General features: G+C 42.0%; 1 protein-coding gene across 1 annotated transcript; it reads right to left on the bottom strand.

Annotated features, from left to right (window-relative positions):
* Positions 1-41,687: 41,687 nt before the first annotated feature.
* Positions 41,688-91,532, bottom strand: PTCHD1 (patched domain containing 1). Its single transcript, XM_061179009.1, has 3 exons — positions 91,182-91,532; positions 54,619-55,279; positions 41,688-43,342 (listed from the first exon to the last, which is right to left on the bottom strand). The coding sequence occupies exons 1-3, from the start codon at positions 91,530-91,532 to the stop codon at positions 41,688-41,690; spliced, it is 2,667 nt and encodes an 888-aa protein (XP_061034992.1).
* Positions 91,533-144,179: the final 52,647 nt, after the last annotated feature.

Below are 144,179 nucleotides of genomic sequence, written 5' to 3'. Positions count from 1 at the left end.
GGTGGAAGAATAAAGCAATGAGTATAAGTGGAGAGAGGGCATTTCTGGTGGTGAGAAATGATATGAACTATAACCTTAGCAATTGGCAGTTAGAAGTCATTGTGATAGGAGGAAGTAGAAATGGTAGAATCTGACTGCTTGCATGTGGTGGTGGGGCTGAAGGGAAGGAGGGAAATAGAAGAGTCTCGGAAAGCTGACAGGTTTCTCATTTGGGTAAATAGATAGTAGTATCTTCTACCCAGATGAAGCTGAGTACCAGGTTAAGGGGCTGAAGAGTAAGAGAGATTAGGGTGAGAGATGAAATAACAGGTTTTAAAATAGTGGATTTAAGGAGCTTTTATGACACTTAAATGGTGATATGTTGATGTCTAGTAGGTAACTGAGTTAATAGGTTTAGAGTTCAGTAAAAGGGAGTTGACAACTACCAGTGCATAGATTTCAATTAAATTCAATGGAGAGAGGGAGAGAAAATGAGAGAAAGATTGAGAGGGAGTAAAGAAGGGAGGAAGGGAGAGAGAAATAAAACTATGATCTGAGAAGAGAAAAGAAGAGTCCTGTATCAGTCAGGGTTTTAGGTTCCAAGTAATAGGAATTGAGATTGAGCCCTAGTTGATTTAACTAGAATTGCCAGGAAGGCAGGAGGACCAAGCATGGAGGTTTCATAACCAGGGTAAGTGCTCCAAATCATGCCAGATGACTGTTAACGCTGCAGATCCCACTGCTGCTAGTATCATAGATTTCACCAACTCTGAGCCACTTTTTACCAGGATGGATTTAACAAGGTTCCTGCTTTATTCTGTTTTTAGTTTTTATATCAGGCAGGGTTCTGACAGGAAATAGATGGCATGCTCAAAAGGGTCACAAAAGAGAATTTGAAGAAGGGACTAGATATTTTCAAAGGAACAAGAAGGAATGGTGAAGCACTCGAGCTAGCAACAGAAAGAAGACTCTACCACCCCTAGGACTGAAGGGGGATAGAAGGGAGCAATTACAAGAACCCAGCAAGATCTAGTACCATAGGAGTGAGGCTGTGGCCTTACCCAGAGGAATACAGCCATTGCCAAATTGCATCTCAGTGAGGAAGAAGCAGAGGGAATAGATACCTCAGCCTCACTCTCCTCTGGCCCTCTTACCTCTTTTTTTTTTTTTTGAATTTTATTTTTTTATACAGCAGGTTCTTTGGCCCTCTTATCTCTTGCTAGTGTGTTTCATTGGCCAAGCATAGTGGGAAGGACGCTGGCAAGGGGAGCCCAGGGGATGTGGTGTCTAGAGGTCCACTTCTTGAGCACAGAGCAGGGTAGAAAGTGGATCCAGAGGGGTAAATGGGAATATCCAGCATAGCTTCCAGTTCAAATTGTGATTGGCAGAGCATGGATTATTTAATCATGGCTTGGTTTCTAGGGAACTTGGGGAAGCAAGCCACTGACATTTTCAGAATGCATACTTGGAGTCAGGCTCTATTCAGATGATCAGGGAGAAAGATCAGCCATAAAGAATGACAACTGTCCCCTCAGTGGTCAAGGTTAATGCCCTGGGAAAAAACAAATATTCAGGATAGAGGCATGTAAAGAGCATACTTTGAAAGGCAAGTAAAATGGTGCAGCTAAAGAGGAAGGAAGGAAAACCAGGGAAGACCATAGTCAGATAAGCAGAATCACCAGTGTCAGAGGCTCAGAAGGGTTGATTGAAACAAGAGCTGTTTCTCTGGGGTGGTAGGTGTGGAAACTATATCACCAAAAAGTGAATGAGAGGTGATGAGGTGCTGAAAGGGATTGTATATTACTCTCTTTAGAATGTTATGGTTTATGAGGAAAAGGAGAGAGACAAAAGAATCACTTCTTTGGGGATGATCATGAATTTGAATGAGGATTTTATTTTTTTAAAGAAGAGAGAACTTGAGTGTTGCTTATGTGTGTGAAAAGAGCTTGTAAAAAGAGCTGGTGGAGGTATACTATGCACTAGCAAGAGAAAGCCCTCTTACCCTCTTTCTTTTTTCTCATTTGTGTATGCTTTATCTTTCTACCTATCTACCTATCTATGTATATAAATTTTTAATGGGATTATCCCAACTTTGCTTTTTATGGTTCATATTTTTTTACTTATTTATATAAAAATAACTACATATTGCTACCATAATTTTTCCAACTTATTGAAGGAAAATTGACAAACATTCGTATTTATTTAAAGTGTACAATGTGATTATTTGATATACATTGTGGAATGATTACCAAGACCAAGATAATTAACACATCCATCACCTCACATAGTTACTCTTTTTTTTTTTTCTTTTTTGTGGTGAGAACACTTAAGATCTATTCTGAGCAACTTTTGAGTATACAGTACTGTATTATTTATTAAGTCACCATGGTGTACTTTAGATTCTCAGAACTTACTCTTATAACTGAAAGTTTGTACCCTTTGACTTACATCTCCCCATTTCTTCCTCTGCTCAGACCCTGGAAACCACTGTTCTATTCTCTGTTTCTATAAAATTGACTTTTTAGAAATGTCCCCCCACCAGTTTTATTGAGATTTAATTGACATATAGCACTGTATAAGTTTAAGGTGTACAGCATAATGATTTGACTTACATACATCATGAAATGATTACTACAATAAGTTTAGTGAACATTCATCATTTCACATTATACAAAATTAACGAAATAGAAAAAATATTTTCTCCTTGTGATGAGAACTCTTGGGATTTACTCTCAACAACTTTCACGTATAACATACGGCAGTGTTAATTATATTTGTCATGTTGTACATTATATGCCTAATAATTATTTATAACTGGAAGTTTGTACCTTTTGACTGCCTTCATCCAATTTCCCCCTTCCCTTACCTCCCCACTTCTGATAACCACAAATCTGATCTCTTTTCCCATGACTTTGTTTGGTTTTGATGTATAGTTGACCTACAACACTACGTTAGTTCTTGTTACTTAATATAGTGATTCAGTATTTCTACGCATTTCAAAATGATCACCGCAGTAAGTCTACATGGCTCGTTTATTTTGCAGTTGGAAGTTTGTGCCTCTTAATCTCCCTTACCTATTTCTCTCCCTTCCCCCCTCCCCTCTGGCAAACACCGTTTTGTTCTCTGTATCTATAACTCTCTTTCTGTTTTGTTTTCTTTGTTCCTTTGTTTTGTTTTTTAGAATCCACATATAAGTGAAATCATACAGTATTTGTCTTTCTCTGTCTGACTTATTTCACTTAGCATAATACACTCTAGATCATCCATGTTGTTGCAAATGGAAAGATTTCATTCATTTTTATGGCTGAGTAATATTCCATTGTATACATGTACCACACCTTTATCCATTCATCTATCAATGGACACTTAAGTTGCTTATCTTTTCTTGGCTATTGTAAATAATGCTGCAATGAACATAGGAGTGCATATATCTTTCCTAATTAGTGTTTTTGTTTTCTTTGGATAAATACCCAGGGATGGAATTGATGGATTGTATGGTAGTTCTGTTTTTAATCTTTTGAGGACTCTCCAAAATGTTTTCTATAGTGGGTATGCTAATTTACATTCCCACCGATAGTGCACAAAGATCCCCTTTTCTCCACATCCTTGCCAACATTTGTTATTTGTTGTCTTTTTGATAATAGCCATTTTGACAAGTACATGGTGTTATCTCATTGTGGTTTTGATTTGCATTTTTCTGATTATAAGTGATGTTCATCATCTTTTCATGTGCCTGCTTGCCATCTGTATGTCTTCTTTGGAAAAATGTCTCTTCAGATCCTCTGCTTATTTTTTAAAGTAAGTATAGTTGATTTACAGTATTGTATTTAATTGGGTTGGTTTTCTTTTATAGAGAGTTGTACAAGTTCTTTGTATATTTTGGATATTAACCCTTTATCAGATGAATCTAAATCATTGCAAGTGTCTATCTGGCCTTTATTATGTTGAGGTATGTTCCCTTTATATCCACTTTATGGAGAGTTTTTAACATAAATGGATGTTGAATTTTGTCTGAAGCTTTTTCTGCATCTATTGAGAAGATCATATGATTTTTTTTCTTCATTTTTTTAGTGTGGTGTATCACATTGATTTATTTGCAGATATTGAACCATACTTGCATCCCTGGGATAAATCACACTTGATCATGGTGTATGATCTTTTTTAATATATTAAATTCAGTTTGCTAATATTTTGTTGAGGATTTTTGTATCTATGTTCATCAGTGACATTGGCCTGTAATTTTCTTTTTTTGTGGTGTCCTGGTCAGGTTTTGGGATCAGGGTGATCCTGGCCTTGTAGAATGAGTTTCAGAAGCATTCCTTTCTCTGCAATTTTTTTGGAATAGTTTGAGAAGGATAGGTATTAACTCTTCTGTAAATGTTTGGTACAATTCACCTATGAAGCCATCTGATCCTGGACTTCTGATTTTTGGAGTTTTTTAAAATTACTGATTCAATTTTATTACTGGTAATTTGTCTGGTCATATTTTCTATTTCTTCCTGGTTCAGTCTTGGGAGATTGTACATTTCTAGGAATTTGTCCATTTCTTTTAGGCTGTCCATTTTATTGGTGTATAATTGATCATTTATTGGTGTATAATTGATCATTTATTGGTGTATAGTCTCTCTGGGTTTTTTTTATTGTTATGTTGTCAGTTGTAACTTCTCCATTTTCATTTCTGATTTTATTGATTTGGGCTCTCTCTCTTTTTTTCTTGATGAGTCCTACTAAAGGTTTATCAATTTTGTTTATCTTTTCAAAGAACCAGCTCTTAGTTTCACTGATGTTTTCTATTGTTTTTTAGTCTCTATTTCCTTTATTTCTCCTCTGATATTTATGATTTCTTTCACTCACTTTGGGTTTTGTTTGTTCTTCTAGTTCCCTTAGGTGTAAGATTAGATTATTTATTTGAGATTTTTCTTGTTTCCTGAAGTAGACTTGTATCACTATAAACTTCCCTCGTAGAAGAGTTTTTGCTGTGTCACATAGATTTTGGATCATTGTGTTTTCATTTTTATTGGTCTCCAGGTATTTTTTATTTCTTCTTTGATTTCGTCACACTCATTGGTTGGTTAGTAACATATTGTTTAGCTTCCATGGTTTGTGTTTTTTGCATTTTTTCACGTCATTGATTTCTAGTCTCATAGTGTTGTATTCAGAAAAGATGCCTGATATGATCTGTCTTCTTAAATTGACTGAGACTTGGTTTGTGGCCTAGCATGTGATTTATCCTGGAGAATGTTCCATGTGCACTTGAAAAGAATGTGTATTCTCCTGCTTTTGGATGGAATGTTCTATATATATCTCTTAAGTCCATCTGATCTAATATGTTATTAAAGCCAGTGTTTCCTTATTGATTTTTTGTCTGGTGTTCTGTCTATTTATGTAAGTGGGGTGTTAAAGTCCCCTGCTGTTATCGTGCTACTATCAGTTTCTCCCTTTTTGTCTGTTAATATTTGCTTTATGTATTTAGGCACTCCTATGTTGGGTGCATGTATGTTTACAATTGTTATATCTTCTTCTTGGATTGATCCCTTAATCATTATATAATGTCCTTCTTTGTCTTTTGTTACAGTCTTTGTTTTAAAGTCCATTTTGTTTGATACAAGTTTTGATATTCTGGCTTTCTTTTTCATTTCCATTTTCATGAAATACCTTTTTCCATCCCCTCACTTTCAATCTGTGTGTGTCTTTGGATCTGAAGTGAGTGTCTTATAGGCAGTATATATATGACTCTTGTTTTTGCATCCATTCAGTCACTCTATGTCTTTTGGTTGGAGCATTTAGTCCATTGACATTTAAAGTAATTATTGATAGGTATGTACTTTATTGCCATTTAGTTAAATGTTTGGGGTTGTTTTTGTAGTTCTTTGTTCTTCTTCTTTTGCTCTCTTCCCTTGTGATTTGATGACTATCTTTATTGTTATGTTTGGACTCCTTTCTCTTTTTTTTTGTCTATATCTATTATAGATTTTTGGGTTTTGGTTACCCTGAGGTTTATATATGGGTATCTGTGCCTATACATGATTATTTTAAGTTGCTGATCTCTTAAGTTTGAATGCATTTTAACAACTCTGAATTTTCACTCCCCTTGTCCCCCATTTACTGCTCTTGACATCATATTTTACATCTTTTTGTTTTGTGTATCCCTTAACTACTTATTGTGGATATAGATGACTTTGCTGCTTTTGTCTTTTAACCTTTCTATTACCTTTATACATGTTGATTTACTAGCTTTACTCTATATTTGCCTTTACCAATGGGATTTTTCCTTTCGTACTTTTCATATTTCTTGTGGCCTTTTCTTTTTCACTTAGAAAAGTCCCTTTAACATTTCTTGTAAAGCTGGTTTGATGGTGCTGAACCCCTTTAGTTTTTGCTTGTCTGTAAAACTTTTGATCTCTCCTTCAAATTTGAATGAAAGCCTTTCTGTGTAGAGTATTCTTGGTTGTAGATTTTACCCTTTCATCACTTTATATATATCATTCCACTCCTTTCTGGCCTGCAGAGTTTCTGCTGAAAAGTCAACTGATGAGAGTTCTCTTGTATGTAACTTGTTGCTTTTCCCTTGCTGCTTTTAATATTCTCTCTTTATCTCTAATTTTTGCCATTTTGATTACTGTGTGTCTTTTTAAAAAACATTTATTTATTTATTTATTTATTTTTGGCTGCGTTGGGTCTTTGTTCCTGCACGGGGGCTTTCTCTAGTTGCGGCAAGCGGGGGCTACTCTTCGTTGCAGTGCGCAGGCTTCTCATTGAGGTGGCTTCTCTTGTTGTGGAGCATGGGCTCTAGACACGCGAGCTTCAGTAGTTGTGGCACATGGGCTCAGTAGTTGTGGCTCGTGGGCTCTAGAGTGCAGGGTCAGTAGTTGTGGTGCACAGGCTTAGTTGCTCCATGGCACGTGAGATCTTCCTGGGCCAGGGTTCAAACCCGTGTCCCCTGCATTTGCAGGTGGATTCTTAACCACTGCACCACCAGGGAAGTGCCTTACTGTGTGTCTTGATGTGGTTCTTTTGGGGTTGATCCTGTTTGGGACTCTCTGTGCTTCCTGGACCTGGATGTCTGTTTCCTTTCCCAGGTTAGGGAAGTTTTCAGTTATTATGTCTTCAAATAATGTTCTCTGCCCCTTTCTCTCTTCTCCTTCTGAGACCTTTATAATTCAAATGTTAGTATACTTCATGTTGTCCTTGAGTTCTCTTAAACTATCCTCATTTAAAAAAAATTATTTTCTTTTTTCTGTTTGGCTTAAGTGATTTTCACTCTCTCTTCCAGTTTGCTGTTCTGTTCCTTTTTTTAAAAATTTATTTATTTATTTTTGGCTGTGTTGGGTCTTCGTTTCTGTGCGAGGGCTTTCTCCAGTTGCGGCGAGCGGGGGCCACTCTTCATCGCGGTGCGCGGGCCTCTCACTGTCGCGGCCTCTCGTTGCGGAGCACGGCTCCAGACGTGCAGGCTCAGTAGTTGTGGCTCACGGGCCCAGTTGCTCCGCGGCATGTGGGATCCTCCCAGACCAGGGCTCGAACCCATGTCCCCTGCATCGGCAGGCAGACTCTCAACCACTGCGCCACCAGGGAAGCCCTGATCTGTTCCTTTGTATCATCTAATCTACTATTGATTCCTTCTAGTGTATTTTTGTTTTAGTTATTGTGTTCTTCAACTATTTTTAAAAGTGTATTTTCTGTCTCTTTGTTCAAAACTTTTCACTCTGTTCATGCATTCTTTTTCCAAGTTCTTTGAGCATCTTTATGATCATTACCTTGAACTCTTTATCAGGTAGATTTTTTAATCTCCACTTCACTTTGTTTGTTTTCTTGAGTCTTATCTTGTTTCTTTATTTGGAACATATTTCTCTATCATTTCATTTTCCCTAATTTGCTGTTTTTCTTTCTGTGCATTTGGTCAATTATGTTTCCTGATCTTGTAGAAGTAGACTTTTTTAGGTGATGTCCTATGAGTCCCAGCAGCTCACTCCCCTTTGGTCACCAGACCTATATGCTCTAGGAGTGCCCTGTATGTGGGTTGCATGTACTCTTTTGGTATACTGGCCTGACTTCTGTGGGTTTTCTGGAAGCCATGGCTGGCCCCTGGTCCAGTTGGTTGCTAGGCTTTGCCTTGTGTGGAGGTTGCCATTCGCTAATGCTAGGGGCTGGGTCATAAGGCAGCTGGACCCCAGCATGGGTCCTGGGGCTAGTGCTGGCTCACTGGTGGGTAGAGCTGGGTTTTGGAATGTGTGGTTTCAGGGCCATTGGTTCCTCATCTAGTGTTGGCCTGCTGGTGGGTGGGGCCAGTTCCTGACATGGCTGGCTGCAGGGTCTGTGGTGGCCCAAAGCTGGAGCTAGCCTGCTGGTGTGTTGGACCTGATACTGGGGTTGGGTGGCTGAGGTTCACAAGGTGTCTTGGAGGTGGTGTTGGCCTGCTGGCAGGTGTGGCTGGAGCCCAGTGGATCCTGGGGCTGGTGCCCACCCACTGGTAGGTGGAGCCTTGTCCTGGGGCCTCTGTGTGCAGGGCCCTGGATGTCCCAGAGCTTCTGTTGGCTGGCTGGTGGGTAAGGCTTGTTTCTAATACTGCTCATTGTGGAGTCTGCGATATCCCACAGCTGGTTTTGGTCCACTGGTGGGTGGGGCTGCAACCCAGCGTGGTTGGTTGAGGGTCCCAAGGTGTCCCAGAGTTGGTGTAGGTACACTGGTGGGTGGGGCCAGGTCCCTGGGGGTTCCAGGGCTGGTGTTGGGCTGCTGGTCAGTAGGTTGGGTACTGACATGGCAGGCTGTGGGCTGCAGTGGTCTTGGAGCTGGTGTCCACCAACTGGTGGGTGAGGCCGGGTCCTGGGGCTAAGTGTTGGCCCACTGGTAGGCGGAACCAGGTCCTGGGATCTCTGGCTGCAGGGCCTGGGTATCCTGGAGCTAGTATCAGCCCAATGGTGGTCACAGCCTGGGCCTAGGGGTTCCTGGGTCTAGTGCCAGCCTCTGGTGGGTGGAACCAGGTCTTGGGGTCTCTGGTTATAGGGCCCTGTGCATTCTGGCATTCGTGTTGGTCTGCTTTTCAGTGAGGCCAGGTCCTGCAGGGGGCAGCTGGGGGCTCAGGGAGTCCTAAGGCAGCTGGTCTTCTGGTGGGTGGGGCATTGTCTCTGCCTGGTTAACTGCTTGGCATGAGGCATCCTGGTATTGGTGCCGACAGGCTGGTGGATGTGGCTGGGTCTGGTGGTAATAAATTAGAGGGAGGATTCCAAAATGGATTCCAGCACCAGTGTTCTCCCCAAAATGGCTGCTGCCAGCATCTATATCCCCAAGGTGAGCTCCAGTTGCCTCCTGCCTCTCCAAGATCAGTAGGTAGGTCTGATCCAGGGTCCTTTCAAGTTATTGCTTCTGCCCTGGATCTTGGAGCATGCGAGATTTTGTGTGTGCCCTTTAAGAGTGAAGTCTCTATTTCCCACAACCCACTGGCTCTCCCAAAAATAAGCCCCTGTGGCCTTCAAAGCCAAATGTTCTGGGGGCATGTCTTCCCAGCGCAGGTCCCCTGGTCTGGGAAACCTGATGTTGGGCTTGGACCACTCACTCCTTAAGGAGAACCTCTGCAATTGTAATTATCCTCCCATTTGTGGGTTGCCCACCTGGGGTTATGGGTCTTGACCACACCCCATCTCTGCTTCTCCTACCCATTTCATTGTGGTTCCTTCTTTATATCTTTAGTTGTAGAAGACCTTTGCTGCTAGACTTCAGGTCTTTCTCGTCAATAGTTACTGTGTGAATAGTTTAATTTTGGTGTGCCTGTGGGAGGAGGTGAGCTCAGGGTTTTCCTACTCTGCCATCTTGGCCACAACCTATGAAATTTACTATAAAAACTGATTCTACATATACGTGATACCAAAGAGTATTTGGCTTTCTCTGCCTGGCCTATTTCACTTAGCCTGATGTCCGCCAGGTGCATCCATGTTGTGACAAATGGCAGAATTTTCTTCTTTTGTATGGCTGAATAATGTTCCATTGTATCATTATGTACCACATTTTCTTTATCCATTCATCTATTGAAGGACATTTTAGGTTGTTTCTGTATCTTGGCTCTTGTGAATAATGCTACAGTGAACATGGGAGTGCATATACCTCTTTGAGGTACTGATTTCATTTCCTTTGTATATATACTCGGGAGTGAGATTGCTAAGTCATATAGCAGTTCTAGTTTTAATTTTTTGAAGACCCTCTGTACTGTTTACCATAATCACTGTGCCTATTTACACTCCCACAACAGGGTATAATGGTTCTCCTTTCTCCACATTTTTGCCAACATTGGTTATTTCTTATCTTTTTGGTAATAACAGTTCTAACAGGTGTGAGATAGTATTTCATTGTGGTTTTGATCTGCATTTCCCAGATGATTAGTGATGTGAGCACATTTTCATGTACCTTTTAGCCATTTGTATGTCTTCTTTGAAAAAAATATCTATTTGGGTCCTTTGCCCGTTTAAAAATTGGATTATTTGCTATTTTGCTATTGAGTTGTGTGATTTCTTTATGTATTTTGGATATTAGCCTTTTATCAGATATATGGTTTGCAAATATTTTCTTCCATTTGATAGGTTGTCTTTTCAGTTTATAGATTGTTTCCTTTTCTGTGCAGAAGTTTTTTAGTTTGATGTACTCCTACTTGTTTATTTTAGCTTTTCTTGGTGTGGTTTTGGCGTCTTATCCAAGAAATCATTGTCAAGACCAATGTCAAGGAGCTTTTTCCCTATGTTTTCTTCTAGGAGTTTTATGGTCTCATGTTTTAGACTGCTAAATTTTGGGATAATTTGTTACACAGCAATAGATAACTAAAATAGTGGATTGAAATAGCATGTCCCAGACTTACAAAGGGTGAAACTCATTTTCAAGTGAAATTTATTAACTATTTTAACATTAAAAAGCACCTTAATCTGTTAATTAAAAAAATACTTGATCCCCAAAGCTACTACAGTTTCACAATTGCTTTAAAATGAATATGTGTTTTATTAAACAAACAGTATCTACATATATCTGAAAAATATCTATATGTATGAGACATGTGAAAGTGTTCAGATTTTAAAACTTCATACCTGTTCCTCAGAACCCCAAAGATCTATGGCCCATTAGTCTTAGAGATCAAACTAATTCTACTTGTCTTAATAGATGTAAAAAAATTGGATATGATTTGGGAGCTAGTGGAACCAGCCCTTTGAAGCCCATTGATGATTTATCATTGAAAGATTTTTCTCCATAGGCCTAAGTTCATACATTGACTGAAAAATAATTGGTATCTAGGCAATGGGTAAAAAAAAAATACAAATATATATACATATATATTTATATCTCACATATACTTATATTTCATGATGTTCAGAAATGAGCACTGTGATTATTTTCATCTTTATATATTTCCAGGAATTATTTTCTGAATACTCTAGTTTACCACTGAGCATACTATAGGTGGTAATAAATTCTCATAATATCATTTGACCTTTGACACTTGTTTTGATCAAATGTTGCTTTAAAATGTCTCATACTGGAGAATGGGAAACTTATCTAGAAAAGTAAGTTAAGGAAAATATTAGGTTTTTTTCTTAAAGGTAGAGTGTCTGATTTTAAGCTAGTTCAGTGTTGTAGTTGCATCTAGTATCAATGTAATTTCTTTCACATTACTCGGTATTATGTGTCTGGTATATTTTCAGAGCAGTTTGGAAAGCAATTGAGTAGACTATGTAAGTGTTCTTTCTACTGAGCATTACCTGGTACGAATGGATTATATAATAAGACCATTTACTTTTGTGGAATTCAGTGTGTGATACATAGATCTACTGAATTTACTCCTGGCCTCCCATACCCCAAAGGAAGTAAACTTAAAACTAGAAGAAAAAGCAATATCCGAGACTAAATTTACTGATGTTGAATCCTTACCTACAAGATGAATGTAGCTAAACATATGAACCTATCTGAAAGTAAAAGGAGGATAGCTCATAAAATAGTGTTGGGACATTTGACTGTCCATTGGAAAGAAAAAGTTGGTTTCTTCCTTGTACCATTAACAATAGTAAGCTCCAGGAGGATTAAATATTTAAATGTGAAAAATAACATCATATAATTATTAGAGGAAAAATTAGGAAATCATTTTCAGTTTTTGGAGGGGGTGAAGGATTTTCTCAGTTTGGCCCCAAGGTTTTACATATTAAAGAAAAATTGTATCACTTTGACCGTGTAGTAGTAACCATAGTAATAATAATAGTAGTAGTAGTAGTAAAATCATTGACGTGACAACACTAAAACAAATTTTGAAAACCCATAACAAACAAAGATGTCACAGGGTTAAGAACATATTCTTATTATATAAATATATTTTAGAAATTAATAAAACAGATAAACACTTAAATAGAAAAATGGGCAAAAGATTTAAATAGGCGATTTTCAAAAGTAGAAATTCATATAGAGGCCAATAAATGAGAAGATGCTTAATTTCACAGTAATTAGAGAAGTACAAATTAAAATGGCAATATCGTGGTATTTTGTTCAGGTACCATACTGTCAAAGATGAAAAAGATTGATCATAGCCAGAGTGGATGAAGGTGCCAGGAAACAGGCAATCTCTTGCACTGTGGAGGCAGTCTAAGTTGACTAACCTTTCTGGAAGGCAAACTTGCATTAAAATTTATTTACCATTTTTCACTGAAGAATTCACTTCTAGGTAATTAGTCTAAAGAGGTAATCATATAAGTATCCCAAAGGTGTTTTATTTCAGTGTTGTATAGAATAGCAAGTTTGGCATGAATGCAAGTGTCCATCCATACAATAGAAAAATAGGTGTTTATTTTAAACAAATAAACCAGGCTATATCTATAAGCATTGACGTGGGAGTAATACCACAATCTACTTCATAGTTTTTAATTTTTATCTATTTTTAACATCTTTATTGGAGTATAATTGCTTTACAATGGTGTGTTAGTTTCTGCTTTATAACAGAGTGAATCAGCTATATGTATACATATATCCTCATATCCCCTCCCTCTTGCGTCTCCCTCCCACCCTCCCTATCCCACCCCTCTAGGTGGTCACACAGCACCGAACTGATCTCCCTGTGCTATGCAGCTGCTTCCCACTAGCTAGCTATTTTATATTTGGTAGTGTTTGTATGTCCATGCCACTCTCTCACTTCGTCCCAGCTTACCCTTCCCCCTCCCTGTGTCCTCAAGTTCATTTTCTACGTCTGCATCTTTATTCCTGTCCTGCCCCTAGGTTCTTCAGAACCATTTTTTTTTTAGATTCCATATATGTGTTAGCATATAGTATTTGTTTTTCTCTTTCTGACTTACTTCACTCTGTATGACAGTCTCTAGGTCCATCCACCTCACTACAAATAACTCAATTTCGTTTCTTTTTATGGCTGAGTAATATTCCATTGTATATATGTGCCATATCTTCTGTATCCATTCATCTGTCGATGGACACTTAGGTTGCTTCCATGTCCTGGCTATTGTAAATAGAGCTGCAATGAACATTTGTACATTTTTAAAAGGCTACAGAATAGTGTGTATGGAATGAGAACATTTAGTTTACATGCATATAAAAGTTAGGAAGACTAACAGATAGCAGAGAAGTTTCTCTTGGCAGTGGATGGGGCTTTGCTTTCATTTTTTTTCTTTTTTGTGTTGTTTAATTTTTTGTTTACAGTGAACTCATATTACTTTGAACTATGAAAAGACACTGAAGGTTTGCATTTTGAGTAAAATTGAAAATTAAGAGTAACTTTTCCATAAAGTACCCGCATTTTATATAGTTATCTTGGATCCCTTGGGCCTTGTTTTAATCACTGTAAATAACTAAGATAGACAAGAAATCCTTGGCCTGAAGAGTCTTCACAGAAAGAAAAATGGGGAAGGACCAAAAATTGTCTGAGTTTAACCCCTTTTGAAGGACACTCAGCTTTGTCCATATCAGATTGGAGTGTTGTACACACACCTTGACAGTGACACTTTTTGGGAGGGGATGTAGCTGAATTCTTTCTTCCCTACTCCTTCCCACTTCCCTGTTTTTCCACTTCTTTTTTTTTGTGCCCTGTTAAACAGTAGCATTATAACAAGAACAGATACTTGAGACCTTCTTGTCAAGGACCTCTGGACAACACCTTGTTTTGCATATTCAGAGAATCAAAATGAATAAATAACCCATTCCAACTTCAGTTTAAGGCAACTGTAATGACTGCAAGCCTCACCTAAAATATTGGTGAGCTGAGGCCTTCAGCAGGTTAGCCTTTGCTGCAGGGAACATCTGTGAATAGCTGCCATTAGAGAAAGGAGGTCACCAAAAGCTTGGCCTTGCCAAGTCCCTCTGTCTCCCTTCACTTCTCCTCTCAGTAAATAATCAGAATGCTGCTTTTTGCTTGGAGGTGTAAGGTCTATGCAGTGGTTCTAAATTAGGGATGCATATCAGAACTTTGGGAAGATTTTTAGAAATAAAGATGCCTGGGAAGTACCTCTAAGAGACTTGGCTGGATTGCTGGAATCTATTTCACTTTAAACATTCCTTAGGTGATTCTCATGGTCAGCCAGCACTGGGAAACATTGGAAACCATAGCTTATTGCATACATCTGCAAAGCTTTGAAGACCTGGAGGCTCATTATGCCCTTAGAGATGTCTCAGGACTCACTTCTTTATAAATCATGTAAAAATTGGCTTTTGGTGTTCTCTCCAGTTAGCAGTGAGCTCTCCCTTCTCTGAGTGCTTATATTAATTCTCGTATGTACTACATTACTCAAATGGTACCCTAATCCAACATTATGTCCCTAATTCATGTATTTAACATACTTATTTAGCACCTACTACATTCCAGGCTCTAGTATAGGGATCATTTCATATTTACTGTTCCTGATTATGTGTTGCATCTATCCCTGTAGGTACTGTGTTCATCTCAAACCATTGTAATAAGGAATTTACATGTCTGTCTGCCCATCCCACTATGGCTGAGTTCAGAGATTGTGTCTTATTTTTAATTGTGTTTCTAGTGTTTAGCGCCTCCCCTGGCACTTAGTGAATGCTCAGTGAATATTAGCTTATGTTATTATCCTTGAGGGAGCTGGGAGAACTGATGGTGTGTTCTAGGACTAACAGGTCAGTGATAACTACTCAGCATGGCTAGTACATAGCAGGCATGGGAAGAGGTGGTGGGAGTAGAGGTGGAATAGGCAGGTAAGATGAGACCATGAAGAGTCTTATATGCTATGTTAAGAAGTTTTGATTTTATATACAATGGTCAGTACTATGATCTGAATGTTTGTCCCTCCAAAATTCATATGTTGAAAACCTAATACCCAAGGTGGTGGAATTAGGAGGTGGAGACTATGGGAGGTGAGATTAGTTTCTTTATAAAAGAGATCCCATAGAGATCCCTTGCCCCTTTCCACCACTTGAGGACACAGTGAGAAGTCAGCAGTCTGCAAACTGGAACAGGGCCTTCACCAGAACCCAACTTGCTGGCACTCTGATTTCGGACTCCCAGCTTCCAGGACTATGAGAAATGAATTTCTATTGTTTGTAAGCCACTCAGTCTCTGGTATTCTGTTACAGCAGGTTAAACAGACTAAGACAGCAAGTCACTCAAAGTTTTATGCACAGAAGAGGCATGATGAGAGTGCAGCTGGGAGGAGGTTAAGAGGAGAACCGGGAGTAGGCCGTCGTTGGTCAATTAGGGTTTATTGCAATAATCTAGATGAGGTATGATACAGGCCTAAACACAGGCCATAGTGGAGGGATAAAGGAAGAGAGGATAAAATAATTCATGAGGCATTTTCAGTGGTTTGCTGGAGCTGGTTTGTACTAGTTTGTGGTAGCTGATTCTGTACCTCTTTCCCCAACTCCGTGATCCGTGACTTCACATTAGTAGCTTAAAATTGGCCATGGTGGGAGTATTTACACTATGGAAATTGGCAAACACTACAAATCACGGCTTTTGCTTTTTTTCCTGGAAAGCCATTTTACCAAGACATCACTGCATTTACCTTGGTTTAAAGGTCATTTCACCTAGAAAGCCTTACCATATTGCGGTGCATGGATAAGGTGCATCCTCTGTGTGCTCTCATAGCATCCTACTCCATGTACGTTAGAATACTCAACGCTCTGTAGTTTAATAACCTGTTTACTTATTTGCATATCATGCTGGGGTGTAAGCTTTGTGATGGCAGCAACATGTCTGCCATGTGCACAACTCTACCCCCATGCTCATCATATAAATAAGTGTTCAAAGATAATACTGTGTGAATGAATGTTTTTTCCCAGTAGTTAGTGTGGCAGATATGTTTCTACAGCAATTCCAGAACTGATGTATTTTCACAGTTCATACTTTTATTTCTTTAGGATAAGTTGAATGAGTCAAGATTACAATGTAATTATCAAAAAAGCCATATATGTCTTCAGCTCTTGAAAGAGAGTAGAAAGAATATATCATTTCTCTGATCATAACATAAAAGAAGTATTTTAAGAGAGAAATTATTTTTCATTTTGTTTTAATTTTTTCTTCATTGCAGATATGAAGACTACAATTTTCTTTGCATTTTTAAGTGTAGCATGGGAAGAAAGAGACTTTTGAAGATCTAAGCCAGCATTTTATAATAGCTAGGAAAGTACTCTTTCAGTGTTGAGATTTGGAGAAGAAACAAAAGGTATTGGGAAAAAACTGAGACTTTCTTTTGCTTTTTCATGTTGTTAACATTCCACCTGTCAAAATAGGTATGTATACTTACATGCACATATAAAACATATGTAAAGCACAGTTATTAATTTAATATTTGTGAAAAATTTATAACATAGCTGTGTTCATTATCTACTGTTGCATCACATGTGGCCCTAAAACTTAGTGGCTTAAAACGGTACACATTATTGGACTCAGTTTCTGTGGGTCAGAAATCTGGCAGCAGCTTAGCTGTGTGGTTCTGACTTAGGGTCCCTCTTGAGCTTTAAGTCAAGATGTTGATCTGGGCTACGGTCACCTGAAGCCTTGAAAGGAGTTGGATGGAGGATGAACTTCCAAGGTAGCTCACTTGCATGTGTGGCAGGTTAGTACTGGTTTTGTCAGGAGACTTCTCCATGGGGCTGCCTGAGTGTCCTCATAACATGGCAGCTGACTTCCTCCAGAAAGACTGATGTGAAAGAATGAGCAAAGAGGAAGCCACAGTGCCTTTTATTGACCTAGTCTACACCTTTTGTTGCCATATTCTGTTCCTTGGAAGCAAGTCACTAAATACAGCCTACACTCTAGAGAGAGGGGATGGTCAGGCTCTACTCTTTGAATGGAAGAGTATGAAAGAATTTGTGGACATACTTTAAAACCACCATGATGGCAAAATGGTTGTGTTGTAATTCTGAGTGACAAAAGTCAAATTCACAATTACTTGTGTAATATCAAAATTGGGTTAGAAAAATAGCATAAAAAGTTAGAGATGATAATTATTAATAGACCAATAATCACATAAGAGGTGTTTGAAAAGAGAATAAAAAACTTATGACTAAGAAGGCAAAATAATTGAATCACAGGACTTTAAAGGGTTCTTACAAAAGAGTAAGAAAAAAATTTTTAATGACTTAGGATAGCAGTCAGGGCATGGGGAATGGACAGAATCCAGAGGTGGAGGCAAGATGTGAAGACAACTGATCAGACTATGGTAAGGAGATCCTGGAACAAAGGCACATTTTGCCCCAGCCAAAAATCTATATGTGCTTTCTTAAGGGCATAGGCTTGTTTCAGAGCAAGCCAAATTAGGAGAAAACAAGGTGAGTTAATTAGCATGGAGGAAGAACTGTGAGTGAGGCTGGAAGTGAGGCCTAATTCTGGTGTTAATGGTTTATCATTAAACAAGGTATCTCCCCTAGGTGTTTGACCTTCCATACCCATCCTATGTTTATTCCATGTGTATGTATTACATAATGTTTTCATGCTTTCTTCTGCCATATTGAGTATTGATTTTTCTGTTAATCAAGTCTCCAGCTTTCCAAAGCTGGACATTCCAGGTGAGGGGATGCAAATATTGCAGGTGAAGGGGAAAAGATAATTGCCCCATGAGGACTCAGATGAAATTAGAGACCGTATTCCTGAGGTATAAATTGGGAACTGATGGCAAACAATGGAATAAAATGACTTAGAGAAATTAGAAATCAGTGCTCAGGTCCCAAAGATAGACAGTGACACTTAATGTTCTTTCTGGCAAATTGCTTTGCAGCTTTGAACATTTAGTGTGAGTCTGCTTTTTTGGAATCATGGCACAGAGCATAGCATATTCTTAACATATGCAGACTCATCTAAGTGGCCTCTTAGGAAAAGAAGGAGTCTCTAGAAAGACAAGTTGAGTGGTGTCTTTCCCAATAAGCTCTTGTATGTATTGAAAAGTAGCTTTTCAGTGTAGAAACTGGCTACACCTCAGTGGAATGGATGCACATTGCTTTGTTTCTCAGAAGAGTTGGTAGTCTTAAAATATTTCCTTCTCAGATGCTGCAGTGATGTGTTCTAGTTCACTTCATAACCTTCTGATGAAGCCAAGATGTTTCCCAGGATTGTCTTCCCTCTGTAGCCATGGTTCTTACTCTCTCCTCTGCCTTTGGGCCTTGCCCCAACCCACCCTGTCCTTCAGTTCTCTCAAAATCTGGCCAAAAACTTACCCCTTCACAGAGTCTTCTAAAATGAACTCCCTCTCTCTTCCATCACTACCAACTTAGAGTCTTAAGTCTCAAGTCTTTAGTTGATGGTGCGTTATTAATAACTGGTTGTTTTTAATCATTTCCAAGCTGTGCCCTTTCTATTGTCCAACGTAGTAATATAGTAGTAGTTGGGACCATGGGCCTAGATCCTAAATTGCAGCTCTACCACTCGTTCGTTACCTGTGTGACTTTGGGCAAGTTACTTAACTTCTCAGCATCTCCGTTTTCTCATGTGTAAAATGAGAATAATATTAGTGCCTCTCTTACAGGGTTGTTGTGAGTATTGGAAGATAATACATATCAAATGCTCAGGAAACCCTCAGTAAATATTAGTTATTAATAGTAAGAGAAGCTGTATCAGCAGGGCTAGTATGTGTAGAGGAAAAAGCGTGATATTGTTGAAACCCAGATCTGCAATTTAGTAGCATACTGACCTTGGGCATGTTATGTAAGTTCTCTGAGCCTTAATTTCCTTGCAGTAAATGGGGAAAATAATAAACACACCTGCTCATGGAATGAACGTAGGGCTGGTACTTAGAGGTGCTAGCAAATGCCTGTGTACTTCCTCAACAATAACAACAACAACAACAACACAACAATTGCTCATTTTAATGAAGCCAAAATCTTATTTCCTCATCACCTCCCCACTCCTGCTGATCAGGTAATTTAGTGGCGCTTTAATGAAGAAAAAAATTAATCAACCTGTATATTCAGCGTCTCAGAGAGTGAACACACAGCTGCTTGAATTTTTCACTCTGCAGCTGGCTGGATTCACATTGCTGGCATTATTGTCTAGGTTTGTTTACTTCTTCCTAGGGAACGTTCACATTTCCAGGTAATATTCTTGTGTCCACAGAATTTCCTGCCCTAAATGAAAGAATAGGGATTTGTGAAATGGAGGCAGGAAAGTAGGTAGTCAAAATTGACCTGAACCAAATGGTCAACCCTTTCCTTGGGCCTATAGTATTAACCTAAATAGCTGATTCTGGAACCTGATTTTAGTGTTGCCATTGCCTCCACATCCTCAGTGGATATGGTCATTGTCTCTAGATGCATCCCCTATAGCTCTCATGACAGTGACAATGAGAGCAAATACTGCATTTGCTTTTTTCTTTGTCCTTATTATACCCCATGAAAAAAATGTAAGGAGTTTGGGGCTTCATCTTAACACATAATGTAGACCCCAGTTTTGTGAGGAATCCTTTAGAGTCTGTGATCCATGGGCTGGCAGCATCGGCATCAACTGGGAGTTTTTAGATATGCAAATTCTTGCGCTGCACCCAGACCTACTGAAGAGTCTTTGGGGGTGAGGGACACCCATCTGTGTTTTGCATCTCTCCAGGTGATTCTTGTGCCAGAGTTTGAGAAAGCCAATAATCCAGAATCTTGCCAAATTTGGGTGACTTGTAACAAAATGCTTTAAAGAAAGAGTCAAACTCTATTTAGCCATGAAAACCTAAAGAACGTTGGCCTAGTTTAAATTTGTATTGTTTAATTCTTGAAACTCCGAATCACTGATTCTTCACTTTAGATTTTATGACAATCCTGGAGCTTTCAGTGACCTTGAAGGTTGTCATGGAATTCTAAAAAAATTAAACCTCAAAACAAAATTAATTTTAATATAATTAAATAATCCACTCTGGGCAGATTATGGAGCCATTGGAAAAGAAACAAACAAAAGGATGGCATAACTTTGTAAGTTTTAGAATCACTGTCCTCAGTATTGGCCAGGAATATTTTATGATTATATCACTAATTCATGTAAACATGACTTGTACTGTTGTTTTCACTTTAAACCCATGCTCAATTGTAATCTGTAGAATTATAGTTCTTAATACAAAAACATTTCCTCACAAACCAGACATGATAAATAAGTCTGGATGGGACCACATAAATACACAGCATGCTGGACTTCCACGGTGCAGATCCCTCTTGAATTAGCTTTCACTCCTTTGGAGTAATACATAATATCAGGGCCGCCTGCTGTAATGCAGCCAAAACAAAAACAACCCGTCAGCTGCCAAGCACACCTCTGTTGCAGAGGTGAATGATTCAGGTAGACTTCAGCATTTAATGAAGCCCGTTGTTTCCTATCAATTAACTGAGTGCTATTAAATTTTGCTGATAGAAAATAACTGTTCTGACCATGAGCCCCTCCATTTATCAAGCTTGAAAGACAAACAAGGATCTGGAGTGGCACAGACAAGAGAACATAGAGAAAATCCCCCTAAAGGAAGTAATTCTTTTTATGGCCTTGTAACACGTTGGCCTCCGTATAGAGAGATACTGTTGGCGATCCTGTCACTGCCCTAGGATAGGTCATGTGAGTAGTTTTTCCAGTGCTAGGACATAGAGTTACAGGCATAAATTATGGCTTGGACATTCACTACCAGCTGGCGTAACTCCTTTCAGAGGGAAGTATTTTGGAAGCAAGGCCTGATGTGCATTGTGGGCACTGGAGAAATGTCCGTCCAGAGCAGAAACCACAAGAGGGGCTGGCTTCCCCCTTCTTGCCAGTGAGATATTCCTATGACTGGTGTTATAGCTTCTTGCTCCTCGGTAACTTCATCTGTTGATGAAGTGGGACACCTGTAGGTCCTCCAGTTTTTGCTTGAAAAATAAGTACAAGGATTAAAATATCTAAAGTGAGGCCATGGCTGATGAGAGAGCAGAAGAGCAGTAGGGTGATGCCCCCTCTATTGATGTGGGTGCTCTTGTCCTCCTTGCTGCTGAGAGGTGAAGCCTTCGGAGCAGGAAGTGGTGAGGATGGCAGGGAGGTGGAGAATAGATGATGGCCACAGATGAGAGTGGCGGGCTCCCAGACAAGCAGAGCACTTTGGGAATTACTCTTCAAGGGTGCCTGCCTCCATCCTTTGCTATGGTACAGAACTCTCCTACGTTCTTGAGTCCTTCGACAGCCGTTCTGCTGGGCAGCTCCTTTCTGTGTGCTCATGGTCCCCAAATCACTGGTGTGTAGAACTGCTTGGTGTGTTGTATGTGTCAATCATAGTCCTGTAGTAGCCACAGCCCCTGCTGACAGTGTCTAGCCTGTGACCCACTATTGACTAAGATCATCCAGCTTAAAAAAGTGGCTCATTTTGTTAAACAGGAAAGGAATATTTCTGAACTCAGGCCTGTACATGCCATGCCCTCACCCATTTCTTATCTTTCAAAACACAAAACACCCAATCTGAGCTCTCCTGATGCTTAGGTATGAGGAAAGCAACGAGGAAGGACGAGTGTGGATGGTGGCTTCTCCTCGCAGGAGAAGAGTGCTCCTCTGCGGGCTTCCTTCTTCAGCCTAGTAACCACAAGTGTATTTCCGCATAGCTTTTGCTCAGCCGTGAGAGTTTTGGTTCCATTCCCCCAATTGCTTTTGGGGAAACTGACCCTACCCTTGGCACTAGGGGTGAGATCTGTCACTTAGGCCTGAGCTCCTCGGAGTAATCCCATTCCTTGGTCATAGATATTGGTTCACAGGTGGAATTGTGACACAGTAATAGGTATTCCTGGGTAAGCAGCTTCCAGGCCCTTTAGAGCTAGGTTGACTCTCTCCGTATCTTGAAGGGGATGTAGCTCTGGTAGTCACTAGAGTTATCTTGAGACCAGAAAGGGGAAACAGCCTGAATATAAAGTTGACACATGGAGGAAAGAACCTAGGACTTCAGTTTCGCTGTTGAACTGCTGAGCCAAACCTGCCCTGAAACCTGCATGCCCTAACACTGAACTTTCAAATTACACAAGCCTTTTATTGTTTAACCTATTTTGAGTTGGCTTTTTGGTTACTTGCAACCTAATTCATCCTAATAATACAATGGGTGGAAATGGGATTTGAGGGGTATGGTTAAATTAAGACAAATTTCCACTATGCTTCCAAATTAACAGAGGAGACGTCTTGGGAGTGGAAGATTTCAAGGAAGGGAAGGGGCTAGTAGAAGACATTGCAGACATGAGTGAGGCTCTTGGATGCTATTATTGATGTGCATATCCTCTTTTTCTGTCTAGGTATAGGTTCCCCTGTAGGCTGAATTTCTCCCATAGCTACCTATTATTGAGCAGATACTCAATGACTATCATATACAATTACATGAAACCAAAGCTATGCTACTGAGAAAGCATGTACACCTCCTCCATTCACTTCTTGGTTTATTTAGTAGTGTCACAAAAAGGTCATATTTCCACAGTCCATCAGATTCTGAGTCATTTGGACTTTTTAGTGAAGAGTAGATCTTTGGGATTATGGGTGATGACCCTTTGCAGGACACTGAAAACAGATAGTGCCACAGAGCAGAGGAAGGGCAGGCAGCACAAATTAAGCCTTCATTCTTGCTGTAGTTGCCTCCAAAATGTTTTGTCACTCCCTTGCCCTCTTTAATTCTTTTCTGAGCTATATTGACCCCCGCATCTTTCAGTGTCACTTGTACTATATACTCATTATTCCTGAATGAGTGTGTATCAAGGAACTTCCACTTTGTGTAAAACCAGTCAAGAACAAATAACACAGTGTTCACTCCTGTAAGATGCTGATAGTACATACTTGCTGCCAGTAAAATGACTGAGATGTGTTTCTCTTGGGTGAGGGGGTCCCATGTTACCCTTCACACCCTCTTGTCCTCACCATGGGTCCCATCACAGTTCATGCCCACCACAACATAGGGCCAACAGTTGATCCGAGTAGACTTGCCTTTAAAAATAATCTACTTAGTATCTGTTTTCGAAACAAATGGTACAGTAGGCCTCCAAGTTAATGCTGCAATGAATGTAATCTATTTTATGGAATTACCAGGTTAGAGGCAAGCAACAATTTTAAGACTTTTAATATATAAAGTATCCAAAATATCCCCGTTTGGTTTGAATTTTTCATAAATTTACTTCTATATAAGACAAACAATTTATAAAATGTAACAGAGAAAGCTTTTATACAAGATTTAAATAAAATTGTTAATGATTCATTTGTTATAACATTTATTTTGACTTATATTCATAGCTGTATACAAATGTATCAGAAATGATGGCAGAAATGAAAGCTAACATTGCTGTAATCAAATGAGCTAAATTTGGAGTTTTCCAGCAGTGGCAAAAATTTACAAATATCCTTTTCCATGAGATATGAAAACTTCTTTGATTTCAGAGAATTTTCTCACTTTTCATCATCTGAAGCAACTTATTATATTAGTAGTAAATTAGAAGCTAGTATGGGCAGGAGAAATATTTAAACCCCACTTAATTTCCCACTGCATTTTCCCACAAGTCTCGTAGATTCTGAGTATCCTTTGTGTTTTCTTTGGTGAGTGATTTGAGGAAAACTTAGGTGATTTTTGTGTAGGAGCTTGGAATGTTTCATGGGTGAGTGGATGCAAGGAGTTTAAGAGGAATTGTTAATTAATAGTAGCAGAAAATTATGATTTGTGTGCAATAGCTAATAATCAAGATCATTCCTTACAGAGGACCACTTTGCCAGACATGCTATTTTTCACATGGACCAATTAAGATGTAAAGCTTGAAATCAGATCAACAAAGTGTTTTTTTTTTAATCTTCCTGTCAGTTGGGGGAAATAACCTTACTCCATAGAACCTCTCTTTTATAGTGATACATGTTGTGATTCCATTTAACCAAGGGATTCTTTGAAATAGCAGGCTCCCTAGTTCATTAAGGAATTTGTCTGGCAATCATTAGTCAAAAGACTGGTGAGCAGAACAGTTTAAACCCAAGAGGAACTTAATTGAAAATTAATTTGAAATTAAGAAAAAACCTTCTGGGATGATAACATAAATCATTTGGGTTTCAACAGAAAAAAAATCCATTTAGGTATCTTTTTTATTGATGTATAGTTGACTTATAATATTATATTAGTTCCAGGTGTACAACATAGTATTCAATATTTTTATAGATTATATTCATACAAAGTTACTATAAAATATTGACTATATTCCCTGTGCTCTACATTATATCCTTGTAACTGATTTATTTTATACCTAGTAGTTTGTGCCACTTAATTCCCTTCACCTAAAAAAATTAGGTATCTTTTAACAATATTATATGTTTTTTAAAAAGGTATTCTTCCACCATTGACAAGTTCTAGGATAGAGATGACAGCTCCAAACAACCAAACACCTGATGAGAAAAAAATACTGTAAAAAATACTGTGTTAAGGAAATAATGAAGTTTATTTAAATACAGATTAGGCGCTCCACTCTTCCTCTTCCCACCCCCACCCCCTGTCTCATCTCCTTCTTGCCTATCCAGATACTCTAATCCTGTGGTGATTCCTAAGTGACAGCCTGCTATCTTGAATCCTATCACTGTCCCTCAAGTTTAGTTCAGTTTGGAGATGAAGCTAGAGGTTTAGAAATGTTGCCTTGGGACTTAAGATGCTGGAAAATGTTAAAGCTGACACATTCTTGCTACCTGGAACCAAGAGTGAGTAATAGGGAAAAATATATCAGGCAGTATTTCTCATTGTTCAAAGGCCAGTTGTTCTTGTCTGATTATTTCTTTGACTAATAAGTACTATCGGGCTGCTGTGGACAGAAGGATGGGAGAGATGTAGTAGAAAATGAAATATTTTGTAGGTCACAATTTCTCCAAAGGAAAATCTGCCAGGGAATAGTAAAGAAATACTTCTCTTTGAATGCATCTTGAGGAAATGTTGGAACTTAATTGAAAAGTTCTTGTGAATGACATTGCCATTTCCTGCTACTAGGCTTCAGGTGAGAGCAGAAAATTATACAAAGAAGTTTAAAATCATAGCCTTGATTAGAGGCTATGATCAAGGGGCAGCTACCATGAAGGGAAGCCCTAGGAAGATAAAGAATTGTGAACTGGATGGTTCCTTCCTCTCCAGGCCTTCCTTGAGATGCCTTCTGAACGCTAGACATTGCAAAGCAGCAGTGTACAAATAATTGGAACTTTGTAGTCTTTTATCGTATAGTACTCCAATAGACATAATTTAAAAGCTCTTTGTCATAAAACATGGGAACACAAGAATTCAACTCCAGTTTGCCACCTTAGCAGGGGAGAGGTGTGAGGAGAACTTACTGAGGTGCAAAGAAATCTGAAGAGTATATGAGAGGTGTCTTAGTAACTTTAAACTTATGGAAGACCAGAGAAAGACAGAGAAAAGGGAATATTTTACTTTGAAAATAGATCTGTCTTGCTTTCTGAATAGAGGAGAAACAACCAAGAAATTGGAACACAATTCAGCATGAATCCGGAACAGAACTGGTATGGCTCTCAGGGAGTTTATAAAAATGTAGAACTTAATAGTTAAAGAAACACAGGTTTTTGGTGATATAAATCACTTGGAAGGCAATAGTTATCTTAAAATGTGAAAGCTGTGGTGAATGCCAGTTAGTGGCATGCAGCCGTTTGAGCCATTGCTTGCTTTTTTTTTTTTAAACCGTTTTAAAAATTGAAGTATAGTTAATTTACAATATTGTGTTAGCTTCCGGTGTACAGAAAAGTGATTCATATATATTCTTTTTCAGATTCTTTTCCATTATAGGTTATTATAAGACATTGAAAATTGTTTCCTGTGCTGTACAGTAGGTCCTTGATGTTTATCTGTTTTATATATAGTAGTGTGTATCTGTTAATCTCATACTCCTAATTTATCCTTCCCTCTCCCCCTTTCCCTTTTGGTAACCATAAGTTTGTTTTCTATGTCTGTGAGTCTATTTCTGTTTTGTAACTAAGTTCATTTGTGTCATTTTTTAGATTCCACTTATAAGTGATATCATATGATACTTGTCTTTGTCTAACTTACTTCACTTAGTATGGTCATTTCTAGGTCCATCCATGTTGCTGCAAATGGCATTATTTCTTTCTTTTTTATGGCTGAGTAATATTCCTTTTATATATATATACACACACACACACACACACACACACACACACACACACACACCATATCTTATTTATTGATTCATCTGTCGATGGGCATTTAGGTTGCTTCCATGTCTTGGCTATTGTAAATAGTACCGCTATGAACATTGGAGTGCATGTATCTTTTCTTTTTTAAAAAATTTATTTATTTATTCATTTTTGGCTGCGTTGGGTCTTCGTTGCGGCACGCGGGCTTTCTCTAGTTGTGGCGAGCAGGGGCTACTCTTCGTTGGGGTGCGCGGGCTTCTCATTGTGGTGGCTTCTCTTGTTGCGGAGCATGGACTCTAGGCACGCGGGCTTCAGTAGTTGTGGCATGTGGGCTGTAGTGCGCAGGCTCAGTAGTTGTGGCACACAGGCTTAGTTGCTCCCTGGCATGTGGGATCTTCCCCGAGCAGGGCTCGAACCCGTGTCCCCTGCATTGGCAGGCAGATTCTTAACCACTGCGCCACCAGGGAAGTCCTGGGGTGCATGTATCTTCTCAAATTAGAGTTTTATCTGGATATATGCCCAAGAGTAGGATTGCAGGATCATATGGTAACTCTATTTTTAGTTTTTTAAGGAATCTCCATACTGTTCTCCATAGTGGCTGCACCAATTTACATTCCCACCAACAGTGTAGGAGGGTTCCCTTTTCTCCACACCCTCTCCAGCATTTGTTATTTGTAGACTTTTTAATGATGGCCATTCTAACCAGTGTGAAGTGGTACCTCATTGTAGTTTTGATTTGCATTTCTCTAATAATTAGCGATATTGAGCATCTTTTCATGTGCCTGTTGGCCATTTGTATGTCTTCTTTGGAGAAATGTCTATTTAGGTCTTCTGCCCATTTTTTGATTGGGTTGTTTGTTTTTTTGATATTAAGCTGTATAAGCTGTTTGTATATTTTGGAAATTAATCCCTTGTTGGTACCATTGTTTGCAGATATTTTCTCCCAGTCTGTGGGCTGTCTTTTTGTTTTGTTTATGGTTTCCTTTGCTGTGCAAAAGCTTTTACGTTGACAGTGACTCTGATGGGGGAGAGACAGGAATCCCTGTCCTCTCGGTGAGGTAGAAGCTAGATGTTGTGTGAACTGAACATGTCTCTCAGTTGAATTGCATGTGCAACATTTTGTTCATGGTTTGGGGCAGATACAATCTGCGTCAACTACAATATCCAGAAGAGGGCTGTGCGCAGGGGTGTGGCAGTAAGAGTTCATTAACTTAAGTACTCATGCCAGTCCCAGGTTCTTCTGCTTTTGGATATGACTATAGTTTGATTTTCTTATAAATACATGGTGCAAATGTTAGGGAACAAGCTATTGGAACAGACATGGAATGAAATAAATACATTATAGATGCCCATGTGCAGGTGGGAATAAAGGACTGCCACGGCCTGACCCAGGGGCACTTCTGCCAGCATCTTAATTTCAGACACAAAGCGCTTCAAAGGCTCTAAGGAAGATAACAGTGAAGGGGAATCAGAGAGTACCAAGAGGGCAGTCTCCACTGAGTAACCCCAAAACCCAAATCAGTAGTGTCTTCTACCCACAAAGGTACTGAGGTAGTTACAGGATAACCTCTAACATTAGGATCTGGATATGTTCTAGTGGTTAGCCCATAGCCCTTCAAACCTCAAACAGTGGCTGGATGTTGGGTGGAGAGTGGTGTGCTGGAGTGGTGTGCAGTGGTGTGCTGGAGCCGGCTCATGCTAGCTTGTGAGACAATTATTAAATTTTTAGGAATTTTTGAGCTAGTTACTAAACTGTGAATAGCTTGAAATTGGCTATGCCCGCCCCCCACCCCGCCCACTTCCCCAGAAAGCCAGTTGTTAAAGTTTTTCAGCACACCACTGGATATGAAACTTCTTGTGTATACAAAGGTAAACCTAGAATTGGAACTCTTCTTGGTCCAAACACTGAAGACCTGGTTTTTCTGGAGTCATCCGGTTTCTTAATTTTGTTCATACTTCATGATGACCTAGCTGCCATGGCACCTGATGGGCCATGATCTTTATCTGCGTTGACCGTGCCTATAGCCTTGGTTCTTCCATATCCTTAACCAGTTTTTAGTTTTCCCTTGGTGGTGTTAACTCTGCTGGAGACCTTAACTAGGCCTCAGTTTGCCTGCCTTGAGTCCTGGCTTATGGCACTACAGCTTCAACACCCATGATGTCTCAGAGAATTAAATAAGATTCTGTTCATTATCTGTGTGTATCTTGAAGAATATTCCTCATTGTAGCAGACATTACTGGTGCTCTGTCCATATCCTTTGACACTCACTATTTTAGTGTATGCCAACAGCATCTACAGAGAACACCTGCACTCCAGTGTCTGATGGCAGTTGTAAGGTAAATCCCTCAGCTTCCTCATTTCTCAGGTGGAACAGTTCTGGCGCATTTTCCACAACTATCTCCCAGAAGTCTCCAGTGGGATTGAGCCCCAGTTGCCCAGAGAGGTGACCGGTTCATTTACATATCCCCTATTATCTTCCTTCCTTATATCACTTTCCCTCTCCCCTGCTGGTGCTCCTGGAATCACCTCCCAAATAAATGACTTGTACCCACATCCTTGTCTCTGGGCCTGATTCTGGGGAAGAACCAGCCTAAGACACTCATCCCCCTCATTTTTATGCCAACAGCAGAATGGAAGGCACTTATGAACTACATTCTGAAAAATTCTTGAGTTATAATACCAAGACAAAGAAGATTCTTGATTGGCAGATCACATATTAATAAATGTTCAACTTGGCATCTCCTCATTTTTAATGCTGTGTGATGGCCAAACATTTTTGCAGTGGTGCTTGTTGCTTTCCCTTTGCCATCATCAAAGTGAAGTAAAAGGGACACACACATATTTGTTTTTAGTCCTGTGCTTTATTTTTAATTCTGTATAAATAAATACAAAATGACAAAAAGATATACGTTTACTGAACATTGCATTGATTGTGTGGCATTACACAGTGTGTCACAATATTTCAGCTTATAATTGTGTCCTTTAGCTGTTGATGCATAATTCTATAACTTTTAGGATACAATTCGTCTGGAAGCTTTAGTGGAACCCCTGAGTGCTTACACTTGCAAAAGTTTGTTTGGGGAGTATTTGAGCCACAATGGCTCAAGTCTAGGGATATTTCTGGAACATCTAAAACAGTAAAAGAGTAAGGGATGGAGAGGATATTCTTTTTGCGTTCATGAGAGGCATGCAGGGGTACAAATCTCAGACTACCACACTATAGTTATTTCAAGTTTAAGCATTGGATTCAGTATGTATATTTATAAAAATTATTCAGTAGTACTGATTCTTTCTAAAATTTGCGTTTTAACCATGGGAGGTCAATTGGCAAGGCCTGTTAACAACATTAGTATTACTTCCAGGGTTTTTTCTTTTTCTTTTTTTTTTTTTTTGTCATTTTTCTACAATACAAGGTCAACAAAAGTGAAAGATTAAGTGGGACCCTTTGCCAACAACCTCACATTTCTTAATTCATATAAATGCAGACAGATAAAACAGCCTGGGATCTTTTATTTAATGACCTCCAGTTCATGGGACTCAACATTCTTACAGATTCCACATCTGTGTTCCTGTTCAAGCTGTTGTGATAAGTATTTATTACACATTCTTTTAGGGCTCCCTCTCAGTGGATCCTCTTGAGTTTGGTGAGTTAAGTGCTATGACTCAAGGGAATTTTTTAATATTCTTGTGAATCAGTGATGCCTTCTGCAGAAATGAAGATTTTCATGTAGATGATGAAATGTCATCTCAACGTAATACCCTGGGGAAGATAACACTTGCTCCCAAGAGGGAGGGGCCTGGCATCTTGAGTCATGCCTTGGTGATGAGAATTTTTAGTTTTTCCAACCCTCACTCTTGATTATTTTTTTAATCCTAAGAAATGACTTTTCCATTTTAAAATCATTGCCTACCCCTCCCCCCAGGCTTTGATTACAGACTGTCAGCCCCCTCATCCCTGTATAAGACCACCCATTCAAGTATAAAGCACAAATGAGAATGTGGTGCAGTGAGGTTGAAAACAAAAGTCTCATGTTTAATATCTAACATGAGTTTTGTCCTGATGCCCTGTTGATCTTTGCCAGCTAAAACATACAGCTTTCCATCCTGTTTTGGATTCCAGCAAAAGCTAAATACTTCATGAGTTACAAAACTCACCACCTTTACTGAGGGCTGTGGTAGAAGAATCTACTTTGAGCTCCAAAATTATCATCTACAATTCATTTTTAGGTGAAATTCTTTAAAAAGAAATCCCGTTTTTATCTTTTCCTATGGAAAAAAGACAGAAATGGAAAGTAAAATATTTCCCCTATCAGAAATTGTCCATGTATTGAAGGCATCCAGGTTGCCTGATGACATCTTTGCAGGAGTATGGAGAGGGGCAGTATTCGTTCTTCTTCCAACCTTACTGAAAGTTTTAGCAGTGCCCTTTTATAGGCAGCAGCTTGAGTGTTGGTCTATCTTTAAGGGAGATTTGGACTAAGATGGAATCATTTACTAAATATCTGCGTAAGTCTGGAATGTGCACATATTTTGCCATTAGGATTGAAACTTAACTAAGTATATGTTGAAATATGAAAATGAGCTCATTCATGTTCGCTTTTCCCTTGGTCCTTATTTTCTGGGCTATTTAGGGAAATGTCGATGCTTGAGAGTAGAGCAAAGTGGCAAAAATCCAAGGGATTAAATTTAGTTCTTATGTATGTCTTCCTACCATAAAATATTTCCAAGTTAGTTAACTAAATTAATTGAACATGCAGTTATGAAGTGGAATTCTTCAAGGATTTGCTAGTGAAGGCCTGGTTTTCTGACCTAAGTTTTTTTATCTGCATTACAGATTGGCTTCTGAAAAAGGAAGCCATTCTGGCCTTTCTTCCATTTGTTGGAGAGTTACCACTGATGAGAGAGTGTCCACACAGAAATTAGCCTGTGGATGTTTACACACACACACACACACACACACACACACACACACACACAGGCACCCACCAAACTCTGGACAGCTTTTTTCCCGTGTGTGTGTGTGTGTGTGTGTGTGTGTGTGTGTGTGTATGTGTGTATGTGGGGGGTGTGAGAGACAGAGAGACAGAGACAGAGAGAGACAAAGAGAGAGAGAGAAACAAAGGGGGTGGGGGCAGAGAGGGAGAGAGAGAGATCTGATTTCAGTTTCCATGGAAATGGGCTAAATAAGGACTTTTAACAGACAGGAGTATGAGTGCAACTTCTTTGCTATTCCCAGCTCAGAACTATTGAGAGAAAATCTGAAATTGTTCCAATCCTTTACATTTTTACAAGATCAATATTGTAATTTGGTACCTGTGACCTATTATTTTGGATTCAAACTTTCTTTGTGATGGTGAAATCATGCATCCATTCAGTAGGCCCTGTGAAATAAACTAAAATGAAACCCCACCACACCCCCCAACCACTGATTTGACACTGCACGCATATATACTGCTTTGTCACTCCCCTCGCAGGCTTTTCTCCTCCCTCTCCATGTAGGTGTTGACCTACACCGAGCATTTCCTTCTCAACTCTAAATGCCTGTGGGAGATCAGAATTCTATGGAAAAGAGAGGCCAAATTTATATTTTTCTTTGGCCTCTGTTGACTTCCTTTAAGCCCAGGCATGTAGGTACATAGGATTCTTCCTGCTACAGTTTTATTCGACTGTTTGTGATCATATGTTAAACTGAGGCCAGGAAATGCATTTTTCTTTTCTTTCTCCAGAGACAGAGATGTAACATTGTGACCATTAAAGCCAAAGAAGGCACCATATGCAGGGTTTTTATTAAACGACATCTGCTGCTAAACAAACAAAAAACCCAAACCTCTATCTGTAAGACATTAAGTCATATAAACTTCTTTGATTGCTCATCTGGAAAAAACAAAACAACAAAAAAGAACACATACTAACTGCTGTTAAAAAGCACTGAAATATCTGAATGTAAAAAAGAAAGGAAAGGAAAAAAAAGTAAAACTGAAGATATTTCCCTGGCCCACTGCCATTTCTCTCTTTGGTTGTGTCTATCAGAAGATTAGAAACCTGTATGAAAAAGTGAAAGCAATAAGTTTGAAATCTTCTTTACCCTTGGAATTTGCTCTCAAGATTGAAAACAGGATGCTTTATTGGAAGATGGGGTTTTAATATGAAAGGATAGTCAGCTAAGGCCTCGATGTATTTGGCATGAGGCATTTCCCAGGTTTAGTGTGCTAAGTGGCTCGGGGGCTGCTACAGCCTATAAATTCCTTGTGTAAGCCTGAAGTATTGCCCTCTGGTGAAAGCTGGTCAGATGGAGAGGAACTGTGGGATTGCCAATCATCAGTGGGATGGTCTTCCCTGCTGATTTTGTTTTTGTGTAGGTGTGAGATGACGTAAATACATATTTTAGGTGTCAGAGAAACTCAAGTGGTACAGAATATAGGGCATCATTTTTTGTTTCCTGAAGGAGTTGGTCATTTTTTATTCCTGATTTTCTTTAAACATCTTTAACATGCCTTGACTTTAGGTAAAAAATATAGTTGGTTAATTCTCCTTGATAGACAAGTGTTTTAACTCTTTGTGGGAAATTCTTCTGGGCAAGTTTTCAATTAATTCTACCTGAGCAGGTGTTGCCTGCCATGGATCAAAGTGGTGTGACTCACACTTTGTCAAGCGTGGGGTGCAACTGTGGTAATTTTCCCAGTAGGGTTTGATGCTTATCTGTCTCAAATCTGACCAAGCTGAACTAATTATGTGCTCTAGGATTTGAATATTCCTTTTTAATTTAAAACTAATTTATTACTTTCAGAATCACCTACTTTCCTGTTGTGAAGAAACCCAACTAAAATAGTGGGAAACACAAGGTAACACTGGGGTCTCTGTTGAAGAAATAGATAAGACTTCTGAAGGCTGAATTTAGTGATTAATCTGACTGACAAGATGTAACCTTCAGATCAATTGCCATGGATACAACTTTAAAATTCATTGTGATTTAGCCCAAAACTTTACAGAATAATGTGCAATTTCAGGAACTTCTTTCATTAGCGATGACAATAAGAGAAGGACCGCATTTTGCTATCTAAACTATTTTATGTCTAGGGTGAGGATCTTTCTCAGCATCACTAAATGTTTGACATAGATTCTCTTCCCTTTTGTCACCCACTGAAGTTGGACTGCTAAAGGAACGTTTAGCTGTTATGACTATTTCATTGTTAATAATTGTTGGCAGGAGTTACCTTTGATGTTAAAAAAAAATGCATTGGCTATCTAGACACCCTTTTTATAGCTTTGAAACATCTGCACATTTAGAGGAATGAGAGAAATTTGGCCAAGGAATTATTAAACCCAAGTTGAAACTGTCCTTGTTTGGGCCTAGCATTCAACAACTCTGCTCACAGCATCTAAGCTGGAGTGTGAATACGTAACTGTGGGTGGGTGAATTATGGGATCACAGACAATAAAAATAGAACCTGAGTGTGTTCTCATAAAGTTACTAAGGAGGAATTATGGATCGAGAACTCAAAAGAAAATGTGGGGTCCTTTTACTTTGTTTAAAAAGTATAGATTCAGGCTCCATATCTTTTATCTTATTGAGATTCCTGAACAACTCCATTATTCTCAGCTCATGTTTCTATTCATTGCACACAAATTTGATTCATTTCACCTTCCCAACAATTACCTTTTTTCCTGCCACACTCTGTCTAAATCTTAGGAACTGCACTAGGGCTCCTCTCCCCAACTTCTCTTAATGTCCACTCCCTGTGTGTGTGTGTGTGTGTGTGTGTGTGTGTATGTGTTTGTGTGTTGTGGGGTGGCTATAAGTTTCTGGTGTTGGATAGTTCTTTCTGTTACTTGTGTGACTTTTCTCCCAAACTGATGTTTCTTATCACTAGGCTTCCCTGGGCGGCACCTCCTTTCCTTGAGGTGGATGAAAGGTACTGGCTTTCCCATCAAACTAATGCTGCAGATAAACGGAAAATGCCCACTCCTTCTTAAGACTGGGAGTTGGCAAAACGGAGTGACCACCCCATATGTACTTCTTCCTTCCTCTCCACTCCTTTCTCCTTGTCCGGATTGCAAAGCAAAAATTCTAGGTAAATTTCCACAATTCCAGACTTTGGGAGAGATCTCTGTGGTTTGCGGTCACTGCTGTTCTCACCTATGACTTAGAAAAATTCCATCAAATGCAGTTTTCCACTATAAAGCTGTTAGTTAGCACTTTGTAAATTCCAAGAAACATTCACTTCCTCAGGTTTCTTTTTCTTAAAGTGTATTATATGGCTGGTCTCAGACATGCTCACGCACAGGAAACATATAAAAGGGGAAGATAATATTTTTTATGGTTCCCTACAGATAGCTGAAGCCTTTGGCTTGCCAAATCCCACCGAACCACAGGGCTGGGCCTGCTAAAGCATTTTAATGTGCCTCAAATGTGTCAGGTATGTTGTAAAAGGCAGTGTGCATGTGCATGTATGTATTTATGTGTGTACATGTGTTATAGGTGTGAGTGTATGTGCGTTATGTGTGCGTGGTGTGTGTGTGTGTGTGTGTGTGTGTGTGTGAAGCAGCGCTAATGGGTCATTACCAATTTTGGCCAGTCACCTGTGGTCCTGGGAGGCATCATGGAATTTGCCTTGGTGATTCTGGAAGGGGGCAAAAGCAATTCTGGCAGAACGTTAATTTAAAGAATAAAGATGTGAAAGTCTGAGCCAGGCATGTTGAAGTTTCACCCTGGAAATTAAGTACATTGTTTTGCCAAAGAGAATCATATGGGTTTTCCCCAGGATGAGCCTGGAATGGGTGGGTAATAGGAATGGGCCGAGTCTTTGCCATTTTGTGGGAATTAAACGAAGCACTTTATAGATCTCAGTGAGCAAAGTCTTCAAACTTCATATCACATGCTACAAAGTGGGGCTCATATTCCTCCACCTCAACAGAAGGCTTCCCTTTTCACGGCTGGGCAGAGGGTTCTGTAAATGGCACTGTTCAGTCACCAGTGTCTCCTTTGTGCTTCAGGGAGGGCTAAGCAGTGCTTCCCCAGCCTTGCCCTTAGGACAACCCAGGTACATTCCTTGTGCCTAAAGTTATGCCAGAGGAAGCACAACTAACAGGTACAAATAGAGTTGTTTATTCTCTAGCTTCCTCCATCCATGTCCACGATATCTAGCTGATGGTTGGGAGCCAAGAGAACCGGGCTTCAATTTGTATATCTGTGTCCAAGACACATCTGTCCTTAAGTGTAACCATATGTCCATGGCCATGATTTCCTATGTGTTCACTACTAATATTACCGAGATGAATGAGACACATTCTCTCCCTCTCTTGAATAAGGATCACTTGGGAGCACCCCTTCAAGGATGGCATGCTGCTGCCACAAGCATAGACCTGTAAAGCTTGGAAATAGGCTGCTCTGCTTCTTCTTTAACAGGGCCCACGTCCACATGTCACCTTTGCTGGCTGCCCCCTCTGTGTGTGTCTATGTGTGGGGAGTGGTTACTGTAGTTTTGAGGCTATATATTCCTTTGTTGCAACAGTAAGAATGTGGTAGTGGCCTGGTATTCTTTCTGCCAATAAGAGCATGATGCAGAGGGGTCCTTTCCCCAGTCTTGCCCTGGAGAGTGTGTTTAACTGGTGCTAGAACATAGATTGGACAGTGAAAACATGTTTGCAGATTAAATAAATGAATGAATGAGGAATAAAGGAAGAGTAGTAGGCACTTGGCTGGGCCTGAAGAGACCAATACCTAGAAGCAGTTTTGGCTCCTTGGAGAAAAGATGGTTGAGAGAAATTCTTGATTGCCCATTAGCCAAAATGAGGACACCAGGATCACACTCCCAATGAGGTCTTTATTAATTGAGGACAGTGGTTCTTCACCCTTTTGGGGTCGCAGACCTCTTTTGAAACCTGATGACAACTATGAACTCTCTTCAGGAAAATGCACATATGGAACATATATACACATTTTTGCGTATAATTCAATTTTCAGGAGTTCAGAGTCCCGCCCTCCCACCAACTCATTCATGGCCCCCAGGTTAAGACCCCATAATTTAGACACATAGAATTTGGCAGTAAAGTGGCAGAATGGAGAAAGGACTGAGGCTAGGAGCTAGGAGCCTTCAATCATAGTCCTGTATCTGCTTCTAACTGGCTCTGTGCATGTAATTTCACTTCTGCAGGTTTCCATTTTCCTAAGTGAAAAACAGGAGGGTAAGCTTAATTCTCTCCAACGGTTCATCTGGTGTCAACATTCTGGAGGGGGAAGAGGCTGGCGTGTCCCACAGGAACAGCATTCCTTCCACCAAGGGCCCTCTGTGGGTTGCCTCCTTGGTACACCTTGCTTTCTTTGTAGTTTGAAAAGAAGCCTCTTTCCCCGGGCCTGCTCCTCCAAACCTTTGCTGTGCTCATTTTAATCTAACCTGAAAGTTGACACACAGGCCGTAGCTGTCTGCTCACCTCACTTCCTCTTCCTTACATGGCGCCCTCACAGATATCAGAGGACTTCAAACACATCACCTGGGCAGAAGGGGGGCAGGTGAGAGGCGGGCTGGGGAGGACAGCCTGACACTGCCTATTCAGGTGAATGGATTTTAGCTCATTCACGTTCCTCTTTGCTTTCTCCTGGACTGGCATGAAACAGAAATAAACAGTTGTAACCACCACGGGGAGGTACTCTGCAATGTGTTGGCTGAAGCCATTCTCAGTTCTTTGCCAGAGAATCTGGTAGTACTAATTTAATATTTTCCTTCGTGTTGCAGATTTACCATACTTTAAAAAAATAGGAACTTTGTCTTTAAATACCTGGTGCTTTTTATGTAGCACGGACTTAAAAGCAAATTACCCCAAAGGAATGTTCAAATGTCTTCAGACAAGCCGGGCATAGTAATGAAATAAGCGCCCTCCCCTCCCCACTCCATTCCCAACTGCCTGTATCCCTTTCTTTCAAGGATTACAATCCAACTCCACCATCTAGGGCTTGTGCCACCTTCACACTCGCCCCACTAAGTGATGATCCAGCCAAATTCTGAATGTCTTAAAATGACCAGGACAACTCTGCATTTTTACGTAGCCCTAATCCTGGGCTCTGATCTGCGAAAATCTGCTTCTCTGTAGCTTTACATCCTGAGCTCTAGTGCTGCTGTGTGGGATGGGCAAATTACAAATAATAATGTCTTGAGTTCCTTCTCTGTGCCAGGCCTTGCCATGAGTGCCCTCTGAACATCTCATGTTAATCCTTACAGTAAATCCACAATATCACTCAAATGTAGGCTCTCGAGGGCAGATTTTTTTTTATGTGATTTGTTCACTGCTGTCCCCAGTCTCTAGAACAGTATCTGGGTGATGTTAGGCACTCAGTAAGTATTTGCTGAATTGAAAGATAGTTACTGTTATTATCGCCATTTTACAGATGAGAAAACAGAGATTCACAGAGATCAAACACTACTATAAGCTGCAGGGCTACTTTAATAGGATCCGAAGGAATAAAAAGCCATTATGAGGAGGATATCATTTGTGTCCAAGAGGCTCTGACTCATGCCACACCCCCAGGGCGGCTGCCCAGCCCACTCGTTCTTGAGACAGAGACAGACACAGCCACGCTCCATTGCTGGGGCTGGAGGAAAGTGATGTCATGGTCCCAGAATGCCACTTAGAACAATTGGGTGGTGGTTAGTTAAAATAAAAGGGTTATCAAGGGCCTTGTTCAGAGCAGCATATTGCACAAATAACTGTAGCCATGGAGGATGGCATCTGATTATCTCACTTCTGCCTGAAAATTGAGGGGGTAAAAATGGTAGAAAAGGTAGGAGCAAAACAAGCAAACACAAACAAATGTCACAAACCAAAGCAAAGCAAAACCCCAAAACCTAAAACCCCCCAAACCCAAAACAAAACTTATGAGCTGGAACAATGGCGAAGGAGTTTCATCAGCGATTATCTTACTTTTTCTGTGGAACAAGTATGCTCCTTTTAGCCCGAGGAGCCCTCATGCTATTCATTGGGCCATTGCTATAGGACCTAACAATAATGCCCTATTTCAAGTGTCATTTTCTTTCTTGCAAACCCCAAGCTTCTCGTGAATTTACATCTTCTGCTGAGTTTCACTCAATGAGAGAATATCACCCTTACCCTGACTTTTCTTTTTTTCCTTATGAATGGCCAAGAAAGCCCAAGTATCACAGTTTTTTTTTTTTTTTTTTTTTAGTTGAGCAGGGGAAATATTTTTGATGAATGGAATATTTTCTTTGGTAAACAAACAATAAATACCAACTCAAAACCAACCAAATAAGTTTCTTTGGTAAAGCGGACATTAATGTCTTGGTTGGAATTAATTGAAAAATAAAACTTTTGCAAGTGTTTGCTGGGATCGTTCCTTCCCTCTTTATAGCAATTGAAAAAGTAAAACTTCATGAAGTAAAGACTTAAATTTTGGGGGGATGTGATTCTGAGCTATTTTTAAAATGTCTTCTCCATGGTGGGGCTAAACCAATGCTATCAGAGCAATTATTAATAATGAATATTAACAAATAATAATGATCTAACAATAAATAATAAGTTGTCAGTCTTGGCATGCAGACTCCCCCAAAAATAATTCATTCATTCCACAGTCAGAATTCCATAAGCTTTGATTTCAAGTGCTGAAAAGAGAAGTTGACAAGTTTGAAAATGCCCTTCATTTAAAAATACAATATCCCAAGGTGTACAGAGACCCAATCAAGAGGGAAAACTACTATCTGTCATAAAATAAAGTTCCACAGTAAGTCATTCTGGTTGACCAAATTGAATGGTTAGATTCTCAACAAAATCCGCTTAATTGGTGTGTGTTGTATCAGTTTTGTGGAGTCACTGTAACCCAAGGTGCTCCACGTGGCCGGCACTAAATCAATGGCTGATTTAGAACACGCTCTTCAGAAAATGATTTAGCAACATATGATTTAAGAATAAAACCAATCCCCTCTTCAGCTGTGTTTTATCAATGATAGCCTAGTTGCAGGTCCCTTGGAGAGAGAATTGATCGCAGATCTATTATGCGAACTTGCCCTTTTTCGAGGAGTGCATTTGTCCTTAGATTAAAGCTCATTATCTCTAGTTGAGTGCATAACACATTGGTATGATCACTTAGTGCGTTTGCAGGAGAGATTGAACAAGTGTGTAATGCACTAGCTATGATCCCCTGCACATATATTTAGAACTGGGTGAACAACAGTACATGAAATAGAAAGCACAGGTTTGCACTTGGTGTAGTTACATCTGAATCATTTGGGCATTTTTGCTGTCTGGAAAGACAATGGTAAACCTAAATCCCAAACGTTACCCAGACATTAAAAAAAAGTCTGCCTTGTGGCCAGTAAGTCCTATGTTTCTTCCTCGGAAATGTACTTTGAAGGGAGTAGTAGCCCTCTTATGAGAAGATCTAAAATTGGCCTGCCCTGTCTTAGGCATGCTAAAATGATGGAAACCCTGCAGTGTTGTGACCCTGGGTGAGTCACTTTATTCTCCTAGGTCTCAGTTTCCTCCTCTGCAGGGGATGGGGAAGTTGCACAGTACATCCGCTAAGGTCCAGAAAGGTAAGGTGCTTTGGGGAAATGCTTACCACTACAGATGTCTAAATAAGCTACGTCTCTAAAAGGGAAAAATACTGTAGACGTTTACCTCAAGTGTGACCAGGTTTTAGCTTCATTTTTATAGACTTAAAGAAATGCAGGGGTCGGGGGCAACATACACAGCCTCTTCAGATCAAACCATTTCTCTTTAGATCCTGTAGATACTGCAAGTCAGCAGTATAAACATCTAGGCTCGATAATGTACAGAAGGGCCGTGCAAGGAAGTAGAGGGGTACCAAAGAAGGTGGGGGGGCGTGGGGACCAGGAAGATGAAAGTGCAGCCAGGTTAGCAGGAAAGCTTGACTGTCATCGTTGATAGATTTATGGTGGTGATTACATCTTCCAGTCATTTCCATTTATCTCACTTTCAGCCCTTTATGTCTGCCTGAAGTTCTCAGTTTCAGGACTTACAAAGTTTCAGGACTTTTCTCCTCTGTATCTCTGAGCAAGCATGTCTCCTGAGCGAAGGCAGACTGGCACTACAAGTGGGAAGCTGTGGCAGATTACCATATCAGTGTTCATTTCTCCTTCCTCAGCTATGTGTGGGCAGATGTTGTTTCTGGGCATCCATGCAAAAAAAAAAAATGCATGTAGGGCCAAACCGCAAACAGCTGTACCAGCTGGCCTTTTTTTTTTTTTTTTTTTTTTTTTTGGCAAAATGGAAATACTATCTCTGGATTCAAGTAGACACCTGCTTTTCCTTCATCATGCCAGGTATTTGGGTTTGGCTCTGTGGTTTTGGGTACTCAGAGCCTCCTGCCAAGAGCTGTAACTAATAAAGCAGATCCATTTGGTGACAAGCAACAAGGTATACCTAAATAGAATCACCTTAACTCTGCATTGCTGGAGCTGTCATTGGTTTAAAGGTATATTAACCAAACCATACCAGTGTTAAAAGTATATTGATGGTGGGTGGGTGGGGCGTATGATAAATTCATTCTGGACAACAAAACTGCCTCACCTGGGTGAGTTTAGAGGCAACTCAGTTTCAGTCCATGGGTGATGGCCACTCCACCATGTGTCTGTTTCTGAGGTTCTGGCTTGCTTTTGGTGGCCAGAACTTTCACAAACATCTCATTGGGGTGTTGGGGAGCTAGATGAGATGGCAAAAACCTTAGACCTTAAACCACAGACCCTGCTTGGAGCTACCGCTCTGCAGAAGTTCTGGAAGCTTTATTGTTTGAGCAATGCTCAAAGCTATTTCTGCCTTGGCAGCTGACCTTTCAATCAGAAGGTTTTTGTCACAATACCAGCAACATCTGCAGTGTGAATAAAAGAGGATTCTGCTTGCTAATAAGCTTTTGCTTATTTGATCTTAGTTTAAGAGACTATGAGTCTCCTAGGGGGTGTGTGTGTGTGTGTGTGTGTGTGTGTGTGTGTAAATTTTCTCTGATGACAACCTTTTGTTTTAAAGATTGAAAATATGCAATGCCCATTTCCCCACCTTGTCCTTTACTTTTTTTGGCAATGCCTATTTCTTATTCTTAAAAACCAAAGAACAACTTTCAATTTGTTTCCATTAACATCATCCCTTTGCTCTTGATAAGACCTAGGGTGAAAATATAACAAGCAGACGCTATCACACTGTTGTAATTTGGTCAACCACTCTGGTACTATCGATATCCACCATTTCTACACACTCAATTTCCTCCCGATTTTCAGGATTTTTCTTCTCTTTCCTTTTTTTCTTAGAGGGTGGCAGGAAAGTCAGTATCACAGGTAAAATGGCAAAGCAGTGAAAGAAGGTGACAAATGCTATTAAAAACAAGCACCTGAACAGTGTACAGGTCAGATTTGAAGGCACAGCTGCAAGAGGAATCAGACCAACAAGATAGCAGAGGTAACTCTGTAAAATAGCTACCCCATGCACTTCCAGGGCATTTTTTACCCACTTCGTTCTTGTGAAATCCTTGCCCAGAACAAAGGTGGATAATAGTGGAGCACAGTTGTCAATTGTGTAGTTAATTCCATAAATTAAGCATAGCACAGAGATGCAGTCCAGTTCTACTTTCCATAATGTCATGAAACCTATAACTCCAAACTCCACGGACACAACCGTTAGAGTGAGCCAGACATTAATCAGAGAGTCTGCCACCAGGAATGCCGAGAAGAAGAGCAGGAACAAAGCACTGATGCAGGAGTTGTGCAGGGGGGCTCCCAGAGAGGAGGCGTATCGATCCATGTACACGAAGGACGGATTGAAGACGATGAACTTCACCTTGGAGGTGACGGAAAGTCTCCTCAGGGTCTCCAGGAGATCATAGAGTTCTTCTCTGTTCGTTTCCATGGTCTTGGCCACCAAAAACATTCTGGAGGCCACTACATCAACCTCATCATTGTACTTTTTAGAGAAGATGATGTCCTCTTGAAAATGTGAAAATTGGGGGGCTTTCAGGAAGGAATTTCTCAACATGTCTGTGAAATTTTTCTTAGGCAAGCCAGTGGTCACATTGAGTTTCCGAAGGTAATTTAAATAGCTCTCAAACCAGGATATTCGCACAAACCCCTTGGTGTATTCTAGCACGTCTTCTTGGACACTAGTGTTCCAGTATTCTATAGACTCGTATATGTAAAACCCAATCACCGGACTGTAGTTGCTAAAGTACTTTTGCTGGGCAGTAGTGTACTCGATGGTTTGTGTCGCCGTTGCTACGATGTTACTAAGGTCTGACCCTTCACTGACCTGCAGATAGCCCATTAAGGCAAAGGAAATATAAATAAGGTAAAAGAGAACTACAAAAGGCTTGACATAGGTGTTGGTTATCCAGTCACAGTAATAGCGTTTGAGGAAACATACCAATAGGTGACTCTCGTAAGTGTTCGCTTCCTCGCCGTCAGTTGTGTCCTCGCTGAACCTGGCCGTCAGGAGAAACCTGTACCATGCGGGCTTCTCCTGCAATGCCTCGGGCTTTGGGACTTTCCTACAGAAGATACTATGCTGGTAATTGTTTTCTATGTAGCCAGTGAATACCAGGCTGGAACCATAAAACGAGAGTACATAGAGGTAGTTGAAGAAGATTGCGATACAGGAATTGCAGCAGAAAATCCTGGCTGCCTCAATGTTTGTGAAAGGGCTGGCCCCTATGCCAAAGGTGACCAGGTACATGGCAGTGGTGAGAGAAAAGGAGAGCATGGAGTCTGCATAGACTGCTGCAGTTCTCTCTTTAACGTGTTGGTCTTCTCTAGTTTTCCTCCAGGAGGATAACATTTCAAAAGTCCCATATAATCCATGACCTGAGGGGGCAGAAAAAGACCAGATCAAAAATTTAAAAGGCTAATCTCTCTAAAGAGGGGAAACACCTTGGTCCTGGGGAACTACTGGGTCAAAGGAAATATAACCCGTCCTAGGGGTGACAGGTGACAGTAAATGTCACTGATTTCTCATGTGGAGAGAGAAACTCGTGTTTTAGTGAATCATAAATGTTAAGGGATAGAGGGAAGATAGAGGAGCTAAGATCTTCATGCTTCCTTCTGGCTCAAGAAAGCTGGGTGGACTTTTGCCTATAAAAATCTGAGTAGACGTGTGCCTATACCTTTTGGGGATTATGCACATTGATAGTTTAGGGTTGTTGGTGCAGTTTGCAGAGTATTTGTTTGCCTTGGTTGGTGGAACACTCCAGAGAGGATGCCTGGCCACTCATCATTTTGCTTGTCATCCCCACAAGTCTGGCTGGAGGTCAGCACAGACGAAGGCGGTGGGCAGAGGGTTCTGAGTTAACGTCTCATCACCTCATTTAAGTTTGGCCAAGTAGAAGGCTTTAAGGAGAAAGAAGCACTGCATTTAATCTGAGCCTTCACAGGAACCTAAATCACAGCCTCTTTTTTCTTCTTCCCCAAATATCAATGCAAGAAGCAATAAATCTGCGAAACAGAGGGAAGCAGAATAAGTAGGGGTAAGTTTCAGTGAACAGGAAGGATGGAAGAAGGAACAAGATTCGCATGAACTCAGTGGATAAAAATGAAAATTCAGGTTGAAGGTTTGTGGCGTGTCTCTTGTCTTCAGGGATGTTTGACCTGTTTTGGTTGTTTATGGATGGCGTCTCAAGCAGGCGGTGACTCTGCTGGCTTCTCTGCACTCTTTGGCAGTGGCCTCTGAGGGACCGGGCCAGATCAGTAACCTCTCTCCTGAACTACTTAGTGCCTTTGGCTCCTTGGTTAGTATTCCAGTAACCTTGGAACAGCACAGGTACAGTAAGTGCCCGTTTTGACTTTATTCTACTGCCTGAAACCAGATCTAGTTGAACTTCTCCCATCTTTCCTAGTTGGAGCCAGACATTTCCTGGACGGGCCTCCCCAGGTTTCCAGGCCGCTGCAACATTGAAAAGACCCACAAAGTGACCTGTTGTGGCTTTCTATCACCCCTGTCTTGGCACTGAGTTCAGCAGATCTCATTTTCTGCTTCTATGCCTTGGCATATTCAATCCCATATTGAGGATAATAAAATCTTTACCCTGTGGTACAATAGTCTTGTTTTTAAAAATGAATTTAAAATCTCCAGCCAATCGTAATACTGAGTAAAGTGAGTCACTGTTATCTTGTGTTCAGTCATTGAGCGCTCGTCTTCCCTTGTGCCCAGGCTGGTATTTATATATTTATTGTGAAGTCTTGGCCTCAAACCCGAATGCCCATTTCATAGTCACGATATAGGCCTGTTTTCTCAGAGAGATTTGGCATTTATCTTAATTTACTAGGCACTGCTTTACAGCCACTTTTAGAGGGCAAGTCAAGACTGTCAATTTGATAACTAGCACCGTGGCCCCTATTAAATTGGAGGCCCCTAAACTCCCCAGACATGAAGTAAAAAGTGCACTCGTTGACTGGCATACTGTTGTTAATTATGTTTTAGATAGTTAATGTCTAGTCTTACTAGGGAAAACTGTTTATTAAGTTTGTTGCCACTGTGTTCTCAGGAAGGACCAGCTGATCTTTGATTAAAATAACTGATCCCTTGAAATGAGGGTAAAAAAAGTACCTCCGAGGCATCTGCATCCTGGGGAAACAATACTGACCATTTCATCTGGCTCCATGTAGAATAAGTTCTGGTGGGCAAAACACACTTCAGAGTTTCACTGAAAATGGCAAATGGAATTTTATGTGTTTTCGTGCTAGAAACAAACAAACAAAAGTTTTAAAACAGGGCTTTGGTACTGAGTCATTAAATATGGTAAGAAAATAAAGATGCGTAGAGCAGGATTAGAATTACTTATATAGTAGGATTTGAATTAAATCTGTTTTGTAGTCCTTTTTTACAATTGGTGTGATGTTTTATAATGACATTATCTGACCCTGACTCTTGTTGGAAAATACAATAAGAATCCTTTTCTTACCTTGCTGTTGGATGATCTTAGAAGCTAATTGAGGAAAGGAATTTGAGTTAACAGAGCTATTAGGTGAAAAGAGTAAGGCATTTGAGGGTCCAGAATGAAAATAATCAAACTCAAGGAAAGGTGGAAGTAAGCTGTTCGCCTGTCTCTTGAGATCTGTTGCTGCATTTTAAAAGCCTTATCCTTCTATAGTTTGATCATTTTTATTGAGTCCTGACTCCTTTTGCACATCACATGTTCTTGGTTCTGGGGGCAGTTCCAGAGGATTCTGATTTTATTCATAGGGGCTTATGCTTCTCCTTCATTCCTCTCGCTACAGGGGTATGCATACAGATACAGAGGCCAGAAGAGGAAGCCCTGAGAAAGAATCTGTTTTACCTGATCACTCAGCATTTGTTGCTAGTCACTGTTGGCCTGGCCTGCAAAGGCTCCCACCGTTATTCCTGATAGGCTAGATTCTTGATTCTCAAGCCACACCCCTCTAGCAGATGCCTACACCCTAAACTCCAAATTGCAGTTGTGCACTGTCTTCAAAGAGCTCTTTGGATTTCAGGGACAACTGCTAACACCATAACTGGGCCTCCTTACTGAAGCTCAGTCAATCAAGGGAGGCATGAGTGCCAACATAGCTGCGGGCGCCTCCCAGGGATGAATAGCCTGGACTGCCTAGCTGGCACCAGACCTGATTCACAGCTGGGTATTTATGTTGAAGAGGTTGGTCTGTTACCCTAATGGAAAGCTGAACTGTGGAGCCCCTGTTTTCTGGCCTGGACTCAAGGGGAGACATGTTCCAAGAGCCGTAGGACATGAGGAATGCTCTGCCCCCCAAGAATGTCTGCTCTGCCCATCATCACAGCTGAACTCCCTGTGGTTTGGCCTTCAAGGGTATTCTTTTAAATGCAGCCCCCTCTGGAATAGTGTGTCTACTGAAGCAGCTTCCCTTTGGGGAATGGGACAGAGAATGGAGATGGGGAGGAGTGCAGAGGAAATCATAGGTAAGGAGGATCTCACAGAGACTAACTCCTTCCCAGTTTTTCCTCCAGCCAGCCCTGGTCTTTGTTTTTACATCCATTTCAGAAACTGGGCCAATGAAAACCAAGGAAAGGCAGGGAAGAAAGATTTTGGTACATTCTGTTCCTCTCCACTTTCCTCTCTCAGCAGCTGCCTCCTTTCTTTAGTGTCAACAAATAGATTTAGCCCTTGGTGACCAGAGGCCCTGCACGTAATGGGAGCCTGGGCTCATCATCCAAGGGGCAGGTCCAAGACCTGGGGCAGCCCGAGACCTGGAAGTCAAAGACTGCTGTGTGGTAGTGAGCCTGCCAGGAACTGACCAGCATCCTAGCGTGCTCCCTCTCTTACAGTCACAGTGGTTAAGGCTGATGAATTGCCAGAGGGAACTGCTAAACAATACATACTGATTCTATCAAATTCTGAAGATAATGAAGCTTTTAAAGTATTCACTTAGTCTTTGAAAAGCACATTCAAGATGTTTGTTTCTGTTTTGGTTCATCGCATGTCTGTATAGTTACATGCGTATGAACACATGCCTATCAGTGTGTCAAGACGCACACACAGGTCCAAGTTCTGATTATTCATGAGTGAATGCTCTGTGGCAGCGTAGGCTTTTAGCCAGGCCCTGGGATAAGGACAGTAGAGCTCTTCACCAGTGTTCAGATACAGCTTATACCAGGAGTGCAATTTAAATTTTATTAGCAGTAGACTTTGGGATTTTCATCTAGTAAAGTCAAATACCGAAGGATTTAGGCTAATCATTTTTCTTCTTTTCCAAAGAATTTTCTATCTTTATGTGCAGTTAACTTGCAGGCTTTGGAGGCAATGAAGAGACAAGGCAGCACAGATGATAAATAACACTAATGGTGGAAAATCCTCCAGTCGCTTAGGGTGAGTCTCAGGAAAACTCACAGATTAAATCTCACTCTCACCCACACTCTTTTCTGGGACCTGACCAAAGCCTTTGGGATTGTTTACAATCCACCGATGCAGGAATCGACAAGTGAATAGTTGAGAGTTAACCTAACTTTACCCAGTAGATACACTTCCGGAAAGTTGTTCATAAAGTCAATTATATTTTAAATGTATTTAATGGTTTTGCTATCAGAGGCAGTCTGGGTGATTTGTTTGTTTTTTTTTTTTTTTTGGCCAATGAATATCACAGGCAAATCGATCTACTTTGTCCATTTGGACTTTGTAAGGCAGATTTTTCTTCAGGCCCAGATCCTCCTGCCTTCCCCAGCACACAGACCACAGCACGGAGGCTGATGCCTTTGGACGCTCCTCGCATTTTAATCCTTTAATCCTAGCAGGATTTCCTCATCCTGAGTTCCTAAAAGTAAGGAATAACTAAGAAGATGGAGGAGGTAAAATGAGATGGCTTTCAGTTTCAATGGGAAAACATTTAATATCAGGAGACAATGAAGCCATTTATAGCATGCCTGGGCAGTGCCAGATTTCATATATGGAAATAAAATCACTACATTCTTCTAGAAAATCCATGGAGTATAATGAATGCATGAGCAAAATCTGCTTAAAACATATTTTATTCTTAGGCAAGTTTCACTAAGTAGCTCATGTTTGTAGAATGCTTTTCCTTCCATGACATCCACATAAATTCATGATTTTTGTTTTTCTGAGAAGAAATTTAAAGTGTATATATGTCTGGCTTGAGTAACATCTGTTTTAAGGGAGAAGTTCATTAACTGGGTTACATTTACACTTTGCCTGTTACAAACATTTACTTTCTATGCTGAATTGTTTGGTTTATCACAGCCTGTTTTGTCTCACAGTTAAGAGTGAGAGTAAAGGTGTACTCTGTTTAAGTTAAGACAGATGCTCACATCAGGGCGAATACACACATCTTACTCTTTCTAGCAGAGGCTTGTCACATTTTGTTAATTCTAATCACAGCATTGGGTTTTAATCTGAGAAATGATTTTCCTTCATTTGAGAGCTGCAAATAAGAGTCCAAGAAATGAATTGGCTAATAGCTCTTCCTTGTTTAAAGATAAAGTATTTACATACTCTGTGTGTGTGTGTACGCGCGCGCACGCACTATATAAAATCAGTGTGTACAACTGTGGCCCATAATATATGCTATGGTCATTGTGTAATATCTCTTCATATAGAAGACACATGTAATATATAAATATATGTATATGTGGCATATCTTATTCAAACACATTTTATATATTTACATATAAAATGTGTGAATATATACTATGTAATATAGAGAGAAATATATAGTATTTCTATTCAAACATTTAAACAATATATGTAATGTTATAAACACATAAAAATATATATAAACATGAACTTACTGCATAATATGTCATATTACATATGATATATAATATAGGTAATGTGATATATAATATGTATTATGCATCCAGATTACACAGAGACACACACACATGTACCCACATACACACACACATGCATCCACATACACACAAGATGACTAGTAGGTTGATATGAAATTTATTTTGCTGGTGCTACACCAGTCAGTGCAGCGAAGGGGCTAGAATCCCTCCCTTAGGTTCCATCTACATTTTGGTTCTTGGCTGGTGAAGTAGCCTAGGTGAAATGCAGGGTTTCCTTGACAATGACTATGAATCTGCTGGCGTTGTGAGCTACTGTAGACCCATCTGGTCAACACTGCCGGGCCCCAGCAGTGACTTTCTGAGATGCTAATCCAAATGCAACAACAAGCTAGGTGTCTCTCCTCACGGTCTGTTTTTTTTTTTTTTAACCAGCTCAGTGTCCTGATGTTGCTTCCAGCTGCCGGACCTCCATGGAATTGGCCACTCTCCTATTCCCTAGACTAGTTGAATTGGCCACTCTCCTATTCCCTAGACTAGTTGAATTGGCCACTCTCCTATTCCCTAGACTAGTTGAATTGGCCACTCTCCTATTCCCTAGACTAGTTGAATTGGCCACTCTCCTATTCCCTAGACTAGTTGAATTGGCCACTCTCCTATTCCCTAGACTAGTTGAATTGGCCACTCTCCTATTCCCTAGACTAGGTGAATTGGCCACTCTCCTATTCCCTAGACTAGGTGAATTGGCCACTCTCCTATTCCCTAGACTAGTTGAATTGGCCACTCTCCTATTCCCTAGACTAGTTGGCTAGACCACCCAGAGGATACCCAAGAGACCTGGGTCAGAGATGAAGCACCCTTGCATTCCTCTGCCTAAACTGAGCTCTGCCTTCCTGGACTGTGCCCCTAGTCCCGTTCTTGTCTTCCTTTATGGTTAAGGATAGAACAATAAAACGTGTTTGATCCATCCCCTCAAACCTATTTTTCCCCACCCACCCCTTACTGTAAGGAGTGGTGGAGCATAAGAATAAAAAGCTGAGAACTAGCCACAAAACTTGCTTACACAGCATCCTTGTAAATTAGTCCCACAGTGAGCACAGGTCATTAGAAAAAAGCTATTCAGGAAAAAACTGTGAAAAATTACTCTCTTATTTCAAATCAGATGTAAACAACAGTGGGAACAACAAAACCCCTATAAATCAATTATTTTTCTAGAAACTACTGAACCTTTTAGTGATTTATATCTAAGCAGAGTATTCCCACAGCATTCTAACATACTTCTACTCCATCATGTAGATTGTCCTATTGTTGCAAATAATGGACTTCTACGATAATGTAGTAGGTTGAGCCATAAGAAATGACCACTTTTGCCGTTCAAAAATGGTCAGATATTGGTACCAATTTTGTAGGTGAAAAATGGTTGAATATTGACAATTTTGTATTTTATTATTATCTGGCTGATTTTTCCCTCCCACATTTTTCATGACTTTAGAAATATACCAGAATACTCATCAGGAAAGCAAAACTTTGCAGGTTTGCTTAAGTTTAGAGCCAAGATAATTAAGAGTTCCAATTTCTCCGTTAGAACGAAATTTCTTGCACAGGAACTTTTACCTCCTTATAAGCCTGAGCTCCATATACTGCATCAGATTCTAGGTGGCAGCAAATAAGAACAAATTCTCAGAGAACTGAACCTGATCTTCTGGTTTCTGCTACATGCAGATAATCTTAGAATATATACCTGAACGAAGCCAAACATCCTTGCTATTAGTCTCCTCCTAGCACTTAATCACATCCTTTCTTCCTTTCCTATCCTTGAATTTGAGTGGCCTGGCTGGATAATTTAGAAGGAGGAGGGAACCCTGGATCTGACATTAGACTGTCTCAAAATCCCAAACATGTGAAAGGGCTTGAAGAATATTTTTCTTGAAGAAAAGTTTTCGTCTCATCTGGTCTCTGAGGCTCTTGTATCTTAATAAATGCAAAGCAACCCTTATAAATTAGATTACCACATATAAAGTAATATCCAAAATATCTTTCACCGCAACTTCAATTCTCCCGTTTTAGCTGTACAGAAGGTACATGAAGCACCAAACCTGCCAGATGAAGAAGGAAGAAAACCTTCCTTCTGTTCCCTTCTATATTCTCCAGCATTCCATTCCTTTCCTGATTTGTGTCTGATCAGCAAAGCTGTGGAAATATTAAGCCTGTAAGGAGAGCTTGCATGTACAAAACCTGTGCCAATTTCTTAAATCATACCCAACTGCAGGGCAACGTTGTAAATCCTCATCCTTTAAAGGAAATTCCATAACGGATTAACATGATGAGTGTCAGATGTTTACAAATGGCAGTTCAGGTACCTCAATACCTGGTGTTAACATAGTTTGGAAAGAAAGGATATTACTTTACGCATAAGGGGTATGGATGAAATAAACTCCTCTCCAAATTATAACAACTAAAAAATGTCAATGAGCATTTATGATACTGTAGACCTTTAAGAATTTCAGCTCTAAATAAACTGATCTGACTCATATGGACAGGGGTTTTGGCAGAAGTGGGGTTGTCTAATATGCATGACACTGATTAAAAACATTCTAAATCCTGATGTATCTATGCTTACATCATTGCCAAAATGATTCATCTGTGTAGGATATATTCTTATTGCCAGAGATGTCACGTATCGTCTTGGCTAGAAACACACAGTCACATCCCATTATGGTGAACTCTCAGAGTTTATCCAAATTCTTTCCTATTCTGGAATTTTGTCAGGTTAATACTGCTTGACACACATGGTCTTAAAATTTTCCATTCTAAATCTACTGCCATTTTGGCATTTGGCTGGATCTGGCCTTATGTGACTGGCATCACACTGAGACTGTTTAGTTTGTTGAATTTTAAATCTATAATTGTTTATCACATTATAGACCTATTGTCGGCCAAGGAAATGTCTGGAAAGGAAAAAGAGACTTTTTCTAAGATACTTTTCCTTCTAAAGGAGGCCATATATTTTTAAAAGTTTTATTTGATAGTATATTAATATCACAGAAAATCAAGAAGTTTTGCTTGAATCTGCTTAGTTTAGAAACTGGACAAGTTTACTGACTCATAGTGCAAAACGCTTTGCACTGCATTTCTTCTTGGTCATTTGAAATATTTACTGGCATTTTAGGACTGGTCATCAAAAAACCAGAATTAAACATTGGTCCTGAATGCCACATTTATGAGCATGCTCTGGCTTATATTTCATTTTACGATCAAATCTGAGAACGAAGAGTTTATCTGAGAAATACAGAAGGGCAACTATCCTAAATCCAGACGCTGTTGGCTTTACGAGCATATTAAGCATCCATTACGCGATGCAAAGTATTTATTGCAAATGGGCCTTAGCTACTAAAATGCGTAGCTTCCTTTCATGTTGTGACTAAGTAATTTGAGATCTCTTTGAGCTGAAAATGTACAGAAAGGTTGCCTACTGACTGTCAGCAGGGAAAACTGCCATCAAATCAATGCATGTAACATTCCTCACAAATTACAAGCAAGGGTGTGTGGGGCACTGTGGCGCTTGATCTCTTTCACGACAAATGCCAGATTTTTCTGAATTGAATTCATGTGAAGTTCACTGATACTGGGTCTCCCTTGCTAACAGCATCTTTCCATCTCTTACATCCCTCCCCACACCAGTACTAGCTGCTGTATTCCTTTTTGTGTTGACTTTTACTTACAATATTTAAAACTTAAAAAAGTACAAAAATCAGTTTTAAGAAATTTTAAATATTGTAATTTATTTTACTTAATAAAATTCAAGAAGTTTTGAATATTTAATTTCATTTTACTTATAGTGAAATTGATTTTTTAGTGAAATTAATTTGAAGAAGTTTTGAATATTACTGTTTAGTTTTACTTAAAAATTAATTTTAAGGACCTCTAAATATTGTAATTTTGTTTTATGAATGCAATTCATTTTCAGGAAGTTTTAAATATTGTATCATTCTTTGAGCTCACTGGTAACTACTTAAGAGTGTCATAAAACCAGGAATGATAGTCCTTTTTCTAGCCCTGACATCCTTTTTTCCTCACCTTAAGAACCTGTCTCCCTTCAGTTTCCCATAAACCCTTATCCCCGTTTATCTTCCTCCCACAAAAACAATCACAGCAAAAAAAAAAACACTGTATTTTTAAAATGAAAAGCTAAGAAACAAACAAACAAACAAACCCCCCCCCCAGCATCTGACTAATCACGAGCAGAACATTTTAATTGAAATCTTGACTCAAGCCTCCGTGGAAGCTCCTCATGACCAGTCCTTACTCACGCTTCAAGGAACCGCCCTGTATTCCACAATTGACCCACATTGTCTTGGGGTTACTTAAAGAGGCAGGTGATGCTGCCATCTTAACAGACTGAGTTCAGGAGGAAGTATAGCAGCCTCCTCCGGTGCTGAGTTCGGCAGTGATGAGTAAACCGATCTGGTAAATTCGCAGCATGCTCAGTCTCCGCACAGTGCCCCACTTTTGCACAAAGGCTGCTAGTATGTGTTTATTGCCTGGGTCTCAATTCCCACAGGCCGCAGAGCATGGGAGGCCGCCAGCCCCGCACGTTATCATTTAACCATCATGCAGCTGAGATTTCCCGAGTAAATTCCTTTCTTCTCTACTACCCCCAAACAGGACACAAGGCATACTAATGAACTCCACCATAGTTTTTTCTCAGCCAATGAGAAATGTCACTTCATTTGTCATGTCAGTATCTGATTCCAAATGTCATTTTAATTTTGCTAAAGGGATTGATGAGAAGTTGCCAAAGAAGAGGGGGAAGCTAACTGAATCCTTGGCCCACGAGAACTCTGCCATCAGGTTTGCTGGGCATGGCACCTTCAAAATCAGATGGACAGAGCAAGTGACATTATGTTATGACCACTATGGCTTTACGTTGACAATTATCTCTATCAGGAAGTTCCTGCAGCCTCCAAGAGAGAACATAGTGGGATTCTCACACTATCATTTTAAAACGTTCTCCTGAGTTCATAGCAAAGACAGGAAAAAGTTACCTTCTTATTTATGTCTCACTTGTTGCCTTCGAAGTTCTCGTACGTTTACCATATCCTTCTGTGTGATGTTTGCATCCCCTCAGTCCATCGGGTAGGGAAACCGAGGCCAGTGGACACTGTTTGTGCCCAACCCGTGCGCCCTCCCGTTCCCCGTGCTTGAGCTCACGGAAGTCTTCTTACTCCAAATACTGGTAGCCTGAGGGATTTCTCCAGCTGCAGGAATGTGCTTGGTCTTCCCCGGGAAGTGCTGGGGAGTAATGACTCGGGGGAGAGCCCTCAGTGAATCATACATAGGGTTTCTGGGTACACTGCGCAGCTTTCAGCCTCCTCACCCCTCAAGGAGACCTCTGAGGTCTCAAAGGTCCCCAGTGGGACTAAGCCACAGGTGCCCACAGCAGTAACCTGCTGATTAACATACCCTGAATCGTCTTCCTTCCCTGTTTCATGTCCTCACTCCCATGCTGGGGTCTCAAAGTACTTGTATCTAAATCCTTGTCTCAGGGTCTGCTTCTGGGGAAGCCCAACCTAAGGCACTGGAGCACAGAGATTAATATCTGCTAAACACCACGCAGCTACTTAATGGAGAACCAGGGCTGGAACCCAGGACTTTGGACTTCCGGCACATTTACCAGATAAGGCTGCCTCTTGTGACCCAACACCACCTTATAGAACTGGCCCCAGGGCTTCTGGGCAAGAGGAGGATGCCATAAATGAAACAAACTTGTTAGACGGCTTCTCCTTGCCTTTTAGGAACCCAGTCACCACCACCAGAAGGAGGAAACAGAAAAACAAAGGGTAGTAATTACCTAGCATGATGAAAGGGACTCCCAGGAAGGTGGAATTGTATTTCCCACCAGTAAGATTGATGATCCCGGCCGCAGTGAGAGTGGCCAGGCTTATGGTCACCAGCCCGAGCAGGCCCAGCCAGGGTTTGCTGCGGACGCAGTCCTGCATAGAGCAGCAGAGGATGGCCATGGTGACCACCAGGATCAAGCTGGTGACCAGGTAACGTTCTGATACGCGGCTGGTCTTCTGGAAATCTTCCCTCAGTGAGGAGGACGTGTAAGGGTACATTTTGACTTTGCTGTTAGATTTCTGGAACAGTCGGACGGTGTCGCAGAAGCTGGACTCCCACCTCTCTGCCACCATGTCGTTGAGACTGTTGATTGACTGCAGGTAGTAGGTGAGCTGGACAGCCTCTGCGGATTTCACTCGGTCCTTGCTGTGCACGGTGACGCCTCCAAGCTGGTGCCCGTTGTAAACTGCCCTCCCGTCCTTTAAGTGAGTGATCGGGTACGTGATAGCAAAATTGGTCCGGTTGGTGGCCCGAGCATTCTTTAGCTCCTCCAGGACATGCACTATGTCGTCCACGATGCAAGTCTTATCGTTATTCAGGATACATATGTGAGCAAATGTGTAATTAAATCCAGGCCTTGGAACCTGGATCCTGGTCACAGCAGCATGCAACTATGGGGAAAAAAATGAGAGTCAGTGTTTATTACCAAAAATAAGACATTACTAAGTGACATTAGCTCTGTGGATTCAAACGTCTCTATTTTTTGTGGCGGAGGGGAAAGGGAGTCACTCATGCCATCTCTAAGCTAAAGAGTTCACATTAAATGTTATAACCTTACATCAGAAGTGGGTAGTAAGGATGTAAAACACAGATTTGACTAGTGATCCTCACAGTGTGGTCCCTGGGCCAGCAGCATGGGCACAGCCTGGGAACTTGTCAGAAATGAAAATTCCCAGACCTGGCGAGTCACAGTCTCTGGGGTGTGGCCTAGGAATCTGGGTTTTCACAAGCCCTCCGGGGGATTCTGATATAGCTAAAGTTTGAGGAGCACCAGCATTATTGTGTGTTCTTTACGTGTGATTCAGTTGGTCTGTAAATATCTGAAAATCTTATACTGGTCCACCCCAGTATAAGGTCTCCCCCTTGAAAATGTAAAAAGTGAACTAAGGTGCAATTCCAAGTGCACGGGTCCCCTGTAGGCCCATCCCTTGCTGCCGATTTGTAGGGCAGCTAAATGATTTCCCCATTCAATGTAGTCACTCTGTGACATAAAAGACAAGCGGTTCACCTTGAGGGCCCTTGTATTCTCTGCTTCTGTGGGAAGGGAGCTGTAACTGCAGAGCTTGGCTGGGATACATGGCAATCATGCTAAGGGAACACAGTAGGATTTATTCTGCACACCTTGCCCTAAATCAGATTTGCTGTGCCCGGGTTCTGTATGCCTGTGATCCAAGTGCACATGGGAATACAGACACTCATTTAACAGCCCCTACTACGTGCCAGGCACAGTTGTAGGCCCTTTATATGGATTAAGTCATTTAATCCTTATAAGAAACTCTAAAGTAGGTACAAATACTAGCCTCATTTTACAGACAAGGAAGCTGAGACACAGAGAAGCCAAGTCACTTGCCCAAGGCCACACAGAGCTGGGCTCTACCAGGCAGTCTGGTTCCAGAACCTGTGCTCCTAGCCCCTCACCATACGTCTCTAGGTTGGCAATACCAGAAGCTAGATGAAGGTTCTTGCTAGCAACTAAATCCTGGTTTTGTGCTTTCACCGCCCCACCTCTAAAAAATTACAAGGGCTCAAGTTCAGATATGTAGGAGCGTGTGTAATCTACAGTCTAAGGTGAGAAAATAAGGCCTTCTCTCTGTGAAATGAGGCCATTAGTGGACATGTAGCTGAGTGTTAAACAAATGAGCACATCTAGGTCCGTGTCTGGCACTGAGAGGGCTCTCCCAAGAGCAGAGCTAGCCATTATTACATACCTGATGAACGAGGAACATTTCACACTTAAAGGGAATAAAAGCCTCATATCCAGAGTTGCCATACTGTTGCTGCGCCATTATAACTCATAACCTTCTGAGCATCTCCATGACCCTGATAGATTTGCTCTTAAATCTGCTGTAGCTGGATTATTTGCTGAGACATTTTCCTGTGCATGCATGTGCCAGGGTGAGTGGGATACTTACTATGTTTTTTGAAAATGTCTGAGGGGCACCAGCTGTCAAAGTCCTTTAGTTAGCACAGAGAATGGGTTATTAATCCTCATTCTCAGTGCCTCCTTCCTCACATCTCCTCATGGGCCCCAACCCTGAGGTTCAGGAGACACTTCATTGTATTACATTTGGCTGAAATATTTTGAGTCCTTTCCTTCATACACACACACACACACACACACACACGAGTTGATGTCCCAGGGATACCTAGGAGACTGTTTTCACAAAACTCTTAACCGTATGCTAAATTTTTGTTTTGATGCTTTGGGATTGATGAAGAGCAAAATGTCTTGAATGGTTCTAAACACTGAGAGTGTGTTTTCATCCATTCTTCTCTAAGCTTGGCCCAGTGAATTTTGATTAAAAGAACTCCTAACTACAAAAAAAATTCCAAAATATGAAAAGTTACTTTGGAGGAGAGAAGAACCAAGAGGGATTTAAAGACAAGAGAGAGTTAAAAGAAAGACTTTGGGGGAAAGATTCAGAATAGGCTAGAAAAGGAGTGGTATTGAAAGCATGCATATGTGTAATATTTAGTGCATTGTTTGTTCCCATGAACAGTCTAATAAATCTCCCTTAGAGTGATTACTAAATATGTCAAGAGAAAAAGATTGCCAGATAAGATGGTGCTAAGCCACAGGGCTGAACCCAATTATAGCAAGGGGATATTTTCCATCCATTCTCTAAGGCGACCATGCCATGCTGGGTGGGGAGTTGTAAACTATTTAGTGATCTGCCAACTCTGCCGATCTACTGCTGGGACCCCCTGGGACCACAGACCAAAGAAAGCAGACATGCCGTTAACCCCTGTACCACCAGCTCATAGGAGGGAGGCTTGGAAAATAAGAACCTTACTGAAGTTTGAGAGGGAAGATTTCTTAACTCTCAGTACCAGAACTGCTGTGAGATTCACCTGCTTTGAATTTCCGAAGGGAAGGTGGGTAGAACATGTGTCACTGTTGCTTCTCAGTGGCAGGGAGATGCTGGGTGAAAAAGCAGCCAGAGAAGGGGTGTTGGCTGAGGCCACCCACCTGGCAGGGGGAGTCTACTGGGATTCTGCTGTGGGATAAGAGGTGAGAGGATAATGAGAGGTATGGGAAAGGAGAATGGAGACTCCCTCCTGGGACTTTTGGGATTACTCAGTTCTGATCTTTGGTTCTTATGCCTACACGTCAAGTACACACACAGTCTACTCTTGGCTCTCCACACTGCACACTGCACGTGCTACTTGGACATCTACCTGTACAGGGTTTTAGAATACCTTGATTTACTTTCCTAAAGGAGCCCCACTCAGGACAGCAGAGGCATTAGTAGGTGATCTTAGATTATATTCACAGGGGAAAATGGAAGCCAGAGATCAAAGCTATGCTTTTTTTTTTTTTGGTTTATACTCACTCTAAATTTCTGCACTGAAAAAGACAAGGAACGTGAAAACGATGACAAGTTAGTTTACAGTGACTTCATCTTTGCCTTTAAATTAATCTTTGCTCTTAGGGGCAGAAGGGGGAAAGAAAGATAGGAGAACATCATAGCATGATAGTGAGATGGTGACCAAGACACCTCAGTCCACGAAATGGACAATCTCAATCCCTGTAAGCTTATTATTAGTTAGAGACCCTCAGAAAAGAAAAGGAGAGGGAAATGACATAAAGTAATAGTCCTGACCCTTAATATAGTCTGAATCTGTCATGTGAATCAGCATATAATCCACGTTTCTATAACTATGTATAGATTTTGGATTATTCATTCAACACACATTCAATAAGTACTCATCAAATCTACTGTGTTGTCAAAATAGGATAATTTCCCTGAATTTAGGGTGCTCACACTTACACATGGAAAATCACATAAGAGATCTGACGTCCAAAACAAAGGGACTATCCTAACAGTAGACAATGCCGAGCGCTCTAGTAAAGCCTAATCCAATGTCAGTCTTGATCACAATATGTTTATTATTATTGTATTTGCCGCCAAAGAGGCCAAACTGAATGTTAAATTGAGATTCATTCTAGGGCTCTGAACATACTGTTTAAATTGTTAGATTCTTTTCTCTCATCACCCTTCAGGCTAAGAATGATGACAGTAATAGTAACTAGTCTGCTGAGTACTCTCTATATAGTTTTCAAAATTTATTCAATACAAGACTCTATGGACATGGTTAAATCATTATTCCCGTTTTATAGCTGGAGTAATTGAGGCCTAGAGAGTCTAGACCAGGGCAACTTTAGAACTTTTGGGGAAGAATGAAGAATTGTCAGCCCACCTGGTTCAAATGACTGGCCTTGATGTGACTGAACTGTGGGACGGCCACATTTGGGGATCTGGGGTCCATTAAGAGAGACCAGAAATAATCCAAACAGCCAAACTTCATCTTTAGGCAGCAACGGAACATGGCAATGTTAACAGGTAATGAAGGGGATGGGTTTTGAACTTACTGAATTTTCTTATTCTCCATCTAGCCTCTTTAGTTGCCAAATGAAACTTCTAAAACCGGCTTACCAAGAAAAAAGACCGGGGGGCATAATGGAATCCAGTAATAAGAAGTTTTGACTTCAAGTCTGGCTTTTGCTGCTTAGGTAGGAGTGTCGGAGACCCTAGGAATGTCACTCTGCCTCTTCATGTCTCAGATTTTTCAGTAAAAAAAGGAGGTTGGTCTAGCTAATCTCCACGGACAATTTGGTTCTAACATGACATGATTCGAAGATGAGTGACACCCACAAAGTATACAATCAGATCCTCAGTGAGAGAAAGTTAACTTCATAAATATCAATTTGAGATTTATTACAGCTGCTTGAAGTATGCTTTTCCAACACATTGAAGTTCTTTTTAGGTCAGTGACAGATTTGATAGTACATGAAACCCAGAAAGAAAACCACAGGCTAGGGAAAATAGGTTTACTGGAAAAAAAAAAGATTCCCTTCTCTGAGTGATTTCCCGTGCTGGGGAGGCACTGGCTCTTATAATCCCCTTCTGCCAGAGCCTGGGACAAAGCCAGTGTGGGCTGCTGGTCACGACAGGCCAGAGTCTAATTTCCTCTCTGCCTCTCCTTGGCACACTCAGATCTTCCTCAGAAGACAGCAGGGGCACCTTGTAGAGGAGAGTACAGAAGGGATCTGGGAGGAAGGAAGTGTCTGCTCCTGAGTGGTAATTAACATAGGAAAAATACCTGTGGGTTCAGAAGAGCTTTTACGATACCTTCCAGCTCTTTTTGTATTTGTTTCTTGTTGAAAAAGGGGAGAGAGAAGGCAGGAAGGCCATTCTGCCAGGCAGGGCAATTAACACCTCAAGCGGTCCCCCAGCAAGCTCAGCTGTGCCGGGAGGCTCAGAGGAGGTGGGTGGTCCCCAGGGGGGATCAGTCTGATGGCACCACCTTTATCAGCTGCCTTCCTTTCCTTATCTCACCTTCCTGCCCCCTCCTTCTGCCACTCCCAAATAAGCTGCACACATGGAAACAGTTTAAAAGGGGAGCTTATCGGTTTGCCTTTCTAACCTATATCATTTGCCCCCAAGTATTACCTTCAAAGTGACGCTAAATCAAAATTGCTTTAAAATGCTTTCAAGGAATATCTGGTTTTCATCCCCGAATGAAGTGTTTTCTTCACTGAGTCCCTCCAAATTCCAGGCCTTGATCAGGGTCTATATTCTGCCACTGTAAGTGGGTAGGAACTGACTGGCAAGGTATCCTCACCCAGGACACAAGAAAGCACCTTGAAGTGGATGGATCTGGTCTCTGCAGTTCATCAATTACTCTAGCTCCCTCGGTGTTATGTTCTGTCTCTGCATGATCTCACTCTCACCCACTCTCTTTCCTCTTCTTTTAATAGAAGTGTATTACATCAGAACATCAGTCGCAAGTTGGGGATTGTTACTGTGATTCATTTGTAGTGCAGCCAAAAGCAAGTTAGTCATGCCTTAATAAGTGGACAGAAATATCATTCTGCCTTTGAAACATAACATGTTCGGAGGACACCAAATTTAAGCTGTGGATATAGCTAAACAAGTGACTATCCACACGCTTCCTTTACACACAGGTGCCTGGTGGCATGCTGGCCTGCTCCAGTGACAAGAAAACCAGATGGTTACCTTTGTCAGTGCTGCAGTGCCAGTGCAGGTCTGGGAGAGTGGAATGTTTCTGTTTTTCTCCTTGCTTCACCAGGGGGTAAACACTGTTTTGCGGGTGCTGACACTAAAAGCCCCACATTATAATTCCCGAAACAGGTTGTTTGTCTTTGCAGCCTTGGCTGAAAAGACATTGCAGCTTTGGATTTGAAGCAAATAAATCTGCGATTTTCGAAACAAAATATAGTAATGACGAAGGAAAAGGCAATTGCAACATCTCATTGCACCTTTTGCCTGATTCCACGTTGGTCTGGATGAGATAGAATGCAATGAACCACAGGTTCAATACTCTCTTTTTTCCCGTAGTCTGGGAGAAAATTTGACTTGCTCTTGATTACCAAAAAAAAAAAAAAAAAAAAAAAAATCCTTGATATGAAGACTGCTGGAAATCTGTAAAGTTAAACTTTCTGATTAGAGTGGTTATTTTTGAATCCTGCTGTCCTCACTTGACTTTCATGGTCAAGCTTAAACTCTGCTTGAGCAAGTTTGTGGGTCATGAGTTTTGCTAGGTAACTAAGAGAACAGGATGCTCTCAGAAATGGGAGAATATTAAAGCTGACTGGCTGAGAGACAAAGAGAAGTCCCAAGGAGCTGAATGCCTGGGGAACTGGCAAAAACCGTTTTAAGATTTGGTCAGGAGACCACAAATAACTATGCAAGGGAACAGAAAAAATAAAAAAAAAGGATACCGAGGACGTCTAGGTCTGGAGAACAACTGTGAACCTAAGTGGGAAAAGCACTGGATCAGGAGTCAGAAGACTTCAATTTGAGTCCTTGTTCTGGGTCTTGCTGGCCACATGAGTTAGAGAAAAATAAAGAATGAACTTTTGAAAACACATACCATGCCACTTCCCTGCCCCAAAGTCTCCAGTGGTTCCTTATCGTGCTGAGAGCAAAAACCCAAGTCCTGACTGTAGCCAACAAGATGATCCATTGCCCTTGGCACTTTCTAAGGGTTCATATCTCACCGTGCCCTAGTCACACTGCCCGTCTTTGTCATGATTCTGCCTGGAATGTCTTTCCTTCAGATAGCCTTACTTCCTTCACTTCCCTGCTCAAATGTAATCATCTTCCCTGACTCCACCCCCAAGTTAAAAAATAGCATCCCTTGTCATCACCATCATCTTGGCTTGTTTTAAGTTTTTCATGGCACCAATTATGATATGGCATTACATTATATGTAATAGATACGTATTTGTTTCTTTATTCTGCTGTCCCCACTAGAGTATGTGTTTTACCATGCTGGAGTGTTTGTCTCTTTGGTCTACTTCTATATCTCCATTACTTAGTTCCTGAAACATATACTCAATAGTTATGGAGTAAACACATGACTATAATTATCTTGTGAGTGAATGGATTTTAGTCTGTCTCATGGGCATGATGAGGGCCAATGAGGTGACAGATGTGCATGCATATTGTAGACTCTAGAGGGCTACACAAATGTAGTTCTTATTCAGCAGGGAAGCATGGAGTGGTTAGTATCTTCCAGCTGTCCAGACACAACCCTACAATTGATTCCTGATTCTCCTGGAGCCCGTGATCTTTCCCACAATTTGGCAACATCTTGTGCTGTAGTGGGAGGGACATGGGTTATGAGGTCAGAATGCCACCAGTTCAAATCCTGCTGCTTAGTGCTAGCTTTCAGGGCGTAGATAGCTGCCCCTATCTCCTTACCACTTCAGTGCACACCAGCCCTATTTCCAGCCTGATGTGGAAATAATGAAGCATTAACGTACTATCTCAATCCCAAGCAGCCTGGATCGATGACTAAAAACAGTTTGTGTATAAATAGCCCAGCTCCCTTGTCCCCAAGGTGGGCTGACTCTGCGACATGTGTTCCTCATTGGCTCCTGGAGTTGCCCAGAGGGATTAGGCTCCAGTTGCCCACAGAGTAACCGGCTTGGCAATGTCCCCATAACTTACTTCTTCCCTTCCCTGTCTCATGTTGCCATTCTCTTACCAGTGCTTCCTGGGGTTGTCTTCCAAATATACTACTTGCATCAGTTCCTGGACTCTGCGTCAACTTTAGGGGGAACCCAAACTAAGACAGTTACTTCAGGCATTTAATTCAGTTTCATTATCTGTAAAATGGGGATAAACCTGACCTCATAGGGCCATTATGAAGATCAAGTGTGTTAACATAAAAAAGGTGTGTGGTCTGGCATTTAATATTGGGTTAAACCATATGAAATTTCCACTTCTATAGGTAAAAGAGTGGTTCAGTATTGGCAATTTTATGTGGATCACCTAACTGACCTTCAGCAAGGGTCTGTTCTTTCCCCTTTTAGCCCCTCCTCCTTTCCAAGAATCCTGCCAGAACTCCCCTGGGGGGAGGGGGTCACAGACAATTTTATTTGGTTTCCAAGGACCAGTTTGGTGGTACCAGGACAGGCTTTTAGGAAAAACAACAGTTTGGGGCTAGAATATGCACTCATTCCCTTTTCCACGAGCAAAACTGAGACTTGCAGATACTGTGGCCATGAGTCCCTGCATGCAACTGGAATGCACACTTTTAGCAGTTTTCAGCTTAAGGGAAAAAAATGCCATATAACCCACATCCCTGAACTATTTGGAACTGCAAATAATTGATAACAATATTAAATCTACAAAATTATGAACAAGCGTCTTCATCAGATGAGATCTTTGGCAATTTTTTTTCCTTCAAAGGATTCACTATGTTTGTAATGGGCACTGAGCAAGGAAAAAGTTCCGCCTAATGACACGGCGGCGGCACTCCTGAGTGGTGGACCGTGAGCTTTATAAGAGCGAGTACTTGATTTAATTCATAAAGGAGTGTGTTACCTGATAGTGCATTTTTTTCTTGGAAATTGTTTTTTTTCTGTTTCCCAAACTACTGACCTTACAAAGCTACTGACCTTAAAAATCACAGGAGTGTCTCAGCTGCTGCCCTCCTTTTCCAGATCGGAAAAGAAGTCTTATAGAGCAAATGGTCAAGGCCATGATAGTTTCTGTGATTCAGCTTGCTAGGGCCTTGACCTTTCTGGGAGGTGCCATTGTTGGTGGCCTCATGTGGCGTGGAGAAGACAGGCTGCCTGGACTCAATTGCCAGCTGTGGCTCTTAGTAGATATGTGATCCTGAACACTAAGCTGTTACTTAATAGCTCTTTCTGTGCCTCAGCTTCCTCATCAGTAAAATGGGGTCAATCATAGTACCTATCCCCTTAGGATTGTTGGAGGATAAGTGAGAAATTGAATGGAAACTGCTCGATATAGTCTCTGACACACAAGTGCTACCCAGTAAAGGTCTGTTAGCAAAAAAACCAAAATGAACAAACAGAAAGCCCCCTTTCTATCCTCCGTTTTGCCTTGTCCCCCTTAATTTTTTTCTTTTACCCATAGAACTTCCTCAGTGTTTCTTGAAAAGTATCTTCAATGAAATGTAAAGGTGACAGATTTTTGCTCACATCTTTACTAGAGACTAAAGGGTAAATGGGGTTAATAGCATGCATCAGTACACATAATTGAAGAGAAGAGCTGGACTGTATGTGTTTACAAGTTGCACTCCCTAATTCCAGGATAAGCTCCCAGCCTGAAACCATTCCACCTTTTTCAGGTTAGCTGCCCAGTTAGATTACCGTGCACATCTGACTAGGAAGGGGACTATGGTGTGGGCGAAAGAAGGAAACTAAAAGGTGTTAACTGCCTATGAAGTGTTGGGCTTTGTGCAGAGAATGCTGCATCTATCATCTCATTCAATCCTCACAGCAATTCAGAGAGGTCGATGTTACATTGCATTTACAGGTGAGGAAACTGAGCCTCAAGGAACTTAACTTGCCCACAGTCACAAATTTAGTAAGTGGATCAGCCCAGATTTAAATCTTGGGCTCATAAGATTGTCTCCCAATGGGGTTTTTTTTGGCACAGTAAAGACTTTACCCCTTCATCTCTGTGCTTTGGCCATTTGGATATTGATAAACTTGTTTTGGGGTGTTAGGCTTAAGCATGGTCAAGCCACAGAATGACATGGTTAGGGGCGGTTATGAATTAAAAGTGGTGATGACGTAGCAAAATCAAGGGGTCAAACGTGACAAAGCAGCCTAGGGGAAGCAGCAAGACTCTGACCTGTACTGAACAGTGAGACCCAGCAAATGCCAGATATCTATGATAGAGACCTCAGAGAGAAGCTACAATCTCATTACTAGTGACAAGCACATGCCACTAGCTGGAGATGCGGAAAACAGATGTATGAAGACAAGCCTTTCATCGGTCCAGATAGCATCCTTTGCATCTTGTATGTTTTCTATGTGACTCTCCCCCCACCCCCTATACACACACGCAGAAGGAAAAAGAAAAAAATACGTTATAGAACATATTTGTGAAAAGGGCTGGCAATTTGGGGATTTATTGCAAAACATCAGATTTAAGTTGGGGGTGTACAGGATTTGGGTATCACTCCTCCACAAAGGCAGTTTAACATTAGAATATAAATGCTCCATGAGGGCAGGGACTCTGTTTCACTCCATCCTGTATGGTACATAGAGGAAGCCCAACAAAGCCGTGCTGACTGAACCTTCAGTGTTTGTTCCTTCTTGCTGATTTATATTTTCTCTGGTGACATTGAATGATACTTCATTTGTACCCAAAGGCTACTGTTCTACCTGCATATCATTTCCATCTTAAATAAACAGATGACATTGAATTTAGTCCTGTCACTTACACACTGCAGACAAATGGCTGACCTCATTAGACAAATGGATATGGTTAGAATATAATCTAAAAAATGTAAGAGCAGAGAAACAATTTAGGTAGGAGATTAGGTACTGAAATAATTATGTGTTATGCTTAATTATAGAGTAGTTTGAATTTTTTCTAGTGTTTTTGTTTGTTGGAGGGGAAAAGTTTTTTTTAAATACAGAAAAGTTTAGAGACTAACATAAAAACTCCCATGTACCTATATCCAATGTCATGTCTGTTTGAAGATTCTGGCCCTGATGTTAATGCTGTCCATGTAGGTGACCATATAATTTATCATGCAAACTGGAACACTTTTGAGAGTGCAAGAGGGCACTAGTAATTTCACAGGAATACCAGGCATAGAGTGGGACCATCATAAGCAAAGCATAGAGTGGGACCATCATAAGCAAAGCAGGATGTTCTCCCTATCTATGGGGGTCTCACAGGAGGTAAGCACTGATGTGACTTCATCCATTTATGCCTCACAATGGGCATGAGATGGCAGTCCTTTGGTTTGCAGACCCATCACTGCTGATGGAACCTAGACTGTTGCAGGTGATGCTATCCTGTCATCAGACAGGCCTCTGGGAAAGGAATCTGGAGAAACTCCTTCCGTCTCTAACTACTTCCAACCACACCTACCTTCCCACCGTTGCACCTTCCTTCCATGTCAAGGCTCTGATGTTTTGCAAGATTCAGCTCTCACATAGCCTAGTTCTGTTCACTCCTGCAGAGGTGGAGTGCATCCATAGTGCCCTTAGAACATTCCATCTTCCTGCCCTGAGCACACTGGCCTTGCTGGAATTGACAGATAGCTTCTCCTTGGTTGTCTTACTGACATGTGGCTTCGTCCAGCCAGGAGCCGAGGTTGCTTTCCATGTCCGAAGGTGTCACTCTGGGTGATTCTATCTTGCTTTAAGGCCGACAGTGGCGCTCAGACTTGGCTGATGAAATTTTTCAAGGCTCGCAGATGTGAAGTCTGTGATGGGTCTCAGGCAGGTGGGAGGCCAGAGCATTTTTGCTTCGTTAGGAGTTAGAGGTCATACAGAGAAAGTCTTAGGCATTTCATCACCAGTTAAAGCAGTGAACCATCTACTCAACATGTACTAGGTGTCTACACTATGCTGGGCATTAATATAAGCCCTGGGGAGATAAAGAATATTGACATAGTTTTACCCTCAATAAACTTAGAGTATTGTAGAGGGACTTTAGGCAGATTGTCAGAATTGGTTAGCACAGGCGAACCACAGAGTGAAGTAAAGTGCTAAAGTTCTATAATAGGAGTAAAGGGGGGGTACAGGGAGTCTAGTATGTTGGGGTGTGTGTGTGTGTGTGTGTGTGTATGTGTGTGTGTGTGTAGCAGTGGGGGGTACAATGAAATACAAAGTTGGAGAGGAGACAGGCCAGATGAGGGAGGATTTTCACATTCAACAAATATGTATTAGTAACTATGAGTAAATCTTACATCAAGCCATGTGAACAAGATAGGTATGGCTGTGCCCTCACAGAGCATTCAAACTATGGGAGATACAGACAAGCAAAGAGGCAATTACAAAATCTGCATGGAGTTCTAAGATGGGAGAAATACTGGATATTAAGGGAAGGGCACCTACACCAACCTTGCTGGCACCAGAGAAGTCTTCTTCTTGAGGAAGTGACTTCTAAATTAGCACCTGAAGAATGAGAAGAAATTAACCACAGGCAGAGGCTTGGCATGGGTTATGGAACTGGTGGGGAGAGTATATCAGGTGGAGGCTACAGCATGGGCAAACTCGAGGCACAAAATGGATGTCGGGGAAAAGGAAGTGATTCAGGCTGGTCCGGGAACTGAGAGGAAAGCTAAAGAGGCAAGCAAGGTCCAAACCACACGAAGCCTTGTCTGCTGAACCTGGAAGACAGGCTTTGTCCTGTCGGCACTTGGGAGCCAGTGAAGGGTTTCAAACAGAGAATGAGGTGATCAGAACTGTGTCTTAGGAAGATCACTCTGTCTCCAACATGGTAGCTGGAATGGGAAAACTGGAGAGTGGAGGCGGGGAACTGGACTAAAATATCAATGCAGTAACTAGGTCATTGGTGAAATGAAGATCTGAACCATAGTGAGTAGTCATACTGGCTTGAAGGAGGCAGAAGGTTGATGTCTCTACCTTTTTACAGACCTGGACAGCTTAGCCCAGGGAGTAAGTCAGGTAGTAGAAGCCGATGACAACTTTTAAATCTGCAGTACTGATTAAACACTTGAACTGCATTTCTTAGGTTTGGGTCTTAATGTGTCGTCTATCAACTGCATGTTTATAGATGTGCAGGTCTAGCCGATGTGTGGCCTTTCACTTTTCTGTGTGTATGATTGTAAAGTGCAGTCATAGACCATACAAGTGCAGAAGTTCTTGGCCAGTTGCTTCAAGTTCCTCTGTAGCAGATGTGGTTGGCACCTTGTTCATATCCTCCAGCCCTTAGCTCTTGAGAACATACCTACCTAACCTTGAATCCCAGTACCCACCCCTCTTTGTCAGAGAGCCCACTTTGCCATCTGCTTGGCAGGCCAAAAGTTCTGGGGAATTAACATCCCCTGGGAGCAGACCTCAAGCAATGACAGATGGGAGTTGGCATAGAAATACCCAGCTCCCTCCCCATGGGTGGGATTACTCATGGGTGAGTGTGTTTTAAACTGGTTCCCAGAGCTTCCCCAGTGGGTTGTGCTCTAGTTGCCCACAGCCTTGGTCTGCTTGGTCACATACCCTTTGAGGCTCCTTCCCCTTTGTCTCACTGCCCTGCATCCCTTCTGGTTGCCCTTCAACTCCCAAATAAACTACCTTTACTTGATTTCTTATTTTAAGGTCTACTTCTGGGGGAACCCAAACTAAGATGTCTAACAACGCTCAAAGCCTCTGTAATTAGAGTTTCCTAGTATCCTCAAAATACTAAACCATTCTAAAACCAACCCCCCAGTTTCTTGTGTATTCAAATAATGGTTATGTCAAAACTCAACCCTTAGGGAGTAAATTTATGATCTTTTGAGCTTCTCTTCATATTGTCTTTTGATGGTGGACACATTTCTTTGATGTTGCCAACTTGCATGCAGTAGGTATGCAGCAAATATTTCTCAAGTGGCTCTGATATGTTCATGAATGTAAATGTCCAGATGCTACCAACAGCACTTCTCCCTCATTTGGGGGCATAGTCCATTCTCTTCATTAAGGTTTATAGCTAATCACATGTTGGGTCCAGGGTATACTGGTGACAAGAATGCACGGTAATCCCTCAAGAAAGGATTAGGCCTACGTCCTGCCAGGAATGAACTGTGAGATTACATGATCTCTCATCTTTCTTGCTGATGGTAAAGGAAGCAGGCATTTCTTTGGCTTTTCTTCATTTGAAAAAAACAAAACAAAACCACTCAGAGACACAGTTAGCAGCCTCTTTGCATGCTTCTGGAACATCTCAGCAGGTAAGGTCTCAGGCTTCAGTGTTCTCTGTTGACAGCAAGTGCTGGAATATCGCCAATGTTGGATGAGAGTCCCTATCTTTACATTTCTGGATTTCTGCTGTTATGGTGGTAGGTGTGTGGGAGAGACAGCTGATGTGTTCACTGGATTCCTTCCCAGGCAGTGATGTGCCCAGGGAGTATGTGCTGCCAGTACAGGTGTTGAAAGTCTCCATGATGGTGGTGTGTCAGATGTCAGTAAAACTGAGCTGATTTGTCTGCCAAGATTCAGACTGCTTTTCTTCATGTCGGTACTCACCACTGTTGGATGCTCTGCTGGGATGGTGGTCTAACGCTTCCGCCTTATTAACAGGGTCACTGAATAGAATGTGTATGTGTGTACAGTGTTCATTATTGAGGTATAACGTGTATACAGGAAAGTGCACAAATCTTAAGTGTACAGCTCAATGAATTTTATATGTACGTACCTATATAAACATTGCCTGGATCAAGACACAGAACATCTACTGCACCCAGAAGGCCCCCTTGTGTCCTTTCTGGTCAATACCCCTACAACCCCCAGGGGAAGGTTATTCTGACTTCTATCAACATTGATTAGCTTTGCTTATTCTTGAGTTTGCAATAAATGGAATCATGCAGTATGTATAGCTGACCCTTGAACAACACAGGTTTGAACTGTGTCGGTCCACTTACATTCGGGTTTTTTTAAGTAAGTATATTCTACAGTATTACATGATCTGTGGTTGGTTGAATCTGTGGATGTAGAACCACGAATCTGGGGTCCAAACTGTAAAGTTATATATGGATTTTCAATCGTGCGGAGGGTCGGCATCCCTAACCCCTGTGTTGTTCAAAGGTCAGCTGTACTCTTTTGTGTCTGCCTTCTTTTACTCAGCCCATGGCCTCTGAGGTTCATCCCTGTTGTGTTTATCTATAGCTTGTATTTTAATTCTTGCTGCATAGTATTTCATTGCATGAACATACCACAGTGTATTTTTTCATTCTCTTATTGGTGGTCCTTTTGGGTTGTTATCAATAAAACCGCGATGGGCATTCTTGTACAAGTCCTTTTGTGGACATCTGTACTCATTTCTCTCAGGTATATGCAGTGGTGTGTTGGTAAATGTGTAACAGTAAGTTCTCTAACAAAAATAGCTCTGACGTGGCCAATTTCAAGCTACCAAGGGGATGTGGGTTAGGAAGAGATGTGCCCAATCAGCTTTCAGGAGCCAGTGGGAGCCAGTCTCAGCATACCACTGGGTACAGAGACCAGGAGTGGAATTTCAGAATCAGAGAGTAGGCATATATTTGGTTTAAGTTTTCCAAAGTGATTGTACAATTTTACATTCCCGCCATCAATGTATGAGGGTTCTAGTTGCCCCATATCCTCAGCAACACTTGGTATTATCAGTCTTTAAAATTTTTACCATTCTGGTGGGTGTGTACTGGTACCTCATTTTGGTTTAGTGTGCATTTCCATGATGCCTGAAGCTTAGCACCTTTGCATATGGTCATTAGCCATCTGGCTATCCTCTTTTCCAAAGTGTCTGTCCAAGCTGTTTGTCCCTTTGGTTATCGGGTTGTTGGGTCTTTTCTTTATTGATTTTTAAGAGAATATGTAAGTTCAAGACAAGTGGGGCTGGCTTGTAAAGAAAGCCAAAAAGAAGAGCTCCAGAGGCAGCCTGGCATGCTGAAAAGAGCCTGACATTGGGGTCACACAGACTTGTGATCATATCCAACCAAACTGGTGACTACCTGATAACGTTGAGTATATCCCCTTCCTGAGCTTCAGTTTCCACATCATCAAAATGGGCTTGCTATCTAGAGTGCTGTTGGTTTCTGAATGGGACAATGTAGATGGAATGCCTGGCAGAGGAACACATCACAGGTTCTTAGTAAATGTTGGAGCCTCTCCCATCTCAGTCGGAATCACCTGTGAGCTTCTATTCACGAGGCACATGATGGTTTTAATGCCTAGAAATCCCATATTCTTCCTGGCTGTCTAGTGGTGTCTTGTCATAAAGCTACCGCCTGTCTCATGATGTGAGGGCTTTATTCTTTGTGAGAAGTAGCATTTCTCTTTTTGTGGGAGGCACGATGGCAAGGTTTCCTAAGCATGATATTTTGCAGTGCCTTATTTGATGTGAGGCAGGAAGGATCTGCAGGGCACGTTTTAGAGCCACGTTCTCTATTTAGGGGGAGAAGCTGCTGCAGAGCAGGACCAATAAGAAAGTGAGGCTGCTGTGGAAAGGGCTGCAGAGTGAGCAGCCTGCTCGTGGTCCCCAGCCCTCCCTTCTGGGAGTTTGGACTTGTGAGGAGCGATGGACTCAGCTCAGGCATCACCCCCTCCAGGAAGCCTGCCCTGGAAATGCAGACAAGGTCCTCTCTGGTCCCCTGCGTGTGGACACATCTGTCTCATCACCTGCCATATTATAAGGACATCTTCTTTCAGCTCTCTGAGTCTTATTCTTTGTTATATCCCCACTCCCAGCACAGTGCAGGCACACAGTACTTAAGACAGAAACGTTCTGGACAAGCCAACACACTCTTGCCCAATCGCCTTGGCATCACCAGCATGCTTTAAACAGCTTCCACTTGCATGGCCTAAAGCCTAGTTAAATATTGAGAAGTGATCAAGCAAAAGAACTAGGTAGTTCTCAAATACTCGGGGGGAAAAAGCAAAACAAACAAAAAGGCAAACAGACAAGCAAGAGGAACCAGAACACGTGGGGAATGATGATTGCTACAATGAGTATATGTACTTTTATGTCTAAAAGTAAAGATGCTGTGACAATTTAAACACAAAACAGCACTGTAATGCTTTTCCAGCCCAGCTCTCAAGGGAATACACAGGCAGTTATTAATATAGGCAGTTCTAGAAAGAATAGGACATTGGAATTTGGAATAAGGAGATTTTTAAATTCTGAGTCTATTATTTCCTCTCCCCTTTTCCATGCTGAAGTAGCTTTATCAGAATCAATATAAACCAGCCTGCAGATCTCAAAGTTAGTTCGGGTTCATTTAAGAAATGGATGAGCCTAGGCATTACTCTGTTACCTTGTAAATAACATAGCTAGTAGAAAGCTGAGACATAAACACAGAAGTATCCCTGTAAATGTCACCTTAGTGTTTTCCATCTCACATTAACCACTTAAATCATTGTTACACGCTGTAATGTGCTTATTATATGTTATGAGGTGCTTCTGCACTATTATAATGGATATCGGTGAGCTTTGTAACTTCCCTTTTTAAGTTAAAAAAGGGGCAAAAATGTCTTTAATGGGGAAAACAGAAATGCTGAAGAACAGACCATTTTGAGATGGAAACATCTTCATGGTGCTTTGCACACAGCTTTATGAAGAGAGATCCCAGTAGGCAGCAAGCAGCTCTCAGTGGGGAAACCCCAGATTGTTTTTACGAGCTGGAGACTGGTGGCATTGGCGGGTCACCCTGAAGAAGATAAACCACTAGCCATCGGCTACTTCTGACTTGAAGCTCTGAGGGCATGGTGCACGGCCCCAGAAGCCCTTCTACGGAATCCGGGGGCTTATTAGCAGTGAGCACTGACTGCGGAGGCTCCGTTGCACCTGCTGGCCTGGTGACCCAGGAGGTGTGGTGGTGGCGGCGAGGGCAGGGGGCGGGCAGGAGCAAGCGTTTGGATGGATTCTAGAAAGCAGCCTCAGCAACCCCAAAGGAAAGACTTGTTCAGAGGAAAACGGGAACAGCATCTGCGTGGATTTGGGAGAAAGGTTGGGAGGGACTTCCAGAATATGCAGAGGGGCCAACGGCAGTAAAAACAAGGAATTTCACCTTGTTCTCAAAGCATTTAGCCTAGCCTCCTGAAGATTTGTTTGTATAAATCCTTCAAAATTTGGGGTTAACAGAAAGTGGCTGTTGTCGTTGGTTTTTTTTTTTAATTGAAGTATAGTTGGTTTACAATGTTGTGTTAATTTCTGCTGTCATCGTTTTTATTTTTTAATACATTTATTTATTTATTTATTTGTGGCTGCGTTGGGTCTCTGTTGCTGCGCGCGGGCTTTCTCTAGTTGCATCAAGCGGGGGCTACTCATCCTTGTGGTGTGCGGGCTTCTCATTGTGGTGGCTTCTCTTGTTGTGGAGCTCGGGCTCTAGGCGCATGGGCTTCAGTAGTTGTGGCTCGTGGGCTCAGTAGCTGTGGCTCGCGGGCTCTGGAGCACAGGCTCAGTAGTTGTGGCTCGCGGGCTCTAGAGTTCAGGCTCAGTAGTTGGGGCGCACGGGCTTAGTTGCTCCGCGGCATGTGGGATCTTCCCGGACCAGGGCTCGAACCCGTGTCCCCTGCATTGGCAGGCGGACCCTCAACCACTGCGCCACCAGGGAAGTCCCTGTCGTTGTTTTTAAATAAGCTGAGGTTATGTTTGGATGGCACAAACGAACTAAGGTTTTATTTTCATTTAAAAAATATATGTTTAGACAAGCCATGGGAAGACAGCTAGGTTGCAAGGATAATGGCTTTACACATTTTAACTCAGAGTCTTACAGTTTTACTCAACATACAACAAATGGAAGAGGAAGGGCTACCTCCCTAATTTATCCTGGCTGCCTCTCTGCTGCCTCCTCGTCATCCTCTGTGGTTCCAGCACGACTGGATTGAAAACCTGTGAGGTTTACCCTGCACTTCCCGCCTCCTCAGTTGAACCGCCTGTGGAACTCTACAAACTCAGATGCCTGGGCTCCCCCTCACACCTTTAAATCAGAATCCCTTGGCAAGGGCTCAGGTATCTATTTGAAAAAGCTTCCCAGGGGCCTACACACACAGCCAAGGTTGACAAATCCTTGAATCATTCATCACATCCTGTGGATTTTACCTCCAAAATCTCTCAAATCCACCCTCTCGTGCTCCATTTCCATTGCTCCTGATTTGGTTCTAGCCCTTATAATCCATCTGGATGACAGAAACAGGTTCCTAACTCATCTTTTTTGCTTTTAGTCAATCCTCCAAACTGCCACCAGATTTATTTTTCTAGAACACAAATCCAAACCTGTCATCCCTCTGCTTTAAATCCTCCAATGGCTCTGCTCCGAATGAATGATGGAGCCCGTTTATTTCTTAGATGATGATGGACAACAGCTGCTCCTCATCCTAGGCAGGCGTTCTCTTAGCTTAAAATGTTTTCTTTTTAACTTTTTATTTTAAAGTAATTTAAGACTCACAAGAAGTTGTACATACAGTTCAGAGTTCCCATGTGCCTATCACTCAGCTTCCCCCTAATGATAATATCATACGTAACCATAGTACATGATAAAAAGCATGAAACTGACTTGGTACAATCCTATTAACTCAACTACAGGCCTTGTTTGGATTTCACCGGTTTCTACGTGCACTCTTTGTGTATGTGTGTGTGTGTAATACTATGACATTTTATCACATGAGCTTAATTAATACGGTTTCAAAAGGATCTCTTTTTCTATGTAGCAGTGGTTCTCAAGTCTGGTTCCACGTTAGAATTTCCTGGGGGAGTTTTAAAAAGTACCCATGACTGGCCCTGCTCTAGGCCGTGCTTTAGTCCAGCATTTCTCAGACTTTAATATGTACACAGATCAATTGGGGATCTTGTAACAATACAGATTCAGATCTTGTAGGTCTGGGTGGAGTCTGGGTGGAGTCTGCCGTCCTAATAAGGTCCCAGGGGATGCTGCTGCTGCTGCCAGTGTGAGGACCACATTTGGAGTAGGCCACCCTGTTGTCAGACCAATGGAATGAGAATCTATGGGTGTGAGATCTAGGCATGGTATGTTTGAATTCCTCCAGGGATTCTACCATGTAGCCAGGGTTGAGGACCACTGAGATATGTGATGGAATTCTAAGGCCATGTTACCCTTGGAGATCACACCATCCCAACCTCTCTTTGAACCATTCTAGGTCATTTCAGTCTCCTCTGACGAGCCATTCAGATGCCAAACAACTCTTGGAGTTAAGAAATCCTTGCTTCTATATAATCCATATTCTTCTGAAATGTAAATGTAACCAGTGTGAGCTCTCTCAGCTTGCCTCTCACTTCCACTTTAATTTCTTCTCTATACTTTTGCCCATCTTGAGACAAAAGGGAGGAAGAAACTGTCTCTTCACTTTCATACCCAAATTCCAGAGAGATTGTTTCCAGTTTACCACCTAGTCTCTTCATTCCCTTGTCAATTAGCCTCCAAGCCCATAGATATTATAATGACAAACGCTCACTTTCTTCACCACTTGACAAGACTTTCAGCTACTTTCAGTTTTCTATCTTGCAGAGAAAACCCCAAGCCATCAGATGGAAATTACCCTCAACTTGCTGCCACCATATCTCTAAAAATACCCACATCCATTCGTTTCTATCCTCCCCATCCTGTGAAAATCAAGGCCATGACCCTTCCTCTCTCTAAGATCAATTGCTTCCATTGGGTTCTGGCTTTCCTTTCGTTCTTCCTAGTATTGTTTATCCCCTCTTCTCCCATATCCTCAAACTTTTTCTACTAGTTCCTTCCCATGAGCTTTGAAATAGGCTTATGTCTTTCCCATATTAAAAAAGGCCTCATTGACCCCACTTCCCTTCCAACTTCTGCCATAGCTCCCCTTCTTTAAGAAGCTCTTTACATATGCTGTCTCCAACTACACTTGAAAGAGTGTTTCACGCTTGCTAACTTCATTTCCTCACCTCCCACTCACTTCTCAAACCACTCCATTCTGGACTGTATCCCAGCACTCAACCAAAAGTCCACAATGACGTCTAAGCAGGTAAATCCAATGACTACTTTTCAGTCCTCATTTTTTTGAACTCTCAGCAGATACACACAGTTAAGTCAAAATAGTACTTTAAACATATCTAAGATGGTTAGGCATTTTTGAGATTTTCGTGGGAATCCAATAGGTTCCATTAAGGCATGGGCATGGTTTCTTCACTGCTGCATCCTTGATTATGTGCCTGGCAAACAAAGGTGCTCAATATGTGTGGTTTGACCGAAACCCTCCCTCTCTCCCATGATGAATTCCATGACACAATTTTCTCCTCTCCTCCTACCTCTCAACCTGGGTTTCCAGTGTCTGTCTAACCGACTTCTCTACCTTTACCTACCTTGTAAATTTGATACTACTCAAGATTCTACCTCTGGCACTTCTGATCTTGTCACATTCATAAACTATTCTTGGGCAATAAGTTCCATCTCCATGGTTTGGCTTGTCATTTTTATGCTGACCAATCCCCAGTTCACATCAATGCCTCACCTCTCTTCCAAACTCCATATCTGAATTTCCATCTGCCTCCTGAAGATTTGCAAATACATATTATGGCAATATTTCAACTGGCATATATCCAACAGCTGAATCTTTTCTTCCAGATTTGTTCTTCATCCTGTTTCCTGTTATGGTTAACATCCTTCTCCTCTTTCTACTTACCCAGGTGGGAAACTTCTAAGCCGACTTCACCCTTTTCCCTTTGTTTACTCACAGATCCAGGGAAGCTCAAATCCTATTGATACCATCTCCCTATTTTTGGGATAGTATTTTCAGTCTATATTCTGAAGCACATTAGTTCCTTGGGTTGTTAATAAGGGTCATCAAAAAAGTAAAAAGTATTCATGATCAAATAAATTTCAGAAATGCTGAACTGGATAGAGTTAAATAGATTTCTTTACAGAGGAGCTTTTAAAAGCCTTTGATATGCTGATGTGCATTCAGTATGGGGCTACTACATGCATCATTTCCCAAAGTTATTTGGTCACAGAAGCCAATTTTCTTTGCCACATCACAGGAAATTTTTACTAAAGCACATTTTGGAAAATGGTGGTCTAATTTAGCCCCCATCTTTTCTCCTTCTGCAGGTTTTCTACTCAAAGCCTCTTGCTTACAAACTTACATAAGTCTCCTGGGTGGAGGAGGGGATCTCCCCCTCTCCAATATCTTGCCTCTCCAACTTAACCTCTATACTTCTATAAGAACTGTCGTTATAAAATTTGGGTCATGACTCTCCCCAGAGTATTAGACATCCTGGCCCTTACTTCTGTCCATGTCATCCATATCCTTACTGATTTTCTGCCTGCTTGCTCTATCAATTACTAACAGAGGAATGTTGAAGTCTCTAGCTATAATAGTGGGTTTGTCTATTTCTCCTTTCAGTTCTATCAGTTCTTGCCTCATGTATTTTAATACTCTGTTTGTTAGGTGTATACATGTTTAGGATTGTTATGTCTTCTTGGAGAATTAATCCTTTTATCATGATGTAATGCCCCTCTTTATTCCTGATAATTTTCCTTGTTCTGAAGTCAGCCATATCTTAAATTAATAATAGCTTTCTTTTGCTTAGTGTTAGCATGGTACATCTTTCTCTATCCCTTCATTTTTAACCTATCTGAGTCTTTATATTTAAAGTGGGTTCCTTGTAGGCAACACAGAGTTGGGTCTTGTTTTCTCTTGATCCACTCTGATAGTCACTGCCTTTTAATTGGTATATACCATTCATGTTTTAAGTAACTATTGATATGGTTGGATTAATATCTACCATAGTTGTAACTATTCTCTATTTGTTGCATTTGTTCTTTTTCTAAAAAAATTTTAGTGGTTGCCCTAGCACCTACAATATATATCAATACCTAATCTAAGTTCACCTTCAGATAATACTGTAATGCTTCATATGTAGTACAGTTGTAACACAGTAGTTCCAATTCCTCCCTCCTGTCCCTAGTGACATGGCTGACATTCATTCTACTTATCCATATGTTATAGTCAATCAATATATTGTTACTATTATTGCTTTAAACCGTTATCTTTTGATCAATTAAGAATAAGAAAGCTAAAAAGATTTTACTTTACCTTCATTTATTCCTTCTCTAACACTGTTCTTTATATAGATCGGAGTTTTTGATCTATGTAATTTTCCTTCTGCTGAAGAGAATTTCTTGCAGAACAGGTCTGCAGGCAATGAATTCCATCAGTGTTTTTTTTTTTTTTTTTTTTTTTTTTTTTTTTGGTCTGAGAAGTTTTTGTATCTCCTTCATTTTGAAGCATAATTTTGTGGAATTATAGAATTTCAGGTTGGTGAGTCTTTTTCTTTTCAACTCATTAAACATTTCATTCCACTATTCCTGCTTGTGTGGTTTTTGATAAGAAGTCTAATGTAGTTCTTACCTTTGTTTCTATATGTAAGGTGTTCCCCCACCCCAATCCCGTCTTCTTTCAAGATTTCCTCTTAGTCTTTGGTTTTCTGTAGTTTGAATATGATATGCCTAAGTGTGCTTTTATGGGTACTCGTCCTCCTTGGTGTTCTCTGAGATACCTGGATCTGTAGTTTGGTGTCTATCATTAATTTTAGAAAATTCTTGGCCATTATTATTTCAAACATTTCTTCTGTTGCATTCTCTCTTCTCCTTCTGACATTTTAATTACGTGTATGTTATTTTGATATTGTCCTACAATTCGTGGATGTTCTGGGGTGTTTTCACTCTTTTGTCTCTTTGTGTTTCAATATGTGAAGTCTCTTTCATCCTGTATTTAAGCTCACTGATTCTTTCCTGGGCTGTGTTGAGTGTACTGATGATGGTCCATCAAAACCATTCTTCATTTCTGCTACAGTTTTGATTTCTAGCATTTCCTTTTGATTTATCTGGAGTTTCCATCTCTCTGCTTACATTATCTATCTGTTCTTGATGTTGCCTACTTTTTCCATTAAAGTCAACAACATATTAATCATAGTTACTTTAGATTTCTTGTGTGATAATGCTGACATCTGTGTCATATCTGAATATGGTTCTCATGCTTCTTTTGTCTCTTCAGACTATGTATTTTTTCTTTTTTGCATGCCTTGTAATTTTTTCTCCAAAGCTGGACATGTTGTATCAGTTAGTAGGAACTGAGGTAAATAGAATTTTATAGTAAGGACTTAGGATGTATTTAATGTTTGTTGTGGCTATAGGTACCAGAAGCTTCAAATTTCTCTATTGTCATTCTTTTTGTCTTTCCTCTTAACTTTGGCTTCCCTAAGTACTCCTCCTCAGAGAGAGTCTGTGTCTTGCAGCTCTTCAGCTATAATCCACTATTATTATATTGGAGCCCTGTTGGTGTGGTGGTAAGGTGATGGGAGGGTAAATGGTATATAATCTTTTGAAGAAATCTCAGTCTTTAAGTGGGCCTGTGCCTTGGGGCTATGACCTTCACAGATATTTCTCCAGTGGTATAGTTTTCTTCCCCTGCCTCCTACTCCCTTTCCTGGCTGCTGCACTCCTAATCTATTTCCTTGAAGCCCTGACACCTGTGGACTCTGCACCCCCAACTTACATGAGACAAAAGCTAAAGGGGGCTCCAGTGGGAAGGAGGAACCTGGGATAAAGTTTCAGAATTGTGCTCTGGCAAAGTCTTCTTCCCTGGAGAGTAGCCCTTCGTTATGGAGAAGACTAGGTGAATTTCAGGAGGATTACTTTTCTTCCACTCCCTGCCAGCAGTATGTCAAAATTACCATTTAAGTATTTCTACCAGAGACATGTGCTCCAGGTCAGCAGATTGTTTCCATGCCTCTATGGTTTTGGGGATGGCACTTTGCCCTGTGACCTCAGTTCTCTGATGTGCTCAAGAAAAATCACTGATTTTCAGTTCGTCTAGGTTTTTCCTGTTGTAAGGATGGGGATGACAACTTCCAAGCTCTTTACATGTCGAAGCTGAAGCCGAAAGCTCCTCTTTACTCTGTTACTGATTGAAATACTACTTCAAGGCCATCTGACACCAGGGGCCATGCCTTGCTCATCTATTTCTGTATTTCTTGGGGGCAATGTGGTGGAGTTAATTTTTTACTGATGCTTTAGAAGCCAGATCTGTGTTTCCATCTTGATTCCTCTGCTTATTAGTTAAGCTGTATGATGCATCGGTTATTTATTTGTGAAAAGCAGTGTTGTCGAATAGAACTTTTCTGATGATGAAAATGTTATCTGTTCTGTCCATTACAGGAACATGTGGGCTATTGAGCACTTGAAAAGTGGCTAGTGCAAGTGAGGAAATGAATTTCTTATTTTAATCAATTTAAGTTTAAATCAGATAGCCACATGTGGCTAGTGGCTTTTGAATTGGACAGTGTAGGTCTAAGGCTTTAGAAGTGTAGACGATGGGTGATCAGATATGCTATTTTAAAATTCTCCTTGAGTAATTCAAAGTAAAAATATAGACTGATGTAATATTACATCATCTGGGAGCATGAGGCCATGTCAACAAAGCTTCTGGTTAGTAAAAGGTAGTCACGGACTGTACAGACACTTTTTATAAAAGGAGACGGTGATTTGGAATGTGTCAACTGAGTGACTAAGGTGGTTAGTCTTCTCCCCTGGGAATCCCCAGGAGGTTGTTCTCTTGCCCCAGACAAACACGTGTGCGTTCAGTGCAGATATTGGGAGGTTTGTGTGGCTTTAGGCATGCTGCACTTTACAAAGTTTGTTTACACACGTTATATCTCCTTCTGTCTTCCAACACCATGATGATGATATTGCTGATCCCATTTTATGGGTGAGGAAATGAAGACCCCAGAGAGGATAAATGACTTTTATCACGGACACTTTGATGGTTCACAGCCTCAAACACAGAACTTTGGGGCTGTGAAACAATGCTAATTCCACTATGCCAAAATCAGTACTTACTGAACTTCACTCCAGTTCGACTTCACCTCTCTCTAACAGAACTGACATCAGTCAGTAGTTGAAACTGAACATTAGCTGCCAGGGTCCTCCCCATGGACACCTCACCCCTGGCAACCACAGAGCTGGGTCCTTGTCTCAGAAACACAACATGTCGCTCCTATTTGTACCTGCTGCGCCTTCTGGTCTGATGTAGATTATGTTTCTGCAAAGGCAAATGGCAGGTGACCCTGTGTGGGAAGTTTTTGGAAGGAAGGAAGCTTTGGCAATCACACAGTGATGGTAGTAACAACATCCACACTGCATGTGTGTGGAGTGGGGGGCTATCTCTCTCCCCCTCATCTCTGAGCGTCCTTTCTTCTACTCAGCCCCTTTCTCCTAAACTCCAGCTCCTGGAGACAGGCAGCAGGGGCAGGGCCCTCTGTCCAATATGCTTGCCTTAAACCGCAAACTTAAAGGTTAGGCTTATGTAGTCTCCTTTGAATGACAGCATCATTCAAAATTAACGGCTGAACAAATAACTTTTTCACCCTGCTGTATCTGTTGTCCAGGTTTCTACAGAGAGAGGGAAACTGCATGTTTAGAATTAGTCCTGGCAGCTAATTGCTAGGATGCTTTATAGCAGTGGTTCTCAAAGTTTGGTCCCTAGACCAGCAGGAACAGCATCACCTTGGGAACCTGTTTGAAATGCAAATTCTCAGGCCCCACCCCAGACCTACAGAATTGGAAATTCTGGGGGTGAGATCTGAAATCTGTGTTCGGACAGGCCCTCCAGGGGATACCTACTCAAGGTGGAGAACCACTGCTTTAGTGTATGGAGGCAGTTAAATGGCACTAATTAGTCAGGATATATTATACAAAGGTTCTTCGGGTCCACCAATCCACTGATCTAGTCAGTGTGGTTCTCAGACCAGCAGTAGCAGCAGTAGCCCTGGGAGCCTGTTAGAAATGCGGACGCTCAGGCCTGCTGTCTCAGACCTATTGAATCAGAATATGAACATTAATAAAATTCCCAGGGAATTCCAAAACATATTCAAATTTGAGAAAAATTGCTAATCTTCACTTAAACTGAGGTTAATTTTGTTTGAAGAGTTTAGGCATAGAGAACCAGGAAGGCAGAGAAATTTTCTTTGATCCTAAATAATTGTAGATTTCTTTTATAACCCTATGAAAAGAAATTTTAGACAAGGGAAGGTGGAGAAATGCACTGACCTAAATGACTAAAACCCCCAGTCAGCAAAATTTTACATTTCACAGTTTCAAGGGGCTTTATTATCACTTGGCCTGGTTCTCCTGATCTCTGGCAATTCTGACACACTCTTCCCTTTGAAGTGCTTGTGGATCTACTTATGTGGGGAAGATTTCCCAGGGAAACACTGTAGTCATGTCAATTAAGTGAGAGAGGAGAGTTATCAACTCGCTCACCTAAATTGCTGGAGAATCCCTTTCTGGCTTGCTGGGCTGTGAGGAGTGGTGAAGAGAACCTTGAAACTGGAGCCCACAGACTCCCAGAGCTTTTCATTCCAGAGATACTTCTGGACAAGAAGTGAACGCTTCCTTTGTGTGCAAAGCCCTGTCAAGCATGAAGGTTCTGAGCCTTGCTACTCAAAGTGTGCGCCACTGACCAGCAACATCACCATCATCTGAGAGCCTGTTAGTAATTCAGAATTGCAGGTCCCACCCCAGGCTGAATCAGAATCTGTATTTTCCCGAGATGCCCAGGTGATGTGTGGACATAAAGAGCCTAAGAGCAGTCAGTTTACTCAGTATGACCGCTTGCCTACATGCTATACCAAGACCAGAATAAAAACAAGACAACAGTGCAAAACTCAAAAAATTAAGGTACTGAGTATTACGAAGATTTTTTTTTGAGCACTTATGCTAGTTGTATAGCAGAGATGCGGTTTTTATTGAGACAATTGGAAGGAATTGACAAAGCCATGGTATTTGACAAATTCGTGGAGCCCATGGAAGAATGAGCAAAGGAATCTCCCCTTTAATGCTGAGAAATTAACAGTTCTAGTGCTTCTGTTAAACTCACCAGAGATACACTGATTTTGTACCAGCATCATTTTTTAAGTTCACCTCTTAGAACAAGTCTTTGTTACCCTGGGCTCCCTCTTGAGAAATTCGAAGCTGAATGACATCAGAATGGTGATCTCTTGAACACTGATGCTACAGCTGGGAAAACCACTCGTCCTTGATTTTAAAAAAATGTGTTTCATGTTTACATTTGAGTATGGGTTAGGCCAATGTTTTGAGACTTGACTTCATGTACATAAGGACGCGTGTAGTGGAGAGCTGACTTTGACGGTACTTGCTGGGAACTGCAGAGTGCTCTGCCCTCCCAGATGGGAATGGACCACTGGAGATTGAGGTCAATTTACACCTTTCCAAACTACTTGAACCAAAAGAGGTGGTCAGGCGTTTGGTTTTGGTTTTTCTTTATATGAGTTTCTCCCCATATAAAGTAAGTATCAACAGATCCTAAGGCAGAATGGATGCTTATTGCTTATCATCAAGTTTGAAACCAAAATTTATCAAGGATGAGAAGTGAAGACAGATCTAAAGAAATCGCATGGTCATGCTACCCAGCAAAATTATATTCAAGCAAAATAAATGAATAGGGAAGGCAGAGCGTGTTTTCCATCCTACAAGCCATCAACCAGCGACAATTTATTAAGCACCTGCTGTACATTCCACATTATACTAGTTTCTAGGAGAGATGTGGGAGTATAAGACATTGGTCCTGCCCTTGAAGAGCTTTATGATCTTAAGAGAAAGTATCACATGACAATAGAGCAAATTATAGAATAGTATCTAGTTAAGCATTAAAGAATGTGGGTACAACTGAAAGCCAGATAGATTTAAGGGAGGGAGGGAGCCATGAATTTGGGAAGGCCTCACAAAGTAGGAGACATGTGAGTCTGACCTCATAGTAAGCAGCGGGTGCACTTCTAGGGGGGGAGAACAACACAGATAGATGTGTGAAGATGGGGGCTGTGAAAGGGGGGCCTGAAGTCTCCTCTTGTATTCCTGAAGGGAAGAGGGGCTGGACACAGGCCACTCAAATGTGAGGGCTTGATATAAAACCACAAATCCGGGTGGCGTCCAGGTCCAGCTTGGAATCATCTTTACCACCATCCAGTGGCAAAAATGAAAATGGCAGTTACTTATCAAATTCAAGAATAACTGAACGGCTATGCTGGGTCATTCTTGCCTGGGTCATGGCCATCTTGTTGAGTGAAGGGATGAACATCCCTTAGCAATGTGGGCCCTAAACTCCTAGAGGTATATCTCTAGAGGGGGGTAAGACCCTTAGTGCAGATGCTCTCAGGGTTCCACCTGTATTCTCTCTACTCACACTCACCTCTACATGTCAAGGCCGCTCACCGTGAGCACCTGCAGCTCTTTGCCTGTGGCTTTTATAAAACAACAACAGAAAACAATTCTGATTATGGGAACACATACAGCATCTGGAATTGCTAGAGATTTATTTACTGTGCCGGGCTGCAGCCGGATCAACTAATGATGGCTGGAGACTTGGGAGAAGAATATCCAGGTCCTTCACCCACAGTTGGGATAACTTGGATGGAGGTTATCCAGTGTCTCCCAGAGTTCCCCAGTGAGACTGAGCCCTGGGTGCCCACAGTGGACACTGGCTTGAGAACACTCCCTTGACTGGCTTCCTGCTACTCCCTATTCCATGTCCTCACTTCCTTACCGATGTTTTTGGATATCACGCCCCAAGGTAACTGCCTGCACTGAAATCCTCATCTCGACTGTACTTGAAGCCCACAAGTTAAACCTAAAGTAGAAGACCTAACAATGGGGATCTTTCAAAATACCAGAAACAATATTCTCAAGAGGATTTCCTGGAGAGCAAGAAGATAAAAATAACTTCCCTGTTCCCTCATTGCCTTCTTTTGTTCAAAATATGACTTCTGAAGTTGAAGGCATGACATATTATTCAGGGCTTCCCATATGAAACAACAACTGGTGTTGATTTTCCTTTTTTTTGTCTTTTAAAGGGTAGAGATTACTCACCTCCCCTGCTGGTCATTAAATCAGTCTGGCAGGATACCTCGGAAGTTCTGTGGCCTTCCGGGCATGTGGCAGCAGCACAGGCAGTGCTGCAGACAGGCCTGCTTGCTGTGATGTGCTACCAAGCAGGTGACTTCAAAGGTCTGCTTCAAGCCTATCTCAGGTATCACTTGGGGCTCATATTGAGCCCCAAAGTCAGGTACCAGATGGCATATACCACAAAGTCAGAGCTGATCAGATCCCCTAGCTCCTGTGCCAAGGGATGCTGCAACCTCTCAGGTAGGAAACAAATAACTTCTTTTAGCTTACTTCTTCTCTTAGTTATCACAAGAAGTCACCGGTTAAATGCTCAGCTGTTGGATGAGGTTTGTAAGTCTGGTGAATCCTGAGAGGTTCAGTCTTTGTGTTTGTTAAAAAAAAAAAATCATCCTTCTCTAAGTCTAATATGGCATCTGTCAAGATACTCTGAGTCATTAAAAAGGTGGGCTTCCTCTCACACTACAGCTTTATATTTACATTTCAGTTTAAATTAGCAGTTTACCCAAAGTTTGTTCCAAATGCTTGTCTACATGGGCAAGTAAAAGATTGCTCCCCAAATCTAAATGAGACAAACAGAGTGGGCATTGGAGGATAATAGTCACACAAATGACATGTGCTTAGAAGTCAGACAACTCTCGAATGATATTTAACTTGGATTATTCGGATGCACATCCCATGAAATGCAAGGAGAATGAAACGAGATCTCACCCTCTCCTTACTTTGCTCCTAGTGCAAAAATAAAGTGCAAAAGGCAACTGGCTGGTCCAGCAGATGCACGAATGCTGCCCTTTCAGGCCTGGCCTCAATCTTCTCTAAGAGTACATGCCACTTGGATAACTCATCGAAGTGACAGGACTGCCCAAGGCATCATAGCACCTGTCACCAGACAAAGCACCCTGAGATGCTAAGAGCACATTCCAGTGTCTGCGGAGATGACCTTTAAGGTGCCTTCCAAACCCAAGGGTCTTTGATCCCCTGTCCTTTGGATGCAAGCTCTTCGTTTGTCATTTTATGTTCAGAAAGGCAAAGCAGCTGGACTAGGCAACAGAGCACGGCCTCCTGTCTCCTCGGCAGGTCACTGTTCACAGTGGGGTCTTACGCAGTGTCAGGAGAAGCCCGGCCTAGTGGATGACTGCTACGGACTGAGGGTCAGGCCTGCCAGTAGTGGGCACTCTGACGAGTCCCAAGGCCAGCAGCAATTCAGCAGCTTTATCATTCAAGCAGTTAGACCGTATTCAGTTTCCTGGGTTCCTCTACATTGGGATTTAGACCATAAAGGACAGAGCTCTAGGAGAGCAAGATAAGTGCATCTTGGGGAAGGTTACGTTGGAAAATCTGGTCTTTGGCCAATTGCCCGAGCGAACGTCTCCTCACAGGTTGTAGTATTTGTCCCCAGTCAAACTTCTATATGATTTTTGGATGTGAACTTCTCTTTGGCATTTTTTCATTTTACATAATCAATGCAGATGAAAAAATCCCAGCAAAGCAAAAAGAAATACACACATGAACCCTTTCAAGCAGGATTTGGGGCCAGAGAATTCTTTGCTGTATTGGGCTGTCCCGCACACAGGGGATGTTTAAGAGCGTCCATGACCTCCACCCACTAGGTGCCAGTAGCAACTCACCCCTGGTTGTAATGAGCTAAAATGTCTCCAACCATTGCTGAATGTCCCTTGCAGGGCACAGTCGCCCCTGATTGAGAACCACTGCCTTAGAGATTACTTAACAGCATTAACTTCCTGAAATTGCTCCGGTAAGGGGGTTTTGGAATATAGTATAGGAACTTCTTTATGTAAAGGACCAAAGAGTAAATATTTTAGGCTTTGAGAGTCTTAGACCATCTCTGTCGCATATTCTTCCTTGTTTTTGTTTTGTTTTGTTACAGTCTTTAAAAAATGTAAAAACTCCTACGCTCAAAAATAGGCTGGAATTTGCCGATCCTTAGACTGTAGAGAAAGACATAATGGCGATTCCTGTAATGACTGAAAGTGCTGAGACAGTATTTGGAAAAATTGGGATCTTGATCCAGCTGTCAGGTCTCTGTGACCCTGAGCTAGCTGTTGTGCTGCCCTTCGTGGAAAGCTTGAATTAAATAATTCCAAGTTAAATTCTATCAATCTCATTTTGCAACTTAATTCTCCTTAATATAATTAAACATGAAAAGTTTAAATAAAGTAGAAACTCAATATTTGAACAAAACAAGATTCCCCAGTAAAAGGAAGAATGTCTGCACAGTGAGTATGTGTCCTTCCCTTGGTTTGGAATAAAACAGCCTATGAGGTCCCCCTGAAAAAGAGGACGTTATGCAAAGGAGATGCCCCTATGCCATTGCAAAACTGAAAAGTGTTTTGATATGACTACAGAGGTGATCTTGGAAAAAGAGAAAGGAAGAATGGTATCTTGGAAAAAGAGAAGCCTTAGAATCTGCCTATAAAGTTGTACACATAAAAATGTCATTTTGAAAATACATTTCAGAGTAGTTTCTGTGGAATTTTCTTTGCCCATCACGTAAATGTCTGAGCAAACTAGGGCAGGTCCCTTGGACAGATATTTACTGAAGGTCTACTATGTGCCAGGGACTGTGTGAGTGAGGCACTGGAGTTGAATTCACCCGGACCTGGCCAGTGAACAGCACTCAAACAGGAAATCGCTGCATTCAATCATCCAGAGATTTTTTTCCAGTAAAATAGTCTATCTTTCTGTCTTTGTATATTGCTAATTACAAGTATCTTATGCTTTACTTTGGGCATGTAGAGTTTCTGTAAGTGGATTTCCATTGACACTAGGCAGCATCAGTCGAGAGAATGTCCTTATGATCCAACTGCCACTGTTAGAACAACGGTGTAGGATGGGGATGAGACTTTGATTGAATATACCTCATTTGGATACCAAAAATGTACATTTAAAATCATTCAAGTAGTTTATCATATGGGAGGCAGTAAATGATAGTGAAAAGAGCACTGGACGGGGAGTCAAAACCCTGGGTCACAGTTCTGGTTCTGTCCTTGTCTTTTTTTCTATAGCTAATTCGGTTAATTTCTAAGGCGCAGTTTTCTCATCGGTAGAATGGAATCACACCATTTCTCCTGCCTACCCTTAGGTGTTTGATGTATTTAAACATACTATATGCTTATAACTTATAAGCTGTTATAAAGGTGATATCATTATTATAAGGAATGGGCTAAATTGGGTCTTTACACAGATGGAACAAATCAAGTACTGTCTTGGTCACAGCCAGATCAGTTATCAACTAAGACCTGCTTACACTTCACTATAGGTGATCGGGAAGAAACATATCCCTAAAAGCTCGGGAGGTACTACTCTGAAATTTGCTCTGAGATGAACATCATGGATTTTTGTTAAAATATAATAATGAGCTAAATTTAATATTCTAGTGAAATGAAGACTTTTGAAGATCAACATGTATTTAAAGGGGTTCAGAAATTAATGGTTGATCCTTTGCCAGTACCATCAGGCCCCACCTACTTTCACCCAGAATTACATCTTTGCCCTGTAGGCTTCAGAGGAAACCATTGCTAGGGAGAGTCACCTCTCTCATAGTTTGTGGTTAGATTCTAACGCTGCAGAGGTCAGAGTATGGCAATCATGTCACTTGCATGAATTTGAGAAAGCTCCTGCAAAGCAGATCAGCTGGGTTGTCAAGGGTGGATTATTTTTTTCTGTGATACTCTCAATTATGTTTTTGAAAAAACCAACCTGGATTTTCATTTTTTGTCATCATCCCTTCCCAGTCTATTTTTGATCAGAAAGTCGCTGGACTAATATTGCAAGGAGGATCGCCTTCACTGAATAGGTACAACCCCGGAGCACTATGAGGAGTGAGTGACACAGCCCTGCAAGTTACTTCCTTCAGTTTTGTCGTGGGGCATGAGAAAGCCTCAAGCCCTGGTTATGCTGTGTCCACTTCCAGTGTGGTGTTATAAAACAGGCAGGGGCTGGCCGGTGTTGGGTACAATGTTAACTGTCAGTGCTCTCCTTGATGCCAGCAACAAAGTATCAGAATAACACTAGTAAGGGCAGAAACAGTGACTCTTTCACTCCTAACATCTTGTGTAAAAGGACAAATCTTTCATGTCTCTAATAGGAAAAAAGAGGAAAAAAGTAAGTGCTTGTTCCCACACTTTACAGTACCATGACTACCGAGGGTCCATTTTTCTGTCCCCCAGCTCCATACCTACCAAATATAGGCGTTGGATATAAGAAGAAAAAGGTGGATATATAAAATTGAAGGCAGTTCCCTCAGTTTCATGAGTCTGGGTTTTCATAAGCTCTGTGAATTCATTTTCACCAGAGAGCCATCAGCTAGAAATGAGTTCTGACCACTATGACACTTGGTTTTGATCTTCCCCAGAAACCTAGAACCCGAAAAAACATCCCATTTCTTAAAACAATTCACTCACAAGACCGCCGTCCTTTAAAGTTGCCCTTTAGATATGAAGGCAAAGCCAGCCTCCCTGGCTCTCCAGTCCCAACTTTCTCTTCTAATACGGTTTTCTGTCCTGAACAGATCAAAATCAAATAGGAGAGAAACAGTCCAGTTGAAAAGACATCTTATGTGCCCGTTGATGTCTCATTAACCTTGAGAGTGAGCACAACTGGTGACTGCCCGTCAGAGCGGCGTGACGGTTTGTTAGGGGGAAAAACCCAAAAAACCCAGCCAGTGGAAACATCACCTCAAAAAACAAAAAACAAAAACAAAGAGAAACATCATTTAGTAGATCATCTATCAAAAGATGGGGCAGCCTTCTAAATGTCAGGACTGGCTAAATTATAGTTTCCTTAAGCCTATGATGAAACTACTACATGTTTTCTTGGGAAAGCATTTGGAGCAGTATTTATCTGTGTGTCAAAATACGGTAACTAAAGTATCGGGGGGGAAAAATAACCACTTCGATGTTGGAAGCATAATCATGAAAAAAGCAAACAACTCAGGATTAATGTTACTAAGGTTCTGTGGTGAGTATGTGTGATGCTGTGTGTGCCATTAAAAATACCACGAGCCACCCAATGTGCGAAGGTCCTAACTCCACTGAGTCTCTAGTCAGATTCCGCTCATTACTAATTGCTGATTGATAACATGTCAACAAATACAGGGTGGAAAATTAGCTTGTCTCTAGGGGGTTACCTGTAGAGTAAAAGAGAAGGAAAGAGTCCCCCAGGTTCACTGGCTGACTCCCGGTGGGATAAGTAGACTAGAAATCTGACCAGCCTCCAATCCTGGATCTGGACCAGAGACCCACACAAAACCAGCACCTTCCATCCCTGGGCCCCAGGGCTCCAGCTGGGACTGGTTCCTGTCTGCCCTCCCCAGAGGAGTACCTTAAGTAAACAAGACCCAGAATCCCCACCAGGGCTTGGGTGGAACATTCTCACCTCCTTCTGCTTTTTTCTCCCAAGGTCTCCACTTTTCCAACTCTAGTCCTCACTCCTCTGCTTTTCTTAGGAACTTCCTGAAAGTTATCACCATTAACCTCACTTTTTACATCAAATTCCCACCTCAGGCTGACAGCACAGCCTGTTTCTTTGAGTGTCACCCTCTAAGCAGCTGCTCGGTTTCCTGTGCTCTTCTCAGGGCCACACAGCCTGGCTTCTGTCCTCACCCTTCTGGCTCTGCCCCTCATCCTCACGCCCAAATACACCCAAATGAAAGTGCATCAGTCGAATCCCTCATTTCCCAAAGAACTTTTTGCATTTCAAAGGAGAGGAGCTACTGTGAAAGATGAAACAACTGCGAATTACAAACGTTCTCTCTCACCCTAGAAGTCAGAGATGGCTACCTCGCTCGGGGAAGAGGGCAGCAGGGCAGCCCCTGTCCTCTCTCCAGGACAATACTTCTTTCTGGTGGATGGGAGGCATTTCCTTTACCATCCCGCTCACAGCCCCTCTGAGCAGCCTTTTCCAAAACACTCCGGGGTCGGAGGAAGGGAGAAGAAATGAGGACAGGGCAGAGGGGTCTCTGAATCCCCCCAAGATAGTATTTTGTTTTCAAGGAGCAGGACTTTCTAGAATGTCTTCTCTAGTTCGGTTCCTTCTGGCCCAGTTACCCCAAAGCCTCCCCGCCCCCAAGACCACTGCAACCAAAACAAGTGCACGGACCACAGCACCGTGGCCGCCGCCGCCCCAACTGTTGCAGCGGCTGCCGGGGTGGCGGCGACGGCGGCCAGGGCAGGGCCGGGCCCGGACCCGGACGCTCCCCGCCCGGGAGGCTGGGAGGCTCCGGGCGGCCTTCGAGGGGCGCGCGGTGCAGCAGAGCCCCTGCGGCAGTCGCCTGGGATGGGAGAGGCGGCGCTCTCAGCCCGGACCCCCGCGCTCAGTCAGCCCAACCGCGGCAGCGGCGCCCGCAGAGGCTGCCCGTGCCCGCCCCCCTCTCACCTTTAAGATCAGGTCGGTGTGATGCTGGTCCAGCATGTTGGCTTTCTGGAAGGAGGTGACGATGACCCGGCCGTAGCGCCCAGGGGTCTGCAGGTCCGAGTAGAGCCGGTGCTTGGAGCGGTTGACCGGGAAGAGGCTGTTGACGAGGTTGCGCTCGATCTTGGCGAGGCTGTGCTGGGGCGCCAGCAGGTGCTCCACGCTCTCCTCGACCTGGTAGCGGCTGAAGCTGGCGCCGAGCAGGATGGAGATGAGCACCGGCGCCGAGGCGAAGAAGACAGGGTGACTGGCAATGAAGTGGCCGAGCCGGGAGAAACACGTCCTCAAGCCCCTGTGCAGAACCTGCCGCAGCATCCTAGAGCAGAGCGGGCGCGGGAGGAGGGCGAGGCGCACGCTCGGCGCGGGCTCGGGCGGCGGCGGCGGCGGCGGCGGCGGTGGTGGCGCCCGCGGCGGCGGCGACGGCGGCGGCGGCGGCGGAGGCGAGACCCGGTGCTCTCCCGGAGCCGCGGCACCACCATCGGGGAGTCCCGCGCCGCGCCTCGGGAGGGTCCCCTCGGGCCGGAGACACGCCCTCCTGCCCGCGGCCGCGCCGGCCCGGAGAGCCCCCCAGCTTGGCGGCCTCCGCGCCGCCCCCACCCCGCCCTACCCCGTGCGCCCTCCCCACCCCCCGCCGCCTCCCCGCCAGAGGGGCTCGGAGCGGCGGGGCAGCGTCCCGGCTCAGCGCCGGAGGTGCCCGGGGCAGCCCCCGCGGCGCGTCATGACCCCACTCACCCGACCCCCGAGGCCAACGACGGGGTGGCGCGGGGAGTGGCGGCGGCGCTATCGCGGGGAGCTTCTGCGCGCCAGCCTAGGAGCACGAGGACGGAGAATTCCAGGCTACACCCAGTCCCCTCCCCTCCCCGCACTCCCCTCCCCCGGCCCGGCCCGCCGCGCACGCCCTCCCCTCCCCTGTCCTCCTCCGGGGAGACCCAGAGATGAATAAAGAAATGGCCCCGATTTTCCAAACAAAAAGTAAAGAGTTTTCCCGGGGGTCGTCGGGCGGACCCGCTCAGAGCCGAATCCCCCCAGAGGCGGAAAGGAAGAGGCTGAAGACTGCGTGCGCCCAGGCTCTCTCGCCAGGCTCAGGTGGTGGCGCGCACTGGCTGGTGCGGAGAGGGGGTGGGGAGCGAAGACGCTCGAACGTGGAAATCACGCCTCCTCTCAAGTAAGAGCCATTTAAAATATCCCCAACATTGCAGCTTCCGCGGGACCACAGAGTCCAGGTGTGCGTCTGGGGCACGTCCACTCCAAAGGCGCCTCTCGAGAGTCTTCTCGCTCTCAATTAGGGTCACTCCAGAGTGGGTTGGACAGTTCTGCTGCGCGCCCCTCAACCTCCCCACACCGTCCCCCAGTAATAAAAGTGCTGATAATGATGGTCAGTCGGTGGAGCCGCCGGTCGCCAGGGCTCTGTTGCTCCCGGACTCCCGCCTCTCCGCCGCCGCCGCCTCCTCCTCCTCCTCCTCCTCTTCCTCCTCCTCCTCTGTCTGTCGTCACTGGCGGGTCTGGGGGACCTGGTGCGGCGGGGCTGGAGCGGGCGCCCCTGCGGGCATAGAGTGTTTGTGAACAGCTGGTTAGGGAGTCTGTAGCGTTACTCCTCTTCTCTCCTCCACCCCGCCCTCTCCTCCTCAAATGGGCGAGTGTGGGAGTGGGGGACACCTTATCTCAGACCTGGAGAGATGTGGTCTCCGAGAGTGCCGAGCCGCAGGGAGCGCGGGGGTACCCGGGGGGCGCCGACGGCTCGGCAAAGTTGGGCGTGTGCTTGTGCGCGCCAGCCGTGAGCTAGAAGGCAGCCACTGTGGTTCCCCTCGCACACCCCCTCCAGAGAATTCCCCGAGAAGGCGGGCGCCGGCTTCGGGCCCGGGATAGACCTGCGGCGGCGGCGGCAACGGCCACGCACAGGTACAATTTAGCGCGGTTCGTTGCGCGCTCCAATCCCCGGGTCCATCCGTTGCAACGCAGACCGAGCGGGATCTCGGAGTCTGGGCCGCTGAGGCGCTCCGTCCGGCCAGGGGGGTGGGGACCGGGGCGCGGAGAGGGGTCCCCAGGCTTCGCGCTTTGAGCGCTCGGCCTTCCCATCCTACGCCTCCGGTCGCTCCTGCTTAGCTTTTTAGTGCCAAGGGTCAAGCGAGACGCGGCGGTGACTGGAGGCGCGGTCCCTGGAGTGTGGCCCGCACTACTGAGCATGGGCATGCATATTAAAGCTGAAGGAAGACGGGATAGGGAGAGGGAGAAGAGGAGGAGGAGGAGGAGGAAGAGAGGAGGAGGAGAAGGAGAGGGAGAGGGAGATGGATGGGAGACCGCGACTAAGGCAGGTGTTTCCCTAACGTTCCCAGCCCAGATTCCCCAATGCCAAGCGGCCCTCCACTTCTCAAACTGAACTTGGGAACTTGCACGTCAGAAACAGGAAGTCGTGGGCCGGGAAATCCTCCTTTCTTGGTTCCTCTTCTCCCTTTCCCCACACCAGACCCTCCGTCCTATATTCCCTCAGCAACACCTGCAGCTGCTGCGCTGCCCACCCCGGGGGCGCACCCTCAGCTCTGCCTGCGCTCCCTAGGTCCTTTTACCCAGCCGTACTCTCGTCCACTTTCAAAGCTCCCCCTCGCTGTTCCCCACACCGCTATTTCCAAAGACTCCCTCTGGTTCACCAGCAGCTTCCAGCCGACAACGCTCCCCCCCACCCCCTCAGAATTGCCATTCCCGGGAGGGGCTAGAAATTCCCCTGCAACACTCCACTTGTGCCCTTCCCCCGTCATCTTAATTTCTGCTCGCGGAGACGCCGCTGCTCTGCAGCGCTTTGCTGATTCACGATGATCGCGGAGGGAAAAGCCTCATTGACTTGTGCCCCTGCTAGCGGCGACTCGAGCGCGAGCGGCTGCGAGGGCACACGCTTTGGGAAACCACCCACCACTGCGCAGCCGAGGTGCTAAATGGCAGGGTGGATGCCTCGCCTGGCTCTCGGCCGGGGCACACGGAAAGAAGGAAAGGGCCGGCGGAGGGAGGGGGGTACGGTGGCCGTGGGAATTACTGCGAGCACCGTTCTCTGCGGCCGAGCCGGCGGCAGCTGGTGGGTGGGCACCTCTCAGGAGGCCTAAAGTCGGTCTCTGCGCGGGGAGCAAACAAAGATGTTTCCTGTTGCTCTGGTGCCAGCGCAGCGACAGAAGTAAGAGAAGGGAAACCAGCCGACAGGTCTGCTGGGGAGCCTTTAACATTTCGGCAAAGCTCTTTGCATTCTGAAGTCTTTGTCCCTCCAAATGGTTCCCTCCTAACCTTGGTTCGCTCCCGTCCCTAGAATTTTCGGCCTTTTAATACAAGCCTTCACGCGGGCTGAAGAGCTGGCACCCCCGCTCTCAGTGCCTGGGCTGAGTCCTAGAGCGGGACAAATCCAGCGGTGCTCACCGGGCCGGTTGGGGGTGTTTTTTCCCACAAGGAAAGGGCCTTTCCTTTGAGACCGAGGCATTTGCCTCTAGTCCTCCCAACTCGGTTCCTAATTGTTCTTCTGTATACTGGGGGGAACTTACCCTACCGGCTTTAACTCAGACACACGGACCGGCCTGAGAGTGGGTCTTCCTGCCACTTTTTAATGCGGGAAATCCAGTTAGTATTGTCTAAATTGAGTTGGAGTAAGAGAAAGAGAGCGCGCGCGCAGAGAGGGCGTTGCCTCCTCCCGATTTGATTCGTCTTCTCTTTTGATTCAGGCGTTCAGGGGAGCATTGCCACCACCAAACACTTAGGTTTGCATTAGGACGATGACCTTGGCTTGGGTACAGAGCTTCCATAAGTACATTTATAAATTATTCCTTTTTCTGATTAAAAATTAATACATATTAATTGTAGAAAATTTAGAAAATAAGAACAAGAAAAAGAAAGAAAAGACACCTGTATTCCTGTACTTTCACCACCTTTCAAAGGTGACCTCTATTAATAATTTATTGTACACATAGACAACATAATGTAGAGGTTAAGGCTATTGGTCTATAGCCACTAAGTTGAATCCTTGCTCTACTACTTTTGTTGGGTAAGTAACTTAACCTCTTTATGCCACACTTTTCTCTTCTGGAAAATGGGAATATTGATTGTACTTACTACATAGAGTTGCTGTGAAGGTTAAATAGGTTAAAGATGTGGGGCACTTAAAACGGTGCCTGGAATATCACAAACAGTAAATGATATTTGTTACAATTCTAGTTTTCTCTGACTGAATATGTGTGTGTGTGTGTGTGAAAAAGAAAGTCAGTCCCTGCCATGCAGAAGCTGGCCTGGTATAATCTGCTGGGACTTGGGGTTGCTAGGACCTGCTCACAACTAAGCTTTGGTGTTCTCCTGTTGAGCAAAAACCATTCCCCAAAACACTAATGGCAGATAAGGTCACTCTGTAACTGTGATGGATCCAGACAAAATTAGGAACACTCCATAATCATGTCTGAACACAGACAAAACAGGAACCTTGTCCAAACCACAAAAATGACCAAACATGTTCCTACCCTGGCTAATATGAGTGGCTGTTGTGGTGTGTTGAAAAACAAATGACAGCTTTAGCCTTGCTCTAGTCTCCTCTCCCTCCAGATGAAGATTTAGTAAGACACAATCGTAAAACTATGCCTGCTTCCCGAGAGCATCCAAACCAGAGCAAGCCCCACTGCTTTAAACCTTACCCCAAATCATTAACACGAGCCCAAATCCTATGATAAGTCCTCTCTAACACCTTCTTATTGAGACGCCCCTCAGTTCTCCATGGTGCATGTTCTCCCTGGCTGCAATGAAAAATAAAGCCAGCTTGTTCAATTATTGGCATGTTCCTGGTGATCTTTGGCAGGAGGGTTTGGCAATGCATATACAATGTTTATACACTGCCTTTTTCTAAAATTGAGGGTTATAATAAACATTCTCTTTGATAAACATTTTTCCCATTAAATAGATTATGAGCATTTTCTCATGTCAATTAATATTGCTATAAGACATTTTAATGGCTGTGTAGAATTCTGTCATATGGCTGAAACGTCAACTTGTACCATATTGCTGGACATTTAGGTTTTTAAAATTTTTACTTTTGTAAATAGCAGTGAGATGAACAGCCTGTAGATAAATGTCTGACTGCATCTCTATTTTCTTAGGGTTAAATATCCATCACTACATTTTAAGTGGACAGCTCCTAACCAATGCCTTTCTGATTATTGTTAAATTGGAAGGGACAAGGGCATTCCTTCACACGGATTAAATTTCTTGGTCAAATAAATGAAGTATTCCTGCTTGGGGGCAGGGGATTTCTATCATCTGTTACATTTGGAATCAGTCTCTTGGCTCAGTATGGCTCAGAGATGCCAGAGGGATTGATCATGGTGTGGAAGGAGTGTGGACCCAAAGGAAAAGCTTATTTGGTTTGAAAAGGTTAGAAACAAGGGTATTCTCTGGTCTAGCAAGTATGTCAAACATTAGCCTTCAATAATCACACCATTTTCTGCCTGAGAAACAACAAAATATTTTCATGCATATATCTTAAATCTAAACTGTTCTATATCAACCATGAAATCATTGTACATAGAAGGATCATGCAAAGGAAAGTTGGGTGGCTGCAATTTAGGGTAGTACTTAGCATAGTGTGTTTATCATCACTTTATACTATCCTAATCTCAATAACCCTGATATATTTCTAAGTGGTGGGTGCTTCTGCCATCCTAAAAGATGCCATCTAGGTAAGATTTCTTGGAGAATGGAAACAGATGCAGGGAAGGGAAGAGTGTAGCAAGCATTTTCCTTTCAGAGTGGGGAGGGTCCCCTGGCAAACGTCAGTGTTTTTTGCGGGGATGCCTCCGTAAAATATCTCCTGGGACTCAGCCCTATTTTGAACAAAAAACCATTTTATGCAGAGCAACACTGTATTCACAGAAAGTTTACACAAAGGGAGACTTCTACAGATAGTTTGAACTTGCAGTTGAAGAGAGAACACATGTGTGTGGCAAGTCCTAATAGGTTGCTTAAGATAAAGAGGCACACTGCTGTGTGTAGATGATCCCCTCTGAAAAGTGTGCTGATTGGATATCTGAGTCTTTCAGGGTATTCTGCCAACTCAGTAGGCTCTCAATATCATCATGAGTCTTGTAGAAAAATGATCAATCATGACATAAGGAAAAAAGTCATGCAAAATAATTTTCTTGAATAAACATAGGACTCAGGGCTAAGAGAGGGATATTTCATGCATCGATTCAGGGAGAAACATTTTGAAAGACGCTATTTGGGTGTCTGGGCTCACCATGCCACCAGTAGGTTGAGGTGGCCAGGTCCAAATATTTGCTTTGCTTTTTTTCTCCTAAAAAGCAGAAAGCATGGCCTTGCCCTTTCTCCATCTTTCAAAATCCTTCTGTCCTTCAAGGTTCTCTTAAAATCCTAGCTCATATATCTAATAAGCTTTCTCTGACTGCCAAAACAACATTGATTAACTTAACTTGATTGAACAATTTTATTTGAATTATTTCAGTGAGCAAGTTTCTACTGAGGTCAACAACTAGGAGAATTTGAGTGAGGGATTCCCTGCTCTCAAGAAATTTTTAGTCTAATAGGGTTGGATAAATATACTGAGAATTAAAATAGGAACCAGAGTTAAGGGTTAGAGGAGAGGCAACAAAAAAGGCATAGATGATATCTGGTTGGTTTCCAGCCTTAGAATACCTTTAGCCTCGAGTTAGCATCTTGCTGTTTTGAGCTTCTTCGTTATCTAATGTTATAGATATCTACGTGTTAATGAGATGTAAATATTATGTATCAATTTTTGATAGGCTTTTGACCACTGGGCTGGGCTGATAGAGGTCCCCTTCTCTCTTCCCTTGGGATGGTCCTAAAGTTTTGAGCTTGGTCAAAGATGACCGCTCCTCATTCTGGGAATTCCTGAGTAATGCCACTTTCTTGAAATCTAAGTGCAACTCAGGTTTTTCATTAAGTGAAGCTGGCTTTCCTTCCACTGCATCTAAATGAGGAGAGTTTAGGTACTTTATTCACTTTCAGCACCAGGGACAGATCCATTAAAACCTAGTTACTCCTCCCCTTTCCAGCCTCTATCACTTCTAAATTGGTTTTAGGGAAATTTTAGAGCTAAAGAGTTTCTTTAAACTAATATAATCAGGGAGTTGATCATTTTTTCTAAGCCAGGTCATTTAAAATGAAAATAAATTTAAACTGGTAGACCACTAAATCCAATATGATCATATTTAAAATTGTGCCCAATAATTTGATGCATTTGTGGTGTGTTTGTATTGGGGGGAGACATTTAAAGGAAAATGTTAGAACTAATTCTAAACTACAATCTCTTGAATTTTAGGAGTGATTGTGCTGAAAACTCACAGGAATGATAGAAAATGAGGAAAAGAATACTCTCATGTGTTTTATGTGCTAAGTTTAGCCTAAGGCACTTTCCCGTATCTTAGCCCATGTAATTTGCAAAATCACTCTGTGGGCTATAGGTATTGTCAAACCCATTTTAAAGAGAGGAAATTGAGGATTAAGATAAACTGTCTTGTTCAGGGTTACACTGTAATGGAAGTATAAATAGAATCCAGGCCTATCTGATATCAAAATCCATGTTTTCCTGTTCAATCATTCTTTTAAGCAGAAAATTACCTGATTCCTTTTCTAAAATGCCTTGACTGAATATCATAAAGTGTAAAAAACATCATAATCAGCTAATATAATGTGCCATGAATATTATAAACAATTTCATGCTATTTCTGTATTTATTATTCATTTAATAGTGTTGTAAAGTGTCAATATCAATGGCCTATCCATTAATCAGGTTTTCAGTGTTTGTATTCATTTCTGATGTTGGTATTCCTTAGAGGAGTTCTGTGGACCAACAAAAATATTGTTATGGAACCCAAAGTGTTTGCTGATCTAATCCAACCCACTCTTTTTGCAGATGGCAAAACTTCTGTAGTCCTTGTCTGGATTCTACCAAGAAAAATCCCTCAAAATGTTAAAATGGAAAACTGTCAAGTGGTTCCAAAATACATAGCAGAAAAAGCAACCAAATAGACTCTGACCTTATGCCTGTTGAAGATTCTTTAATTCTCTTCCTTTACTTACTGTGTAAAGTGAACAGAGACAGTTATAATCACCAGATCCATTGTCTTATGTACGAGCATAGGGGACATAAGAAAGCAGGGGGTTTCCTGATACAATTCTTAGCTTCGGGGCAGTCTTTCTTTGATGTTTATATATTTAATCCCTTTAAAAATTGTACTCCAGAGCATAACCTAAGAACAAAGCACTTCATCTCTTCTGTTATTAGAACTGTGTACTTCTTGCTTTGACTTTTAAAAATGACAGAGCTACAAGGCATTCTGTTCCCCATGGCTGATAACTTCCTTCTAGTGAATGGCATTATGTTGGTGAATTAATTAATAGTAAAATCTGATTTACATGTTCACAAATATTAGAATTCTAGAAAAGTTACATCGGAGGCAGCTCCTAAGAGAGTCTAAGTGAGAGAAGAAAAAAAAAATCAAAGAATCCTTTTTCAGAAAAAACACAAGACTTGGCATTTCTGGGGCTGCTTTGCTTCCACCTTCAGGCATCTTCTGAATATTGTAAAGGGGATTATTCTAGTTGTGGAAAAGCTTTTTCTTCCATGAGTTGAAAGGTTTAGCCTCAGGTGAATGCCATTGCCTCCTGTGGTCCGCCTAGCAGCAAAAACTGAAGTAGTTTGGCTACTGGCCTAGCCATCAGCAAATATGGTCCTCCATCTAGCTCTGTCTCATCACCGTATTTCAGATTTCTCTTCATAAAAATCAGAATGATAAAGATGATGATGCTATCTCCCAGGCAAGGAGATTTTCAGGTATAAAACATGATAATGAATGTAAAGTGCTTTGAAACGACCATACCCATTATTGGGCTTGATAAGTCCAAGGCATCTTGCTAAATGTGGAGAACGAAGATGTGTAAAGACCTTGCTTTTGAAGTGTCCACAGTGCAGTGGACTGAGGCCACCAAGTGAAACAACAAAATTGTGTAGTGTGGCAAGGACATTGGTGCTATGAGACCAGTGAGAAGGTTCCTCTAACCCAATCTGAAAAGCAGAGGTAGGGTTTGGAAAGGCTATGAAGGGTATGTGTAGAGGTGCTGTCTGGTGCTCCAACCTTAGCCTCTTGGCCTGCTCTAGAAGTTCACTCGAGATAGTTCCTATATATGCTGATGGCTTCCTGCTTCTCTCTGTCTGAGATATTCTCCGGCCACGGGGGGCAGGCTGGAAGTGCCAGAGAGCTAACAACCCTAGGAGTGACCCTCAGTTAGTGAGGGATAGGAAAAAGAAAGAAATATCCAAATTTCTTTGCCTCTCTGTAGGACAACTCAGAGAGGTGTTTCACACAGGCTCTCAAAGACACCACAGCAGAGCTGACCCCGCTTGTGAACACACCTTTTATTGGCTCTTCTCTCTTCTCTCTCTCTCTTCTCCACTCCCTCACTCTGCTTTCTGGAAATCCCCTCCCAAATAAACTGTTTGTGCCCACATCTTTGTTTCAGTATCTGTCTTTGGGGGAGCCCATCTGAAAACAGGAGATGACATCCAAATGGCATCTCAAAGGTTAGCAGTTAGTCAAGCCTAGTGAATTTAATGGTATGTAAATTATACCTCAGTAAATTTGTCTAAAAAAAAAAAAAAGGAGTTGGCCAACCCATCATGGAGGGAAAGAATATTCCAGGCAGGGAGAATAACGTTTGAAATTATAAAGATGGCCATAGAGAGCTTAGCTTGTTTTGGTAACTACAGATAGTTCAAGATGGATAGACAGTAACTTGGAAAAGTAGACAGGGGCCGTGTTAAAAAGGGACTTATAAGCCTAGATAGAGAGCTGGGTGTTTATTTTGAAGGCGACAGGGAGCCATTTCAAGGCTTTAAACAGGGGAGTTTATGGCCAGGTTTATGTTTTATAAAGTTACTCTAGTGGCTATGTGGAAGGTGGATAAAGGGAGGGCAAGACTAGAGGCAAAGACACCAGTTAGGAGGTCATGATAACAATTAGAACAAGAAGAGATTAGGGCCTGAAGCAAGGTGGAGGCCAGTGGGATGGAGAGAAAGGGAAGGATTGATACATTTTTTGGGGGGGGGATAGAATTGACAGGACTGAGATGATTGCAGAATGGAGCTAAGACACTGCATCATGGTTTCTGAAGACACAGTTTCATTGCAAAGAGCTATGCTAAACCATATCCAACCTTAGAGATATTAGTTTATTGTTACCAAATTCTACTGGAGAACAGAGCTTCTTGTCAGGGTGAGGAAGAAGGAAAGATGGACTGTGTAAGCTCTAAGCTACAACAAATGGGGATTGAATGTAATGGTTTGGACATGAGAGTTGGACAAGAGAGGTCAGTAGCCTGGAGGAGTCCACAATGTGGAGGCTAAAGTCAATTAGGTCAAGTCTGTAATATGGTGATTCATGTGGATTAATAAATGTCCTTGCTCCCTAGGGAGTTGAGTTATATCTTAAGGCCAGTTGCTTAAATGAGACAACTTCACTGGGGGGAGAAGGAAGAGGAGATAAATGAGGAGGAGGTGGTGGGGACAGGGGCAGTGGGAGGAAAATGAAATATACGGCCTTCATGGGTGAGATTTCCCAGAAACCTCCCTCTTTGATTTATCTCAATTCTCTTCATCTTTATAATGCACCGCTGCGAATTTCCCCTCTGATGACCCTCTAGAACCCATCTCCGAAGGTGACCAAAAACCAGACCCTATACATAAGGCCCCCATTCCTTGGCGGAAGCTTATGTTTTTGTTAGGAAACACACACCCCCATATGCCACATGTGGGTGCTTTAATTTACACAATTAGCAATCACATTGAAGAAAACAGGCACCAGCATTTTATAGTATTAGACACTCATTCTTTCATTGACACCTATATGGGAGCACTGTAAATATTAGACCATTTTAATGAAATATTTTTAGTCCTATTATGAGTTATGCTGCTATTAACATTTGTGCACAAGTTTTTTGTATGGATATGTGTTTTTATTTCTCTTGGCTATATACCTAGAAATGGAATAGCTGGGTCATGTGGTAACTTTATGCTTAACATTTTGAGGAACTACTGAACTGTTTTCCAAAGGGCCTGAACCATTTTACATTCGCAGGGGCAATGTTTTTTGATTGTTTGCTTGTTTGTTTCAGTCATATTTACGCTAGTTTTTTCTCTGCTTATTATTAGATGGTAGTTTCACGAAACCTTTCTGCAATCTCTTTCTGGATTTGTCTATATTTTATTTATTTATTTTTTTATTGGGGTATAGTTGCTTTACAATGTTGTGGTAGTGCCTTCTGCACAGCGAAGTGAACTAGCCATGAGTATACACATGTCCCCTCCTTTTTGGATATCCTTCCCATTTAGGTCACCACAGAGCACCGAGTAGAGTTCCCAGTGCTATATAGCAGGTCCTCATCAGTTACCTATTTTATACCGGGTGGTGTATATACGTCAATCCCAGTCTCCCAATTCATCCCACCCCCCCCACCCCCCGGATTTGTCTGTCTTTTAAATTCTCCCTTTGTGATGAAAGACATTTTTTTTTACATCTCAAAATGTTACTTGAAAATCCCAATAATATCCTAATAAAAATTCGGATAATGAGATTGTCTGGAAAATATACTTGATTGGACTAGTGTATTACTTAGATACATGTGGAAGCTCATTGTTTGGGGATTTTGAATTTCAGATTGTGATGTCCACTCTTACCAGGGATGCCCAAACCTTCCACAGAATCTCCAATTTGGGGGGGATTTCTTTAAGCCATGGAACAGCAAAGATGGCAGTTGGGGCCACTAGGATGCTCTCTCAGTTTACACTCAGAAGGGGAAAGAAAGGAGGGCGAGGCCAAAAGGAGATGGAAGACTCAGAGAGAGCTGTGGGAAGGCCACAAAGACATAATGTGCCAACTATCGTTTATAGCTCTGAGGGTAGCCAGAGGGGGGTAGTGCCTGAGGTACGATAGTGGGTCTGGTGTGGACCCACTCGGAAGCTTGTCAAATTCACTTTATCCCCTTTCTCCAGTTGAAACTACTCACCCCAGTTTACTCCTTCCAGTTCCACCCTACATTTATCCATCCGGTCCCCGTCAATCTGGCCAGTGGCTGGTGAGGAAAATTAAGGAACGGGAAAAAGAGAACAGTAAGAACATATGTATTCATGACCCTTCCCCCACTTCTGCACCTCCCTATTTATTATCAGTCCGGTAGGCATTCTGTTTAATTTGCCTCACCTGAAGTGATAACACTTTGGTCGCCATAAAGCAGTAGTATCACCTAGGTCATGGTAATGAGGTAATGAACTCCCCTATAGAACAATAAAGGTGAAATTAAGTGGTGACAGAATCCCACAGGAAGGACTAACTGTTATTAAGTGATACTTTCTTAGTGAAGGTTCCCTCCACTGTAATATTTCATTATTAATAGTCCTTGGGAATTTAAAGAAAAGAAATACCTTTTTATGTCTCTGGCTTAGTCTCCTGGTACTCATAAAGGAATCCAGGCTATGCTTTATGATGCCAAAACCCACCGCTCAATCCAGTCAATATGGTAATAGAACAACAACCAACCACATGATTTGGCATTATATAGACAAAACAGCTAATTGTTTGACTGAAATATTCACATGCAAATCGGTTATTTTGACATCATATGGGCACAATCCAAGTAAATATTTAAACGGTAATTTAAAAATCATTAATTGGAACCATATTTGTTGATTATCTCATATATACAGGGATTTTTCTCATTTAACAGATGGCTTTGCATCAAGCCCATCTTAGAAATTAGTAAACACAGATTTTTCTAACTGTGGAAAGAAATAAATACATAAGAAGGGGCCAGAGGCAGAAGGCAACTTAAAGATAACTCTGAAAATGGTGGCAGTGGTAGTTCTCTAGCGGTCGTAAGATAATGTATGGAGGAGCTGGCACTTGGGAACTCAAATATTGGAAGCTTCAATGATTAATCTGGTGTGCTAGATTCCTGGGGTTGCCATAACAAAATACGCAAAACTGTGTGGCTTGAACAACAGAGATTTACTGTCTCACCGTTCTGGAGGCTGGAAGTCTGAGATCAAGGTGTTGGCAGGGTGGGTTCCTTCTGAGAGCTGTGTGGGAGAATCTGTTCCACGCTCCTTTCCTACCTTCTGGCAGTGTGCTGGCAACCTTTGGCATCCCTTCATGTAGTCTCATCACATTCACAGGGTGTTCTTCCTGGGTGTGTGTGTCTCTAAATTCCTCCTTTTTATAAGGACATCAGTTATATTGAATTAGGGGCCCATTCTACTCTGTATGACCTTATCTTAACTAATTACATCTGCAATGATCCTACTTCCAAATAAGGTACTAGGGGTTAGGACTTTAATATATGAATTTGGGGAAGGAGGTGGACAATTCAGCCTATCACATCTGGTATAGATTACTGTTCCAGTATAGAGATTAATACCACCTCCACAGAGGCCCAGAATTCTCCATGAGCTCTGGCAAGAGTCATCTTTTTTTTTTTTTTTTTTAGTTTATATTGGAGTATAGTTGCTTTACAGTGTTGTGTTAGTTTCTGCTGTACAGCAAAGTGAATCAGCTGTACGTATACGTATATCCCCTCCTTTTTCGATTTCTTTCCCATTTAGGTCACCACAGAGCATTGAGTAGAGCTCCCTGTGCCATACAGTAGATTCTCATTAGTTACCTATTTTATACAGCCACTATGGAGAACAATATGGAGGTTCCTTAAAAAACTAAAAATAGAACTACCTTATGACCCAGCAATCCCACTCCTGGGCATATACCCAGAGAAAACCATAATTCCAAAGGATACGTGCACCCCAATGTTCATTGCAGCACTATTTACAATTGCCAGGACATGGAAGCAACCTAAATGTCCATCGACAGAGGAATGGATAAAGAAGATGTGGCACATATATACAATGGAATATTACTCAGCCATAAGAAGGAACGAAATTGTGCCATTTGCAGAGATGTTGATGGACCTAGTGAATGTCATACAGAGTGAAGTAAGTCAGAAAGAGAAAACAGTGATCATATATTAATGCATATATGAGGAGTCATCTTTGATTGGATGTTTTGGGGTAAAGATAAGGGCAAAGTAGAAATCTGCTGCCAACTAGACACTAAGAACATAAAATACTAATTTTTCACTTAATGCCCTCTTGATGCCTCCTCTCCATATTTGAGAGGACTGGGACTAACAGATACCTTAAGATTGGGGGTCCAAGAGAAACTTGAACATCGGTGACTCCCATGTTTTTTGAGAGTGCTTTAGGTCTCCCCTTGGCTTGAAGATTATAATGCAAGAAAATTCCTACTTTGTATGTTTTGTATATTTTCCAGTCCAATTTGAAGTTTTGTGTCAGATGACTCCTGGGTATTTTCTTTTTTTACTTTTTATAAAATTACTCTCTCCCATAAGAGATATTTCCCCCCCCATGAATTTTCATATTTTTAATCTAACAATTATGCTTTCAGAGTCTTCCCTTCTACTTTGTTTGAAAACAGTTTACCTGCCAACGTCCCCTTCCTCAGGCAACGCCATGGCCATCTCTACCCCATCCTCACCCTTGTGTGGCTTTCTATTTGGATTCGGGAGAATCACTTGACTACGATTTCCCACCTGGAAGAAAGGGGATGGAGGTCATCCTTTTAAATATCTTAAACGTCTCGGTTAGAACCATCATGTCTCAGTGGTCAGCCCTTGATGTGAGTGATGGATTATGTTTTGCAAGGTTATCTCTTTCCTGAGAACATCACTAGCAAAGCCCTGGTAGACTTTTTCTGAGTAGTGTCACAGGATATTTGTACCAGTGTTAAACTGGCCTTAGAAGGCACCTTGCTCTTACCAGTGATAAACCCTCTTATCTTGCTCTGCTTCATTTGGGAACTTCTTCAGAAGTGGCTCCTTTTAATTGTTGATGATTTTTGTTGCAAAGCTTTTAGTGAGAAAATAATAGAGGCTATGTATGCATGCAGGAAGAACAGTTGGAGGGTTGAGTCAAACCACCAGGCAGTTTGGTGGGGAAAAAGTTGTCAGGCCAAGCTTTCATTTGGCACCTCTTGGCTAAGTGTTGTACATACATATTTCACGGTTACATGTTTGTATATGTGCATATACAAGCAAAATCATGTTCCTTAGTTGTCAAGTAGAAGTTATTGAAGTAAAACATGGTTGTCTATACAAATCAGTGACCAAATATCTATTATAAGCCCACCGTGTGCATCACTAGAGGGGTGGAAGGAGGCAAAAATCTAGATTCCTGTTCTCAATGAGCTTGATATGTTGGTAGGGAGATGAGATTCTTCATTCATTCAACATAAATTTATTAAGCACCTAATATGTACTGTGTCCAACTTGAGAACTGATAAATGTTGTAAGATAGCATCCCTATCTAAAGAAGGTCATAGTTTACTGGAGGATGTAGAGAAGGTGACAAAAGCCTGGTGAGGACTTTAATAGAAGAATGCGTAAGGCATTGCAAGAGTTGGTATTAGGGGTGACTAACTCAGACTGAGAGGGTTGGAGAGGCTTGCTGGATGTGGAAGATAATTAAGACCAACGCATAACAGTGCCGTAAGTGTTCAGTACTAAATGAGTGGTGCAACTGTTAGTGGCATTCAAAGATGAGGAAGTCACTTCATGTTGGGGCGATGAGGGAGGACTTCATGAAGGAGTGAGGTTTGAGTGAAAATCGATGTCAAGAACTGCACGTACTTGGTCTTTCTGCAACTATGTGCTGTGGAACCTCTTTGTAGGGCGTTGGGTGATAAGACAAACCCAAGATCTAGTATAGGTTGGAGCTAGATATTATTAACCAGAAGAGAAGGATTTGACATTGAATGTGAACCCAGTTAGTAGTGCTATCCAAGGGTTGTCACCTGTGGCATCAGTATTTGGGTAGTCTCGGCGGTTGCTAGGGAGGGGTGGGCCTCACAGTAGATGGGTTTGGGAATGGAGCAGAGTTGTTACTTTGAGTTGATGGATAGATATTGGAAGGAGGAGACTATTCTGGTGTATGAGTTAGGAATGCTTTTGTCCACAAGTTCCAAAACGCAACTTAGAGTGGCTTTAACAAAAAGGGACTGATTTTTTCCTGCATAATCCAAAATCTAGAGGTAGCCGCTGGGCTTTGGTTCAATGGCTGAAGAACATTTGAGATGGCATCTCTGCCCTTCTCCTGGCCTTCCCTTTGTGTTTGTTGCCTTATGGTTGAAATATGACTATCACAATTTCATTTCAGGCAGGAAAAGGGGGCAAAGTTATGTCTGTTCCTTTAATAAGGAAAGGGATATTTTCTCCAGAAGCACCCCAGCAGATTTCCCCTTATGTCTGCATGGCCAGACCTGTAGCGCATGGCTACTCCTAAAATCAAGAGAGGTTGGGAAAGAGATTAGGGTTTTACGCTTGTCAGAAAAGGGAGAAGGAGGTGGGAAATGTGTGTTGGGAGGACCAAGCAGGAACTAGGGTGTATGTGTGTGTGTCTGTGTCTGCAGGCCTGGGCAGGGCTACCTGTACCCTGGCTGGGGTGCAGGACTAGCTGCAGTACCACTAGTGGCCTAAAGGGGGGACCAAAGAGAAGGACACTCGGCTGGGCCCCCACACAGTGCTCGTTTCTTGACTCTTTGGGGTGACTCCTCTCCACCATTGTTGCTTCTGTACTGCTCCCTTGAATCCAAATCCTCGGCCTTCCCTTCAAATGTTGGCTTTCTTTTCGATTCTGTCATTGGCCCCCTTCTTTTCTCACTCTGCCCACACGTGGAGGGGAGTCAGGAAGCTGACATTGGCAGGGCCTGACTCCTGCCAGACCTAGAGGCTGTGCCAACCATGAGCTCCCTCTGGGTAGCGTTCAGAGTTGCCAAGTCTCACATCCCAGCCAGACAGAGGGAAGTAAAAGAACAGGGGCTTGAGTGCCCCATGATCCATGCCAGGCCAGCCAGTGTGCAGCCAGACTGCACTCACCCTGGGATAAGAAATCTGTTCTGTGAAGACAAGTTTGATTCTGTACGTTTGCATTTTCTACATGGTTTCTACCTTTCTCTTTAGTGTCTTAGTAAACTTTTCCAGAAACCCTACCTTTGTCATCTCAGAACTAAAGCAAAAGAGGAGTTGCCCACATCACACCAATGAGCCCTTCTCCCTTACATCCTGGGCCAGGAATGGGAGAAGCCAGCCTGCGATTCTGGTCGGGGTAGGGTGCTTAGTGAGGTAAATACCTTGGAGAGGGTAGCCAAGGACGGGGTGATCTCTAGGTGTGTATCCTCTCCCAAGGGCATTCATTTAGAAGGTTGTTGGTGAGATTGGGGAATCAGAAGCTCTGGCAAAGTTGACATGTGATGGTTTAAAAACAAAGCAGCACTTTGCCCCACTGAGTGGTTTTTAATCACAGTGTTTAATTTGTTTTGCATTTCAGAGAGCATTTCATTTGCATTTCAGAGACCATCATTAAAGGTGGTCATGAATGTTTATTAAAAGGTGGCATGGCCCACAAAAGCTAACAAACACTGCTAGGGACAGTGACACAGGACAGAGTGGGGTGTGGTGTGGAGACAAGTAAGATAAACTTATCTGCATTGCAAAGTTGCCTAAGGCAAAAACTTCTCTGAAGTATCAATGGGAGGATTTGGCCACTTTAATATAGGATCTGAGGTGGGAGCTAGGCTTTGGAAGTCTGGCAAAGCTTGTGGCATTCCTCTCAGAAAATGTTCTTAAATACATAAAATAAAATACATATAACAAAGGAAATCAATTATATTGAAATACTGCTGTATGGGAATTCCCTGGTGGTCCAGTGGTTAGGACTCCACGCTCTCACTGCCAAGGGCCTGGGTTCAATTCCTGGTCGGGAAACTAAGATCCCGCAAGCCATGCGGTGTGGCCAGAAAAAAAAAAAAGAAGAAATACTGCTGTCAAAATACTAAAAAAAAACCCCCAGATTTGTGCTAGAGTAATATGTGTCCTTCTTTATCAACGTGGGAAATAACAAGATCTAGTGATAGGTCTAATAACTGTTGTAATTTTGAAGTAGTGATGGGTGTTCACAGTATTTTGAGCTCTGCAACAACCAAAATGTGATATGACAACAACCTTGAATTTTATTGGTGACAAAGTCACAGGCAGTGCTAGTACTGCTGAGGTTTCCTGCCTATGTTGAGTTGAAGGAAATGCCAAATTTCAGTTAGAGAATGAAAACAAAAAGGTAAAAATTTCCCCATTCAAGTCATGGACCCCCTGGGACTTCCCTGGTGGTCCAGTGGCTAGGACTCCACGCTCCCAATGCAGGGGGCCCGGGTTCGATTCCTGGTCAGGGAACTAGATCCCACATGCCTCCACTAAGATCCCGCGAGCTGTAAATAAGACCTGGCGCAGCCAAAATAAATACATAAATAAATAAATATTTTAAAAAAAGTCATGGACCCCCTGAAATCTACCCATAGACCTCATGGGGGTCCACACGTTTAGAACTTCTGACCACAAAGAGGAGAAGAGCAGGTTAATGTTGCCATTAAGGAGGGCAGACAGAAGCCCAGACACTAACAACGGGGGCAGCTTTGTCATTTGTCCCATGCACTATCCACGCTTTCGTGAACGGCCTGGAGTAGAAGCTGTGCTCCATTTTCTGGGTCTGTTTGGACTCTTAGATAATGCCAAGTCCAGGAAGTGGTGCTGTTAATGTTTTATTGGCAGTGGACTTGGTTATCTTGCAGGAGATTAATGGATTTAGAGTCTGGTCCAAGCCTGTGGGGATTTCTGGGGACGGTTTGCTCCCAGCCTTCCTGCCCTGACTGAATCTGATGCACGTTCACACAGTGTCAGCCAGTGTAATGTTTATTTGCCTCCTTCCCGAATGTGCTAAATGCAAACGAAAAGCCAACGTCAGACGCAAAGGAAAGGTGCAAGATAAAGATTTGGCTTTGGGTCGTCCCTCTTTCTGAACGTGGCACTGGGAGTCTGATCGCTGACAGACATTGAGTCCTCAGTCAGAAGGTCGCCTGAAGACTCACGTTAATCATTATTCTCATTTTGCAAACAGAGAACGAGGCCTGGCGATGAGTTCAACGCTGAAGAGCAGGTCGGGGTGTGATGGATAGAATTTCCAACCGAAGAATCACAATCCTTCTGGCCAAGGACACAGTTACACTTTTAAAAGCATGGCCACCAGTAAGCAAGTGGTGACTGAATGCCGGGCACTTGACCAGCAAGGTGGGGATGGGGGCCTCTTTAGCTCTGGTGGCCAGGTGAGGCCTCTCTGAAGAGGTGACAGTGGAGTTGAGAGCTAACTGAGGAGAAGCAGAGGGAAGAAACGGCATGCAGGGACACCCCGAGAGGGCAGCAAGCGTCGCAGGACAGGTGAACGGCCAGGCAGAGGGAGAGGGATCACTGCAGGAGATGGAGCTGGAGAAATCGGTGGGCCCAGAGCTTGGAGGGCCCCGAGGTCACGGTGAGGGCTCGAGATTGTGGTCTGGTTGAAATGGGAAGGCCCTGGAGGGTTTGAAAGGGAGCTGCCTGCTTGATCAGCACGCTCCGATTTCGATTTCTCTTTCCCACCATAGCTCACACGGTCTCCTGGGAGGGAGTCGGGCCGACTCGGTCTAGGGTTGTAGCTGTGCGGAGAGTGAGAAGTTGCTAGATCCTGGAGATACTTGACAAGCGTAGATAATAGGACTTAACTGATGAATTAGGGACTTCCCTGGTGGTCCAGTGGTTAAGACCCCATGCTTCCGCTGCAGGGGGCGAGAGTTTGATCCTTGGTCGGGGAACTAAGATCACTCATGCCGCGCGCTGCGGCCAAAAATTAAAAAAAAAAAAAAAAAAGAGTTAAAAAAAACTGATGAATTAGATGAGGGGTGTGAGAGAAAGAGCGAATATCAGGGATGACTCCTCAGTAACCCAGGGAGAGGTTTCTGAGTCAGGGGACGCTGCCTAGAGGTCTGCCAGAGCTGGCAGCACTGTCCGTGGGATAAACAGTGACTTATGGAAAGTATGTCTTGTGTCAATCTGCCTCTCTTGTAACCCATTTGGGCTGGGAACAGACTGGCTAGCTGTTTAGTCATACACTAAATCATGTTAAGATGTCCTGGTTCTCAAAGCTGGACACATATAAAAGAAACTGGGGAGCTTTCAAAAATACTTAGGCTCACACCCTACCTCCTAGGGGCTTTGATTTGATTGGTTGGAGGATGTCAAAGAGTCATTATTTTTTTTTTTTAATTTTTGAATTTTATTTTATTTATTTTTTTATACAGCAGGTTCTTATTAGTCATCAATTTTATACACATCAGTGTATACATGTCAATCCCAATCGCCCAATTCATCCCATCACCACCCCCACCCCCAGCCGCTTTCCCCCCTTGGTGTCCATACGTTTGTTCTCTACCTCTGTGTCTCTATTTCTGCCCTGCAAACCGGTTCATCTGTACCATTTTTCTAGGTTCCACATATATGCATTAATATACGATATTTGTTTTTCTCTTTCTGACTTACTTCACTCTGTATGACAGTCTCTAGATCCATCCATGTCTCTACAAATGACCCAATTTCGTTCATTTTATGGCTGAGTAATATTCCATTGTATATATGTACCACATCTTCTTTATCCATTCTTCTGTTGATGGGCATTTAGGTTGTTTCCATGACCTGGCTACTGTAAATAGTGCTGCAGTGAACATTGGGGTGCATGTGTCTTTTTGAATTATGGTTTTCTCAGGGTATATGCCCAGTAGTGGGATTGCTGGGTCATATGGTAGCTCTATTTTTAGTTTTTTAAGGAACCTCCATACTGTTCTCCATAGTGGCTGTATCAATTCACATTCCCACCAACAGTGCAGGAGGGTTCCCTTTTCTCCACACCCTCTCCAGCATTTGTTGTTTATAGATTTTCTGATGATGCCCATTCTAACTGGTGTGAGACGATACCTCATTGTAGTTTTGATTTGCATTTCTCTAATAATTAGTGATGTTGAGCAGCTTTTCATGTGCTTCTTGGCCATCTGTATGTGTTCTTTGGAGAAATGTCTATTTAGGTCTTCTGCCCATTTTTGGATTGGGTTGTTTGTTTTTTTTAAATATTGAGCTGCATGAGCTGTTTATGTACTTTGGAGATTAATCCTTTGTCTGTTGATTCATTTGCAAATATTTTCTCCCATTCTGAGGGTTGTCTTTTCGTCTTGTTTGTAGTTTCCTTTGCTTTGCAAAAGCTTTTAAGTTTCATTAAGTCCCATTTGTTTATTTTTGTTTTTATTTCCATTACTCTAGGAGGTGGATCAAAAAAGACCTTGCTGTGATTTATGTCAAAGAGTGTTCTTCCTATGTTTTCCTCTAAGAGTTTTGTGGTGTCTGGTCTTACATTTAGGTCTCTAATCCATTTTGAGTTTATTTTTGTGTATGGTGTTAGGGAGTGTTCTAATTTCATTCTTTTACATGTAGGCATTAGTTCACTTTTCTCAGCACCACTTACTGAAGAGACTGTCTTTTCTCCATTGTATATCCTTGCCTCCTTTGTCATAGATTAATTGACCATATGTGCGTGGGTTTATCTCTGGGCTTTCTATCCTGTTCCATTGATCTGTATTTCTGTTTTTGTGCCAGTACCATATTGTCTTGATTACTGTAGCTTCGTAGTATAGTCTGAAGTCAGGGAGTCTGATTCCTCCAGCTCCGTTTTTTCCCTCAAGACCGCTTTGGCTATTCGGGGTCTTTTGTGTCTGCATACAAATCTTAAGATTTTTTTTCTAGTTCTGTAAAAAATGCCATTGGTAATTTGATAGGGATTGCATTGAATCTGTAGATTGCTTTGGGTAGTATAGTCATTTTCACAATATTGATTCTTCCAATCCAAGAACATGGTGTATCTCTCCATCTGTTGGTATCATCTTTAATTTCTTTCATCAGTGTCTTATAGTTTTCTGCATACAGGTCTTTTGTCTCCCTAGGTAGGTTTATTCCTAGGTATTTTATTCTTTTTGTTGCAATGGTAAATGGGAGTGTTTCCTTAATTTCTCTTTCAGATTTTTCATCATTAGTGTATAGGAATGCCAGAGATTTCTGTGCATTAATTTTGTATCCTGCAACTTTACCAAATTCATTGATTAGCTCTAGTAGTTTTCTGGTGGCATCTTTAGGATTCTCTATGTATAGTATCATGTCATCTGTAAACAGTGACAGTTTTACTTCTTCTTTTCCAATTTGTATTCCTTTTATTTCTTTTTCTTCTCTGATTGCCATGGCTAGGACTTCCAAAGCTATGTTGAATAACAGTGGCAAGAGTGGACATCCTTGTCTTGTTCCTGACTTAGAGGAAATGCTTTCAGTTTTTCACCATTGAGAATGATGTTTGCTGTGGGTTTGTCAGATATGGCCTTTATTGTGTTGAGGTAGATTCCCTCAATGCCCACTTTCTGGAGAGTTTTTGTCATAAATGGGTGTTGAATTTTGTCAAAAGCTTTTTCTGCATCTGTTGAGATGATCATATGGTTTTTATTCTTCAATTTGTTAATATGGTGTATCACATTGATTGATTTGCGTATATTGAAGAATCCTTGCATCCCTGGGATAAATCCTGCTTGATCATGGTGTATGATCCTTTTAATGTGTTGTTGGATTCTGTTTGCTAGTATTTCATTGAGGATTTTTGCATCTACATTCATCAGTGATATTGGTCTCTAATTTTCTTTTTTGTAGTATCTTTGTCTGGTTTTGGTATCAGGGTAATGGTGGTCTCATAGAATGAGTTTGGGAGTGTTCCTTCCTCTGCAATTTTTTGGAAGAGTTTGAGAAGGATGGGTGTTAACTCTTCTCTAAATGTTTGATAGAATTCACCTGTGAAGCCATCTGGTCCTGGACTTTTGTTTGTTGGAAGATTTTTAATCACAGTTTCAATTTCATTACTTGTGATTGGTCTGTTCATATTTTCTATTTCTTCCTGGTTCAGTCTTGGAAGGTTATACCTTTGTAAGAATTTGTCCATTTCTCCCAGGTTGTCCATTTTATTGGCATAGAGTTGCTTGTAGTGGTCTCTTAGGATGCTTTGTATTTCTACGGTGTCTGTTTTAACCTCTCCTTTTTCATTTCAAATTTTATTGATTTGAGTCCTCTCCCTCTTTTTCTTGATGAGTCTGACTAATGGTTTATCAGTTTTCTTTATCTCCTCAAAGAGCCAGCTTTTAGTTTTATTGATCTTTGCTATTGTTTTCTTTGTTTCTATTTCATTTATTTCCGCTCTGATCTTTATGATTTCTTTCCTTCTACTAACTTTGGGTTTTGTTTGTTCTTCTTTCTCTAGTTCCTTTAGGTGTAAGGTTGGATTGTTCATTTGAGATTTTTCTTGTTTCTTGAGGTAGGCTTGTATAGCTATAAACTTCCCTCTTAGAACTGCTTTTGCTGCATCCCATAGGTTTTGGATCGTCGTGTTTTTGTTGTCATTTGTCTCTAGGTATTTTTTGAGTTCCTCTTTGATTTCTTCAGTGATCTCTTGGTTATTTAGTAACGTATTGTTTAGCCTCCATGTGTTTGTGTTTTTTGCGTTTTTTCTCTATAATTGATTTGTAATCTCATAGCGTTGTGGTCACAAAAGATACTTGATATGATTTCAATTTTCTTAAATTTACTGAGGCTTGATTTGTGACCCCAAATGTGATCTATCCTGGAGAATGTTCCATGCGCACTGGAGAAGAAAGTGTAATCTGCTGTGTTTGGATGGAATGTCCTATAAATATCAATTAAATCTTTCTGGTCTGTTGTGTCATTTAAAGCTTGTGCTTCCTTATTAATTTTCTGTTTGGATGATCTGTCCATTGGTATAAGTGAGGTGTTAAAGTCCCCCACTATTATCGTGTTACTGTCGACTTCCTCTTTTATAGCTGTTAGCAGTGGCCTTATGTATTAAGGTGCTCCTATGTTGGGTGCATATATATTTATAATTGTTATATCTTCTTCTTGGATTGATCCCTTGATCATTATGTAGTGTACTTCCTTGTCTCTTGTAACATTCTTTATTTTAAAGTCTATTTTATCTGTTATGAGTATTGCTACTCCAGCTTTCTTTTGATTTCCATTTGCATGGAATATCTTTTTCCATCCCCTCACTTTCAGTCTGTATGTGTCCCTAGGTCTGAAGTGGGTCTCTTGTAGACAGCATATATATGGGTCTCGTTTTCGTATCCATTCCGTGAGCCTGTGTCTTTTGGTTGGAGCATTTAATCCATTCACGTTTAAGGTAATTTTCGATATGTATGTTCCTATGACCATTTTCTTAATTGTTATGGGTTTGTTTTTGTAGGTCCTTTCCTTCTCTTGTGTTTCCCACTTAGAGAAGTTCCTTTAGCATTTGTTGTAGAGCTGGTTTGGTGGTGCTGAATTCTCTTAGCTTTTGCTTGTCTGTAAAGCTTTTGATTTCTCCCTCGAATCTGAATGAGATCCTTGCCGGGTAGAGTAATCTTGGTTGTAGGTTCTTCCCTTTCATCAGTTTAAATATATCATGCCACTCCCTTCTGGCTTGTAGAGTTTCTGTTGAGAAATCAGCTCTTAACCTTATGGGAGTTCCCTTGTATGTTACTTGTCATTTTTCCTTTGTTGCTTTCAATAATTTTTCTTTGTCTTTAATTTTTGTCAGTTTGATTACTGTGTGTCTCGGCATGTTTCTCCTTGGGTTTATCCTGTCTGGGACTCTCTGCGCTTCCTGGACTTGGGTGACTATTTCCTTTCCCATGTTAGGGCAGTTTTCGACTATAATCTCTTCAAATATTTTCTCGGGTCCTTTTTCTCTCTCTTCTCCTTCTGAGACCCCTATAATGCAAATATTGTTGCGTTTAATGTTGTCCAGAGGTCTTTTAGGCTGTCTTCATTTCTTTTCATTCTTTTCGCTTTTTCTATCCCACGACAGTGAATTCCACCATTCTATCTTCCAGGTCACTTATCTGTTCTTCTGCCTCAGTTATTCTGGTATTGATTCCTTCTAGTGTATTTTTCATTTCAGTTATTGTATTGTTCATCTCTGTTTGTTTGTTCTTTAATTCTTCTAGGTCTTTGTTAAACATTTCTTGCATCTTCTCGATCTTTGCCTCCATTCTTTTTCTGAGGTCCTGGACCATCTTCACTCTCATTATTCTGAATTCTTTTTCTGGAAGGTTTCCTATCTCCACTTCATTTAGTTGTTTTTCTGGGGTTTTATCTTGTTCCTTCATCTGGTACATAGCCCTCTGCCTTTTCATCTTGTCTATCTTTCTGTGAATGTGGTTTTCGTTCCACAGGCTGCAGGATTGTAGTTCTTCTTGCTTCTGCTGTCTGCCCTCTGGTGGATGAGGCTATCTAAGAGGCTTGTGCAAGTTTCCTGATGGGTGGGACTGGTGGTGGGTAGAGCTGGGTTTTCCTCTGGTGGGCAGAGCTCAGTAAAACTTTAATCCACTTGTCTGCTGATGGGTGGGGCTGAGTTCCCTCCCTGTTGGTTGTTTGGGGTCTGGCGACCCAATACTGGAGCCTACCTGGTGCTTTGGTGGGGTAATGGAGGACTCTGGGAGGGCCCACGCCAAGGAGTACTTCCCAGAACTTCTGCGGCCAGTGTCCTTGTCCTCATGGTGAGCCACAGCCATCCCCTGCCTCTGCAGGAGACCCTCCAACACTAGCAGGTAGGTCTGGTTCAGTCTCCTATGGGGTCACTGCTCATTCCCCTGGGACTCAACGCGCACACTACTTTGTGTGTGCCCTCCAAGAGTGGAGTCTCTGTTTCCCCCAGTCCTGTCGAAGTCCTGCAATCAAATCCCCCTAGCCTTCAAAGTCTGATTCTCTAGGAATTCCTCCTCCCGTTGCCAGATCCCCAGGTTGGGAAGCCTGACGTGGGGCTCAGAACCTTCACTCCAGTGGGTGGACTTCTGTGGTATAAGTGTTCTCCAGTTTGTGAGTCACCCACCCAGCAGTTATGGGATTTGATTTTATTGTGATTGCGCCCCTCCTACCATCTCATTGTGGCTTCTCCTTTGTCTTTGGATGTGGGGTATCTTTTTTGGTGAGTTCAGTATCTTCCCGTTGATGATAGTTCGGCAGTTAGTTGTGATTCCGGTACTCTCACAAGAGGGAGTGAGTGCATGTCCTTCTACTCTGCCATCTTCAAGAGTTATTATTTTGGGCTTCCCTGGTGGCGCAGTGGTTGAGAATCTGCCTGCCAATGCAGGGGACACGGGTTTGAGCCCTGGTCTGGGAAGATCCCACATGCCGCAGTGCAGCTGGGCTCGTGCGCCACAATTGCTGAGCCTGCGCGTCTGGAGCCTGTGCTCTGCAACAAGAGAGGCCGTGATAGTGAGAGGCCCGTGCACCGCGATGAAGAGTGGCCCCCGCTTGCCACAACTAGAGAAAGCCCTCGCACAGAAACGAAGACCCAACACAGCCATAAATAAATAAATAAATAAATAAATAAAGCATGACACAAATTAAGCAATGTGAATACCATCAAGCTTTCATCATCATTAAAAAAAAAAAGTTATTATGTTTAAAAGCTCCCCAGGTAGTTATAATGAGCAGCTAGGTTTGAGATCCCCTGTTAAATTGGTAGACAGTTTTAAGTTAATTAATGACCATCAAGTAGGCACTAGTATTTCTAGAAAAATGTTGGGGGTTGTAAAGATTTACCCCAAGATGGAGTTACTTGAGGAGCTGAGGGCTTTTCTATTTAAAGAAAAGAGTCCTTCAATAGCTAATATTTACTGCGTACTTACTATGTGTCAGACAGTGTTCTAAATTCCCTTTCTCTCTCCCTCCCTTCCTTCCTCTCTCTCCCCCTCCCTCTCTCTCTCCCTCCCTCTCTCTCTCCGTCTCTCTCTCTCTTTCCCTCTCTCTCATCTACCTGTTTCACTGCTGTGGCTCTGTGGCTGACATTGGCGAGGACCCCTTCCTAGACCCTGAATTCCTCTATGTGGAGCTCCCATTTAAGACCTCTTCAGGTGCTTCCTGTAGGACTTAGGTTGAAGAGCAAAACTTTAATAAGGTTGTTCTCTCTCTCTCTCTCTCTCTCTCTTTCTTTCTCTCCTCACCTTAACTGCATTGGCTTTCTTTCTGTTCCTTAAAAATCCCATCTTCCCTGCCCCCTCAGGACTTTCACACATGCTATTTTCTCCAGCCTGCTTCCTTTACATCCCCTTTGCCCTGAAATTCTGACTTCTGATATTGTTTAGATACACCTTTTGTAGGTATCTACCTGTTTTCCTGCTTGTCTAATATGTGTCTTCCACACTCTACTGTAAGGTCTGCAAAGGCAGGGACACGTCTCTTTTGCTGGCCGTTGAATCCCCAGTACCTCGCCCAGCGCGAGAGTATTTGTTGAGTAAGTGCAATGGTGAATGTGTCTTCCCTAAGTGTTAGACTCAATCAGGAGTGCACTATGGGTGGAGATGGATTCCAGTGCCAGCCTCCCAGAGGACTCCAAGTGACGGTCCTCTTCCAACATGAGTCCTTGCTGCTAAATCCAGTCAAGTGGTCACTCTCGGCCACTCTTCCTTATGACCTCAATGCACTTTTCTGTTATCTGGCCCTGGTGAGGGCCATGAAGTGGCTTCAATCATGTTGAACCTCACACAGAAAGGGTTGGAATCTTAAGCTGTTCTTTCCAAGAGACTCCTCTGCTTCTATGTTAATTCCTAGCTGTGAATTGATCCATGGGCTGAGGAGCGGGGACCATTTGCCCAGCAGTATCACCAGTGTCTTTGCTAGGGCACCTGACTCAACTCTGCCAGTCCAGGCCCTGATTTAGTCAAGGTGTTTCATTATCGAAGGCTTTACTGGCCTATTGGTCAAAAGTGAGGTTATACTGATAGTAATATATAATATGGTTTTGGTGCCTGCCCATACCTCCTATCGGGGAATGTGTGCTGTATTTAGAAAACAAAGCTCTAAAGTCATTTTTATTCCCCCATTCCCAAATATGAGACCTTTCATTTTTCAAGTCTGTGGGGCAGAAAGACCCATACATATCACTGAAAACATTTGTCGAGTGATTTTAGCAGAGGGTCCCTCATAAGCAGACCTCGAAACAAGGTATGGATGCAAGTAGTTTATTTGGGAGCCATCCCAGAAAGCACTGGTAGGAAAGGGGCAGAGTGAGACATGGAAGGGAAGGAAGCCAATACAGAGACGAGCTCACGAGAGCCTTACTGTTGTGGGTGACTGACCGTCAGTTCTGTCATGGGCTTCTGCAGGATTGTGTACAACATGCCTCAGAGTTGTTCCACCCAAGGGGTAAGGAAGCTGGGGTGTGTATCGACCCACTCCCATCCTTCATTGGTTGACAGCCACTGGGGGCAGCGTTAACTCCTAGCCCTTCAGGCCTTCCCCATGCGTGGACAGAGCATGCTTCCGTGGCTAGAGAGGCCTTTCAGGCCTTTTACTTGCCTTGAAAGCCACAGGCATGTAAGAGAATAATGGATGGCAAGAGGACGTGGGGAGGGTGCTAACAGCCTCTGCCATATCTGCTATACTGAGGATCTCTCTGTGTGTCATGTTGCGAGGAGTGGCAAAAATAAAAGTTAAATATTTTGCTGGAGGCTCATGGGTTCAAACTGATCATAATTCAGGCAGATATACAGGACATATCATATAGAGTAAATGTTCAGGACATATGCATATCTTCAGCAAATACAAACAAGTAGATAAATTAAGAAGGTATGTTCCCTGAATGCAAATTGAGTCAGCACTAGCTCCCTTCCCTTCTGTAGATAAACTTGCAGGATTTGGGTGGGGGGCAGATTTAAGGAATATCAGAGACATCACAAAACAATTGCCAGAAAAATGTGCATCCTTACATTTATATACTTTACATACAACTTTCCAGCAATTAACAGGGGAAATATGAGTGGATTTAAACTGATAAATTTATCAAAAAATATTTTTTCTTCCTGTTTGCTACAAGTTTAAGAGCTGTCACACTGAATGTAAGTTGTCCTATAAATTAAGGGTTAGCCCTACTTGAAAGACAAATAATGAAGAAGAGCTGAGAAGAATACTGGTAAATAATGGAGAAAATATTGATGTGCAGAGCTCTAGATGTGTGAAGATGTGGGTCGTGTGTGGTGGAGGCTAGGTGGGCGTAAAGACTAGAATTGAAGATGAGCCAGCAGCTAGCCTAAGAGATTGGTAAATACAATAGAACTATTGTGAAACATTTGTCTTATCCTCTGTTTCCTTCACATGATTTCATGTGTTTCCCACTCCCCCCACCAGCTGAAAGGTAAACCGAAGCAGGGGCTGTTAACTCAAAAAATTATTTATCAGGGTTAAGACCTCATCCTGCCACACAAATGTCAGCTGGAAGTGTAAGAAAAAAAAACATATTTGCTTTGGCTGCCTTGTATTTTGCTTTGGGTTTGACTGAAAACCATTAGCATTTATTCCCAACTCCCCCCACTGCCTCTAAATCACTGAGCCAAGACTGGTTTTATTTTCTTGAGGTCATATTAGCTCTGGGCATGAGGGGCTCAGTGATGCTCAGAAAGGGAAGCTAAATGCTGCAGTCAACATCTGCCAGAGTTCAGTTTTAAAGTATTCATCTCGATTCATTGCATTAATAATTTCTAGAAGTGATCTTTTTTAAAACCAAAGTTATTTATTTAGGGAATCATCCTCCTACATTTCTTGAAACATTTGTTGGTTAATATTTAATCAAAATACAACACAACCAAAACACTAGAGAAATAAAGATACCCTACAGATACAACAACATAATTATGGCATTCATGTGTAAAAACCAATACTAAAGAGTTTCCAGTTTTCTAAATGATTTTTTAGCTTGAATTTGTTTCTGGGCTATGATCTCTGCTGGGGTGGAAGATGTTTAGTCCAGTTTTGAAAGTACAGTTACTGGGGAGGTTGTTCAATGTCAAGGGTTGGGAACCTTTTCCTAAGCCCTGGGCTAAGGTTCCGTTTACTTGGCTCCTCTGTGGGCTGACTGTGTCCTCATGCCAGAGTATAGGCACAGTTACATATGTGGCCTCTAATTCTTGTGAGGGTTGGTAGCTCGTGTGCCCCTCCCATGACTGGCTGGGGAGGGCAGCCTTTGAAAGGAATAGTGACAGAAGTATGGTCGTATATGGTCTAGCATCATTACAGATCACCACTATTGACACCTGTGTGGTAGGTGGATTGACCAATGGGGTTAATGGGTAAAGGAACTCCTTGAAGACTCCCATAGATCTCTTCCATTGCAGCTACCTTTAGATGCACACAGTATGCCCTTGTAAGACGGCCCAGAAACCACATTACAGTTAAAGGAGGAAGAATGGCAGAAAGAATAATGGTGGGGAATGGCAATATTATCAGAATCACCTCTACAGCTTCCAGAAATAACGTATTGATCCTTTCCCCAATCCCTCACCAGCAATGGAAAACTCCCCTTTCTTTCTTCATTGACAGTCGCTGCCTTGGTGAGAATATCAATTAGGATCTAGTCAAGAAAAAATGAACTACACTAGGAATTTAAATGGAAGGGATTTAATACAGGAATTGGTTACACGGGTGTTGGAAGGCTAGTGAACAAAAGGAGAAGCCTAAGGAGGCCCTAGATGAACAGCTGCAGGAGCAGTTCCCACCCTGGGCTGGGAGGACGAGAGGGGCAAGGGGTGTCTTAGAGCCCAGGGTCTTGGAAAAGGAGCAGGTTGTGACTGGTGCCTGGACCTCCGTGGAGCAGATGCCCTGCTGCTGGTACTGGGGCCAGTAAGGGGGTAATCCAGTGGGTGCTCTGATGGCCTGGGTAGCGTGGCCCAGGGAGTGAGAGAGCACAGATGACTGATTCTCCAGCCGCTCCTGGCCCCTCTCAGGGTGCAGGGTGAGGCTGCTGTTGGAGGGATGCTGACAGAGACTGGGAAAGAAGTAGGGAGTCCCCTTTCCCCTCCTCCCACGTTCCAGTTTTCTCTAGGAGCTTCTCCACGTTCGGTCTCCCCCTGGCAAAACTGGACAGGAAGCCAGCTAGCAAGGGTGCTGGGAAACTGTGGCTTGCAGAGTTCCAGCTCCAGGCTCACAGAGAGGTGATCTTAGAGCTGAGAGGTAATAGGTAAAGGACAGTCACAGTGACCCTCTATCACCAGTAGAAGTGGGCCTTTGTCCTTGACCCTGGTCTCTGCTTTCCATTCCCTCCCTCTATCCTGACCATGGATAACTCCCCAGCCTGGCTTGTCCCTTGCTTGGTTCCCCTGGAAGGATATTGCACAAAATGAAGATGCAAGGGGCTTTGGTTTCTATTTCATGTCAGCAATATTTTCTCCACTCCTGTACTTCCGGAGGACCTGCCGAAGCTTTGGATGTTTAATTGAATGCAATAGTATCAATTCGATTTGACTTTAAAATATATCATTAATTTGAACAAGATTCAAGAATATTGAGGCTTGAGAGAGACCAGGAATGAAAACAAACACATCAGAAAAGTTCAACTCAAGCAACTGATGAATGCATCTCCCTCATAATCCCTTATAAAGTACTTTGCTGTTTACAAGTCAAAACATTCTTATTCTGATGAATTTGAGGGATTTAATAAGGTCTTAAAATTGTCCTGGTTCATTTTTAAATGAACCAGCAAGCTGTAAGGTTCCCTTTGATCCATGTATGCAAATTGATCTTTGAGGCTGATGCAGGTGACAATGGAATTTTCCAACTGCACAGCAGTATATGCTTAATTATACATGGTATTGTTAGAGACACCCATTTTTCATGGAATTATGAAGGTTTCATAACTTTGGCAAAGTCATTTAGTGAAAGCAGTGCTGAGATTGTGGCACTGATATTCTAAGTAACATCTCTAGTCATCAGTGGTTGGGCTTTATGGGGGTTTTAAATTTGTGATAAATACCTCCTTTTATGTCTGAGGGTATGTGCTTTATTAAAAACATTTTCTATTTGTCAGTGAAAGTTTTTGATAAGATAAGCTGACTCAGTGGCTGATGTCACAAGGTACCTTCCAGCAATTAGCATGCTTTACTTTAGGACATATTTGGAGAAGGAAGGAAAGAAGTAGAGAAAAAGTTTATAGGGAGAAGGATAAGTATTAAGGTTGATTATATGTTTAAACAATTATTTGTGAAGTGCTGGAGCTGGTAAACTCTTTTTTTGTGTGTCTGGAACTCATGGGCATTGATTTCATATCAAGGAAATTGGAACCAACGCCTAAATAAGATCACTCCACGCTCTAATTTTTTAGGTTTATGCCCTGAGTTCCCTCAATCTATATGATTTTTGGAGTGTTTACTCATCTTTCCTTATCCCCTGTCCTGGGCACATATATTTCTTCAGTATTCTCTTGAATCTGCAAAGACTGTCACTTTTCTGCTGGTCTGGCAAGCATCATGCTTTTTTTTTTCTATTTTAATTGGATTTTCTCAGAATGATGGAAACAATGGTGGCACATGGTTTGGGGTCAGGGTATTCCTCCATTCACTTCAAATTGTCTCAGTACCACAGATTTCCTTGTATATAAATTAGGCACTTCTGAAAACAGGATGCAGTCTTCGAGACCTACAGCTATGCTTAATTATAATACCTTATATTTGCATAATGTTTTAAAGTGCATTGTCTCCTATAAAGGCTCTTAACTCATTATATTTTAATTGTATTGTTTACAGGTCTGTCTCTCTGAAGGCCAGAAATATATGTATTTCTCATGTGGCAGGCCCGGTGCCTGGCATATAATTAGTGCTTTAATAACCATGTGTTGAATACGGGGAACATTTTCTACTAGTTTTACTCACAACATTGTCATGAGGATTAGATGAATCATTAGATGGAAAAACCCTGATCACTGAGCCTGGTACATAGATGGCTCTAAGTAAATGTTTTGGAATTAAGTAACAACTTTGTGATACAGACGGGATACTTGAAAGGGGTGGAGCCCTGGGATGCAAGTCCTCAGCTTCTTAAAGTGAGAAATTTTCCATCCGACCCACAGATTCTCACACAGACCCATAGCCAGAAGAGCGGAGAAAGGCTATTCCATTGGTTCTCTAAATAAATTCAATGATTTACTTGAACGAATATATCTATATGAGACCATATGACATATGCATGACAACAGAAGGGGAGCAATGGTGAAAGGATTTCAAAATAATGGATAATCCCTCAAAGCACTTATTCCTCCTAGAAATGCAAGGTAAGATAAGGGTAACAGATTTACCTTTATTGTTAAATTTTGATTCTAGTTGTAGCAGACTGCAGTAGAGTCTGTGTGGGTGGATGTTTAATGATCAGTTTTTGACTGTAAGCTCTAGCAGGCCAGCTTCTATCATGATCAGCACTGTTTCCTTAGTGCCTAGCACAGTGCCTGGAATATGGTAGGTACTGTCGTAGACTGCATTCGTGGGCTCAATTCTTCACTCCTCCCATATCCATATCCTTTGCCATCTGACTTTGCAGTTTGTCCCATTAAAGAGGAGGAATCTATTTTCCTGCCTCTTGGCTTTGAGTTTGGTTATGTGACTTGCTTTGGTAGATGGAATATTCGTGGGTCAAAGGCTTGGAGGGCAGACCAAAAGCTTGGAAAACACTTGAAAATGAGGCTTATCTTCCGGTACCTCTACTATTGCCATGAGAGGTACATGCCTGGGCTCACTGTCCGGCCCCAGGAGGAGGAGGATGAGAGACATGGAGAAGAGCTGTACCACCACAGCCAAGCCCCAGCCAGGTTAGCCAGTCCATAGCTGCGACCAGCAGAACTGACCAGCGGAGCCCATCCTGAATTATCTACCCCTCAACCAACACATAAATTTGTGAGAGTATAATGACTATTGTTTAAAGCCGCTTAGTTTGGGGTGTTTTTTGTAGTATTTTTGTGGCAATGGCTAACTGATTTGTTGAAAGAATAAATGTATAAATGATATTGCATGGCCACCTTTTCTTAGGTACTTACTTTTATCTAGCATCACTCCTCAGAAGAAGCTTTTAGGCAATGAAACATGGAAGAAAGTGCCCAGAACTGTGAATTAGGAGGTCCAGGTTTTAATAGTGGCTCTGCCAACCTTGAGTGGCTTCACTGAGACAAATCTATAAAGTGAGGATAATTGTGCCAAATACTTCTCTTGGCAATTTCATAGGGAGGGTATGAAGATGAAAAGAGGTGGTAGACTTTGAAAAACTGAATGTTCTCTACTACTGTTGTTACTGGGTTTTATCATAATGACCAATATATCTGACCTCATCAGAGAATGAGATATTTCACAAAAGAACATTTTTCAGAAAATATAAGTTTACATGTGTAAATGCCATTACATTTATTTTTACTTTTCATAGCCTTCTTAAACATAGTATTTTGACATGATCATTACTTCTTCCTAATGACCTGGGATTATAATTTTTAGCAGCAATAGTTTTGTCACTTCATCAACTCCATTGTAAAATAAGGAAGGGTCTAAGGTGACCTCCAATAACCTCCAGTGTCCTTTCTTGTTCTAATATTGTAATATATTTAGGGGCTATTGAAACACGGAGGACTCAGATGGTCCATTCACTGAATGTCCACCCTCACCCTACTGCTCTGCTTGGACACTTCTACTTCTGCTGCTGCTCTGCTGATCTCTTGTTCCTTGCCACTGGTAGACTTTCTTTAGCTCTCAATGAGTTCTGTATCTAATCCATTGCTGCTTTTCACACCTATGGTTATCTGGAGGAGACCAGTGGTATCTGTACATATTTCTAATATTATTAACTTCAAAGCTCTTTGGGGCATCTGTGGTGTCCAAATGTCCTTTAAACTAATTTTGAGGTCCCCTGGGTTACAACTGGCTGAGGCTGCTGCAAGTCGGACCTCTGGGTAGGTGAGGTTTTCTTGAACTGTTGGCCTCCCATCCACAGCTGTGCGTCAGTATAGTCTTGAGTGTGTACTCAATTCATCTATCTCCCTTCACTCCACATTGCTTTATGTGCTTTGTAGGGAAAACAAAGCCAACTTTTCAGATGCCTATTTTGCATCCCTTCTGCCTATCTCCTATTCTGCCTTCAGATGGAGGGCAATATTTTACATCCCACCTCATGGCGATAAACGTGGACATGTTGATCATGGTGAGGCACTTCTGATGTGTGGCCCAATGAAGGTTCTCTCGCATCAGTTATATCACATGGTGTAGTGGAAAGAATACAAACGTAGATTCAGATAGACATGGACTCATATATTGACTTTGCCACCTGTTAGCCGTTCCATCTTTCCAGGTGTGCAATGAAAAACCTCTAAGTTGTAGTTTTTCCATCAGTAAAATGAGGTTAATCATAGTTCCTACTTTTCGTCCTGTTTTGAGGTTTAAGCAAGGTTTAAGAAAGTAAGAAAGTGTATCACAGTGACGGGCAGATATAAGAATTTAATAAATGGTATCATCGTTCATCTCATTATTAATATATATTAATTGTAGGAATTTGTAAGATATGCAACAGCATAAAGAAAACTTAAAAATAACAGAATTCTACCACTTACAGAACTATTGTTAACATATAGACTTATGCATATTGTGCGTGTATGTGTATGTGGGTGGGGTGTGTTTACCTGTCCCACTCCATGTTACTCTATAAAATGGGCATTTCCCAAAGAAACTCTGATTAGAACCTCAGACCTTGGACCTCATTTGGGGTTTCCCAGACCTGATTTTGGAGAAAAGTATTGACACATTTTTTAAGCAAGTATCTTCCCAAAGGACTGGAGGGAAGGTTCATAGTAAAATTATACACAGCAATTAAAAGCCTCATTTCTTCCAAATAATTTAGCTCAGTTCAATGACATTTTCTAAGCATGTGCTACATGGAATACACATAGTAATTTCTACGTTTATCCTAGATAAAACATCAAGAGTAAAAATGCTCTAAATTTGCTTTTTGCAGGGCTGTATGTCCAAAGGTCAGTAATTTTCCTGGATGGGATGGTAGGAATTATCTGTACAGAATACTTAGGCTTTTTGATAAGGGACTGCTATTTTTCCCTCGGAGATACCCCACAGACGAGGCAGCCAGAAATCAAGTTAAATGCTCCAAAATGTCAAAGCTTCAGTTGACAAAGAAATCATTTTAGAGTCATGGTGTGAAGTGCAAAGTAGGCTTTCCGTGAAATTTTGACTAGAGCGCACATCTGAGAACAAGAGGCACCAAGTCCCCTGCGTTTTGAGTTCAGGGAGTTGCCAGTCTGTAGGAACAGTCACCTCCCTCCGGAGTCGCCTGCTGAGAGGCCCCGTTTCAGCAGACCGCGCACCAGCATTCCTTCCCTATTTGCTTGCTTCCCCCTCCATCAGGTAAAATATGGCTGTAGGGTGGGAAGCCATCTTTGGTGGGGGGGGGTAGGGATTCATGGAGGGCAACCATCCCCTCCCCCTCCGCTCCTGTGGGACATGTAACTTACCCACTCCTTCCACCAGATTGAACCACACAACCTCCGCACCCCAAATCTGACAGTAAGATTATCTCCTGTACCAAGATTGCTGAGCCACCAAGCCAGAAGGGTGCTCACTGGTCTGGGCTGATGTTTCTGGGGCACAGGGTAATGGTAAGGGTGAAAAGTCAGAACTGAGAGGTGGTGCCAGCTGCAGCCAACATTCCCACCCTTTGGTGTGACAAGAATGTGGGACTTCCCTGTGTCTGAGTGGGTACCATGGGAGATGGCTAGAATGTAAACTCTCCTGTTGGTATCCTCCAACAGGGCTGCCAGCTTAGTGAGGAAGTCGCATCAGCAAGTCACCATGGGGAAATTACCAGGGAGGGGTGAGAAAGAGGCCAACTTCAGCTGGATCTTCCCTCCCTGATAATAAAATGAATGTAAACAAACTAGATGAGAATTTTTAGGTTGGAGAATTGATAGTTTTTTAAAATAGGAACTTTAAAATTTAATCAATAAATACTGATGTGTGCGTAGGTGTATATATACATATATGTAAAGTTCAAACATTTTATCACTGCTTGACCTATTAATTTAAAATGCACCTTGGATGATATTTAACATGAGTCTACATAGAATTTTTCAAGAACTCAAAAATACCTGCTGGGAAAATTTGTACTAGGCTAAAATATATTTCATGAGAGAAGTCCTCAAGAGGAAAGTGCAAAAGAAATTAGAATAACCAAAGTCTTTAAGAGAAAGGCAATGTCATAAATAGAGATACCACAAAATCTTTTCCTCTTGACTCCCTACTTCCGATTGGCATTTCCCTTTTCTTTACTGCTCTGTCAGTGATTTATTTGAGGCTGAGGGCAGATGCCTGGATGATTTGTGATGCCTACCTAATGCCACAGTGATAGGGATCAATGGTTTGCTCTAAGAAGTAGTAAAATGCATCATCTCTATTGAACAAATGATATTTCTAAAAATATTTTGCTACGCATAGGAGTAAAACTTGAGATTTACTGTCAGGAAAGAAACATTAGAAAGTTAATCCATCTGCCTCATGACACGACTGGCATTTCTCAGTCAAACTTTATCTGTTGTCCCCATTGAAAGGAAACAGGTGCCTCCAAAAGATGTTCATTTCTAAACAGTCTTCTTTGGAGGAAGAAGAATTCTGCTCAGTACAGTGCATTTTGCTGTATCACTCCTTTTCAGTATGAAGTTGAGGACAAGAGACTCCTAAGACCAATATGAAGCAAAACCAATTTCTATATGTAATTACATACCAAAAGCTAAGTGGCTAAAAGAAGTACTTTATGTTTAATTCTTTATTTTTTACTTTTTCTCTAATTACAAAATGAACTATATGGTCCATGCAAAAAACTTGGAAAACCCAAATGAACACAAATCAGAAAGCAATCACACCACCCAAAGACAACCTTCTCATCTGTATTCATTTAGTATATTTTTCTATAGTTCTGCTTTAGTTAAAACATTTACAGGCCATGGATTTCAAACCAGAAGCTGGAAACCTGGAAACTTGATACTACTGGATGAGAGAATGGGGCATAATCAAAATGATAAGAGAAACAAAAATTTAAAGAAACGAATCTGTAGAATTGTGATGAGTGTATTTAAAAAATATTGCAAGTTAAATTTTGGTAGAGATAATTGATACTTTTGCTCTTCTGGTAAAATACATCCATATTTTACAAATAAAATACATTATAATGCATCTAACTACTGTATATAATTAGTGAGTAGGGCTGTGGTAGTCCAGGGAACATGAGCAAGTTGGGAAATTACAATTTTACAAATGCTACACATGGAATATAGAAAGAAATAGTCAAGGTAGGAAAAACTGAAATTACACCAAAAAATGTCTCCTGATTCTTAGGAAGATCTAATGGCTTGAATATACAGTGTTAGCAAGAAATATCTGAAGGGTGGTCATGTAAAAGAGTGATTCAGTTTCATCCTATGAATCCCCAGAAGGACAGGATAGAGACTTTGGAGAGTTCCCTTAATTTAAAAAATCACTTTAGAAAAATAAACATTAAGTTAAATGATAATTAATAGCATCCTACCCTCATGAGAAAATTTCCCTTAAATTTCAGCAATTTTACTTTACTTTGGATGTCCCTCTATTAAAGCCCGGGCAGGGCTTTGGGACCATATTGAGTTGTTTCCCTTTTTGGAAAACATTTTGGTCTCTTCATGTTGAGCATTTCCCCCAAGTCAGCCTGTTAAGATATTTCTTTCATATTTGAGTTAGAAACATTTCCAGCACTTGAAAAGCAAATACAGTATGTTTATGTCATCTAAGAAGCCACTAGCGTTTTGCTTGTCACCCACTGATGTTAAAACTACATAATTTGTAACAGCCCAAAATGGCTGAGATTGCAGAAAGTTAAATTGTCTGTCTTTGAAAATTTAGCATTATTATTATTACAGGGTGTTTATTTTATTCTCTGTATAAATCAGGGTAGAATAAGTGTCATAACAAACCATTCAAAAAATCTCAGTGGCTTACTACAGCGAGATTTTATTTCTCACTCATGTCACATTCCAACTCAGGTAGGGGGGTGTAGGTGACTCTGCTCCACTCAGTCATTCAGGGATCTAGTCTCCTTCTTTGTTGTGGTGTAGATCACTTCCACTCATATTTCACCAGTGAGAACTCAGTAATATGGTCCCTCCTAACTGTGACCCAGCTGTATGCCCAGGAGGAAAAGAAATGATGTTTTGTGAATGCATAGACGTCTCTGTGTCACCTCTAAAAATTGGAATAGTATGCAATGAAAAGTCTAAACTCTTCTAGATTTTTTTCTTAAAATAGGAAATTACCATTAAAATCAGAAGAATGGTTATGTGGTTAACATTTTGGCTTTAAGGTGCCCCCAGTATACATCTGTGCCTCTCAAGTTGCTTTTAGGGAGACCTGTCTGTTGCTGGGCTGTGGGGGGGCCTTTACTCATGATCATACATCATCACACGGCATGATAGGGGTCAGTGATTTGTGACCTGGGTTCCCTCACCCGTGAAAATTCTGAAAATGGATCCATGAACCCATATGCAAAACTCATTTTGTAAATTAGCCACTGAACCATGTTAGGGGACATTATATAATGCTCAAGAGTGCCATGCTGTTCTTTGCTAATGATACAATTCTAAGAATTGAGTTGTATTTTTTGGAGCCTGTTTAAGAGGGCTTATAGCCAACTGAGGGATGTTCAGAGAAGAGTGACTAGGAGAGCGAGGGCATTTCACATCACATCGTTCACTCAACAGTATCGAAGGCTTATCACGTCCCATTCACTGTGGTGCTGGACATATGGGGAGAACAACAGAAGCAGTGTTTCTGCCTTCATGGAACTTAATAATAGTAGTAATGAAAGAGGAAATAAATGTATGAGCATGTTAAATTTTTTCATGCCTGAAAAAAATAGAGTGATGTGCTAGGTAGTATCTAGTAAGGATAGGACTTCATTAGACTGGGTAAGTCAGGGAAAGTCTTTCTGAGGAGGTGGGATATTCTAGTGGAGATCTGAATGATTAGAAGGATCCAGCCATGTGGGGAGGAGCATTCCAGATAAAAGCCGTAAGGTGAAAAGGACTTTGGTGTGTTCAAGTGACAAAAAGGCCAGTGTGAACATTAGGAAGTTGGGAAATTATAATTTTACAGATGCCACACATGGGATATAAAAAGAAGTGGATTATTTAGAGGATTACCAAGTATTATAACTTGATAATGGATGTGAGCCCCTGAGCCCCTGAGCAAAGGGGAGGAGCGGCAAAGAAGCAGTGAAAGGGATGGGGAGTGGCCAGATGATGGTGTTTGGATTTTACTCTGTGTGATGAGAAGCCACCAGAGAGATTTCAGTAGGAAAGTGACACGGCTGGGCTTACATTATTAAAATGGCATTCTGGCTGCTGTGTGATGAGTGGAATGTAGGGATGCAAGAGTGGAACCAGAGAGAGCAGCTATGGGCTGCTAACCACTAGGTGAAGGATGATGGAGCTTGTAGAAACTGGTAGCAATAAGAAGGCAGAAGGAGTTGATGGATCTTTTTTGGAGGTTAGGTTTTTAGCTTGAACTACCGGCTGGAAATCTTTTTGGAATGTTGAGGGAGGATTCAAGTGTTGGATGGGGAACTTTAGGGTTCCTTAAAACTTAAGGGCCAGTGATATGATGAAAGACAAAACAGGAGCTGGGTGGGGCGTTGACCCTAGTGATAGGGAGATGGTGACCTTGCTCCTGGAGGCTCTGTCCTATAAAGCTTTAACCACAGGCTCCCATAGGTACCATGGGCTGTGCTGCTGCGGTACTGATCCGTGGGAGGCTGCACTATCCACTGTATTAAAATAGAAAGCGGCCATTTTGTAGACTGGAACGCTCCTTCCATCTTACCCTCCTTCTTTCCTGAGCCATATGGGCTAATTGCCATTCTTTTTCCTTCGTTAAAAAAGCTTAATCTTATTATGAGAAGTCACATTCTGGCTAAAATACATTGCCAGGTTTGCTTATAGCTAGGGGTGGCCAATGAGATGTAAGCAAAACATGTTGGGCAGGACCTATGAGAAGACTGTAAGAGGGACAGTTCTGCTTGGAACACAGGAGTGATGGCTGGAGATTAAGCAACTGTCTTGGCCTGAAGCAAGCTTGAAGATGGAAACCAGGAATTCAGGGACTCAGGAGAGTAGAGCAGAAAGGTGAAAGGAGCCCAAGTCTCCGACGACAGCATGGAGGCAGCCTATATTTCTGAACGGCCTATCCCCATGCTTCTTTTATGCAAATGAAAAAGAAATGTTTAGGCCACTATGTTTCAGACCACTTATATTTTAATTACTAGCGGCCAAATACAACTCCTAATCGATACACTCCTCCTCCCTAGCTGAAACTACCTTTTAAAACAACCTCTTCGGAGATATGAGGATATATGTATACGTATAGCTGATTCACTTTGTTCTAGAGGAGAAACTAACACACCACTGTAAAGCAATTATACTCCAATAAAGATGTTTTTTTAAAAAAAAAACAAAAACTCTTCTAACTTCTTTGAGCTGCTCGATGACAGTTTCCTTGGGCCAGTGAGTTTCGTAAATGTTGCGTTTTATTATATATACCCCCTCAGGCCTGCCTTACCCACCCTACTGAAAAATGCACCCCCCTCAAACTGTACTCCTCATCCTCACTTCCTGCTTCATTTTTCTCCATGTGACTTATCATTATCTTACATGTCATATGATTTATATTTTTTATTTATTGCCTGTCTCTTGCACCTCTCCCCACAATTTAAAAGTAAGCTCTATGAGAATTTTTGTCTGTTCCATTCACTGCTGTATCCTCTGATCTTCTGATTCCTCCCAAACTGTTCAGTTTGTAGAGAAATAAACAGGCAGAGCGACAGTGACAGTGACACTTCTACTCCTCTTTTAGCCTGTATTCTCTCTCTCTCTCTCTCTCACTGTCACACACATACGCACAAACACACCCATGCTGCATGTGTACATTCTTATAGGTTGGCTTCTGTTCTGTTTGGACCATGTCTTACTGGATTAAAACGCATCTTAGTCATCAAGTTAAAAAACTAATTGGCAAGGAGGAGAAAGGACAAAGTTCCAGATATTCCCCTGTCTCTTGTTATGCTGCAGCTTCTTGTGTGATGTGAGCTTGTTGGGGAATGGTCCCCATGTCCCTGCACTAGGCGCTAATGATGACCTGGTGGATCGTCTTGGTAGAGGTCAAATGATGAGGGGAGATAGGCTCTGTCTGGTGTTCTCTCTCTGAAGGGAGCTGGCAGCCAGTGATGCTGAGATTTGGGGCTGAAACGATTGGAGAAACTCGCAAGGATCTTGTTGTTCGTGCCGCCTGCCCCCAACCCCACGTTAGCTGGTCGTGACGCGTTTTCACTGCTCACACTCACTCTTTGTTGTTCTCTTGCCTCTGAAGGGTGTGAATTAACAGGAATGAAGGTTTGCTCGATAAGACAAGGGGCATTACAGAGATCACAAATGACCCCAGCCAGGGAACTACATCTCCAGCTCCAGGGAAAGGAAGAGATGCTTTCCTGGTCTGGGCATAGTGTGTTCGAGGGCGTGCAGAGCCCTATGCAGTCAGATCACTTCAGAACTGCCCCTGTTTGTTAGTGAGGCAAGATGGTTGGGTGGCAGGGCCTGGGTCTAGTCTGGGAGGCTGAGGCCTTCGTTCTGGTTCCGCAGTCTTTACACCTCCTCAGGGGAAAGCCATTGGCCTGCCCTTGCCAGTCTCCCTCCTGTTCCTTCTTAGGACTCAATTTGTGCAGTTGTAAAAGGGAGACTAAAAGGTCCGAGATCTGCCTGCTCCACAGCAGTTCGGGGGGATGAATCAAACAAAAAACTCAAATTAACCTATTTCGGTGATATATTGCTTGCTTAACACTACTCTGAGATGCAGTGGATTAAAAGAAAGCAACTTATTCTTTCCCATGATTTAATGTGAGTGTAAAATGAGTTAATATATGCATAGCCCTGAGCCCAGAGCCAGGCACAGAGTTGGCACTCAATAAGTGTTACCCCTTATAATGCGGAGGATGACCTCGCCCATGAGAATGTCCTGAGGCTGTGTGCCATTTCCAAATTACATAGTCAAGCAGCACAGGAGAACTTTGGGACTGCTTGGCACTAGGGCCACCCCTAAATTGTGTGGGGCACTGACGAATATTTCGTGTGGGACCTCTATCTATATAAGTGATTCAGTGTAAAACATATTATAAAGATTCACCGACCCATGTGAGGTATAGCAGTGTACTGATGAAGACTGAGGATAGTGGGTAGAGATGCAGTAGATACATATTTGGTTTTTTAAAAAATTTTATTTATTTTATTTATTTTTATTTTTGGCTGCGTTGGGTCTTCGTTGCTGCGCACGGGCTTTCTCTAGTTGCAGCAAACGGGGGCTACTCTTCGTTGCAGTGCACGGGCTTCTCATTGCGGTGGCTTCTCTTGCTGTGGAGCACGGGCTCTAGGCGCGTGGGCTTCAGTAGTTGTGGCTCGTGGGCTCAGTAGTTGTAGCACACGGGCTTAGTTGCTCCGTGGCATGTGGGATCTTCCCGGACCAGGGCTCGAACCTGTGTCCCCTGCATTGGCAGGCGGATTCTTAACCACTGCACCACCAGGGAAGCCCTACATATTTGTTTATTGTCAAATCAATACACCTGAAGATTCTTTCTCGTGTCCAGCTATAATCTCTACTTGCTCAGGTCTAGGTCCCATCTATTAGTGTTTTTTATTGTCAAATGCACCATTCCTAGATAATATCACCTCCCCACCCGCCTCTTCCCTTCATGAGAAAGGGACACTCAGAGTGCCAGGGCTCTTTGGAACCTGTTTATACTGGAACAACGTAGATCTTATTGCCCTGCAGTTCCCTAAAACCCTTTACTTAATGCTTGCTATTTCCTTACCCATGACACTGCATCAGCCATCGTGCTGCCATAAATACTGGCTTCCAGTGACTCTCTCAGATGTTGTTTACCATGCTTTGTTGATGCTGAACAGACTTATTCAAAGTATGCAGGAAAGTGTGAATGATAAGTCACTTTCTGCTCATGTTAAATTTACCTTTCAGAATCTTATAGTATAAAGGCACAAAGATACATTGTCCAACCATGTGTTCTCTTGAATTCCTTAGGCCATAATCACTGCATTCCTAGAGTGATCTCTTTCAATGTTGATAACATCTTGGGTGTCAGTGTTGGGGTTGGAGAGGGCAAAGTGTGCCTGCTGCTACCCCTGTAAACCAGAGGTACAACAGGGAAGGGGGACTTGACACACATACCCGCACATGTGGCTCAAGCTTCTTTCTGCTCTACCTGTAATTTTCTCTCTCCCCTTGAGTAGACTTACTTGCTGGAAAAATGAAGAAGATTCTGTATCAGTAAGTCATAGCATTGACCTGGGATTTTATTAAAATATAGTGAGGGGATTGGGAGGGGAGTAGTTTCAGAAACTTGAAAGGAGAGTGTGTTTTTCTTATTAGTATTTGGCTGTATTAGCTATTTGACGAGAATACTAGCTTGTCCAGGGACTCCGGTGGTATAGCTTCTTAGAAGTGGTCTCCATTGCTAAGCATGCAGGAAAAAAAATATTAGAACTCCTATTTGTATTTACTTTTGGTAAAAAATGAAGAAAAAAAAAGAAGAAACAAATTAAGCTTTTCTAGTATTTAGGGTTGCCAGATAAAATACAGGATGCTCAGTTCAATTTGAATTTCAGATAAACAATAATTCTTTAGTATAAGTATGTTCCAATGGGGTATACTTATACTAGAATAGTTGTGTTGTTTATCTGGAATTCAAATTTTACTAGGCATCTGATAATTTTATTTTCAAAATATGGCAACTCTACGAGTATTTAATATCCAGATGGACATAGATGCCCACGCTTGCCTATATGTTACTTGGTCACCTATCATATATCCTGAAGTGAAAGAGGAGTTGACAGTGGTACCATGACTCATGTATGTGCTTTCAGGAAATTGCCACTTACTGACATTTATGTGTACCTTGTTAAGGGGCTTATAGATATCATCTGTTTTCTAAACATATTATTATTACAGATATTTAGTTATAAAGATATTAGATTTTTTTTTTACAGCATGTGTTATCAAGTTTTACAATTACCCTTACTTCTTCCATTTGGATCTGTGTATCTTTGTGGGCTCTTTCTCTTTCTCTCTTCTTTTTTAGCTGTCATAGCTTTAAAATCCAAGTATCAAAATAAACTGAACTTAGCACAAGACTTTTGAAGTAAGCTAAATTTAAAAAAATTTTAAAAAGCATGCTTGATCATATTGCTCCCAAAATTTTCATACTTTGCCAGTAACAGCAAAAGTGACTTTTGTACTTTTAATAAATGAAACAAAATTAAGCATAATTTAAAAGTAACATTGCATTTTCATTTTTAATGTTTTTAAGGTTTCAATTTTGGGAGCATGTTTTGTAATGTGATAATATATTAGTGTAAGTACTTTATAAATAAGGGTACATATACTTGGGAGTGTGCAAAAAATTCTTGTATGCTTGATCCAAATAGTTTGGAGGATGCTTGATCCAAATAGTTTGGAGACCCCTGGCTTAAAGTACAGTTTTAGAAAGGGGTGGTGGTAATGTGGGTTTGTCTAAGTGGAAGCAACTACTAGCCTTAAGAAAACTTGCTTATGTTTAAATTGCAATCAGTAACACTCTTGTGGTTGGACAAACTGAAAAATTTCACCAGATTTATACTTAGATGCCCAAAGGAGAGAAATTTGGAAGCCCTTTAATATCTATGTAAAACCTCTAAAAGAGTGGCCATGCTGCTTGGGAGAGTAGCTCAGAACCCTTTGTTGCAAAGACCTGGAGGTTTGCAAGAAGACCTCATTCCTTAGTTCCTTGTTGCCTCGGATTCATAGGGAATTTTCCAAGTGCATTGTGCCTCTATACACATAAAGAGTTGGTCCAAGGGTACAAATCTGCAGCCATGAGATGAATAAGTTCTGGGGACCTAATGTATAGCATGGTGATTATAGTTAACAATACTGTATTATATACTTGAAAGTTGCTAAGAGGGTAGATCTTACGTGTTCTCATGCCGCCCCCCCCCCCAAAAGGTTAACTATGTGAGGTGATGGAGGTGTTAACTAACCTTTTTGTGGTAATCATTTCACATTATGTACATGTATCAAATCATCACATTACACCACACCTTAAACTTATACAATGCTGTATGTCAATTATATCTCAATAAACTTGAGGAAAAATGTGGGTGGGGAAGGGCAAATGTCAATAGGGGGTGAAAACCAAATACTTTTCCAGAAAATCCCTCATGGGGGCGTTAGCATCCTGGGCTCCTTCCTGGGGTCTTCTGTGGAGTGGGAGGCTCTGGAGGACACAGCCCAACCTGGCAGCTATGGAAAGAGGTGGCCTCAGCTGCTGTATACATTGCTGTGGAAATCAGATCCATGGCTGGGTGACATGATTGATTCCAGTGCCCAGAGTAACGGGCGAACCAGGTCCCCTACCACACTTCAGGGCTGGAGCAGCATTGCCCTCGAAGCTGCAGCAAGAGAGGAGAGTCACAGCACGGGTGGCAGGAGGCTTGGCAGCCTCACGGGATGTCTGCAAATACCATTCACTTATGCAGTTTGGCAGTGCAGTGGTGCATGGAGATGGCATCCTGGGTTAGCTTGGGAAATATTGGCCTTGGAAGCAGACTTCTCAGTTTGGAATCTTGAGACCAAGGCTTAAAACAGTGTGGAAAGGGCCATAGCATTTTCAGAAACCCTTCTCTTTTGCTGGCCAACAGATGGTGACTCTAAATCTGCAGTGCAGTCAGGTTAGAAAAGAAGAAAGTATTTAGAGCGCTAGTAGAGCCATTATTTGAATAGTGTGGAACATAATGGTTTCTTTGGTAACCAAGCCAGAGAGACACCCACACAAAGTTAGAATGCATTGGGCTCCTTTCTGTTCCCCACCCCTCCCCCCAATCCAACAAGATTAAAATAGTATACAGAGAAAAATGAGATGCAGCAGCATTTCATGCAAGACGGGATTTGTTCCCTATGAGAATGTATTAGAGATCTATGTTTTATCTTATGGATAACCAGACATAGTAGTTTCTAGCTATGAAACTCTGTTATCATGGTCACTCAGATTATTTACTCTCTGCCCAGACTTCAGCACTCATATGTCCTATCTGGACACTGAGAAATATGAGACAGGGGAAAATGAGAAACATTTAACCCATTCTGCTTTGCTTAGAGTTTCAGAGCTAACCAGGCGAAGGCAGCACAAAAAGGCAAAACAAATGAGTTTGAAAGGAAACCATTTGTCTTTCAAGAACAATCTGTCTTCAGCTCTATGAGTAATTTCTCTTCCAGCTGATAAAGTTCCAAATCACTGCTCTGGGCGAGGGTTTTAAAAAGTGTCAAATAACAGGAGTGACATGCAAAGAGTTGAAAGGAAGAGACCCTCCTAGATTCATGGCTCTCTGTCCAACAGAATTTTCTTTGATGATGGAAATGTTCTAAATCCGCACTATCCAGTGAGGAAGCTGCTGCACGTGTGGCTATTTGCATTTTAATAAATTAAAATTTAATTTAATTTAAAATATAGTTCCTTGGTTTAAATTAAATGGCCATATGTGGCTAGTGGCTACTGGATTAGTAGTGCTGTGAGGAGTTCAGAAGGAAAGGATGATTTTCATTACTGAAAAATCACCAAATAGCAATTTTGTCTTCAGTGTTTCACTTTCCTTTTTTTTTTCTGGTGTCAGCCTTGCTCGTCTGGAAGTCACCCCATGGGTTACCAGAAGCAATGTTTTACTTAACAGTTCTAATAATAGTGTATCTAAGGGGCTCCGAGCACTCCACAAACCTCATCTCATTAATTCCACCAGCCTCCCAATGGGACAGGTGCGGAGTACAGATAATTATGTTTAATTTTATAAAAGAGGAAAACAAACACTAGTCTAAAATGTAAATTATTAGCAGCAAAGGCCCTTCTGGAATACCACTGTTGCCTTCTTTTGCTTTCTTTGTCCTTTAGAGCAAGAAGTTAGTGTTTTCTCACGTCAGGAAAAAGATTCCTCAAACATGTTAGGATTAAATGATGAAACCGCCACATCCAGTTATAGATAGAATATTGTTTGATTAACATTAGGTTAAAACAACTAAATGTTTATTTCCTTCTCATTCCCACTGTAAGACTTTGGACTGTACTTCTGAGTAACCAAGATAATTAGAATATGCTATTTGACTAGAGTAGCAAACCTTCGTCAACTTCTGTTTGCCTTCCTTCATTCCTCTTGCAGGGGTATAATATACTGTTATTTAAAAAATATATTGCTTTATACATGGTTCTTATGAGAGTGACCTGGAAGCATAGGAGTATGCTAACCAAAGATTCATAGGAACTGACAAGCTCCATGAAACCTCTTTATTCATACCATGGATATTTGTGAAGCCCTTAATATGAGTCAATAAGTATGCTTTGGACCGTGTATACAAAGTCAGCAAAACCAGATAAGATTTCAGCACTTATGTTTAAGGAGCTGACTGATAATAATCAAATGGTCAAGAGAGTGAATGTACAATTTCATCTACAGCAGGCGCCAGGGAGGAGGGGTTACCCGTGCTTGTAATAGGGAGAGTTGATGCAGTCAGGGAGACCAGGGGTGGTTTGTCTTGAATAGGGGCCAAGAGCTGGAGGACGAGTAGGAACTGACTAGGTGAAAGACAGGATGAAGAGAGCATTCCAGTTGGAAGGAGCAGCACGTGCAAGGTCCGTGCGTTAATGTGGAGCGTGGTGAGTAGGAGGGACTGAAAGAAGGCTGTCGTTGGGGAAACATACACAGAGAGAAAGCGAGTTGGGTGCAAGATAGGTTGGAGAGATTGGCAGAAGCTAGAGCAGGCAGCACCTGTAGGCTAATTTAAGGAGTGTCTTTTCACCCTGTGAGCAATGGATGTCACTGGAGGGTTCTTGGTGGGGTTTACAACCCATGACAGAATTATATTTTCAAAAGACCACACCGCTTGATTGTGGTGACTAGAGAACAGTTTGAAAGGTGGTCATATCAGGAGGTAGTGTGGAGCTGCTTTATCTTTATTTTTTGCACCTGGATTTATTCTGAGGCTATTGGGCGGTCTCAGAACTTGCACTTAACCATACTTCCCGTATATCGCGTGAAGTCTTTTGGCCTAATGGGATGCCCTTACTTTTCTGATAGAGCTAAGCACAGCAATGGTGGGTGGGGGACTGAGGGGGTTCTGGCCTACAGTGTTGCAGTAATACTTTCTGTGACTGATGATTTTAGCATCTTAGGGTCTTTTCTTTTTCCTTCTTTGTTGCTAGTTTTCTCCAGAAAAGGTAAACACCATTATTTTCTTTTTCACTTTGATGTCTTGAATCCTTCAACATAGGCTGATTTGAAAGTACTATTTCAAATTCCTGTCCTGCAGGGTTTTTGTCTCATTGTGTTCCAGGCTTTTGAGCGCAACTCCAAATCTAATACAAGCGTTGCTAGGTTCATGCTTGAAATACGATAATTTCAGGTGATTTATTTAATAAAAAAGGAAAAAGACCCTAAGGTTCTATTTTGCTTTTTTGTATGTCTATTACAGTACTTGTTCATTCTAATTTGCATTACAGTTATTTACACACGCACATTAAGCTCTTTCTACAGCCCCACTCGCCTTCCCTTTCACCTCCTACTCATCCTTCAGATTTCATGTTATCATCACTTCCTCAGGGAAGGCTTCCCTGACCTCTCTAGCTAGGATGCTTCCCTATTTTATATGCTTTTGTGGCACTGTGATCACTTACACTAACTCCTCTGCTATTTGAACATTCCACCTGCTGGATGGGGAGGTTGTTGGGAGGCTTGAGTCTTGCCCTTGACTGTGCTCACCATTGGGTCCTCTGCACTAGCACAATGCCTGCCACAGAGGAGGCACTGACTCAGTGTTTGCTCATGAATGAATAACTACACTTACATGAATGTCCTTGAGGTCAGGGAATTTTCACTTCATGGTTGACCTGCCTGCCTCTCCCAACAGCTGAAGAACTGATATAAGCTTCCAGCAGGCTCCTGGGAAACCAGGCCCCTTCTCACCTTGGTGCATGTTGGCTCTGGCAGCCTCTGGCAGCTAATGCAGCCCCAGGTGGCTCCTGTGGCCCCAGGTAGCATCCTTGGCACCAGGCTCCTGGTGGTTACAGGGCTCTTGAAAACGCAGGCTCCCACATAACCCCTGTGTTACCAGGCTCCCGGTGGATTCCTGCGAAGCCAGGCTCTCAGCTGGGTTCTGGCACTGGCTGGTTGCCATGGCCCCGGGCAACTCTCATGCCACCAGGCTCCTGGAATATCCTAGCACTAGCCAGCTCCTGTGGCCCTGGGCAGTTCCCCAGGTTCCCAATCACCCCTGTGAACCCAGGATCCGAGTGGGCCCCTGTGAACCCAGGCTCCTGGGCAGGCCTAGCACCAAGCCTATTCCATGGACCCAGTCATCAGGCTGGTCCCTGTATACCCATGTACCAGGCCTGCCCACCTACTGATTCAGGCACCAGACTTGCCTGCCCAAGGACTTCAGCAGCAAGAATGCCCACCAGAACCACCAGATGGCCCACCCAGAATCTCTAGACAGGCTGATGGGGGAAGAGCTTTGCCTGCCAAGCCAGTCTGTAAAGATTGGAAGAGTCGTTTACTTCCTCAAACCTGTAGACACCAGTGTAAGACCACAAGGATCATGAAAAATCAAGGAGCCATGACCCCACCAAAGGAAATTCTTTATTTTAAGGAAATTAAGGAATGGAGATATACGAACTGTCTGACAAAGAATTCAGAATTATTCTCTTAAAGAAATTCAGTGAACTACAAGAAGACACAGATAGATAACCAAATGATTTTAGGAAAACAACGCATGAACAAAATGAGAAGTTGAACAAAGAAATAGAAACCATTAAAGATAACCAAACCGAAATTCTAGTGTTGGAGAAAATAGCGACTGAACTGTAGAATTCAATGGAGAGATTCATGAGCAGACTCGACCAAGCAGAAAAAAGAATTAGTGAATTTGAAGACACATCATATGAAATCATTCAGCAGTTAAGCAAAAAGCAAAAAAGAATGAAAAAGAGTGAAGGTAGTAGCCTATGTGAATTAAGGGACACTATTAAAAGAAAGAATCTATGCATTATTGGAATCCCAGAAGCAGAAGAGAGGGATAAAGTGTCAGAAAGCTTATTTAAAAAATAATGGCTAAGAACTTTGCAAATATGGGGAGAGATTTGGACATTCAGTTTCATGAAGCTAATAGGTGACCCCAAAATTTCAATCCAAAATGATCTTCTCCAAGACACATTATGATAAAACTATCTAAACTCAGGCACATAGACCAGTGGAGTAGAATAGAGAGGCAGAAATAAACTCACAGATGTACAGTTTTTGACAAGGGCGCCAAGAACACACAATGGGGAGAGGATAGTTTCTTCAATAAGTGGTGTTGGGAAAACTGGATATTCACATGCAAAATAGTGAAATTGGATCCTTATTTTTATGCTACTCACAAAAATTAACTAGAAGTGGGTTAAAGACTTAATGTAAGACTACTAGAAGAAAACATAGGGGAAAAGCTCTTTGACGTTGGTCTTGGCAATGATTTTTTGGAAATGATACCAGAAGCGCAAGCAATAAATGCAAAAATAAAGTGGAACTACATAAAACTAAAAAGCTTCTGCACAGTAACATAAACAGTCAGCAAAATGAAAAGTCAGTCTACAGAATGGGAGAAAATATTTGCAAACCATCTATCTGATAAGGGGTTAATATCCAAATTATATAAGGAACTCATACAACTCAATAGTGAAAAAAGCCAAACAATCTGATTAAAAAATGGGCAAAGGATTTGACTAGACATTTTTCCAAAAAAGACATACAAATGGCCAACAGGTACATGAAAAGATGCTCAACATCATTAATCATCAGGGAAATGCCAATCAAAAGCACAATGAGATAATCACTTCACATCTATTAGGATGGCTATTATCAAAAAGTCAAGAGACAACAAGTGTTGGCAAGGATGTGGAGAAAAGCAAACCCTTGTGCACTGTTGGTGGGACTATAAGTTGGTATAGCTGCTATGAAAACAGTATGGAGGCTCCTCAAAAAATTAAAAATAGAACTACCATATGATCCATCAATCCCACTTCTGGGTATATATTTGAAGGAAATGAAATCACTATTTTGAAGATTTATCTGCACCCCCATATTCATTGCAGCATTAGCCACAGTAGTCAAGACATGGAAACAACCTAACTGTCCATCAATGGATGAATGGATATAGAAAATGTGGTATATATTTACAATGGAATATTATTCAGCCATATAAAGGAAGGAAATCCTGCCTTTTGGGACACTATGGATGGACCTTAAGGGCATTGTGCTAAATGAAATAAGTCAGACAGAGAAAGACAAACACTGTATGTTCTCACCTCTATATGGAATCTGAAAAAGCTGAATTCATTAAAACTGAGAGTAGAATGGTGATTACCAGGGACTTGGGGGTTGGGGAAATATTGGTCAAAGGGTACAAACTGCAACTTTAAGTTGAATAAGTTTTGGGGCTCTAATATACAGTATATGGTGATTATAATTAATAATACTGTATTATTTGTATTCTTGAAAGTTATTAAAAGAGTAGATCTTAAATGTTATCACCACAATAAAATGGTAATTATGTGACATTGATGGAGGTGCTAACTAACCTTACTGTGGTAAACGTTTCACATTATATATGTGTATCAAATCATCACACAGTACACCTTCAACTACATATGTTATATGTAAAAAACATCTCCATAAAACTGCAAAAAAGGAATTGATGTAAAACCTGTATTATTGATTTCAGTCGTCTCACATGTATCAATAATTTTTAGCAGCGATGCCAATATCCAAGTGGACATAGTTTGCCACTTATTATAAATATATTAAATATAGTCCATTTAAAATGGAAACAAAATACTAAACAACATAAAATATACAGAAATATAGTGAAGTGGTCAAGAGCATGGATTCTGAAATGAAACTCTTAGGATTCAAATTACGATTCTGGG

Source organism: Eubalaena glacialis, chromosome X (assembly GCF_028564815.1).
Source record: "Eubalaena glacialis isolate mEubGla1 chromosome X, mEubGla1.1.hap2.+ XY, whole genome shotgun sequence".
Classification (NCBI taxonomy): Eukaryota; Metazoa; Chordata; class Mammalia; order Artiodactyla; family Balaenidae; genus Eubalaena; species Eubalaena glacialis.
Note: the sequence above shows the minus strand (reverse complement) of the source record. Positions and strands in the feature narration are given on the sequence as shown.

What these genes read in the sequence shown, in the direction of transcription:
- PTCHD1 (XM_061179009.1), bottom strand. Translation starts at nt 91,532, where the DNA reads ATGCTGCGGCAGGTTCTGCACAGGGGCTTGAGGACGTGTTTCTCCCGG. An exon ending in ACACCGACCTGATCTTAAAG is followed by an intron (nt 55,280 to 91,181) that starts GTGAGAGGGGGG and finishes TTTTCCCCATAG; the next exon opens with TTGCATGCTGCTGTGACCAG. An exon ending in AGTCCCTTTCATCATGCTAG is followed by an intron (nt 43,343 to 54,618) that starts GTAATTACTACC and finishes CTGCCCCCTCAG; the next exon opens with GTCATGGATTATATGGGACT.